Consider the following 144,179-nt stretch of genomic DNA (forward strand, 5'->3'; position numbering starts at 1 on the left):
ATGATCTAAGGAGAGGTGTTTACTACTTCCCTGGCCTGTGCTCTGCTCTGTGAGTGACCACAAACACTCTTTTCTGCCCTGAAACTGTGAGGAGGGTTTCTGCTTCACTGCTGCCACAAGCTATGCTATGCTAGTGCTCCTCTTCACCCCAGGACTATCAGCGAGGACTGAAACCCAGACCCGAGTACGGGCAAAGCAACAGAGTCCTGCCTGGCTAGCAAAGAGATCCCTGTAATCCCCTTCTGAGCAGTTGTTAGGTCCCCTTGCCATCTGTGGGCTGAGAGCTCTGGAAGCAGCTACTGCTGCTGCCACTGCAGATTCAGTCACTCCCAAGGCTTGCTCCTGGTTTGTTAGGGTCAGGGATGCACTGGACTGTGCTCCTCTCTCACCCAGATCTGACAGACCTTTCCTACTGACCTTCTTAGTTGTTTTTGGCATCTGTGGGCTGAGAAGTCTGGAAACCACCACTGCTTCCAGTGGTTCAGTCTCCTGAGGCCTGCTCCAGTGTCCTGGAGCCTGGTCTATGTTTGTGCAGTCTGTGCTGGACTGTGCTCCTCTCTCACCCTGGTGCAATAGACCTTTCCTGTCAACCTTCCAGGTTGTCTTAGGCTGGAAATTTTCTTCACACTGTCTTTTTGTGGGTTCTGCTGCTACAGAAATTGTTTCAAGTCATTTTTAAAAGGTAGATTTTAGTAGGTAGGAGGGATTTGGGGGAGAGCTCAGGCAAGTCTTTGCCTTTACTCTGCCATCTTGGCTCCACTCCTCTATACAAATTATTCTTAAAAATTAAAAAAAAGTACCCTATTAGACTCATTGTATGAGATAATCATAGCCCTAATACCTAAACCAGGGAAGGATAAAGAACAGGAGAAATATATAACAATATCATTAATGGATGTTGATTCAAAACTAAAAAAAAATCCTGTCAAATAAACTATAGCAATTCATCCAAGAAATCATTCATTAAGACCAAAGTAAATTTATACAAGGGATATAAAGATGGTTAAATATTAGGAAAACAGTCAACATAATTAATTATATTAAAAACCAATAGAGAAATCCTAAACCACCTGATTGTGTGTGTGTGTGTGTGTGTGTGTGTGTGTGTGTGTAACCAAAGTATTCCTTAATATGTAAATGGTCAAATGATATGAACAAGCAGTTCTAAAAAAAATTACCAATGATTAACAGCCATATAAAAGCATGCTCCAAATAACTATGAATGAGTGAAATGCAAATCAAAACAATCAGGTTCCACCTCACACTCAGCAAATTGACAAAGAAAACTAAAAATGGTAATATTCAGTGTTGGCACTGTGGGAAGATGGGCACACTGTTGCATTTTTGGTGGAGGTGTGAATCATTCTGACTATTTTGAAAAACAATTATGTAACCCAAGTGACTAAACTGTATATGCCCTTTCACCTAAAGATTCTGCTCCTAGGCTTATAGCTTCCATATGCACCAAAATATTTATAGCAACACTTTTTGTGGGAGCAAGGAACTGAAAGCAATGCAGATCATTACTGATTAAGGTATAGCTTTTAAAAATTGTGGCACAAGCATATGATGGAACATTACCGTGCTGTAAGAAACAACTCTGATGGATACAGACAAGTGTAGAAAGACTTATATGACCTGATATAGAGTAAGCAGAAGCAAGTTAGTGAAGATAAAGTGAAGTAAGCAGAGGCAAGAAAACAATACATACAATAACTACAGTAATCTAAGTGGAAAGAATGATCAAATGAAAGTTATCAATAAAAATGTACTTTAAAAAATATTTAAGACTGTGGTATTTATACTGTGGTAAATAAGATGGCAAATTGATTAGGGAAGTGTAAAAGGATTGCCTTACTGCAGTGAGGACCCAGTTGAGATTATCTAACATAAATTTGTGATAGTACAGTTTAATTTTTCTGTACTTTTGTTCATAGCTCACAAATAGAAGCAAAAAAAGGGAGATAATTGGGGTTTGGCAAGATGACAGGTAAAAGCAGAAAGGATTCAAGTGTAAAGAGTAGCATAGAGTTTAACTGATCCACCAACAGGTTGCTCTGGAGAAAGGAGGAAAGTGCAGATGTGATGGCCTGGGAAATAATTGAGGGGTGAAAGTATTGAGGTCACAAATGAGGATGAAGAATAAGATTAGTAAGATCATAAGTTATAGGAAAAGATGGAATAATAAGAGATTAGATCAGATAAAGGAATTCTGGAGCTTATGAATATGGAAATAGAAACACTTGTGGGTGATAGCAATATCAAGTATATGACCTTCTCTGTATATATCTGAGGTATAGTAAAGAAGTAGGTCATGAGAATTGAGTAGATTGAAAAACTAAGACCATTCAAACTAGGTGATCGAAAGAGACAGAAAAATGTATGCTGAGGTCAATCAATCAACAAATACTTATTAATCTCCTGCATTGTGCCAGGCACTGGGGATACATGTAAAATGAACTTAAATTCTAATGGAAGATACAAGTACATATAAAAATGTAGAAAACATAAAAACAATGTTTACACACACATATACCCCAAGTAGTCAAATACAAGATATTTTCAGAAGGAAGACGTTTGTAGTTGGTGCAGATCAGGAAGGGCTTTATGTAGATTATAGTACCTGATCTACCTCTTAAGGGAAGAGAGAGATTCTATGAGGTGGAGGTAAGGAGGAAGTACATTCCAGCCACTGTGTGGAGACAGGAGATGGAGTGTCAGGAACTAAGGACAGAAAGTCAGTTTGGCTCGATTGAACAGATACAGGAGACAGAAGTTGTATAGTATAAGGGCAGGAGTCATGGAGATAAATACTGTCATGCACTGAACTCATTTATGAAGGAAAGAGGATATCCTAGGGAATGACAGATAATGGCCACTAGCACCTAGACTGAGTGATAGTGTGGACCTCAAAGGAGGAGAGATTGCTGAGTGATGGTGGTAGAGTCTGGAAATGGCATTGGGGAGCATAGAGTATTCCCATTCCACTCCCTCCCATGATCATTGAGTTGGAGCACATGAATGAAAGTACATTCAATACTATAAAAGATGGCTAGGGAGGCAGTGTCATAGGTTTCACTAGGTGTCAGAAGATGGAAGGAATAAGAACATGTTTAAAATGAAAACTAATTTCTTATTATGGAGCAGGCATTTCAGAGAGCAGGATGGAAAAGGAAAGTAAATCTAGAGGGGAACATTGTGGGGTAGCGTTAAGGCGAGTAGGAGGAAGGGAGTAGGCAGTTGGAGATGGTGTTTATACATCATCATTTAGGGGTTCTGAGTCATTGGAATGGGGAAACTATGAGCATGTGAATATACTAACCATTAAGGAATGTGTCCAGGAAGAGTAATTGTAATTGGAAAGAGGTTCATTGAGGACACAGATAGTTATAGACTGTTTCAGGCCTTCCTTTGAGATCTATCCTTGGCTGAGTCAAGTTTTCTAGTGAGGAGGGGTTGAAAGTGAGGACCCAAATGGAAAATGCATAGCTGGAGATATCTGGGGAGTGCAGTAGAGGCCTACAACTGAATGAGGTAAGGTCAAAGTTGGCCCATCAAAGCCCAGGAAATTCCAAGGACAAAATCCACTTTTCTGGTGGATAACTACAGATCCAATATTCTTTCTACAAAGAGGTTTTGGTGTTCAAGAATGGAACAGGGTACTTCCAGTGGCAGCCTGTATGATATGGTCAGCCCAGCCTAGACCGTTTGGTGGCACTCAGTTCTACATGCCACATTAGAGGAAGGATATTACCCACTTCGAGTATATTGGAATGATGATGAAGAGACAGAATACCATGGGATATGTGATTGGGTTGAGTAGAGAACAAGATAGCTGTTCATGTATTTGAAGGGCTATTAGGCAGATGAGGAATTAGACTTAATTTGCTTGAAGGCAGTATGGTACAGTGGAAAGAATGCTGGGTTTGGGAGCCAAAGGACCTGAGTTCAAATATTGGCTCTACTGCTTACTAGTATGTGATTTTGGGCAAGTCATTTACCTTCTGGGTCTCAGTTTCCAAATGTGTAAAATGAAGAGATTGGATAAAAGAGCTTCTAAGGCTCTATGATCTTATGATCCTATGCTTGGCTTGAAAGGACATAATTAGGAAAAGATAGGCGGAAGATGCTGAAAGGCACATTTAGCCTCAATGTAAAAACAAAAACTTCGTAACAATTAAAACTATCCCAAAGTGGTACACATTAACTTAGAATGTAGTGGGTTCACCATTAATGGAAGTCTTCAACAAGAGGCTGAATTTGTCAAGGATGTTACATAGGGGTCCTGCTCACATGAGGGTTGGATTCAGTAACCTCTAAAATCAGTTCTAAGATTTTGTGCTCATAACCAGCACCTCATCAATTCTTCTCAGAAGCTGAAGCAAATTGCTTCACCACAGAAATATTGTGAAAATATGACTCTTCTACCACTTCCACAGACTACCTATCATAGATAACTTCAAAAAATAAGTTGCTTTCACTTTAAAAACTTCTTTTAAAAGAACCCAGAGGGTTTTTTTTTTCCTCCCCTCTTGGCCACTTATCATGGATCAGTATTTTACAGAGAGCAATTTTAAAACTGCTTGTTTCCAAAAGCACTTGGCAGAACATTTCCAAAGGAAGAAAGTTTGCTACCTTAGAGCTGCCTGTTGTCATACAAATACTTTAGGTTTCAGGTGTCTGTTGACTCTCCCTGCATCCCATCATCAGGATGAGATCGCCCCTAACAGGTCTAAAATAAAATGCAGCTCAAATGTTACCAGACCCATCCAGAGAATATAGTATTTTATCTAGTAACTATCACCTTAAAAGAAGGACCCTTCTTTAAAAGGCAGTTTTTGCAGGAAACTGGATATAGAGCACTGTATGGCATGTCAAATTGCTTGACATTCTGATTAATTATGCTTAATTTTTTTCTTTTTAAATCCTTTTTCTAAGGAAGGCTCTTTTGGTGAAGGAACAGGGAAGATATACTAAAAAGTGAAGGTGATGTATCCAGATCAATTTTTTAAAAGTTACCTTTCAGATGCCTGTTTTGTGATTTGCCTTCCTCTTTTACCGGGTGGGGTGTGTGCATGTGGGAAGTAGAGAATCAGCATAGAGGTGAGGATAGTGTTCTCACAGTCTCGCTGAATTTAAGGTGGCCTGGCTTAAGAGGACTGTAGTGGAGAGCTTTGGGGACTAATTAGTCACCTTGTAGCCAAGCTGATATGGAAACTCAGATCTGCAAACATTTATCCATAAGTGAATGGTAAGAGGACATCTAGATGATGACATCTCAATGAGTTCAAGAATTATATGCCACTGCTAGCTACCTTTGGAAAATTGTGGAGGGTGTGGTGGTATGAATCAATACACAAGCAAATGGCTTGATTTTCAAAAAAAAAAAAAAAAAGAGAGAACAGGGTAGAGACTTCAGGCTAGAGATCAGTGGAACTAACTTTGATTCTTGGCAAAATTCAAGAACACGTTATTAAAAGGACTGTTTATGAGCTTTTTAAAAGAACCAACATGTCATCAAAGACAGGACATGCCAGATAAAGTTCATTTCCTTTCTGTAGAAAGGGTTTTTAGATTCTTTAAGGATATCCATAGAGAGTGTCCTGGTTAGTTATAGATTGGACTAAATGATTTCTTCTGATTCTGAGATTCTCCAGAGGGGTTGGGTGTTTAGGAAGCGTTGTTGAACCATGAACACAAGAGAAAGGTTTTCACCTTGGTGCTACAAATGTTTAAATAATTTTAATTTGTCCTGACATCATAGAGTCAGAGATGTAGAACTAGAAGCAACTTTAGAGGCCATCTAGTACAAGGTCCTCCTTTTACAGATGGGGAAACTGAGACCAAGGGAGGTCAAGTGAGTTGTCCAAGATCACACAGGTAGTAAGAATTAGAGGCAAGACTTAAGCCCAGGTCCTTCATCTCCAAAGCCAATGCTTTTTGCCACTGAACCACACTGTCTCCAAATCTTTATGGCAATAACCCTGAAGCAAAGAATAACAAAAAAAAAATAGGGTGAAAAAAATTAGAATTGCATATTCTTCTTCTTTTTCTTCTTCTCTTCTTTTTTGTGTTTCCCGGGTCTCCTCCTGGAGAATGTAAAAGTGGAAACTAGATTGTCAACCCAAGGATAAATTTACCTCCTATTGAATTATAGTCACTGCTAATGTTAAAACTCGGAACAAAAAGGGGTTGGATATGGGAGGGGAAATGAAGCATTCAAACGTAGGAAAATATTTTGTTATTGTGTAGAACTGATACTACCCTACAGACGCTTCCTCTACTTTGAGATCTTTCCTGAAAGAGAAAACACGGCTTGCTCTATACTTACTTCTATTCAATTTTATGACACTATTGTGGTTCTTTGTATATATGTAACTAAAGAGCAAAACAGATGGTAAAGGGTTCATTAAAAGGGAGGCACCCATTCACACTACCCATAGGGTTGATGTGGCCCCTGGATAATTCAGTATAAAAGGACTTCGACTGGGCAAAGTAGAATAAGCAGATATCTTCCTTGGGAAACATTTACTCTTCGGGGATACTAAGCATGAGAGAAATCCTCTGCACCATCCTGAGCGAGGCTGTGACTCAGCGTCCACTTTTCTCAATACTTACAGGGATTTCAAACACGAAACTAAGCAAGCTCCAGCCTCACCCAAGCAGCAGGAAACGCCTACACCTCTCAGCGGAGAAATGCAGCCTGACAACATATTCTGACCGTGTCCTAAGCACACGCGGTCAAGACGACCAATCAGAGAAGGGCGGCCTTGTGGTTACTGGGGGGGGGGGGGGGGGGTCATCATCACGAATACGGGGGGAGGGGTCCGTCCTCTCTCCTCCTTCCTCCACTACACACACGTTCACAGGCGGGCACTCCATGTTTCTTTGCGTCCAAAGTACTAGACACAAGGAGACGGTTGTGAACCACCAGGTCCCCTCACAGGGAGCAGGCAGCGGTTAACTTCCTCCAGACTAGAAGAGGGGCAGGAACGTACTCCTCATCATCGATGATCTGTGTGTCGGCGTGTAAAGCACTCGCACCGTTTCATCCGACCCTCACAACAACCCTGGGAAGAAGACAGGGAAGGGATCATCCTATTCTACAGATGAAGACACTGAGGCCCAGAGGGTGAAGCGATTTTCCCAAAGTCACACCGCTAATAAATGGCAGACCCGAAGACGAGCCCAGAATTTCCAATGACCTCTCCCAATTATATCAGGAATTTATGAGCAGTTCGGCTCTCCGGGCTGGGTCACATGACAGCTGAAGCAGGAGATGGATGTGGGAGAGAGGAGGAAATAGGTTACATCTTTACATAGCTTTGTTATGATAATTAGGGTTGGACTTTTTACTGTTTCCTCTTTTGGAACGCTGAGGTAATCAAGTGCCTTTGAGTTTTGCTTTTCAAATGTAATGGCAAGCAAAGTGGACTTTTTGTTGTCTTTTTTTTTTTTTGAGGGAGGAAGGCAGGGCAATTGGGGTTAAGCGACTTGCTCAAGGTCACGTAGCTAGTGTGTCAAGCGTCTGAGGCTGAATTTGAACTCAGGTCCTCCTGACTCCGGGGCTGGTGCTCTACTCGCTGCGCCACCTAGCGGCCCCTGTTGTCTTTGTTTTGGAGCGCTTCTCAGCGCTAAGGAATTTTTGATTGAATCGGGGAGTCTTTGATGACCCGCTTCCATCAAGGGAAGGCCTAAGTCGCGTGGGTTTGAGTCGCATGGTTGTGACGCCCTTTGACCCTGAAGAAGTGTATATAAACTCAGAGGTTAGCTTTCTATTCTGGGGCTGTCACTCACTGGAAGAGTTTTGTGTGATTTGACCGGACAAGACTGTGGGTAGCCACTGTTAGGAGCCCCCTGGCTTTGAAAACCCAGATGTTGGTGCCTTTCTCTCTGGTAACTTTAAAGAACAGGCAATAACACCTGCTTTGCCACTGCACCCTAAGAATAATGGGGTGTTTCCATTTAATTTGCAGTTGAAACCTTTCATACGTTTTGTCTCCCCAATTAGAATGCGAGTTCTTTGAGAACATGGACTGTCTTTTCTATTTGTATCTACAGGGCTTTGCACATAGTAAGTACTTAGTGAATGCCGCATTCATTCAAGTCCTGATAATTTTTGCTTCAGAAATCTTTGAATCTTCTCCTCTCCTCCATACTCGCTGCTACCACACTAGTTTTGGCCTTTGTAATTTTTTACCTTGACTATAATAGCAGTTATCCGAATGTTTTCTGTCGCCTAATCTCATCTTGTTTTATCCCCTTTCCGTGCCTTTACTCATACCGTTGCCCATGGATGTGTTTGCATAGATGGTCTCTGAGGTCCCTACCAGATCTAGATCGAGATCTTATGAACCTGTCATGTCAGTCTGTTGAAGTAACTCCCTTCAAGACCCATTGTTTCTATCAGGGTATTATCTAGTTGCTGAAGCTTGAAAGCATGGTGTTATCTTTGTCTCTTCATTTTCCCTCATATTTCATATCTATCGATCAGGTTTTATCAATTCTATCACCACAATCTCTTACATACTTCCCTATTTCCATTTCTCCCACCCTAGCAGAGGTCTTCATTACTACCGTACTGGACTATTACAGGTTTATAACAAGTCTTCCTACTTCCATTGGCTCCACCCTCCAATCTCTGCTCTACATAGCTACTAAGATAATCTCTCTCATGCATACAACTGGTCACATCACTCCTCACTCAAAAAATTGTAGTGGTTTTATACTGCCTGCCAAATAAAATTTAAAGTTCCTTTATCTGGCATTCAAGGCCTTCTTTAATCTGTTATCCCTACTAACTTTCCAGCTTTACCTCATGGTATTTCCTTCCACATCCTATAAACTAAAACCAAACTGGATTATAATACTCAGCTACTCAAATATACCTTGTACTTCCCCACCCCTTCGCCTTTTCTTAAATCGTTTGCTGAGCCTGTAATATTCTTTGTCCATCTTTTGCCGGTGGAATTCTGACCCTTCCTTTAAAGCCCAACTCAAATACTGCTTCCTTCAGGAATCTTTCCCTGGTAACTCTCATCAATAATAGTACTCAGATGGCTACGTACCTATGTGCACAATATGAATAATGGTGTGAACTAACACAAAAAGGCAAATTTGACCTTGTAGTACTCATGAGACTTGATGAGATAGAAACTAAGGCTGAAATAAGGCCATGGAAGGGTTCATGCTGGAAGATGTTTAAACATGAGGAAAAATAGAAACCTGAGGGAACATGGTAGAAAACATATGTAGATCATCAGCAGAAACAAAAATTATATTGTCTTGGTGTTATACTGCAGACCACTTGGAGAGGAAGAGGAAATAGTTGAAGATCTTGTGAAATGGATCACAGATTTATAGTATACTATATATCTGGATATCTTCTGGAGTTCTCTCTTTGCCAAAACAGCTGATAAATTCTTGTTTTAATGATCATTTTGTGAGTTTCCTTCCTTCATTAGAGGTCCTTGAGCTAGATGACTCACTGGCATGTTTTACCAGATCCAACTTGATTCTTCATCTGGTAGGACTGAATGGCCTCTGAGGTCTCCTCCAAGATTTTGTGATTCTCTTAACAGAAACTTCATTAAATCCTATAGGGTTACACATCTCAAAATCATAAATGAAGATAATCCAAAGCCAGGAAATTATTTTATTCAGAGAATCATGGATTTGAGAGATAGAAGGGACCAAGAAGGGACCTCGGGAGCTATCCAGTCCAACCCATACATGGAATCCCAACCATAATGTATCTAGTTGTCCTTCATTCTCAAAGAGGACCAGAATGACATTACTATGTTAAAGTTGAGTTTCAGCATATCCGACTGCGGCTGATCAGACCAATACAAGCTCAGAATGCTCTACCACAGATTAGGCACAAATAGTCCATGTGAGACATGTGAGTCCATGTGAGACAATAGATCATGCCAGGCTAACCTCATTTCCTTTTTTGTCAGTTAACAAGCATTTGTTAAGCACCTATTCTGTACTAGGCACCACTGTGCTAAATGCTGGGGATACAAAGAAAGGCACCCATTTAGGGCGGACTCTCAAAACTTACGCATCTTGCACAATGTATCCAACTACCAGCGTCCAACTTCTGCTTAACAAACGCCAAGGAGGGGGAAACCTGGAAGCAAAGCCACCTAATTCCATCTAATTTAATGGTATGTTTGGAAAACTGAATTTAAGAGGGCATTATGACAGCTACACACTTTTTCTCTAAATAATATCTGTATTCATATGTGTATAGAAATACTTCCCCATTTATATTAATTTAGTGTTCCATATTATGGCCTACTTTCTGATACAAAATGGTCTAGTAAGTGAAGAAAGGGAGAGGTCCAGAATATGAAAAGCTATGTCCAGTAACCTGAAGTATTTTTTCATTTTTACACTATATCCCTTTTTAATACCTCTTTTGAATCATTTACTTATCATTCCCTAATCCACTGGTTTTTCCTTTCCCACTTTTGAGAAACCATTTAAGAAATTTATTTGAGGTGGAATTAAATTTCTTATTTCCATCTGCTTATGGTTTCATCTGTAAACTTAATGAGCAACCCCATCCATTAGATATTAATTCAACAAAAATCTATTAAGTCTTTACTATGTGCAAGCTACTGTGCTAGGCTTTGAGAGAATAAAGACAAAAAAAAGGAAAGCAGCCCTTGCCCTTGTTTATATGCTACTCTAATTTTAAAATGTCATTCAAAATCACTGTTTATATACATGCTTCCACTTCCTCATTGCCCACTCCTTGTCTGCAATCTGCAATACATAATTTGCTAATATACTGCTCTCTCAAGAGTCACCAGTAATATTTTTTAACAGCTAAATTTTGACCAACCTAAAAAAAAATTATTCCTACTTTTTGATGCAACCGATAATTCCCCAAAACACTCAAACAATTCTGGCCCCTACAAAGAAGCAACTTCTTGCTGTTACTTGTATATAACCCTCTATCTCCCTCCTCCTTGTCTTTTCTTTGACTGTCACTCATGCCTGGAATGCTCTCCCTCCTCACCTCTGCCTTCTGGCTTCCCTGACTCTTCAAAATTCATCTTGGATCCTACACTCTCTGAGAAGCCTTTCTTGGTAGTCCTTCCCCACTCCCACCCACTTCTAATACCTTCTCTCTGAGATTGCCCCCCCCCGATTTATACTTATATATATTTTGTATGTACATAATTGTTTACATGTTGTCTCTCCCATTAGACCGTGAGCTCCTTGAGAGCAAGCATTGTCTTTTGCCTTTCTTTGTATCCCCAGCATTTAGCACAGTGCCTAGTGCAGAACAGGTGCTTAACAAATGCATGTTAACCGACAAAAAAGGAAATGGGGTTAGTCTGGCATGATCTATTCTTGATGAAGCTAGGATAGCTCTTTGTAATCAATGCTTCTTTTTTCTAGGTAAGGTAATGTTGAGGCACTTTTAAAGCCTTAAAGCACCATATAAATGTCAGTTATTACTGAGTCCTTTAAATTCAGTAACATGGTACTAACAATGACTTGTATCCAACCACAAGTTTTGTTGGTTCTCAATTTATGTTGTCACAGTTAAATGAGTAAATTGATTTTTTGCTTCTTCCATGACCTCTTATTAAATTCAATGGTTTTTTTATGGGCCTCAACTTTCCTTGATCCTTTTGTTGCATTTAATAGTGTTGATTTCTTCCTCCTATTCTTTCCTCCCTTGGTTTCAGAGGCATCACATTCTTCTAGTTCTACCACCTCTCTAAACATCTTTCCCTGTCTCTTCCTCTTTAAAAAACTAGTTAAGGCACGTGTTCACCGAGGGTCCTATAATCTGTTCTCTTTTCTCTTTTTCCCCCGACAGTCTCATTCACTCCCATGTCCTCCACGTGAATAACTTCTGAATCTGGATCTCCAAATTTGACCTGTCTTGGGAGCTCCTGATTCACATTTCTACCTGATCACAGGTATGTTCCACCTATACCTCAAATAAATGTCCCAAACCAAGCTTACCATCTTTCCCTCTAACCTTGTACTTCTGACTTTATCATTTCTGTCATTCTTTAGCATTCACACAATCTCTCATGTTTGAGGCCTTGGCTCTTCTTTATGCCTAACTGTTCAATTGCCAAGTCCTGTGGAATGTGTTAGCATCTCCATAATGCCTCTTGTATCTATTCACTCCTGTGTTACTATCTGTACTACTAGTGCAGGCGCTTGTTCCTCGGACTAATAAAACAGGTCTTCCCACTTCTGTTCATTCTCTATTTCAGTCTATCTTGTTTCCTGTTGTCAGATTCTTAACAGTTGTCAATGCTCTGCTATCAGTTCTTCAGGGGATTCCAAGTATTGATCACCTGCTGATGTCTGGCATTAAAGATCCTCCACAATCTGACGCCACCCTACCATCTGGTCTCCGTTTTTATTCCTTATGTCTAAGAATGCTTTCTTCCCTCCCTGTACTATCCTTTTAAATCACGGTTCAAGTCCTACCAGTTCCAGGAATCCATTCCTGATTCCTCTCCTTCCCCCTCCCCCAATAACCTATAAGTGATCGTCTTTCCCTCCATGGACCTCATGTAGCATTTTGTTTGCATTTCTCCCATTTATCATGTATCATTTTATATTATAGTGATTCGTGTATACCAGTGACTACTAAACCTGTTCTACCGCTTGGTTCCCCTAATGGATAACTAATACTCATCCTATGAGTCATTTGAATAAACATTTAAGAATAGCAGAGACCACATCATCTTAGCTCACGGACACCACACAGGAAGTTAGCTTTCTTGTGAGTTTACATGCCATAACATTGAGGACAGAGCTAGGCCTAGATTGTTGTTCAGTCGTTTAAGTCATATCCAGCTCTTCATGATCCCATTTGGGGCTTTCCGGGCAAAGATACTGGAGTGGTTCGCCATTTCCTTCTCCGGCTCATTCTGCAGACGAAGAAAGTGAGGCAAATAGGGCTAAGCGACTTGCGCAGGGTCACTCAGCTAGTATCTGAGGGAGGATCTGAACTCAGGTCTTCCTGACTCTAGGCCTGGCACTCTAGCCATTGTGTCACCTCTCTGCTCCAGGCCTAGAGTAGATGGTAATAATTCTCGATTATTTGAAGTCCTTACACACTACATGTATTAGTTCTCTTCTCCACTATCTCTATATTATAAAAGTAAATTAACTCAGTCTGGTATGTTTCTTTCTATAAATCCATGTTGACTATGCTTCTAGTGGATTACAAAATAGAATCATAAACTGTCAGAGCTCCTTTTAAAAACTGTCATTGGGAAATGTATGGGACACGTAGAAAATGTTTACAGTGGGTTTTCTAATGCAATAACTTTCTTTCTTCCTTTTTTTAAAGCTGTAGAACCTGGTGTATTGTTTTGCACTTCCTGAAGCTCCAACCCTGGGTACATTGTTGGGGCAAGGCCTAAGAGAATGAAGCAGACATAAATTGATAGTGTCCATGACTATATCCTCTTTTAGCAACCCAAGATGATTTAATCTATGTAAGTACCACATTACACTTGTGCGACATTTTAAATTTTTTCTGAAGTGGACATTTTTTCATTGTGGATACAAGCAGCTAATTACCTCAACCACTTGGTTAAGTCAAAATGAAGTGTCTAGGGCTAAGCCTATAATAGTTTCTTTGGGAAACTATTAGTTTTAAATACAATTATTGTGTTTACAATTGTAAATTGACATATTAAGAGTCAACCCAAATAAGTTCACCTTACCATTACCTTTTTAAAAGTCCCTTTCAATCAAATTACATTCAATCCTATCAAGTACTTTACTATATGTCACATTTTATCATTCATTGGCAAAGAGTCTGTATGATGACACATCATTTACATTATGGTTTTTAGATCAACAGCAATTTCAGGACAAGATCCTATGTATACAATAAGGGAATGAAATTATGTCCATACAGGGTTCTCAAGCTTTTCTTAGACTTAGGAGATCTTGAACTAAAAGGGAAAAAAATCAGTAAAAGATTGTATCAGGCAATAACTTATGCAAGTCTTAATTCCTTGGCAGTCCCTCTAACCAGTCATCTTTTAAAACTGTCAAGGATCTTTGTACCTAGGATTTAAAAATGCAACATAACATTTTTTTAAACAAAAAAGAATCCTCATATCTGTAATTATCACACACATAATTGAGAAGTGAAGGTATTATAACCAGTAAAGATACCTGATCCTATCATTTTGCACATGGTAAATAAAGATGTAGGCAGACTGGCAGACTCATACTACTTTGGATTTCTTTTGAGTAACCTTAATTTTCCAAGGATAGAATGTATATCTGGCAGTTAAGGGTAAGAATATGCCTATTTTGAAAGGCATACCATTTACATGATTTAAGTTATTATTAATCCTAACAAAAACTTTTAGTTGAAGAGATCATAAAACAGCATTGAATTCAACTACTTCCTCTGTGATTTTTTAGACTATTTTGTGAATGTAAAATTCCTTCATTTACATTTTTCAAGAAGGTAAGGAAATACATGACAATTCCTTTTTATAAGCATATACATTACTTATGAACTGCTTAATGAATAAATTCAAGAGACTAATTGCTATTTGTTACACATCAGTTTTATATAGGTTGATCTACAGAATAGAGAAGATACTTAAGTGTCAGCCATAGAAGGGTACACAGTAAACAAGTGGGTCTAAAACTAGGCCTTCCAAGTCTCTGAAAAGGCAAATTCGCTGCCACTCATTAAACATATGGTACCCATCCCCCTTAACTATCAGTTAGTGACAAAACAGGATGAGGAGAAATACAAACAAGTACTTTCATACAAACTACGCTTTCAAAGTGTCTCAATGATCTAGTGCAATCAGCACTTGATTCTTACTAGTTCTCCCCATCTTTACATTTTTATATACTGACAGAATCATTCTGAATCTCAATTATCTGCCTAAAAAATCAGATTCGATTCTGAAAAAAATATCGAGATGATTTTATTATGCTTTGGAAAAATGACACAGTCTTGCTTTTTTGGTGATCTTCTGGACTTTAATAATATTTTATGAGTTACTGTATGGAGTAGTGATGGCATTTTGCATAATGTGAAAATTATGTATAGACAAAGGGTAAATCATTCACAATTTTGAACTGTACTGGGAGGTGTTTAAGATGATAATGGAATTTCATTAAGATTTTGTACCATATCATTTCAGATATTTTATTCACTTTTATTATTGAACACCAGAATATATTTTAACGCATGTTTGTTGTTGTTTTGGATTTTTTTAGAACGGGTCAGATATTCACTAAGTACTTACACATAAGCCCGATCAACCTAAAATAGAATTTGACTCTTAAGATTGTATGATCATTAATACTATGTGTATTGGATAACAGGAATTGTGTCCTATTGAGTAATCACAGTAAGTAAAAAAGCAGGAAAACAGAAGGTGACACTATAATTCCATTTCAAAATATCACATCAAGAGAGTTCTTTTGAAGGAGAAAGTGGAAAACAGGGACTATTTTGCTAAGAAAATAGAAAGAGTTGGCTGGTATTATTCAGATGGCTTGCTATTTTCACAGCTCACATTACATTTCTACTGTACATAAAATAAAAAGGGAATAGATTTTGGTATTAAGATTGTCAAACTCCTCCTTTTTAGGGTTATTTATGGACATAAAGGCACTACCATGAGAAAAAATATTCCTCTTCAAATTCTTACCCTCATAATGGGCTTTTCCTCCCTCAAATTAAAAACCATGCTATTAAGGACCAGGAGTAAGAATGGAAATTATCTGCTGTTGAAACCCTGGATCCATTATTGTTAAATTAGTTATACTCTACTAAATGAGTAGCATGCTGGTGGGGCCAGAAGACCCCCCCCCAACTGTGTTCCTTTGTGTTTTCCCATATTTCTATCACTTAAAATCTATAGTGTTTAAGGGCTGCTCTAGTATCTTCATGTGCAGAAGCAAAAACTGTGTTCCAAGCTTGTCATTTCTATTGTTTCGCTCAGCAGTATTAGATACTTCCAGAAATGATGATCTTACCTTATCAGGAATTCAGGAACTTTTTCTTCCTCATTACTAAAGCCCTGAACCAAAGCTAAGTATGACTACCAATAAGACAAAGTTGAGAAGACAGAGGATCAAATCAAATCCTTTAACTTAAATGTAAGCTGCAGTTTTTTTTATTACAATGTACCTGTCAAGCAGTTTTTAATAAATTAATGTTCAAATTAGGAAAATATGAATAATTTATTGATCAGTAAATTTTCAAACAAATTTAGGTGAATATACATATAACGATACAGGGACTATAATATATCTGTAGAATTCTCTAGTCAGCATTTGTGTGTGTGCAATGTTTATAGAAAAGGATTTTTTTTAACCATACTGGAATTCCCTGAGATCTCAGCTGCTGCATTTTCTACTCTACATCTGGCAGGTTCTTCTTCCTTTTAGTTTGTGCAATTCCTGTATTCTAAAAAGTAAATATAAACAGGCCCTTAATTGAGAGAATATTGATGCTTTGGCCAGTTGAAGACAGCCAAAGATAAATTTTTAAAATTACTTTGCACCTGTGGGTTATTGCACAGAGATTGTATGCTCCTTGAGGGCAGAGACTATATAATTTTTCATCCTTATCTCCCAATCTCCTAATACAGTGCTGTGTGCATAGCAGGTACTTAATAAATGTGCGTTGAATTAAACTGAAAAAGACAATTAAAAGTGATGAACAAAATGTTGTCTTTATCCTTATCAAATATAATTTAAGATTATTATGGGTTCTAGACTTCCTCTCCTCTGTCATTCCACAGTTAGGTGCCTAAGGAAGCACATGAAGATTTTCAGGTCCTAGGGCCCATGGCACTTCCACAAACATTTAGTAGCCTGAGAGAGTTAATGCACCTCCATACATGCCCATATCTCTAGGGCCAAATATCAGGTTTTAATTTGCATTTTATAGAAGGGGAACATGATTAGGTGAGTCAAATAAGACAACATTAGAGCCAGGAATAGAACAAATTATTATTCTTTCTCAAGGGAGAAGGGAAAGGGGAAGAAAAGTTCCAAAAAGCATGCCATACCCACTTCTCACTCTAAAATGACGAACTAAAAGATCTAAAAGTTTCCAAATTTCTTATATTTTCTTAATTTCAACATTAATTTATTAAAAGCTTTTGGAAATAGCCTTGCTGCTGGTACGAATGCAATCAGTCACTTGGAACTGCCTTTCAAAGTGCAGTGCAAACAAACTACAACTTACATCAGTGACCTCTGACTCTTTGAAGTAAAACTACAACTTGTTTCAAGGTCACTTTAAAAAAAAAAAGATAATTGTCCTTTCAGGGTTTTCAAATCATGGAAGGTAAAAAGGATTCTCCTTCTCTCTCACTTCTATTTAGACTTATCATAGAAATGACAGACACTTTTGAAGACTTTAATTGTCTCCTCTTTTTTTTTTGAGGCAGTTGACTTGCCTAGGGTCACACAGCTAGTAAGTGTCTGAGGTCACATTTGAACTCTGGTCCTCCTGACTCTAGGGCTGGTGCTGTATCCACTGTGCCACCTAGCTGCCCCCATCTCCTCTTCTGAAATGTGCAGAAGTTTAATTCTGTGGAACATTATTGGTCCAAGGTGTTATAAACACATGCATCTCACCACTAATTTATTGTACCTTAATTCCATACAACCCCATTTCTCTTAATTTATCTATCATTCAAAAAAATGTGCAAGATTGAACTTATCACATACAAAATATCATATAATAAAAGACACCTATTTCAATGTTTAAAACCAGTTGGAATTTTTTTGGAGAAAACTAAAAAGATTTCCACCGACAACATCTCTTGTTCCACATGTAGCAGGGGACTGAACAGGGGAAATTCTGATCAACTGAGCCCTTCCAGTAAAGTTGGACCTGCTCTCTGGTCTCTTGCTGAAGGATGTGCACTTTGCTGAGATAACACAGACATTCCTGATTGGTCCCTGTGGTGGGTGGTGGTGTATCAAATATGACTGAAACCTGTGAATCAGGAAGGGCTACCCCTCTCTGTGGTCTCTAAGGAAAACAAGGGAAAATGGCTCCACCCACCTCTTTGGGGATCGTCTTTTTTAGACCTCTTTGAGTACTTTTTCTCCCTTAGACTTCCAACAAGGTTAGAGAAGGGGATTGTTTTTCTTATTTTCTCAGGGTGGGGAGGGAAAGAGAAAGTGGGAGGGAGAGATTTGGTGCTGAAAATAAAACTGAATTTAAAAAAAAAAAGAAAAGCATATGATACTGGTTATCAGCTAGAGCTTGCCACGGTGGCCTGAGACAGGACCTGGGGTCCCTTGATGCTTTCTGTCTGTTTCCTTCCCTGAGCAAAGGCCTGCAACCAGCAATCCTGAGAAGAAGATTCTTCTAGTCTTAGTGGTAACCTCATGGGTTGAGAGCTCCAGAGTTCCAGATTCAGGCATCAGCTAACTGGAGAGAGAATAGCTTCCCAGAAGAAAAGAAGGCCACCACTCAGATCATCCTATGGCTGAAGGACTAAACAAGCAATGCTCTGCTTGTCCAGGAAGTCTGGACCTTCTGAATTGTTCAAACAGTTCAGGTCTGAGGTGAATGGGAAATACCTGTCCAACCAGTCAACAAAGGGCTTTATCTTTTGGGGGGAGTGCAGTTTGCTGCTTGAGATGCTCTATATTTTCTGCACTTGATGTTGTATGCTGTGAGTCTTTTGTGTCTTAAGCATTTGCTGGGGCAGAGGAAATAAAGTCTGTTCTATACCCCCCCCACACACACAGAGGCTACTCTTTCTAAAAGGGAAAATATTGCCACATTTTTGGGAAACCTTAAACATGAGGCATTCCTAAGTTTGTTTTAGAGTTTTATCCTAGGGTGGGGGGCAGATCCAGAGTGAGAGAGAAACCTTAGCCGCCCTTTGGGGTCAGGCCCTCTCATTATGAATCTGGGTCTAGATAAGCCTACAGGCCCTTCTCCTAGGGAGGCCTCTTGGGCATCAGGGCACACCTCAAAAACTTGTCCAAGATGTGGAGGCTTAGTTCCAATTAACTCCCAAGTGCTTAATCCCTCTGTAGAGTTACGTACATATTTAGGACTTTTCTGCATTTGATTTCTTTTTGGATTGGCTCTTTTAGTAGGATGGAGTAAGTTTGTACCTCCATTTGGAATGCTCTATGCTTTATCCTTGGGAGAAAATTTTGGGTGTCCTATGCATTTGTAAAATGTCACTGGAGAAATTTTCATCAGGACCTTCTTCTGGATTGTCCTAGTTATTAGAGGGATCCATTGCAGACATTTATTAGTTACCCTCTATGCTAAAGAACCCCATGGGAGGAATTTTTACCCAGAACAGTTTGGTTTATCACCTTAGGACAAGGGTGACTTATAGTTAACCCCAAGCTCCTAATCCTTACTGGAAGAACCGAACATGTTCTAGGAACTGATTTAGGACTAGATTTTTCAGCACTGAGGAGGCAGCTTGTTTATATTTTTCCTTTTTGTTTTTTGCTTTTGCTGTGGTTAACTGTTCATTTTAATTTTATTCATTCCCAGTTGTTCTGGGTTGGAACAGGCCCTTTAAGCAGTAAGATGGGTGGTAACCTATGAGAGCTTTTAAAAATGTGGTTTGTATAACTGTATATTTGGGAATGAGCATAATCTCCAGGCCTGCCAGGTATGATTGGTCTGGGCTCTCACCAAAGACTTAATTTGGGGACTAAGGATTGTGCTGAATAGACATTACTAGAAATTTTTGCACAGCACTTAGGAGGCATTTAACAACCATGCCATATGAAACCTGTTGAGACTCTTTAGTAGAAGGCATTGAAAAAACAATGTCTGAGCCTCCCAGACTCCCCAGAGTGTTATTCAGAATTGGGAATATGAAAAAGCAGGCTGAAAGCACCTTAGTTTGATTTACTAGGGCAGCAAATATTTACCTGGGGAAGTGTATAGAAAGGGGCTGAACTGAATTCACTTGATGAAATTATAGGGTATGAATATGTCAGAAAGGAATACCTCTGATGGAGCTGGGTATCGCTCTGGCCTCTTGTTGAGGGACATATACTTTTCTGAGATGGCACTGTTATTCTTGATTGATCCCTGTGACTTGAGAAGTTGTGCCAAAGATGATTGGCTAATAAAAGACAGGAGGAGTCACCCATTTTGTGGTCTTTAAGAAGAGTGAGGCAAAAAGGTTTTCCCCAATTCTTTTGGGTCTATTACACTCATACTACCACTCAAAGAAAGACCCTTTGTGGGATGGCTGGACAAATATTTCACATTCACCTCCCCACAATATCTGAGCAATTCACAAAACCTAACTCTTCTGGCCAGCCAGAGCATGAATTTCTTTAATCCTTAAGCTTGAGAATGATCTTTGTGGTCCTTTGTGGCTCCTTTGAGAAGCCATTCTCACTCTGGCTTATGCCTGAAATTGGAATTCTAGAGTCCTTTATCCACAGAACTACCAAAAAAGCCTCAAAATATCTGCGTCTCAGGATTGCTGGTTGCTGCCCTATGTTCAGGGAAGGAAATAGACTGAAAAAAGCAAGAGGGACCCCATGTCCTGGTTCAGGCTTGCCTAAACAAGTATAAGCCATTGCCATTGGCGTATGCTTCTCAAGAAAGCCACCAATGTCACTGTGTAGGGGAAAAGAAATACCTTCTCTCTTTCCCAGAAGTTTAAAAGAGAGAGGAAAAGTACCCAGAAGAAGAGCCCCAAAGAGGTGGGTGGAACCATTTCCCTTTGCTCTCCTTATAGACCACAGGGTGGGCAGATCCTCCTGACTTGAAGCTGTTGATTATCTTTGATGCAACCCCCATAGTCATAAGGATCAAACAGGAATTTCTCAGTCATCTCAGCAAAGTACACATTCCCCAGCAAGAGGCCATAATGTATGTCCATCTCCACTGAAGGGGCCCCTTTCTGCTAAATGTTCACACCCAGTAACCTTGTCAAGTAGATGGGGAACACTCAATTGATCAGGGTTTTCTCTGATCAACCTCCAGTTACACACAAATTGGATGCACAATTTAGAGAGAAAACACCCAAGATCTGAGCTTAACAATAAAAGAGCTGTGTGGAAGCTATCTTAGGCTGATCTGGAACAATTATGGAAAATATGCTCCTATCACAAAATAGCCTCTTGGACAATTTAAGACATTCCATAGAATGATGAGTCCACATAGCAACCATAAGCTGTAATAAACTAATTGGGTTTCCCCCAAATAGTCTAGAATGTACAGATTTGTCCTGGATTGGACCTCTCTGGGGTACTGAGGTGTTAAGACACAGTTTTGACCCTCAACAAAGCATGTGTGACTGTTTTCCATGGGAAAGATAAAGAAACCATATTTAATTTATCTGAATTATTTGCTGAAATACTTTTCCTACTATACTTAATGTTCCACAGAATGATTAGCCTAAGGAACTTTTCTGTAAAACCCTAAATTAAAAAACAAATAACTATAAATTCTCATATTTGATAAATAACAAAAAGAATGTTCCACCTAATTCTAGAAAATCAATAAGGTTTGGAGAAATAGTATTACATTAGAAGGTTAGGTTGGAACCTAAGTGGAACAGTCTAACCTCTGGAAAAGTAGGATGACTATGTTAAATGTGTTCATTCTTCATAAAAAATCCACAAACAATACAAGGATATGCCTGTGGAACTTTCAAGGGAGAAAAGATCCTATAAGGAGAATCTGACTTTTGTTTGTTTAAGTAGATATCTTAGAAATGGAGGCACTATACAAGGAAGTTGATGTGATTTGAGAACTACCAGGTAGAGCCCTCTGCCCTCAAAATATCTTTCCCATTATCTTCTACCTTGAGAGGTTCATTCCTTAAGGTTTAGAAAGCTTTTCAGTCTTCATATGTCATCAAATAAAATTCAAATACCCTTTTACAGGATAATATTTCATGGGGAAATATTGAACTAAGAAAAAATTCTTACATGAGAATGGAATACTTGCTAAGCATTAAGGTGGGGAAGAGGTTAGGGTTTGATTATAAATAGGAGGTGAGCGAGCTACAAAGACAACCTTTGTCTCTTTAACAAATGTGCCTGAGGGAGGCTGATCATAATTTACACTGTTCCACATATCCCCTGATGTCACTTATTTGACTGTGTGCATCTGCAACTTTCAATATGCTATTTTTCCCGGATACCACAAAATCCACATAAATCAAATATTTTGATTTTAATTGTGGTTGGAAATCACCATGCAACAGTAGGAACAACTTATTATCCTTCAATACTTAAAGGATCTATGATTTTATCAGTGTGAATCCTTTCTCCACCAATTCCTCCCATGCCTTCCCAAATGGTCTCTATGAGCTATTGTAGTTTCCCAAAATTCATCACATGGTGGCTAACACTCTGGTAAAGAGCCACTCTGACACTTAGCTAGACTGGTCGTTAGACAATGACATATAATCTGCCACCAACCCATATTCAAAGTCTTCCTTGCATTTTAAGACCTACCAGAGTTTGTGCTTCATTGGCAGAACCTTTGAGAACCCAGGGTTACCTCCATTCTAAAGGAGCATTAGAGTAAAGTTTTAGTGGAGGAACTATTAAGCCAAGACAATGATGATCAGTATCCAGCTTTAAAAGAATTTAGGATTTGACATTTTTATCCAACTTTCTGGCTGGGCTGACTGAATTTATACACTGAGTCAAGACTGAAAATACTCAAATATTCAATTGAGTATTCTAGCTTGGCTGACCAAATGTATACATTGAATTAAGATGCTCAACAAGAATTTCTTACTAATAACTATGTACAGAATAGTTTTACCTCTGGTTTTTCCTGATTTTGATCCACATTAAGTAAAGTTGGTATTTTAGATGTATCAGTTTTCTTTGGTTCCCTCTTCAGCACCTTTATCTGTTTAACTTTTATAAAGAGACAGAATCATTACAATTTAAAATTCCTAGCCTGAATTTTTTTTTCCTTCTCACGGGTTTCCCTAGCAAATTCTAATGCATGTAAATGTCCTTTACTTTCAGTTTCTTGGTTTACTACCAAGATATTAAAACCAAATTGTAAGTCCTGATATGACAAAAATAAATTATTTTTCTAGAAAACCAATATGTTACCAAATAAAAGATAGAGAGGATATTTCTGTTTAAGTTCTGAGCCAAATTCTTAAGTAAGAGTTCAGGACTGTTTCCTTGTGTACTATCCAAGCATAACATTACTGCTGTTGCAGTAACTTTTCACCAGATGTCACTATTCTTTAACTAAATAAAATAAATACTACATGTAAGGCAGCACATTTCATTCAGAAACACAATGCTTGTTAGAGACCCTAAGTCATTAATTCTCAGAGCACTTCTTGAAGGTATGAAATAAATATTGTATTCCATCTACTATGCAAAGAAAACTGAATAGGGTCATTTGTTCCAAGTGATATAATAAATAAAAGCCTAGGTGAGAATTTAGACCTAGCCCAATGTTCTGACAACTCTGATACACCTTGCCATATTCAGCAGTAAAAGCAATGATCTAATAAGAATTCCATCTTTTAAAGCTTTTCCTAACTCCCTTTTAAATATGTGATCAATGACAGAATAGTCTAACTCACATTTAAACATGACAAAATCCCACCAATTAAAAACTCATGTAAGTTTGACTCTCTTGGCAATTTATAACTTTTCCATAAACAACACATCAAAATTAAGGTTTTACTTTAAAAAAAAAGTCTTATAAATAATGTCATTTGAATCTGTACAAACCTAAGCAACAAATTTATACCTTCCATTCCTTTCATCTCCTTTGATTGTATTGTGAAAGGCAGCTCTGGGAAATGTATCTCTTTCTTGTCATTCCTTAAAAGATTTAGTTTCCTTTTGTTCCCATTTGCTATTTGGTCATTTTGAGCTGTTCGCTCATGAAGTATGCCCTTCTCTGTTTGATTCTAAACAATAACAACAACAAAAACATGTGTGTGTAACTATTCATAGAATGATAGGATGAATACAGACCCCAAGTTAGTCTTCTGTCTCCATATGAGATTGCATGAAAATCATCTAAAACAGCTGCTTCTTTGTTCTTAAATCAGTCCAAAGAGGACCTTTATTACTTATTATCATATTTTATGACTATGTATGAAGAAGATACAGTCAGGAATGGATAAAGGATAAGGGAAAAAGTTTAAAAGAATACAGGGAAATGTATAGCAGTTCTAACACCAAGAAATATTTTAGAAACTAAGAAACTATGAAAAAACCATAACAGGCATGAAAAACTATGTATGTATGACTATTCAGAAGTCAGAAACTTCTATTTTAAGTTCTATTGCTTATATTTCACCATTGTACAAATCACTTCAGGTTTGAATAGTAGGAGTTTCCCATGTGTTATAAAATGAGATTGTACATTTTGTTAATTTTTTCTAATTAAATTTTTTTTGGTAAGTAACTATTATATGAAATCTAGTTACTAATAATTTTAGTGAGGGAAAATAAAAAAGAGCTGACCTGAAAGTACTATATATTTACAAGTCAGGAAGGAGAAGGAGAAGGAGAAGGAGAAGGAGAAGGAGAAGGATCAGGTTTATGATCTTTAGAGATGTAAAGATTTTCCTGAAGCCAAACATTAAATAGTTAAGTCAGGCAAGAACATCAACTCTGTTGAGGACTTAAATCTCAGGGAGAAAATTTAATTTAAAATCAAAAGTGGATTTAACAAATTGGAGTAGGGCCTCAAATGCATCAAACAATGGGTATAAAATGGCCGTATTTAAATGATCAGCTCCTTGAACTTACTTGAACAGGGCCTGCATCCTCTTGCTTGTTGTTAGACACAGATTGTATAAGAGACTGTGAGGAAGTCCTTCTCTTTTTAGCTTTTTCAGATGACTTATTACTGAGAAATGAATATGAAAAGTTGTTAAAACTCCCTGGGGAGGCTGAAATCTCTGCTTCTGCTGCAATCCAGGATAACCAGCATACATAGAGCCCTCTCTCAACACCAGTACTAATGCCAGTCCTTGTTCACTCACGCTAATCAGAGCATAAAGCCAAGGCAGAAGACCAACAGCTTCTTATCACCACTAGGCTGCTAGAGCTGTTCATATTGAAACTGCTCATCTCCTACCCCTATGTCTATGGGGGTCCATGGATCCTACTTACTGTGTACTTGTGTGCTTGGGTTCCTGGTGTCTTGCTCAGCCTATCTAATCCTGGCTTCTATTCCATGTTACTAGGTTTTTCTGTGGCTGAAGACTGCCCTTCTGTCCCCAGGCTCTCAGCCTATGTTTTTGATACTCCCCTGAGTCAGACCCAGCCTGTAGACTTGCATGACTTCTCCCTTCTTGTGTTCATCTCCTGGATACTTAGACCTAGCCTATTCAATTATACCTCTACTGTTTAACCTGATCCTTTATACCCATAGTTATCTTTGATTCTGCTTCTCTTCTTGAACTTAAAGAACTTGTGCACCTGTTCTTAATCTAACTAATCTGGCTATTCTTATCCTGAATCCACTGACCTCCTTAGTCTTCTTCAGGCTTACTTGATTCTATAGCTGTACAAAACCCAGCAAAAGAAACGATAAACACAAAATTGACCCAAAATATAATTCTTTTCCTAACTATTTGACTATTCGAGAGTATTTCCAGCTTTCCTTTGACCAATAGGGTCATACATGATTAGAAATAAAGAATAATTTGTTTTACCAGGACCTAGTATTGCTAGAATTTATGCATATCATCTTTCACAATTTCATATATTTCACAATTTCATATACACTATTCATTCTTTTCTCCACTAAAATTCTCCTTTGATGCTTCATCATGCATAAAGGTATCCCCTAGGCCTCAAAGCCTATACCAGTAGAGGACAAAGTCTAGCAAGTCCTACCAAACCAGAAAGGCTTCAAGTACTGGCCTGATGATGAACTAACTGCCAGAAGACCAGTCTAGCTAAATAGAGGGGCTCTTCACTGATATGGTGACAAGATAATGAATTTTTCAGCTGTAGCAACCTTTGAAAGCCATCTAAGTTATACAGGGAATCTTCATTAGTAAAGGGAACACACACCCCAACATTTAAAGATTCTGGAGAGATTGAATAAGTATTCATTCTTTGCAATATGCCTGGTAAACAAGAGGCTAAATCATTTTTACCATCTATTAATACCTTGTTATTTCCACAGTTACTACCCACCTTGTATTTGTGTGGGTGAAATGTGAGTTAGGATTTGCAGCAGTCAAATTACTGCTATTTGGATTGATGGGTGGCATGGTCATACACCCACTAGCATGGGCATCTTCCTTCATGTTATTACAATCAGTGTTGAGATTTTCAGGGATAGATGATTCTGTTGTTGCAGGTTTGCTATCTTGAGAAAGAGTGTGAAAAATTTCCGAAGTGTCCCGTTGGCAATGTCCACCTTCATGGTCTATCTTTTTACTTTCAGAAATGTCTCCTTTCCCTCCTTTTACTTTATAAACTCTGACTTTTATCTCCTTGGCCTTTTTGTCCTTGTCCCCATCCTAGAATAGATATATCCAAATTCTGAATATAGAAAATAACTTAGTCAATAGAGTCCTAACAAGTATTTTCTCTATATTATAGTTTTCCATATAGTTTTCCGGAAAATAAACATCCAAATCCTCACCTTTCCTATAGTTGAACTACTTGGCAATGTATTTCCATGGGCTGTTTTTCTGTCTTCTTTAGTGTGTTCACTTTCTTTAGAATTCTCTTTGGGCTTTAAGAATGAATTGACTTTTGCTTCTTGTAGTAACTTAGCCTTCAGTTCTGGTATAAATCTGATAACACAAAGCAATTTGTGCACAAGATGCTGTATCTTTATGTTCTATTTGCTATAATTTACCTATCAACTATGTAACAAATATATTTATACATGCTACATGCTAAATCAAGTCAACAACCATTTATTAAGTGCTCAGTTTGTGCCAGGCACTGTGCAACGCAATGGAGACGCAAAGAAATGCAAAAATAATTTATATTTAACTATCTATACTGCTTATTAATAAAGGTAAATCTTCCAAAATCTTTAAAAGAAGAAATTCTATATACTTGGGACTGCTTTACAACTTAAAAATAAACAAATGCTCCTCATGAGCAACACAACTCAGGAAATATAAAACGTTGATTTCAAGCTGTTAAAGCCTCCTGTAGACAGGTGAGGAACTTGAAGCCAGGAAGATCGGCTGTATGTCTTTGTGCAAGTCACATTTAACCTGGCTCTTTATTTCCTCATTTCTGTAAAATGAGGGGAATCAGGCTACATGGCCTCTAAGATTCATCCAGCTTATAATCCCATGACAGGATACTATGAGATCCTTCCTCTCTATTACCGAGTCATAAACTATAAAGAAGCAGGGATTGTAAGTCACGATCTCTGTTTTGCTCAATTCATTTTTATGGGAAGGTACAGTGGGGGAAGTGACAGCTGTTTAATGGAAAACGGTTGATGTGTTGAAATAAAATATATCAATAAAAATTAAAAATAAAGTATAAACTTTAACAAAGCAAAAAATAAGTATTGTGGTTTTGAAGAATTTCATTAAGCTATTTGCAATGTAGAACTAGCATTCAAGGGGAAAAAATAGAGAGATCTGGGGCAGCTAGGTGGTGCAGTGGACAGAGCACTGGGCTTAGAATCAGGAAATCTCATTTCTATGAGTTCAAATCCAGCCTCAGACATTTACTAGAGCAACTTAATTAACCTTGTTTGTCTCAGTTCCTCATCTGGAGAAGGAAATGGCAAACCATTCCAGTATCCTTGCCAAGAAAACACCAAATGGGCTCACAAGGCGTCAGATACAAATGAAACAACAACAACAAAAATATAAATCTGGAGGACATCAAGTAAGAGGATGGAGAGAAAAGAGAAGAGAGTCCAAGATAAAGCCTTATCTCTAACTCTAAAACTTATCCATATGGTTATCCCACACTTCTCTCTCTGACTTACTAAATTTGAAACTGAACTCCCTGGGGTCTGAAAATAAATCACTAAATGCTATAATAATAGCTGGCAATTATTTATATTGTACTCTAAAGTTTATAAAATGTTTCACATACATCTGATCCTCACAGCAATCCTGTGAGATAGGTAAAAGTAGTATTAGCCCCATTTCATAGAAGAGGGAGCTGAGGCTCAAAGGTGTTAAGTGATTTGAAGATGGTCACACACAAGAAGCATCAAAGGTAAGATTTGAACCAAGATCTTTCCCAAGTCTACTGCTCCATCTACTAGGTCGTGCAGCATCTCAAATGGTACCAGAATAAGCTATTCATACATGAGTAACTTTCCCCCTTACTTTTTGAAGCACAAGTAGTAATCATGAGGCTGGTTTTAAAAAAATCTATTTTACCAATCAAGTATTTGAGAGCATTTTTGCACTCAATACTATAAAAATTGTGGTCCCTGTCCTAAAGAATTTTATAATCTACCTACTCCAAAACCTTAATACTTATTCTAACCAGTCCTACCCTTCCCAAGGCCCATTACAACATGAATGGACCTAAGTTCAACATGATCTGAAAGCAACTGTAGTCAACAAGTATATTAACTCTTCCTTCTGTCCCTTTGATTTAGGGGACTAGGGGAAGTGGACCCCAACAGAGTGATTTGCATCTCCTACCTCATTCCAATGTATCTTTTGGAACTTTCTCAAATATCATCCTTGCACTTTTCAATCAACATCCTGTCCCCTCCTTACTCTAACAGAAGTCCAGTACTCTTCTGAAGGCACCATATACTTTATGACCCTCTCCACTGGAAGCCACTACTCTTATTACACAGGGCCAGGAGAAGGCATCGGCATATTCTTTACTTCTTACTGCTACTACCTCTAAACTATTCCTCTGCCACTATTCCTCAGTAACTATTCTTCTTTTGAAGTTCACGACCGCCATTCATACTAATGCTTCCCTATCCCTATTGTTTCATATATCCAACCTTCAGGTCACTCTCCTAACTTTCTTCTCAATACTACCCTCCAAGAAACTCCCCCAATTTTCTCAATAGCTTTAATACCTTGCTCACAATCTTCTTTGTTATTTCAACTCCAGCCATGATCCTCAGGGGCTTTAATGTTCATGTTGTCAACTGGCCTCACAATTCCTCAAATACCTCAATTCCGCTGACCTCTATTTCCACTTCACTGAAGCCTCATACTGACCTCTAACTTCCCAGGTCCTTGATTTACTCATTTCCCATGATGGATGTTACTGATGACAAGATCCCAACACTTTAGATCTCATCGTATCAGTTTCCAGCCATCTCCAAGATTCTACCATCTAAACAAAATTTTCTGTTCTACCTTTCCCCACTCCCAGCTATTCACAATACATTTATTTATCAACTTTATCGTGATCAACCTCATCACCTAAACCACACACACACACACACACACACACACACATATACACACACATGCCTTACTTGCCTCCACACTCAGCCCTGACCTCATGGTCTACCATTTTAATGTTTCACTAGCTACTATCTTAGAATTTCCTGCCCTCCTAAACTTCCATCATTCTTGGCCTGCAAATCATCATCTCTGGAAAATCCCCACTATCAAATTTCTCCACCCCTACTTCAGAACTTCTGAGCATCACTGGAAAAAGTCGTAAAACCAAGCTGGTTTTATCTATTACAAATTTCAATTGGTCCTGCCTTGCTACTCAATGAACTTCATTTCATTCCCCAGTGACTGTTCCAAACCTTTTTCTAAACCCCCTTGGTTCCAACTATAGCTCAAACCTCCACAAGTACAGTTGATTACTCAGCCTTGATTACTACTTCACTGAGAAGACTAAAGCCATCCAGTCTAAGCTGCCTCAGGTCCTCTTCTCTATTATTCAAAAGTTCTGAATACTTTCTCTTTTCCTCTAGTCACAGCACAAGAAGTATCTCTATTTTTCATTAAGGCCTAATCATTCCCCCCATACATTTGGTTCTGTTTCCTCAGTTCCTCCACAACGTCGCTCTAACAGTCATTCCCGTTCTCTGAAGCACTCTCAATTTCTTACTCTTCGCTGAATCTTTTCTACCTGCCTCCAAATATGCTCATGTCCTCCCAATTTCCTTTAGTTGACTATTATTAAGCAGAGAGTTACTTTTTCTATTTTTCTTCTCCTTTTTGTGGCCACATTTCTCAAAAGAATTGTTTATATCCAATCACTCCACCTCATCCATCAACCACTCTCTCCTCAAACCCTCGCAATCTGGATTCTCTCCCACAATGCTACAGAAACTGCTCTCTCAAAGGTTGTTAATGGCTTCCTAATTACCTAATCTAGTGATCTCTTTTTAATCTTCTTCTTCTTTGACCTCTCTGCCAAACTTGTCATTCTTTTTCCTTTTAGATATTTTTCTTCTCCTTTAGAGAGATAGCACATTCCAATCATCTCCCAAGTACTGAGTCTAATCGCCTTTTCTCAATCCTTGTTCTTCTTGACCTTTCTGCACCTTTGACAATGTCAATCACCTCATTCACACTCACTTCTCTCTAGTTTTCATGACAATGCTTTCTCCTGGTTCTCCTACTACCTGTCTGACCTCTCCTTTGCTGGACTTTCATCCACATCAGGCCCACTAATCACGGGTGTCCCTCAGTGCTCTGTCTTGGGCTCTCTTCTTTCCCTTCTATACAATTTCATTTGGTGATCCCATCATGGGATCACTACTTTGTTCAATCCTAACCTCTTTCTGACCCCTAGGTCTTATGTTTTTAATGGCTTATTAAACATTTTGAAATGGATATGCCTTAGATACATTAAACTCAACATATCCAAAACTAAATTCATTATTTTCCCCCCTAAACCCTCCCCTCTTTCAAAGTTTCCTATGACTACCAACCACTCAGCCTTGCAACCTAGATGGTACTCTTAACTCCTCACTCTCACTGCCTGTCTAGTCAACTGTCAAGTCCTGTCATTTCTACCTTCATAACATCTCTCAAATATACCCCTCCTCTCTCCTTTGATACTGCCACCACCCTGGTGCAGGCCCTCATCACTTCATGCCTAGACTACTGAAATAGCCTACTATTGGCCCTCCTGCCTCAAGTTTCTCCTCACTCCAATCTAACCTCCACTGTGCTATCATATTGATCCTCCTAAAATATCAGTCTGACCATATCATCGCCTCCTCAATAAATTCTAGTGGTTCCTTATTACATTCAGGATTAAATAGAAAACCCTCTGACTTTTTTTTTATTTAAATTTATTTTTTAGTTTACCACACACAGTTCTACATAATTTTGAGTTCCAGATTTTCTCCCCTCCCTCCCCCCTTCCTCCCCAAGATGGCATGGAATCTCATATAACTACCATGTATAACTTCACATTGAATTAATTTATACACTACTCAAGTTGTGGAGAAGAATTATGACCAATGGAATGAATCATGAGAAAGAAGAGACAGAACCAAAAAAAAAAAACCCAAAAACAAAAACAAAAGAGAAGAAAAAAGGCGAGCATGTAGTGTGCCTCAATCTGCATTCAAACTTCACAGTTCTTTCTCTGGATGAAGATAGCATTCTCCATCGTGAGTCCCCTGGAGTTGTCCTTGCACCTTTCGTTGCTGAGAAGAGCGAAGTCTGTCAGGGTTGGTCCTCACGGAATCCATATATCTGTGGTTGTGTACAATGTTCTCCTGGCTCTGCTCCACTCACTCAGCATTATGTCGTGTAGGTTTTTCCAGGTTGTTACGAAGTCTGTATCATCCCCATTTCTTATGGCACAATAGTATTCCATTACCTTCATATACCACAGCTTGTTCAGCCATTCCCCAATTGATGGGCATCCCTTTGATTTCCACAAAAGAGCCGCTATAAATATCCTTGTACATATGGGTCCTTTACCCGCTTGTGTGATTTCTTTGGGATACAACCCTAGAAGTGGTATTGCTGGGTCAAAGGGTATGAACATTTTTATAGCCCTTTGGGCATAGTTCCAAATTGCTCTCCAAAATGGCTGGATCAGCTCACAACTCCACCAGCAATGTAACAATGTTCCAATTTCCCCACATCCTTTCCAGCATTTATCATTTTCCTGTTTTGTTATTTTAGCCAATCTGACAGGAGAGATGTGGTATCTAAGAGTTGTTTTGATTTGCATTTCTCTAATCGGTAGTGATCCAGAGCATTTTTTCATATGCCTATAGATAGCTTTAATTTCTTCCTCTGAAAACTGCCTGTTCATATCCTTTGACCATTTCTCAATTGGGGAATGGCTTGTATTCCTATATGTTTGGCTCAGTTCCCTGTATATTTTAGAAATGAGGCCTTTATCAGATATACTAGTTGCAAAGATTTTCTCCCAATTTTCTGCTTCCCTCCTAATTCTTGTTGCATTGGCTTTTTTTGTACTAAAACATTTCAATTTGACATAATCAAAATTATCCGTTTTGCATTTTGTAATGCTCTCTATCTCTTGTTGGGTCATGAATTCTTTACTTTTCCATAAATCTGATAAGTAAACTACTCCTTGCTTTCCCAAATTATTTATTGTATCAGCTTTTACTCACCCTCTGGTCTCTTTTTACCTTTCCTATCTTCTTACACCTTATTTTTCCTCCAAATATTCTGCAATCCAGTGACATTAGCCTCATTGCTGCTCCTTGCACATAATGCCACCATCTTCCAGCTTCAAACATTTTCCCTGGCCACCCCCCATGCCTGGAATACTCTCCCTCCTTATTTTTGCTTCATAGCTTCCCTGGCTTTCCTCAAGTCTCAGCTAAAGTCCCACCTTTTATACGAAGACTTTTCCAGTCCTTCTCAATCTTAGTGCCTTCTCTCTCTATTACTATCTCCAATTTATCCTGTACATATCTTATTTGTACATGGTTATTTGCATGTTGTCTCCTCTGTTAGACTGTGACCTTATTGAGAGCAGGGAATGTCTTTTTCCCTTTCTTTTATATCCCCAGCAAACAGCACAGTGGCTGGTACATAACTGGTGCTTAATAAATGCTAGTTGACTGACTGATTTTCTTCCTGTCTCACTGACTCCTTTATTGGCTTCATGCCCTTTTGCCATCCCTTTAGAGTAGGTACAACCCCATGTTATAGACTGTATCCTCTTCTCTCTGTATTCTTTTCCGTGGTAAGCTAATTTACTCCTACAGATTTCATTATCAGTTCTATGATAGTTAATGCTCAAATCCACATTTCATGTCCTGTTCCAGTTCCTGAGCTCCAGGTCCACATCTTCAATTGTCTATAAGCCAAAACAAGTTTATAATTGTGCCTCCTCGACCCACTTCTCTTTCAGACTTCACTTTTGGGGGAATGGCATCACCATTCACCTAATCTTCCATGTTTGAAACTTTGCCTCTATTTTTACTTTTCATTCTCCCTCATCTCCCATGTACAATCATTTACCGAGTATTGATTCCTCCTCAGCAATATGTCTCACATCCCTTCAACTTCCTTCTATTTCCCACTATCACTACCCTAAAACAGGCCCTCATTATCACCCGCAGTATTGAAATATCTTCCTGCCTCCATCCTCTTCACTCCCTAATCTAGCCTGTCTGTCAGTGCTGGGGGAATTTTCCTTCTATATAGGTCTAGTCATGTCCCTCCTGTGTTGAAAAACCTTCAGGAGCCAGAGAAGGAGAAACAAGGTTGTCGAATACAAAAGAGAGAGACAATATATAAGGTGCTATTGTATGGCTGACTCTAAGTGCTATAAAAGGACAAGGAAGATGACAATAATATGATGATTTACTTAAAGAACCCTAGAGATTCAACTAAAAATCAACTGGAACAACATTAGGAAAGTAACAGGACCTAAAATAAACTCCCCTCAAATCATCAGCCTTTACAAAATCCAGCAGGAGAATATAGAAAAGAAAATTAATTTCAATAACTACAAAATGTATAAAATATGTGGGAGACAACCTACAAAGCCATACTCTGGACTTACATGCATATAAACACGAAAACATTTTCATCTTTAAAGAAATACAGTAAGACACAGATAATTAGAGAAATATTGATTTCCATAACTAAAAGCCAACATAATAAATTGAGAATACTATCTAAATCAATTTACAGATTTAGTGTCATGCCAAACTAGTAATACTTCAGAGTACTAGATAAAATAGTAGTAAAATTCATCTGGAAGAACAAAAAGTCAAACACAATAATGAAAAAGAAATTAGGACTAAAGATGACCTAGCAGTACCAGATGTCAAACTTTACTATAAGTCTGTTATCTTCAAAACTATTTCTTACTGGTTAAAAATTAGAAAAGATGATCAGGAGAACAGGACTCAAAAGCATGTGGTAGCATACTGTTGCATAACTCGAAGGATGCCAACTACTTAATTACCAACTTAAGGACACCAACAGAAAATGCTACAAAAACTAGAAAACAGTTTTCTGGCTGAAATTAGTTTTAGACTGACATTTTATACCATGTAGTATATTAGTTACAAAAATTAGAGGAGCAGGAAAGGATATACTATTCACAACTATGTGTAGGGAAAGAATTATTGACCAAACAATGGATAGAGAGGATGACATGAGATAAAATGAATAATTTTGTTTCCTAAAATTTTAAAGTTTTTACAGAAACAAAATCAACTTAGTTACAATTTGAATGAAAACAATGAACAAAGGAAAAATTCTTGCAGCAAATTCCTCTGACAATACACTCAAATCTGAGATATAGAAATAGAGAATACAAACATATGAACAAAAGCCATTCACCAACAGATATATGGTCAAAGGATATGAATAGGCAGTTAAGGTAAGTTAATAACTATTTGAAAAAATGGTCCAAATAACTTATAATAAGGGAAATATGAATTAAAATAGCTCTGATATTTTACCTAATTTTTCAGATTGGCAAAAATGAAAATTGCTATTGTTGGAGGGACTGTGAGAAGAAAGGCACACTGACGAGTAGTGGGTGGAGCTGTGTATTTGTCTAACCATTAAGGAAAACAATTTGGAACTACACCTAAAAGGATGCTAAATTGTACATATGGTTTGAACCAATGATGTAATTATATCAAAACAAGGTCAAAGACAGATGGAATGGATCCATATGTACAAAAAATACTTATAGCAGCACTTTTTTATTTCAGCAAAGAACTGGAAATAAATTGTGTACTCAATTGGGGAATGGTTAAATGAATTGTAATACAATATATAAATGTAATTCAGAATTATTGCAACAAGTTATATACATTCATATGTATAGAATGTGATGGAATGCTGTTGTACTGTAAAGATATGATGAAGGGGATGGTTACAGAAAAATCTAGGAAGATTTGCATGTTACAGAGTGAAGTGAACAGAATTAGAAGAACAATTTACACCATAATGACAATATAGTAAAGACAATAAAATCTAAAATTCTTACAACTCTGATCAGCACAATGACAAACCATGGTTCTATAGGACTCAAGATGAAACCATCTAATCACCTCCTGATAGAGATATGATGAGTTCAGAATGGTATTTTTTTAAAAATATGGACAATATGGGAATTTGTTTTGCTTAACTATGCATGTTGATAGCAAGGGAACTTTGTTTTTCTTGCCTCCTCTATTGGGAAGGGGAAGCCAGGAGGGAGAGAAGGTAGATATTCATTCAAGAAAATTTAACAAAAAACAATTTTAAATGCTTGATTTAAAAAAAGAAATAATATTGCACCATAAGAAATTATGAAAGGGATGGATTCAGAGAAATTTGGAAAGACCTGTATGAACTGATGCAGAAAGAAATGAGAAACACTATAAAAGTAATTTACATAAGGATCATAATAATGTAAAGAAAAACAACTCTGGAAAACTTCGTAAGTTTGAGCAGTGGCAAATATAACTTTAGAAGACTGATAATGAAATATGCCTTCTCCTTCTTGGCAGGGAGATGGACTAGAGGGGCAAAATGAAACATTTTTATATATTGCCAATTAATTGATTTAACTCAATTATACTAATTTACTGTGTGGCATGTGTGGTTCTGAGGTATAAAGGGAGTCAGTAGGTGGTGAGACAGACAGAAATAAAGAAAAGCACATCAATAAAGCACTAAATTTCCACAGAAGAAAAATAAAAAGGAGTTCAGAAGGAGACAATAAAAAATAAGGCAATTCTGTTACTGTATTTTAAAAGGTTCTATGAAGGGTATGAACCCATGAACTTAAGTTACATATAATGTTTTTTTGAAAGCATGTGTTATAGGATTCTGGGAAGATGTCAGAGTAGGTCAGAAAACTTTCAGCTCTACAAAGTCCACCCCACCCCCAAAAAAAGACAGAACTTCACCGAAGAGTAGCAGAAATAAACACAGGATAAAGCAGTTGTCCTCTTAAGACAATTTGAGAAGACCCCAGGAAAGACCTAACCTCCAGGGGTGGAGGTTCAGACTGAGTGAAATGCAAACACCTCCAGGCCAACTCTGTAGAAGCAACAAAAAATGAGCCCTGGGGGCAGCTTGGTTGAGAAGCAGCCTCAGCCTCAGCCTCAGCCTCAGCAAATTTCATTTTGCAAATAGTAACAGCTAAGGAGGAGAAGACTGAAGCACCTTCCACTGTGAGGGATGCCAAGATCAGCAGTGCTGACCAAACACCTCCAGGCTGTGGCTTCAGGGAGAAGGAGCTAGCACACACCTGGTGAGTGCAGTAGTGAGGGACAGGGACCCTGTTGGCTGTGGGCACTTGCAGGAGAGCAGAGTCCCTGGTTTCAGTGCCAGGGCAGAGAGGACAAAAGTAGTTTGCAGCCACTGGAGAGACCACAGGGAGCAAGATCATTTGCCAAACAGTGTGGCTGGGGGCCCCAGCCATGTCTTAGGAGTGGAGAAGAGAACCCAAGGTTGGGCCCTGAGACAGACCTCAGAAAGTAACTGTAAGAAGGACCTGAGAGTTGGGGCATAATTCCCCATACTTGGGACTACAACTTGATTACACTAATAGCTGCTAAAAACTAACTAAATAAATAAATAAAAACGATTAAGCAAATGAGAAAGAACCCAATCTATGATCGTTACCATGGGGATAGAGAAAATCTGTCTTCATATTCAAGGAGGTATTATGGAGGTAAAAAAAAAAGCCACTCCTTTTTCAATAAAAAACATCAAATGATTCCAAGCACAAAAAAAGAAAAAAAACTTAGAAGAACTTCAAAAAGGCTTTAAAAATCAAATAAGAGAGATTGAGGGAAAATTAGAAAAAAATAAGAGCAATCTAAGAAAATGAAGAAAATTATGAAAAGAAAGTCAACCAACTTGAAATAGAGAATCAAAAACTTAAGAAAATAATTCCTTGAAAACTAAAATTGGGCAAGGGGAAGCTAATGATGTTCTAAGACACCAAGAAATCATAAAATCAAGAAGAATGAAAAAAATAGAAGGGAAAGTGAAACATCTCATCAGAAAAACAACTGATCTAGAGAACCAATTAAGGAGAAATAATATAAGAATAGTCAAACTATCTGAAAATTATGATTAAAAAAAGAATCTTGATACAATATTACAAGCAATTATCAAAGAAAATTGCCCTGATATTCTGAAAAAAGAAGGCAAAGAAGAAATAGAAAAAAATCTACCTATCATCACCTGAAAGAGATCCCAGGAGGAAAACTTACAGAAATATTGTAGCCAAGTTTCAAAGCTCCCAGGTTAAGGATAAAATGCTGGAAGCAACAAGGAAAAAAAATAATTTAAATATGATGGAGCTACAGTAAGGATTATATAAGACCTAGCATCTAGTATGTTAAAGAACCAGAGGTCTTGGAATACTATATTCCATAGAGCAAAAGAGCTGGGGTTATGACCAAGGGTAACTTACCCAGCAAAATTTATTATAATCCTGAATGAAAAAAACGGACATTTAAAGAACGAAAGACTTTCCAGTTTTGTGACAAAACCCCCAGAACTTAAAGGAAAATTCGACATACAACATCCAGGAGAAATGTAAGGTAAATATCAAAGACTAATTATAAGGGACTCAATGAGGTCAAATTGTTTACCTTGTATATGTGAAAATATTAGCAGTACTCTTATGACTGTCATCATTATTTGGGTAGTTTGAAAGAAAGGCTTGGGCTGAACTGAGTATGATGGAGTGAGTCTAAAAAAATAAAAGTGTGTAGGGAGAGGTAAAAAGGAGTAATTATCTCATACAAATGAGGCAAAAAAGGAAAAATTGATACAGAAGAAGCTAGTAAGGGGTAGGGCAGGTAGTGCTGGGACCTTACTCTTATTGGGAATGTGTTAGAGGCATAAGTAAATAAATAAATGTGTGTGTGTGTGTGTGTGTGTGTGTGTGTGTGTGTGTGTGGAGATATAGATATGTCTTCTATATTCAGAAACAAATAAGAAATCAAAGGAATAAGGTCTGGGGAGCAGATAAGGGAGTGACTTTTAGAGGGGTGGGTAGGTTAAGGAATAGGAGGGCAAGGTAGTGGATAGAGGTAAAGCAGAAGAGTGAGGACAGATAGGGTAAATAGGGTGAGAAGGATAGTGAGGAAAAACAAGAAGGAGGAAAATACACAACAAGTAATTGTAGCTTAGAATGTGAATGGGACAAATTTACCCATAAAATGGAAATGGACAGCAGATTAAAAATTTGAATTCACCAATATGTTGCTTTCAGGAAACACTATAAAAATGAGAGATGCACACAAAGATAAAATAAAGGGCAGCAGAAGAATTTATTATGTAAAAAAATCAGGGATACTAATCATGATCTCAAAGTTAAAGTTAAAATAAATTTAGTCAAAAGGAAAAAACAAAGAAACCACACTATGTTTCAGCAATATTATTCAATATTGTTTTAGACTAGGGATGAGGAACCTGAAGCCTTAAGACCACATGAGGTCTTCTAGGTCCTTAAGGGCAGCCTTCTGACTGAATCCAAATTTTAAAGAACAAATCTTTTTATTTTTATTAATACATTTTTGTTTTGTCTTTTAGATTTTTATTTCTTTTAAGATGAACATATTGAAAATACCAAAGAATAAAATAAGTTTCAATGAAATGATCTTCCCAGACTGACCGGCACAATTAGAACATTAGTAAGTCATAAGGGCTAAATTGATGGCAGGTATGATCATTACCTAGTTCTAACTTCCCCCACTTGACTGGCACTGCTACTGCACAAGGCTGGTTGGCGAGAGTTTATACAGGTCAAGTATGCCAGTCTGTTATCAGCTTTTGACAACAGTGCATTGTGTTTCTGTTTGAAGTAGTAGTGTTTGAATAGTTGCACAGATCAACAGTATTTTTAAATTCTGTCTGCTTAAGAGCCTACCACGTCAAAAAAAAAAAAAAACAAGACTAAGAGAATGCTGAAGGAAGAAAACAGACTTTTTAATGAGGATTGGGAATTGAAATATTGTTTCTGCTAAACATAAGATGATTTGCTTGCTTTGTGATACTGCAATATCAACATTAAAGAAATTCAATGCTCATCAGCATTATAACACTCATAAAGAACACAAATATTTTAAATTAGAGGGAAAGGTGTGGAAGGTTGTATTGCAGAAATTAAAAGATGAAAAGCAAAAGTAAAGACACAAGTATTTCAAGTAACAATAAGACCTGAAAATAATGCCACTTAAGCCACTTATAAAGTAGCTTATATACTCAGGAAAAGGGGAAGCCATTCAGTGATGTAGAATTTGTGAAAGAATACATTGTCAAAGTTGTAGGATGCTTAGACCCTGATAATATTTCAAAGTACAAACAACTACCTCTTTCAAGGAGAACTATAACTGATTAACAGCATGAATTACCTTCAACTTAACAGAACAACTTCATGCAATACTTCAAAAGGAAAATACACACTATTCAATTGCTTTGGATGAAACAACTGACACTACATACTCAGCGCAGGTTTTATACTCCATTCAGGTCATAATAGAAAACTTTCTTTGATACAAAGAGTTACTCGCTTTGGGCATGCTCATGAACAGAACATGGGGAATAGATATCTTCAAAAACTTTCAAGATAAACGTGGGGAATTTGGACTGTATTTGGTATAAATTTAGTAAGTGTATGCACAGATGATACACCTTCCATGACAGGAAAACATGAAGGGTATGTTGCACAGATTAAAAAAAAAAAAGTATCGGGGCAGCTAGGTGGCGCAGTGAGTACAGCATTGGCGCTGGAGTCAGGAGGACCTGAGTTCAAATATGACCTTATACACTTGACACACTTACTAGCTGTGTGATCTTGGGCAAGTCACTTAACCCCAATTGCCCTGCCTTCCCCCACCAAAAAAAAGGAAAAAAAAGTATTAACAGTTCCAGATGCTCTCATTTTTTCATTGTATCTTGCATCAGCAAAATATCTGTGCTAAGGCTACTATTTTTAAGTGACACTTTGCAACAAGTTATAAGTGCATTCTAAAGTGCATTGGCTATCACAGGGGCAGGTGTTAGCCAAAATTTTATTTCTGTGAGCAGATAGTTAAATTTTATGAAGAACAGAATCAGCAATGGGAATTATTGAAAGAAGATTTCTATAGGAATGCTGCATTTCTGTGTGATATCATGTCAAATCAAAATGACTTGAATATTTCTTTACAAGGTAAAACTAAGTCTATATAGGATATGTGGCAAAAAATCCAAGTATTTTTTTAAAAGCTATCTTTTTTCAAAACAATTCTTCAAAAGGAAATTTTGTATGAACATTTTCCCCACAGTTAGCAAAGGTCATTGATGATGCAAATCATTTGAAGAATACACAGCTGTTATGGACCTATTAATTAGAGAATACAATGAAAGGTTCACTGACTTTGAGAATCATGACATCACACTCAAATTAGCATTTCAGCCTCACCTAAGTTGATATTACCAAGGCACCTGAAGACACATGGATTTGATTGAACTCTCAGTAGATGACATCTTAAAGTCATTGTTTGATGCTAAGAAAGATCCGATTGAAATATGGAAAAATGCAGTAGAATACTCATGCCTTTGGCAATATGCCCCCAAAATGCTTTATTGCTTTTTAACCACTTATTGCTGTGAATCTACATTCTCCTACCTAACCCAAATCAAGATGCCCTTAAGGTCACAAATGACTGATATCCATCTGAGGATCAACTGAAACTGTGGACCTCCATGCCGCAACCAAATATTCAAATGCTTTCCAACAAAAAGCAGACAAAACAAAGTCACTAAAAGGTTAGTTAACTTTGAAATTAACAAACATTTCATTTTTTGAAATTATTAATTACATAGTAGTTAGATTTTTACAAAATAATGTAAATTTTTAAGTATATCTAATTGAAGTTTCTTGAATGGAGCCTTATTTGATTACAGCTAAATATTAATGCAGCCTTCTAACATGAAAAGGTTCCCCACCCCTGTTTTAGACCATTTAAAATACCTAGACAGTATAAAATACCTAAGCATATACCTCCCAAAACAGACACAAGAACTATATGAATATAAACTATAAACATAAAATACTTCCTATATAAATAAACTCATATCTAAACAACTAAAGTACTATTTATTGTTCATGGGTAAGTGAAGCCAATATAATTTTTAAATGATAATTTTACCTAACTAATCTATTTATTCAATGTCATCCCAATTAAATTACTAAAAAATATTTTATTAAATTAGAATAAATAAGAACAAAGTTTACTTGGAAGAGCAAAAGGTCAGGAACTTCAAAGAAACCAGGAAAAAGATGTAAAGGAAGTAGACCTTACCAGACCTTAAACTATATTGTAAGGGAGAGCATCGTTGAAGTATAAAAAGGATAATTTATATTATCTTAAATTAAAATTTTCTTGTATAAAGAAAACCTATATAGCCAAAAATAGAAGGAATGCAGAAAACTGGGAAAAACTTTCACAGACAATCTCTCAGGTTAGGATATGATTGGAATGCTGCTGTGGGGTAGGAAATGATGAGCTGGCTGATTTAGAAAAACATGGAAAGATGTGGACCATGAAAGAAGCTGCCATCTACCTTCAGAGAAACATGACAGGTGGAAATAAGCATAGTACGGTCTTACATATATGTGTATGAGTATATATGTGTATGCATGTGTATGTTTATAGATATCTATGTGTATGCATATATATGTATGTGTGTATGTGTGTGTATATATATATATATATATATACACACATATGTGTGTGCGTGTGTGTGTGTATGCCCACACTTAACTGTAGCCTTCTTTGGCGCGGGGCGGGGGAGAGGTAAGAAATAAAGTAAAAAGTATACAGGAGAGAACAAAAGAAAACCAACAAGGAAGCAAAGAAAAGCCGGGCAGCTTTGAAAACAATGTGTAGTATTTATTATATAGGTTTTTTTTTAAATGGAAATTTACTGTTTTATATTGAATCCTCTCTTATGATCTGCTATATACATAGCAATGCATTTTTTTCTTTTCTCATTCTGTATTTGTTTAAAATTTAAAAATTTATTTTTAAAAAGTATATATTTACATACATAATTCTTTTTTATATTCGTTTCTTAAAAGTCCATATTTTGCCTTGGAGCATGATACTCAGTTTTGCTGGGTAGGTGATTCTTGGTTTTAATCCTAGCTCCATTGACCTCCAGAATATCTTATTCCAAGCCCTTCGATCTCTTAATGTAGAAGCTGCCAGATCTTGGATTATTCTGATTGAGTTTCCACAATATTCAAATTGTTTCTTTCTGGCTGCTTGCAGTATTTTCTCCTTGATCTGGGAGCTCTGGAATTTGGCGATAATATTCCTAGGAGATTTCTTTTTGGGATCTATTTGAGGAGGCGATCCATGGATTCTTTCAATTTCTATTTTGCCCTGTGGCTCTAGAATATCAGGGAAGTTCTCCTTGATAATTTCTTGAAAGATGATATCTAGGCTCTTTTTTTGATCATGGCTTTCAGGTAGTCCAATAATTTTTAAATTATCTCTCCTGGATCTGTTTTCCAGGTCAGTGGTTTTTCCAATGAGGTATTTCACATTATCTTCCATTTTTTCATTCCTTTGGTTCTGCTTTATAACATCTTGATTTCTCATCAAGTAACTAGCTTCCACTTGCTCCAATCTAATTTTTAAGGTAGTATTTTCTTCAGTGGTCTTTTGGACCTCCTTTCCCATTTGGCTAATTCTGCCTTTCAAGGCATTCTTCTCCTCCTCGGCTTTTTGGAGCTCTTTTGCTATTTGAGTTAGTCTATTTTTTAAGGTGTTGTTTTCTTCAGGATATTTTTCAGTATTTTTTGGGGTCTCCTTTAGCAAGTCACTGACTTGTTTTTCATGGTTTTCTCGCATCATTCTCACTTCTCTTCCTAATTTTTCCTCTACTTCTCTAATCGGCTTTTGCAAATCCTTTTTGAGCTCTTCCATGGCCTGAGACCAGTTCATGTTTTTCTTGGAGGCTTTTGATGTAGGCTCTTTGACTTTGTTGACTTGTTCTGGCTGTATGTTTTGGTCTTCTTTGTCACCAAAGAAAGATTCCAAAGTCTGAGACTGAATCTGAATGCGTTTTCGCTGCCTGGCCATGTTCCCAGCCAACTTACTTGACCCTTGAGTTTTTCAGCAGGGTATGACTGCTTGTAAAGAGTACTATGTTCCAAGTTTGGGGGGATGCGCTATTGATTTCAGAACTATTACAGCCAGCTCTGCCACACCAGCACTCCTCCTTCCCCAAGAACCCTCAACCTGGACCGGACTTAGATTTTCAGCAGGCTGGGCACTACTGCTCTGATCCTCCACTTAATTCCTCCCACCAGGTGGGCCTGGGGCCTGAAGCAACTGCAGCTGTAGTTCTGTAGCTGCCCCCCCTCCGCTGCCCCCTGGGCGGTGGCTGAACCCCAAACTCTATTCCCCTGTCCCCAGCAGCTTTTCCCACTAACCTTCTCTGTTGTCTTTGATGTTTGTGGGTTGAGAAGTCTGGTAACTGCTGCAGCTCACTGATTCAGGGCTCTAGGGCACACTCCACCTGGCTCCTGGTCTGGTTGGTCTGCACCACCCACGCTGGGCTCTGCTCCACTCCACTTCCAGCTCCGTACAGGATAGACCTTACCCAGAGACCATCCAGGCTGTCCTGGGCTAGAGCCCTGCTTCCCTCCGCTATTTTGTGGGTTCTGCAGTTCTTCTCTGTTGTCTTTGGTGTTTGTGGGTTGAGAAGTCTGGCAACTGCCACAGCTCACTGATTCAAGGTTCTAGGGCCCGCTCCGCCCAGCTCCTGGTCTGGTTGGTCCGCATGGCCCACGCTGGGCTCTGCTCCGCTCCCAGCTCCGTGCGCGAAAGACCTCACGCAGCAACCATCCAGGCTGTTCTAGGCTGGAGCCCTGCTTCCCTCTGCTATTTTGTGGGTTCTGCAGTTCTAGAATTGGTTCAGAGCTATTTTTTATAGGTTTTTGGAGGGACTTGGCAGGGAGCTCACACTAGTCCCTGCTTTCCAGCTGCCATCTTGGCTCCACCCCCCTATTCATTTCTTTATAGAAAAATATTTATATTTGATTACATTCATAATAAAAAGGAAACAACTTAAAAAACAAAACAATCATGGCAAGGAGTCAAGCCATCAACAGGTACTAGAGTAACATTATCTCTGATCAGTTAATAGCAGGACAAATTTAGTAAATTGAAAACTTCCTTGTCTGTTTCTCCCAATTTAATTCACCCTACATTTTCAGCCTTTTCATAATCCCTACAAACTCTCGCTCCAGACAAAATGGACTACTGTCTGCCCCATAAACATGTTCTCTGCTTTTCTAGCCTTGTCTTTGCTTGCTCTGGCCTTTATCCATAGGGTGGCCTCTCTCTCTCTCTCCCCACTATTTTCACCTGTTGAATCCCTACCCATCTTTTAAAGCTCAACCCAAATGTTACCTCCTGTGGAAACTAGACATTGACCCTGTTTTTTATATTCTGTAATTGAATCTATTCTGTAACACTATTCTGTATTACATATAACAACCTAATCCCTTTTTTCAGTCTCTGAGTGTAGAAGCTCAGGGATTCAAGTTTACTCTCTCTCTCTCTCTCTCTCTCTTTCTCACTCTCTCTCTCGTTCTCTAATTAGATGCAAAGGTTTAAACTTTCCCACAATCACTGTTAATTAAAGAAAAACTCCGAGCTCAATTTATGAGGTTCAGTACTCTCATAAAACACTCTAACACTCTAAAGGAATTGTTATTTGTGCCAAGGAAGCTTGTTCTCCCTTATAACTCCAGCTCCTGAGAAACTTCGTGACATCTGTGTGCTATCCTTGAGGGCAGAGAAGCTGACCTTATCTCACCTCAACCTCATTCTTACCAATTCAAAGTGGTCTTATCTAATTCCCAGGCACCCATGAGTCTGCTACTCCTAGTTCACTATCAATGACCCCTTAGGGATAAAACTGTGCCTCATAAATTCACAAAGCATTCCCTTCAAGACAGAGAAGGCTGACCCTGATCCCACGAGTGTTTATGTCTGCTTTCTTTAATATAACCAATCATGATCCCTTACTCCCATGATGTTGCCAACCCATAGCAATGGTATGATTTTCTCACCTACTCTGTTCTATGCTTATAAAAACGAGGTGAATCATCAGTTCTTTGTCTTTTGGCTAATCAAGGCAGTCATTAGACCCATTCTATTGGCAGGTAGTGCACCTGTTAATAAAATGTTATTTTGCTCAGAGAAACATGCCTCAGTTTTACCTTTTTGTTGAATTTCAGTCCAGACAATCCTCTTCCATGAGTTCCACTCCCTATTGGTAATTATCCTTTCTTTCAGACTTCACGGCACTTAGCTGTGATATTTTACCTTACAGTTAGCTGTATGTGGTCTTGGGTGATCAGATCAGATATTATTTGTTATCACATACATTTAGCACAGTGCCTGGCATAGGGTAGATAATTAATAAATACTTGTTCCCTCCCCACCCACCCACACACTGCCCCCACCCCTTAGACTACAGGCTTCGTAAGGGCAAATATCACATTTTATCTAAATCCTGAGTCTTCCTGAGCTAGTACCTAGCAGCGTTTGGCATACAGTGTACAATTACTAAATGTTTATTCATGAATGAACAAACAGATGAATATAGTAGGTGAAAATAAGATTAACATACAAAAACAGTTATAGAATAAATTAATCATGAGAGCTAAGATTCAGAGACCACTGACCCCCTCACTTTAGAGATGAAGGGGACAAGGAACACACCTTTATTAAGCACCTACTATGTGCCAGGCAGCCCTGGGACGTAGGTGTTATTACTCCCATTTTACAGCTGAGGAAACTGAGGCAAACAGAGGGAATGTGCCAGCATCATACAGCTAGTAAGCATTTGAGGCCGGGTCTGAATTCAGGTGTTCTGGACTCCACTGAGACACACACTTACGTTAAACTCTCAGCTCTGTACCTGACTACTTAGGGGACCTTGAATAAACCACTTCCCATCTCTGGTCTCAATGTCCTCACCTCCACAGTTGAAAGGCTGGAAGAGATGATCTGATGATCTCTAAGATCTCTTTAAGCTTTAAAGCTAGATCCTGTAATGTAGGTGCTGTACTGTACGGTACAGACGATCAGTGCTATGTAAGGATGGAGGAAGGAACCATCAATGTACTTCAGCACTATCATTGTCCTTGATTAGTCAGCATTGGAAAATAAATTCATATTCCCAATGGGACTAAAGACAAAATTCCTGTTGTTTGATCCAATTGGCTAGTACTAGTTTATGACCTCTAAAATTTATACATATGGACTCACTTTATTCATTTTCTTTTCTAACACACATTACCATCTATAGCAATGCACATTATAGATATTTCCAATCTAGAAGACCCTAAAGAAATCTGTCAACTCTTATGACATAAAAGTTTTAATTTAAAAAAAATTTTAAACCTTTAAATGCTTACCTTTCAATAAACCCATCTCTAGTAAAATAGTCATGGTTCAGAAGATCTGTAGATGACACCCTTTCAGCAGGATCAATTTGCAAACAAGCCTGGAAAATAATAAAACAAGGTTAAAACTACTTTATAAATGTCTTTACAAAGCATAGTGGGCATTAGCTTTTTTTTTAAATGAGAAAAAATGGGGTTGCCCATTTTTTTAATGAGCCATTAAAAAGATAAAATTAGGACCCAGTAATTTATGGGTCTGAATCCTCTTCTCCCCCTCCCTACTCCTAGCAATTTGCTGAATTTACATTAAGTAAGCCTATCACAGGTTAAAATGTTCTGTGCTACAGGGTGTAAAGACAGATTTATATAGGTCAAGCATGTAACTAACACAGTAACACAAAATTGATGACACTGCTATGGTCACTTATTTCCAATCTTGAGCTATAGTGGAAAGAATATTTGATTAGAGGTTAGAAAACCTGAATTTAAGTCCTAATTCCACAATTAAATAGCTGTGTTGTTACAGACAGGACACTTCAAAGTCTGTGAAGCTCAGTTTCCTCATATATAAAATGGGCCTAAAATACTTATGCAGTTCTTATCTCACAAAGTTATTGTGAGCTAATGTGATAATGAAACAATATATGTGAAAGCTAGTTGATAACTACAAAATACCTTACAAATGTAAAAGACTGTCATAGAACTAAAGAATTTGGAGCTGAAAGGGATCATCTATTTAGAGATCATTTAGTCCAACCCTTCATTTTATAGATGAAAGAACTGAAGCCCAGAGAGAGGGAACTTGCCCAAAAACATATAGGCAGTAAATAGTAGAGTCAGTGTTCAAACCTAGACCTAAGTCCAGGGCTTCTTCCACTATAACAGCTGCTTATCATGTGATTGTTATGACTCTTTACATAAGCAGGGCAGACCTTACAGTTGAGATATGGCAAGGCAAATCTAGAATCAGAACCCAAATCTTTTTACTCTTAACCAGTATAACACCATGTGGTTCCACTTCAGTAAGACTTCAGCCTCTTCCACATCATCTGTAGCAGAGCAGTCCTACTGTTTTCTATATTCTCAGGAGAAATAACACTGATCAAAGAGACAGCCCAAAACATGGACAACAGAAGGAAGAAGCAAGGTGTGTGGATAACATATAAACGGGATCACAAAATTTTAAATAATAAAAGATCAATTATACTATAATTACAAATGAAACAATTTTATAAGCAAAAGTAACAAAAAGGGGCCAAAATTTAATAATTATCCCTAAATGATTTACATTTCAAAGTTCCTTTTAAAATTACAGATTATACAATATTTTACTCTTCACTTCAAAAGGCATAAACTTGAATTGAATCATAAAATAGAATTAAAAAGCCATTACCTAGATATGAATATCCTTATATCCTTAAAACTGTCACTAGCTAAAATTACATAGGTGGTTTTAGAGCAAGATGGAGATCCACTGGTAAAGTTTTATAAGGAAAAATGTAAAATGCCTGCCTAACCCAGAATCTTCTATAGTCAGATAAATCAGATATTATTTGAATAACATTATTTACTGAATTAAGAAAGCAGAAAGTATAGCCCATGCTATCTTGAAGTGGGGGGAGGGGAGGGAAGGGGAAAATTTAGAAGTCAAAATCTTATAAAAGTGAATGTTGAAATTTAAAAATAAATAAATAATTAAAAAAACAAAAAGAAAAAGAAAACAGAAAAAGACATTTTGGCATCTATGACCTTAAAAGCAATAATATTTTCTAGCAGCCAATCAAATAATTTCTGAAAAAGCTACCTTCTATTACAAAGTTTACTAACTATTCTAAATTATACTTTATATTTCAGTGTTTGGGGATCAATAGAAATCCAACAATACCAGAGAAGTTCAAAATAACCACTTTTCCAAAGGCCTATATAATGTTTTTGTTTAAATTCATTTCAATTAAAAACTTGACATCAATGTATCTCCACATGCCAACACCACAGGGGTACAATAGGACATTATAGTGTCAAACACAGATAAGGGCACTTGCAGCTAGAAACATGAGATATGGGGTGTCCAGTTTTTAGGTGGTTCTGGACATTGGAAGTTCTCAGAAGCCCTCCATCCTGTGCTTCCTGTAGTATACTGGATGACCTATTTATCTTTTGCTGTATAAATTTACTGTAATTATAACAGTGTCATTATGGTGCAAGGGAAGGAGTAGAGGGCTGATTTGAGTGTCAGGGGACCTTAACAAGAGTCCTAGCTCTGCCCCTAAGGGGAGGGTTGGATTAGATGATTTCTGATTCCCTCCAGTAAATTCTATGGTTCTATAAATGATAATTCTAATTCCTCTTCTTTATCTAAGATACACATTTGTAAAGACACAATTTTTTCCAATAACATTTTTACATATAAGTATACTTCAATTTCTATTAAAGTAGGATTTTTAAATGCTATTAAAATTTACAAACAGTTCTGGGAAATAAGCCTTTGCTCTCTTCTAACATACGTGGACTATGTCTGCCAGTAATCCATTTAGCTTTGGATACTTTTTTCTTGCATTTTTAGGGTGCTGAACTTGAGGAAGAACTACCCCAGCAAAAATGGGACTCCTGGAAAAAACATTCTGCAAGTGAGGTGTCAAATTGCCTGAAAGAAGAAAAAAAAACTTAGAGCAGCCAATGATCAAAATAACTAAATGCTACTTTTACACATAAAGCAAGAACAATTAGAATTATAGACATAAGTCAAGAAGGCTTATGTATATTTAATTTTTAGAGCTGAATAAAGAATCAACAATTTATTGCATAAATATCTCAGTATTTCTAATTAATTTGTCAACAAGTTATAGAATGATTTAGTGTGAAACCACTAGGCTCCTTTGCTTCTCTGAAAAGAGGGGGCAGCAGATCTGATACCACAAGAAAAAAATTTTATCTAAACATTAAAACTTGGAAGTATTTCTATGTGGATATCTTAACTGTTCATTATTATTCATTAAGCTAGCCTGAAGCCACATTCATAAATGCTTAAATTTGACAATAATTTGGAACTCTAATGGAGGCAGTGAGGCTGCGATACAGTTTAGTAGAAAGAAGACTAGACAGAGGGCTAAGATTGGATACTAGCTTTCGTCTCAGTTCTGCCTAAATAGCTAACACTTAACTTTGGGTAAGTCACTTCACCTCTCTGGGCCTCAGTTCCCTCATTTGTAATTTGGACTGCTAAGGTCTCTTCCAGCTTTAAGATTTTATAACTCCATGGCCAGAGAAAGATAAGGAAAAAGAGATGTCTTAAGACACTAGAGCACGTTCACATAGACGATAGCACGTACAGATCACTTCCCAATGCTTTTGTATCACTAGTGCTCTGATTACTTTTAATCATTAATTAGTACTTGCACAGGGACCCTACCTGGGCAGTGACTCTACTTGGGTGGTGACTCAGGGAGGCAGCAGGAGAGAGGAGAAAGAGGTAGGTCCAGTCAGTGTTAAGAAAACCCTGAAATTCATAGGTCATAACATAAAAGAACAAAAGGACCAGGCTAAAGAGACTCCTATTCTCCAAGTCCTTATAATCAAAATCCATAGATGTTGATCAGGCCTGTCCAACCTTAGGTTTTTATTGAAACAACAGACGATATATTTTGACTTGCCATTTTGGTGAGAGGTCTGTGGGAGCTCGACTTTGTTTACTAAAGCATTTATGTAAATTTCTATGCTAGTAGGCGGGCCGCATAAATCGCACTGCAGGCCACATTTTGGACAGCCCTGATGTAGAGATGCTGCAAATGTTACATGTTAAAAGAATAATCAGTGGAATGATTCTGAATGCCTCTGCTTGCTTACAGGGAAAAACTCATTCAGAGAAAAAAGAAAGCATCAATTAAAATTTCCTGAAATACCTTTTTAAAGAGACATGGGCCATCTAAATCATTTCCCAGAATTCCTTCTAAAGTCTAAGGTAGCTATAATAACTATTAAATAAATAAATGTTAAATTAATCTTATCATTAGCTAGTTGAGTCAACAAATAAGCACATTCTTTGTTCCTTTCAGTTAACTATGAGATGGTAAAGATAGGGTGTGTTTCATTGTACAGGGTGTTCCTCAAATCTGGACACATAGGCAATTGATGGTAATATGCAGTTATGGCATCGAGTTCACACGAATCTTGCAAAGCACATCAACCTTTGCATCACAAATGATGGAAATCATATTGAGGATATTGTTTGTTAATATTCCAATTAAAAATGTTGTTGAAAATTTCATTCATTTCGTTTCTTTGAAAATAGGCATTTCTGCCTATGTGTCCAGACTTTAGGAACACCCTGTGTTGTGAAAGCCACCTTGTCCCTTTCCATAAGTTAATCAAAGATGGTCTCAATGCTTTTACATATTACTTTCAAAAAGATTTCATAGCAATGGGAAGATAGACATAGGCTTAGGACTTCTTTTTATTTTTCTTGATATTTTCTCTATTGCCTTCTGTGGGTAATAATTTGACTAGGAAAGGCAAAGTGACATCATGAAGTCTCTTCTCTCAAAGGCTCCCTCATACATATGTTAATATTGTATTATCCTTTTAAAATGTCACAAAAGAGAGAACTTTGTTCAGCTCCTTGAATTTCATTCTGACATAATACCAGGAGACAGTCATGAAATACGTAGTCACTATTACAGAGGATGCTCAGTGTTGAGTCCAAATGGCAGAAAGGAATCACCTATAGATGATGACGTCCTCCAAAGGTTTCTATTTTATGCAGATTTCATGCCGACTTCATCAAGCCTTAGAACACTGCGGAGCATCCCAAATGAAATCCATAGTCATGCAAAAGAATTTGGCCTAACTATTCACACAGGAAAAAACAAGCAGATGAAGACTGTTTATTGTACCAGACTATGACAGGCAAATGGATGGACAACCCATAGAGTTGGTCCATCAGTACATCTATCTTAGACAAACACTGCAGATGGACAAGCAATGGGACTCACAACTAAATAAAAGAAAGCTAGCAGGTGGGACTGCCTTTGGGAAAGCACACCATGCTTTTAATGACCCTAAGTATCTCACTGAAACAAGAAGCTAAATTTTTAACACCAGTATTCTGGTGATGCTATGTGGCTAACTCATTCAATATCCCCAGTCTCTGCGGAAGTAAAGTTGCAGGCCACTTGAAGAGCAATGGAGAGATGTTTTAGTGGGCATGAATATGCTGCAGCACATTAGCAATGAATCATACACCAAAAGTGGTATAAAAGATGTAAGACCAGATGAAGAGATTGAAGAGATATAAGACCAGAAAAGAAGGTGGGTTGGTCATGTAGCAATACCAAGGATAACAGGGGGACAACTCAAATGCTACACTGGTATCCATTCAATGTCAAGAGATCTAGAGGGAAGCACATTGGGTGGGCTCTCTGGGGTAGATTGACGGGAGGATGTGCACAAGAGTCAAATAGGATAAAAAGGTTTGAGTGAGTGGTGATCTGCAACGCTGAAGGGAGCACTCACATTAATAAGACCACAGAGTTATCACAGCATAGCTAGCACGTTAGTTATAAGTATGGCTTTTGATACTGCAAAGTTGTACCCATTTTATATATTTTATATTTCCTCCCTTTTTATAAGGGAGGAAAATGTTGTAGAGTGGGAAGAGCTTTTGACTGGAACTCAGGAACTTTGCTTCTAGTCTCATCTATGCTCATAATGAATTACATAGTCTTGGGCAAATCAGTTTACCTTTCTAGGCTTTGTTTTTTTTTTCTCATCTACAAAATGAGTGTTGGATTGGAATTTTAAGGTCCCTCTCTAGATTTAAATTCAATGGCTTAAAGGAAAATTTTACTATATTCAGTCATTACAGAGGATGAAAGCTATTTTTAGTTCTAATGATGCTTCTTTGACACTTGAGCTTTTGTTCAATAACACTACTTTCCCAATTATTACATGAGAAATTTTAGTCTACTTTCAAATCTACAATGTGACACAGTTTTCAAAAATGCATCATGATAAAAAGAAGACACTCCCTATTCTAAGAACACTTTTAGTAGCCAGCTAGAAATTGTTTAGAGGATGCTTTTGGATTTTTTCTAAAGTAATCTTCCAAAATAGGAAAATGATCATATGCGTATTTATTTTTTTGTAAAACTGAAAACTTCTAATGTTGCTATATACCATATAGTATAAATCTACACATTAAAATTCAGTATCTAGAATCTTCAACACAATAATAATTATTTTATATACTTTTACAGAATAAGAGACTATACTTGGACCATGAATGAAAATATTTTAAATGAAAGTGTATGAACTTTCAGCCTTTAAAATGATTTTCAGAACTTCTACAAAGTGAAAGAGGAAATTCTTTAACTTTTAAGAATTTAAAACACATTAATTTTAGCTATATAACATAGAAATTTTGTTTAACCTGGCAATTTGTTTTAATTCTATACTTCAAGCTGTCTTTCAAATGAGATACGATTACTTCTATCCCCTCCCTATTCCCGGTATTTGGCGACTTAAATGACAATATTTTGGAAAGAATAAATAATAACGTATATATTCTATTAGTAGAGATATGCACATATATGTTTATGCATATAATCATGTGTAATGTATATGTGTGTATAGTTTCTAATCTAAAAAGCAATGACTTCGGGGAGCAAAATATTTTCAACATTGAAGTTCTTTTAAGTAATAATGTCTTTCCTCCAAAATTGAGTCCTAATGTACCATTTCTCATAGTACCAACTAGCAACATGAGATAGTAGTTTCTTTCCTGGAATAATGTTATTTGAAAGAGTAGAGAACTTGGTACCTTATATATTCTTATGATATGTATATATATATAAGCCTGGGGACAAATTTGCTGATATTTTTGTGAACAATATAACTTGCTCCTGTAGCATAAAAACAGTTTCTATTCTTTATGAGCAGAACTGGGCTGAGCAATTTGAATTTTAAGATATAGTGAAAACCAGATAAATGTGGTTTGTTTCATTTTCTTTCTTTAGTGCAACAAAATATTTCAGTAATACCTACCTACTTTTATCACAATTTTATGGAGCAAATCCAAGTCAGAGCTGCTGGGAAGATAGGGGTTCCCAGTGGCCATCTCAATGATCATGCAGCCTAAAGCCCAAATGTCCACAGGCCTAAAACCAGAAAAATGGCAAATAACTTTTTAATGAAGAACTAAACAAGAAAGTTTTATTTAAGAAATGATAATCTTTAATTTACCAAGGATTAATCTTGACAATCTTTAATTTACTAAGGATCAAACTAAAGAAATAAAAGCTATAGAATAGAAATAATTTCCATCAAATTATAACATGATTTTTAAATACAAAAATTCCAGGTTATATTTAAATACAATCATTCTTTATTTAGATATAAATCAATATGCTTTCATTTAAATTGCCTAGGAAGTCCTGTAGCAACTCAGATGATAGATAAGTCTCTATATTAAAATAACTGCAGAATTAGTGTATATAGTTGAATTTGAACAATTATGTTCTATTACCCATCATGTACTTAAGTAGAGAACAATAATTACCATAGTACCTCATTCCCAAATGTTTTCTAGCATGGATGTAATTTATTAATCTTAACTCATTTCAAATATGAGATAAAAACCATTAGCCCCCAATAGCAGGAAACAGGATCTAGGTTTTGAGGGGTTTTTAATAAGCAATTTTTAAAGCATCATTATTTGAAGAGAAAAAATAAAAAAAAAACAAGTAATTTATGCCATCCATAAAATAATCCTATATTCTATTATACTGAGTGCTTGCCATAGAAGCAGCACAATTGCATTCAGATAACAATGAATTCGGGAATAAAGAGATTAACATCAATTTGTACAACTCTGCAAGCCCAAACATTATGCATGCTATTTAATGATGAAATGCAAAGTCAGAAGTAGCTTACTTCTCAGAATTTCTAATAAGTAAATGGTGGCTTGTTGCTTTTCATGCAAATTTACCATTAAAAATAATTTTTTCCTCAAAACTAAAAGTATCTCTATGGAATGCCAAGCATAAAACTCATCCTCCACTTCTGAGACAATCTCCCCAAATTTATTCTAGTTTGCCCATTCACAGGTGAATAGCTAAGGACCACTGGTAATTGGATTTTTCTCCCTGAACGCTCTCTGGATATATATTTCTTATTGGTATTGGTGCCCTATTACTTAACAATTGAGGGAAAAGAAAGCATATCATCTTAGTAGAGCTGGGTGGATAGTAAGTGTTGAATAAATGGTTGCTGATTGATTAACAATAATCTTAAAGCACAGGAGACTATATCTGGTTAATTGTTGTTGAAGGCTTCCATAATAATTAGAATGTTCTTGTTTCATAATAATTAGAATGTTCTTGTTTGCTATTGAAATAACCCCCCAATAACGAGAATATTCACTAATATCCACAGTATTTCTGCTCAATTTTAGCTGTTGAAAAAACTCAATGTCATTCTGAAGGGCTCTAAATGTAGCAACTCGTAGGAACACTAGAGTCATGAGCACTATGAATAATTTTCTTCAAGCATTAATACCTGACAAATGATTTCAGAAAAAATGAAAATGTGTTGAAATTTAAAACAAGTCCCTTTCTAGCACCTTTATATGGAGGTAAAAACAAAATCTGGAGATTCCCCACCAAAGTGATCATTCCTAGGAAGAACACAGAAGATGGTTCCATTTAACATGCATCTTTTTTTCTTTGCATTTATATACAAAAAAAAAACCTGTTCCCTTCATATTTTTCTATATTTCTCATCCAATTCTCAAATTCTATAATTCTATTTTTGCCTTGAATTGTAAATCCATTAGAGACCAGAACATTTTCTAAAGCTCTTAGAAGAGCATAACATGCACATATCAGTTCAGTTATAAAGTATCAATACAAAACAAGGGCCACACTTTCCCCACCAAATCTGGCTTGTGTAAAATCCAAGTACAGCCTACGAGTATTACTTTCCAGGGTGGCAGAGATGAAATGGGGAACCTCTGATTTTCTGTACTATAGCACATTAAGCAGTATATGTGTTCTGCCCCCTCCTCTTATGGAATGAGGCTTCTCTGGCCTCTGCTCCAAAGCCCCTTTCTTCATGAAGAGTGACTGCCATCTCCCAGTAGACCTATCCTGATCTTCTGCAATAGAATTTGAGTGATCCAGAGTAGCCTCTCATTTGACTTCAATACTCCATACCTGAGAGATGTCTTAGAATCCCACAAAGCCAGTTTGTTTCATTAGCATGTTCTCCATTCTCATAGAATCTTCTCTGCCAGATCAACTGTACCAGTTTAGAGTAACCTGGGAGACTGTTCCTTTTGCTCATTCAGCCATAGTTACATCCCCCTGGGAACCTGAGCCAACCTGGTATGGTGCATGTGCATGGTCTATAAGAGGAATAAGATGAAACAGCTCCACCGACTTTTAGGACTCTTTTCCAATGTTTTCTCTCATTTGGATCCAATGGGAACATCTTGTGGCCACTGGGTTAAGTACAATACTGAAAACCACTGGATCCTCAAATAGTCCCAAGGTACCTTAAGCTCATAGCATGCTGTACTGGTTGTAGCAACAATTTGGCTAGCAGCTACTATGGCTGCGTAAGACCAATAACACCAGCATACAGAAGGGCTGTTAACACAGGTTCTTTGATCTGCTTTTCTAAGGAAAGCAACTTTAAGGGGTTAACATTAGTTTAATTAAACATACATATGTCAATCACTTATTTCAGGGGGAAAAGATAAGCCCCCGAACTTCAAGGCAAATACAAACAGAAATGACAAACATCGACAGACAGACCTTGTCTGATTCAAATCACAATACATAGTTAGCAGAGAAGAACCAATGGGCTTAGGTTAGCAAAGCCAGGGGGCAGTTACACGGCTTGCCCAGAGTCTCAACACACCTTCCATGAGTGAGCCCCAAAAGTCAAATCCCAATTATATAATTATAATCCCAATTATAATCCTCAATTATATCCTGTTCAGAGCCCTGAGGGCTCTGACCTTACCCAGGCTGGGTGTGTGAAAGTTTCCCATCCCCAGTATCACATCATATATAAGTCAATGCCTCCGGATTGCCTCAGTGCTGAGAAATAGCTGAGAAATATTCCAAAACGAAGACAGCAAAATGTTTCCCACCAATTCAAACAAAGGGGAGACTTGATAGTCTTAGCATCCCAAAAGGGAAGAACAGGAAAAAGTCTGATTGCCTTAACACTGGTCCATCTTAGTTATCTTATTCAGTGTCCAGTAGTCTATGTATGTTTGTATGTGTATGTGTAGCCAAGTCTTATGCATGAGGTACATACATATATGGACTGCAGGACTCAGGGATGGTGGCATTCACAAACAGATGTTTCGAATGTTTTGGGGAATTTTTCTATATCTAAGAAGGCTCTCTCCTGAAGTCACTCTTGAAAGGATCAGGAGTCGTTGAGCTTGATTCTCTGTGCTATGTCTCAGATACACCCCATACTCCACTCAAGCACTGGGTATACTACAGTACTGACAGTTTGCCTCAAATGATCATTCTGTTACATAGGCACTAGAGAGTCACCAGAGTCAAAGCTTTATGGTTCCGCTGTTAAGACAGAGGCAGGTCTGCTGGGAGATGGCATAGTAGGTAGAACCACTTCTCCTGGAAAGGGGAAAGGGGGTTGAGGCCAGGAAATAAAGCAGCCTCATATAGAATAGTAAGAGGCAGAGTGCATGTCCAGTTCCATTAGAGATAACTCAGTTCCTCGAATCAGGGGTTCCTCTGATCACTTCTGCTATACCTAAACACATGTGTGTGTGTATACACATATATATTTCAAAAAGATGTCATATATTGGACCAATATAGTAACTAGACACTTAACACATGTAATTGGAAATTTATTTCTGAATTGGTAGTGAAGTAAATTAATTATACAAATTTCCCAAGAATATAATGACAGAAGGAGTTACTAGTAGGCACAGTAGGGTAATGAACTAGAAGGCTTAATGTATTTACTGATGTCTTCTAAAGAGATTCTGAGCTAGCTGGTTACTACCATTCCTGCTACGACCATTCAGAAGAAGAAATGAAAGTAGTAAGTCGGTCTCTCTTGGGCCTCCCTTAAGGTATAAGACCCAGAAATGCTTCCCAGTCCTGGCAATATTAGATGTGCCTTGTTGGAAGGACACAGTGGAGATCAGAAAAGTATATTATGGGAAAATACAGAAGGGAAGAAAAGTGGAACATATATTAAAACATACTTACTTTCCATAAGTAGTATCTTTTAATACTAACTCAGGAGCTCTATACCAGCGGGTAGCTACATAGTCTGTATAAATGTCCCCAGGGGCTGCTAATGTCCGAGCAAAACCAAAATCACAGAGTTTAGTAATTCCAGACTGAGATACTAAAATATTCTCAGGTTTTATATCTCGATGAATAATCTAAAAACAAACAATAATCATTTTAGATAAATTAAACTTCAATAACTAGGAATATTCTCTAACATATATATGGCATTTACATATATATGCATATATATATATATATATTGCCAGTTAAAACAGTAAAGCTTTTCTCTATAGATGGAAAGGATGCTCAATGTCTGTTATGCATTAAGTTTCTAGTTCCTGGTCCCACACCCCATTTCCCTACATTAAAATGAATTTGGGGAAAGATATACGGTCACAAAAAGTCAGTGACATTTACTAAAAGGAAAAACAACTAAGCATTCCAATATTCTGTGAAATATCACAAGATAAACAGGAAAATTTATTCAAAGTAAGAAATATGGGGTCTTTTCTTGGCTGTACAACTAACTTGCTGTGATTTAACTCTATGCCTTCATCTCCCTCTAAAAGATGGGGAAAATATTAGCATAGGGCAGATTTGTTTTCAGTGGGTATCATCATTTTAAAAAGTGGATTATACAAACCTACTTAAAAGGAAGTGAAAAGCTTTGTTTATAAAATACCATGGCAGTCTGGGAAGAAAAGCAAAAAGTTCAGTTTGAACTACTTATAGCAATTTCAGCTTTGAAAGTATTACTTTCTTTTTCTCATAGCTAATTGTTTTCTTAATATAAATATGTTTATATACATACATGTTTGTTTTTTGATCCCTTTCCAACTCACTGACATTAAACTGTGAATATTTTTCTTATATTCTAACACATAACAGAAAAAAGTTGAAATTGAGAACTTTACAATATATTTGGCATTTTTGTCCTTTTTAATATAAGAAATTAGGTAAGATTTGATGAGATAAAGTTAGCTTTATATAAAATTAATAAATTTTTATTTTGTTTTCTGTGCCTAAGAAACAAAGGAATGAGTGAGCATATGGGAATTCAATGTTCATTCATTAAGCAAATATTTATCAAGTATGTCCTTGTAAATATGTGTCTGGTGTTCAAGAACATCTAACAAAGGCATTTTAAGGATAGGTAGGATTTCTGACAGGTAAAAATAGAAGGGTGACATTTCAGGAGAAAATATCGGCATGAGCAAAGTCATTGAAAAGTCTAAGGACCTTCCTCTGGATCTTTTGATATTGAATGGATACCACAGTAGCATCTGAATTGTCTGCCTGTTATCGCTTGGTCTTGCTACATGACCACCCACCATTTTACATCTCGTCAATTATATCTTTTATGCTACTTTTGGTGTATGATTCATTGGTAATGTGCTGCAGCATATTCATGCCCACTAAACATCTCTCCATTGCCCTTCAAATGGCCTGCAACTTTACTTCCTCAGAGACTGGGGATATTGAATGAGTTATAGCCACATCACATCACCAGAACATTGGTGTTAAAAATTTAGGCTCTTGTTTCAATGAGATACTTGGGGTCATTAAAAGCATTGTGTGGTTTCCCAAAGGCAATCCAGCCTGCTAGCTTTCTTTTACTCAACTGTAGGTCCCATTCCTTGTCCATCTGCAGTGTCTGTCTAAGATAGATGTACTGATGGACCAACTCTATGGGTTGTCCATCCAATTGCCTATCATAGTCTGCTATAATAGACAGTTTTCATCTACTTGTTTTTCTCCTGTGTGAATAGTCGGGCCAAATTCTTTTGCATGACTATGGATTTCATTTAGCATGCTCTGCAATATTCCAAGGCTTGATGCAATCAGCATAAAGTCACTCACAAATAGAAGCATCTGGAGGACATCACCATTCATAGGGGATTCCTCTGCCATTTGGACTTTCCATGACAACTTTGGCAAACATATGTCACCCTGTTTTCTTACTCAAATGATATTAATAATCAGGAGGTTGAGCAAACTCTTCTGTTTCTACATGTTTCAAAGAATATCATGATTTTGATGATATGGAAACACTTTGTGTGAAAAGAACCTTCAAGGCAACATTTTGATTTACCAAATCAAAATATTTTATCTTGTATTATCTGTACTTTTTAGTAAGCTATGTGTAAGAATAGGTAGAATCATTTTTAACTTTCTATCTGTTCCTTTCTCATACCTTTTAACAAGGGCACCCTCTATACGTATATAATCATCATAAAAATTTTGGAGAGATGGAAAAGTATGTAGTTATTGGTATTTTCTTAACTGTCTTTTTTTCCTAAGCATTTTGTATCCTACACTTTCAGATATCTTGTAAATCAACCCAAGACCTACAAAATTGTGTTAACAGCATGAACCTCTTCTATGTGTTGGCTAGATCTAGTCAAACTGGCATTTCTTTTCTTTAGTGCCATCTCTACTTCCCTATACTGTACATGGGGGATAGTGATGTTTGACTACAAAAAGCGTGCTCCATTGTCAATGATGGGAAAAGTTACAGAAATCTTGACAAATATTGCTTTGTTCTTGTCCTTCCATTTTTATCCTTTTGTGAAATGATGTGGATTAACTGGATCTCTTGCCAAGATTTTCTGTAAAGTTGTTTTTTACTTCACTATTTATTTCTCATTATTTTATAAGTCAACATTTCATGAACTTCCAATGAATTTTATATTGTAAACTGATATTACCTTTGACAGTTATTTCTCTGAATTTTTTGAGTTTTATGATTTTTATTTAATATTTTAGTTCTCAACACTGATTTCCACAAGATTTTGAATTACAAATTTTCACTCTATTTCTACCCCCCCATTCCAAGATGGCATATATTTTGATTGCCTCATTCCTCAGTCAACCCTCCATTCTGTCACCCTACTCCCCCCCCCATCCCTTTTCCCCTTACTTTCTTGTAAGGCAGGATAGATTTCTATGCCCCATTCCCTATATATCTTGTTTACCAGCTGCATGCAAAAATAACCTTTCTTTGAGCATCTGTTTTTAAAACTTTGAGTTCTAAATTCTCTCCCCTCTTCCCTTCCCACCCACCCTCCCTAGGAAGGCAAGCAATTCAACATAGGTCACACATGTGTCATTATGTAAAACACTTCCACAATACTCATATTGTGAAAGGCTAACTATATTTCCTTTCATCCTATCCTATCTCCCTTTATTCAACTTTATCCCCTTGACCCTGTTCCTTTTCAAAAGTGTTTGCTTTTAATTACCTCCTCCCCCATCTGCCCTCCCTTCTATCATCTCCTTTTTATCGCCTTCCCCTTAATTTCCTGTGGAGTAAGATACCCAATTGAGTGTGTATGTTATTCCCTCAAGTCAAATCTGATGAGAGCAAGATTCACTTATTCCCCCTCACCCGCCCCCTCTTTCCTTCCTACAGAACTGCTTTTTCTTGCCACTTTTATGTGAGATAATTTACCCCATTCTATCTCTCCCTTTCTCCCTCTCTCAATATATTTTTCTCCCATCCCTTAATTTAATTTTATTTTTTTAGACAGCATCCCTTCATATTCAACTCACCCTGTGCCCTCTGTCTACGTATATGTACATTCCCTTCAACTACCCTAATACAGAGAAAGGTCTCATGAATTACACACATCATCTTTCCATGTAGGAATGTAATCAAAACAGTTCAACTTTAATAAGTCCCTTACGATTTCTCTTTCTTGTCTACCTTCTCATGCTTCTCTTGATTCTTGTGTTTGAAAGTCAAATTTTCTATTCAGCTCTGGTCTTTTCACCGAGAAAGCTTGAAAATCCTCTATTTTATTGAAAATCCATATTTTGCCTTGGAGCATTATACTCAGTTTTGCTGAGTAGGTGATTCTTGGTTTTAATCCTAACTCCTTTGACCTCTGGAATATCATATTCCAAGCCCTTTGATCCCTTAATGTAGAAGCTGCTAGATCTTCTGTTACCCTGATTGTGTTTCCACAATATTCAAATTGTTTCTTTCTGGCTGCTTTCAGTATTTTCTCCTTGGCCTGGGAACTCTGGAATTTGGTGACAACACTCCTAGGAGTTTTCTTTTTGGGCTCTTTGTCAGGAGGCAATCGGTGGATTCTTTCGATTTCTATTTTACTCTCTGGCTCTAGACTATCAGGGCAGTTCTCCTTGATAATTTCTTGAAAGATGATGTCTAGGCTCTCTTTTTGATCATGGCTTTCAGGTAGTCCAATAATTTTTAAATTATCTCTCCTGGATCCATTTTCCAGGTCAGTGGTGTTTCCAATGAAAAACACATTGTCTTCCATTTTTTCATTCCTTTAGTTCTGTTTTATAATATCTTGATTTCTCATCAAGTCACTAGCTTCCACTTGCTCCAATCTAATTTTTAAGGTAATATTTTCTTCAGTGGTCTTTTGGACCTCCTTTTCCATTTGGCTAATTCTGCCTTTCAAGGCATTCTTCTCCTCATTGGCTTTTTGGAGCTCTTTTGCCATTTGAGTTAGTCTATTTTTTAAGGTGTTATTTTCTTCAGTATTTTTTTGGGTCTCCTTTAGCAAGTCATTGACTTGTTTTTCGTGATTTTCTTGTATCACTCTCATTTCTCTTCCCAATTTTTCCTCTACTTCTCTTACTTGCTTTTCCAAATCCTTTTTAAGCTCTTCCATGGCCTGAGACCAATTCAAGTTTTTCTTGGAGGCTTTTGATGCAGGCTCTTTGACTTTGTTAACTTCTTCTGGCTGTATGTTTTGATCTTCTTTGTCACCAAACAAGGAATCTAGAATTTGAATTTGAGTCTGAGATGGTTTTTGCTGCCTGTTCATGTTCCCAGCCAATTACTTGACCCTTGAGCTTTTTGTCAGGGTATGACTGCTTGTAGAATAGAGAGTACTTTGTCCCAAGCTTTGGGGTCCAAGTGCTGCTGTTTTCAGAGCTACTTCTACTCCACCGTCAACACAAGCTCTGTCACAGCAGTGCTCCTCCCCCAAGAACTGTAAACCGGGACCCACAATCCAGATCCAAGCAGGGCACAGCAAGAAAACCTGCTTCTGTGCCCACAAAGTGCTCCTTGCACTCCCACTCTGATCTGCTGCTAGATTCCTCCCACCGTGTGAGCCAGGGACTCGGGAAGCAGCCTCATAAGCTTCCTGCTGCTGCCATCACCACAGCTGCACCACCTCCACCACCCCCAGGGATGGGGTTGGACTGCTCTCACCTCAATCCTGCAGTTCCCACTAACCTGCTCTTTGGCATTTCTAGGTTGATAAGTCTGGTAACTGCCATGGCTCAATGATTCATGGCCCTAAGGCCTTTTCTGGCCAGCTCACTCTCAGTCTGGTCTGTCCTGGTGCAGCCCATGCTGGGCTGCACTCCACTCCCAGCACCATGCGAAAGACCCTTCCCAGAGACCATCCAGGCTCTCCTGGGCTGGAGATCTTTTTCCCTCTTCTATTTCATGGGTTCCACAGCTCTGGAATTTGTTCAGAGCCATTTTTTACAGGTGTTTGGAGGGATTTGGGGAGAGCTTAAACAAGTCCCTGCTTTCCAGCTGCCATCTTGGCTCCGCCCCCCCCCCCCCTGCCATTCTAGTTTTTAAGGAATTATTTTCTTTAGTGAGCAGACTTCCTTTTCCATTTGGCAAATTCTGCTTTTTTAAGGTATTCTTCTCTTCATTGACTTTTTGGACCTCTTTTGCCATTTGGGCTAGTCTACTTTTTAAGGTGTTATTTTCTTCAGTATTTTGGGGGTTCTCCTTTAGCAAGCTGTTGACTCATTTTTCATGATTTCTTACATCACTCTAATTTCTCTTCCCAATTTTTCCTCTACTTCTCTTACTTGATTTTCAAAATTCTTTCTGAGTTCTTCCATGGCCTGCAACCAATTCATATTTTTCTTGGAGGCTTTAGATGTAGGAGCTTTGACTTTGTTATCTTCTTATGGTTGCATGCTTTGGTCTTCTTTGTCACCAAAGTAAGATTCTAGGGTCTGATTTTTTTCCTGCTGTTTGCTCATTTCCCCAGCCAATTACTTGACTTTTTAACTCGTCATTAAGGTAGAACTCTGTTTCTAGTGTTGAGGGTGTACTCTCCCAAGCTTCAGGGGTTTTGTTCAGCTGTTTTTGGAAACACTTCTAAGGACCTCTAAATTTTTAGTTCTTCCAAGGTGGTATAATCAAAGGAGAGGCGTTTACTCCTTTCCTGGCCTGTTCTCTGGTCGGTGAATGACCACAAGCACCTTTTTCTGCCTTGGAACTAGTGAGGAGTATTTCCTCTCTGCTGCCACCACAAGTTCCACCATGCCAGCGCTCTTCCTCTCCCCAGGATGGCCACCCAGATCCGAGCATGGGCAAATCAAGAGAATCCTGCCTCAGCACCAACAAAGAGATCCCTGCAATCCCCCTCTGATCAGCTGCATGATCCCCCACCATCTGTGAGCCGAGAGCTGCAGAAGCAGTTGCTGCCTCCACGGAAACTGCCACCCTGGGGCTGTGGCCAGACTGTGCTCCTCTCTCACCGAGGTCAGAGAGACTTTTCCTACTGACCTTCTAAGTTGTCTTTGGCATTTGTGGGTTGAGAAGTCTGGAAACCACCATAGCTGCCTCTGATTCAGTCCCCTGAGGTTTGCTCCAGCCCTGTCTGTGCCAGCTGGCCCATGCTGGACTGTGCTCCTCTCCCAGCCCAGTGCAATAGGCCTTTCTTGTGAACCTTGCAGGCTGTCTTGGGCTGTAAATTTCACTCTGTCATTTTCTTGGTTCTGTTGCTCTAGAATTTGTTTAGAGTAATTTTTTAACAGATATTTGGAGGAGTTTGGGGGAGAGCTCAATCAAGTCCATGCTTTTACTCCACCATCTTGGCTCTGCCCTCCATCATCATTTCTTATAGTACAGTAACACTTTACTAACATATTTTGTTTAGGCACTGCTCAGTTGATGGGCATATAATTTTTTGTTATTCTTTGCAACCATGAAAAGGGCTACAATAAATATTTTGGCATATGTGAAACTTTTCTTTCTGTTTTTGACCTCCTTGGGTTATATGGACAGCAGTACGATCTCTGGGTCAAAGGGTTTGGGAATTCCAGTCACTTTTTTTTTTAGCATAATTCAAAATTACTTCCCAGAATGGCTGGACCAATTCGTAGCTACTCTAACAGTACATTAGTATATCCATCTTTGTGTGGCTTCTTCAACATTATTCCCATCTTTTATCACCTCTACCAAATTCTAGGATGTGAAGAGAAACCTGAGTTATTCTGATAGTAATTTGTTTTATGATAAATGATTTGGAAAAAGCTTTCACATGTTTAATAGTTTGTAATTTCTTTCTCTGTTGATCCTACAATTGTGCTTTCCTATTTCTCACATGACTATGTCTTCTTGGTTCTCCTACTATGAGTTTCTGTCCTCTCTGATCCATTCTCTACACAGGGGCCAAATGGAGGTTCCTAAAGCACAGAAGTGACCACGCCATTCACCTGCTAAACTCCAAGAGGCACTTTATTGCCTCTAAATATAAACTCCTCTCTTTGGCATTTAGAGCCTTTCACAATCCGACTCCAACCTCTCCAGATTTATCACACATTATTACTCTTAATGTATTCTAAGTTCCAGTTAAATTCAATTACCTGCAATTCTATCTCCCATTTCTGTCCTTTTGCACAGGCTGTTTTCCCCATGCCTAGAAAGCTTTCCCTCTTCCCCTTTACCTCAGAGAACCCTTAATTTACCTCAGAGTATAACTCAGGTACCACCTCCTACAACAAGCAGGCTTGTGCTCTCCTCCAACAAAAGAATTTTGTTAACATACCATATGTATTTTGCACTTAATTATTGGTGTATGTTATTTTCACCCAGTAAAATGTAAGGTCCTTGTAAGCAAGAACTTTTTTGTATTCCCAGCACCTATCACCATGCCTAGGAGATGGTAAGTCACTTATTAAATGTTTGTTGAACTGAATTGTCCCTCTTGTTTGTTCTTTTTTTAAAATATAGTTATTTTCCCTGAGTTATATCCTAATCATGAGTCCCATCCAATCAAGTATTATTGAAGGCCATGAAGTCAACTTTGTCTTGTGTTAGGATCAGTAGTTCTCTTTATTACTATTAATGTTCCTATACAGATATGAGATCAAGCTTTTTACTGTTAAGATTTTTTTCTTGAGCATCTTCTTATGAGTTACATTTTCTACTGATATTCTGCTTATACATGTTGTCTTCTATAGTATAAATTTGACATATGCAGGCAGTTTTCTTTCTTCTCCCTTTTATTTTAAAGCACAGTGCTCAAAGTTTTAAGACCCTAGTCCTAGGCAAATACATTTTAACTGGACCTCATTAGGTACAATGTATTCTCAATATTAAATCACTATAGTTTATTCTCTCATCATTTACCCATATTCCTTCCTCCCTTGATGGTGATAATGATAGGAGTCTTGAACGAAGTCATATCTGTGGTTTCATTTATCAAGGAATCTTACATGATCTTAACAAATGCATGGGAGGTACCTTGTTGAAGAAAACCCTTTAAAACATTTTGCTCTAAACAAATGATTTTAACAATAAGCATCACTGTAGCATCTTCTATTCTCTACACATTTGTCCATTTTGTGACCCTGAAGACATACTCTATTAAACAAAATAGTTTTTATAAACCTGCTTCTCCTTATCTCCCATTTTCATCAGGGATACTCTTGATTCATGCAGACCCTTGTCATAAAAATTTTCTAGAGTTGAAAAAATTAGGCATATATGTTGATATTTGCTTATGGTCTAATTGGTTGCCTTTTTCAGTAATAATGTCTGTTATTTTTCCACTCCTTTGGTATCTTGTTTCCTTTTGAGTTATTTTAAAAATCACTTCATGAAAGCCTTGAAAATTCTATCACCTCTAACATCAAATTCTTCTTTAATGTCCAGCAACTATTCTTGACTTCATGTTTTCATGTCATTTCTATTTATTCATATAGTAAAAGTTTTGAAGGGCTGGATTCCAAATGCAGCAAATTTCATTGTCATCAGCAATGAGAACAGATCACTATAGACATGCTGGCAAACTGGTTCCTTTTTGCATCTCTATAATCTTCCATCTAGCTTCATCTATAAATTCTCTTGTGATGATCTGACTTAGTTGGCTTGATAATCTTTATAAACTCATTTTCCCCCCTACTCTTTTTTTTACTGTTTTATGAGACAATAGCATTCTTTTGGTCTTGTACCATCCTCTTCCATGATGAACTGCAAATGAGTTTATGAGCTAGCAGTGCCCTTAGTTGCCATCATTTCACTTGACAAGAGATTAAATGTTTGCTAGTAAAAGTGTTTCCTAAGCTTCTTGGGCTGCTTCATCATGGTGGTTGTTTGACACTAGGTAAACTTCTCTAAGAAATTGTGACATTTAAAGTCAGTGTCTTACAACAAATTTTCAGAAAGAACTTGTCTGAATAAGTCAGGTTGGAGGTATGGTGTCTTTGTATTATGCGTTTTTGTATGGTGTATTATAGCCCCTTCAATGACCCTAGAATTTACGTTGCCAATCACACACAAAAAGTCTTTTTAAACATGAGCATTTTCTTAGCGATGCTATATAACCATGAATATGACATAATAGCTGTCTCTAAGGACTCTAAGCTCTGTCATCTGGCAGTGAAATTTGATTTGTTCTGTTTTGTCCCAGAGTGTAGCATTGATGTCAGAAACAACCTCTTAACAATTAAGAGCTGTCTAAGAATGAAACATGGTGCCTGAGAGTGGAGACAATGGGTGGGGCATTTTCCCTACTTAGAGGCCTTTTTTTTTTTTTTTGAAGACTGGGTGTCTTCTTATCTTGCCCAGGCTGGAAATGCAATGGCCACTCATGGCCCTGATTCCACTGCCAATCAAAATGAAAGTTCTGACCTGGTCCATTTCTGACCTGAGCCAGTTTACCTTTTCATAGGCAGCCTAGTGGCCCCCTTACTCCCAGGGGCTCAACATATTGGTACTGGACTTAGTGCAGGCATCTGATCAGCTTTAGCCCTACTGCAGCCCATAACTTCTAAGCTCAAGTGATCCATCAGTTTTACCTTCCTGGAAGCAGGAATGACAGACATGGAATGAATGCAAGAGAGGGGTCAAAATTTGCAAGTCTCAGTGACTGGAAAAACGGTGGTGCTCTCAACAGTAACAGAGAAGTTTGGAATAGGGGAGAGTTTGGGGATAAAGACAAGTGTTATGTTAGGCATGTTGAGTCCCATAGACGTGTCTATGGGACATCTAGGCTGAGAAGTCAAAAAGGCTACTGATAATAGCTGAGCTGGAGCTCAGGCTAGGGCTGGATATACCATTATGGCAATTATCTGAATAGATATGATAAAATGAACTCACAGGAGCTCATGAGATCAGCAAGTAATATAATATGGAAGAAGAGAAGAGGTCCCGGGACAGAGTCTTTGGGGACACTCAGAGTTACTGGGCAAGCCCTAGATGAAGAGCCAACAAAGATTATTAAAGAGTGGTCACTACAGGTAGGAGGAGAACCAGGAGAACTCAGTGTCATGAAAACTTAGAGAGGGGAGAAGAGGAAAATCAACAGTGTCAAAGGTCAAGAAGAGAAGATGATCAACAGTGTCAAATGTCAAGAAGGATGAAGAATGAAAAAACGCCATTAGATCTGGCAAGAAGAGGGATCACTGGTAACTTTGGAAAGAGCAGTATCAATTGAATTATGAGGTCAGAAGCCATATTAAAGAGGGTTTAAAAGTGACAGGAGAGGAAGCAAAGGGACCCAGTATAGACAACATTGTCAAAAAGTTTAATCAAGAAGGGCAGAAGAAATATGAGGTAATGGCTAGGAGAGAGAGCCAGATCAAATGAGAATTTTTCAAGGATGGAGGAAAGATCAGAATAATTGCAAGAAGTCATGAAACAGCCAAGAGACAAGAAGTTAAGACTAGGAAAGTCGAAAATTATATATGGGAAAATCAGCTAAAGAAGACAGGGTGAGATTAAGGACACAAGCTTGCCTTTGGAAGAAGAGTCACTTCTTCAGTAGGGATAGAGGTGGGAGAGATAGTAGAGGACGATATCTGACAGAGATGAGATGCAGCAGCACAACAGAGATCTCTCAGGGAGTGGCGTCAATTTTTTCAGTGAAGTGTGAGGCCAAGTTCTCAGCTAAGAGGGCTTGAGGAGGGGTGTAATGGTTTGGAATAGCTCTGTGTTAAATAAGCAAATTGATTAGAGAGGTATAAAAGGAATATGGGGAAGCTAGGTGGTGCAGTGGATAGAGTGCTGGGCCTAGAGTCAGGAAGACTCAACTCCCTGATCTCAAATGGGCCTCCGATACCTACTAGCTGTGTGAACCTTGGGCAAGTCACTTAACCCTGTTTCCTCATATATAAAATGAGCTAGAGAAGAATGGCAAACCACTCCAGTATCTCTGCCAAGATAACCCCAAATGGGGTCACCAAGAATCACACACAACTGAAAATGACTAAACAGCCACTTATTAGCTCTATGATCCTGGACAAGTCTCAGCCTGTTTTTGTCTTCTTTAGGACAGCTAGGTGGCACACTGGGTAGAGGGTAGGGCCTGGAATCAGGAAGACTTGAGTTTAAATCTGGCCTCAGACACTTACTAGCTGTATGACCCTGGGCAACTCACTTAACCCTATTTGCCTCAGTTTCCTCATCTGTAAAATGAGCTGGAAAAGGAAAAGGCAAACCACTCCAATATCTCTGCCAAGAAAAAGAAGAGTTTCCATGAAGAGTTGGAAACAGCTGAAAATGACTAAACAACAACAAAAGGCATTTGTTGTTGTGAGGATCCAGTTGAGGTTATGTAATATAGATCTGTAGTGAATGCGGTCCAGCAGAGTTTTTGTGAAATTTCTCTGACTCTGTTCAGCAGCATGTGAACAAGGAAAAGAGTGGTGGTTAGTGAAAGAGATGTAATACGGTTGCAGTTTGGCAAGGTACAACTGGTGACTGAGGAGGACCAAGGAAATCGTATGAAGGATAATATTTGTTGCTGAGTCATTTTTCAGGCATGCCCAACTCTTCGTGACCCTATTTGGCAAAGATACTGGAGTGGTTTGCTGTTTCCTTCTCCAGCACATTTTACAGATGAACTGAAGCAAACAGGGTTAGGTGACTTGACCAGAGTCATACAGCTACTAAGTGTCTGAGACCAGATTTGAACTCAGTAAGATGAGTCTTCCTGACTCCAGGCCTGCCATTCCATCCACTGTGCCACAATCACTAAGAGTCAAGATAGGGAAGGGAGAATAGCGTTGCCAGTGTAAGGCTGATGGCCTGGAAATAACTGAGGGATAGGGATTGAAGGTCTTGGTGAAGTCAAAGAACAGGGTTAGGGAACATAAGAAAAAGTGAAAGATACAATGGTGATTATAAAGAGATAAAAGTATTCTGGGGTTCATGAACATGGTAGAGGAATACTTATATGTAATAGTAAATTCAAAGGTATAACTACCTCTGTAGCTGACGTGGAATGAAATGATAGTATGATAACAATTTAGATTTGAAGATCTTTCCCACTCAGTCATAGACCATGTGACCTGCTTACATCACAGGAAGCCTAAGTCACATGTGGTGGGAGGAGCTTGCTGAGAGGAAAAGAAAAGTATGTCAGAGGAAATGAGGGAGAGAGCAAATTAGAACTGAGGGAAAGAGAGCAAACGTGCTAGTTGTGCTGTGAGTGATTGTTGGTGGCAAGGCCCCAGAAGGCGACAGGAAGCTTATAGGATCGCTTGGCTCCCTGCAGTGATGTCATGTTTTAGATTCTTTGCTGTTATGATAAAAGTGTATTTACTGGTTCTGGAATTTGTTTGCTGCTTGGATGGGTTGGACTTATTGGTTTGGGGACCTGGTTCTCTGGTGTCTGAATAAATGGTTTACTTCTTCTACCTTCTATACAGAGAGTCTTATACTTTGCGATAACTACATAGCCATAATTATGATTATCATCTATATTGTGATTATTGTCTTGCTAGTACATTTGGTGACTAGGAGGATGGGATCACAAGGTATAAGATCTCTATTTGGAGGTAGAAGGGTTTTAGAGGAAGAAATGTTTATCCCAGGATGAGATGAGGTACCTTATTCCTCTCTAGCAAGGGAATGGGCTAAAGGAATAGGGCTGGCAGGGGGGTGGAGCCAAGATGGCGGCCGGAAAGCAGGGACTTATGTGAGCTCCCTACCAGGTCCCTCCAAAAACCTATAAAAAATGGCTCTGAACAAATTTTAAAACTGCGGAACCCACAAAATAGCAGAGGGAGGCAGGGCTCCAGCCCAGGACAACCTGGATGGTCACTGGGTGAGATCTATAGCACACAGAGCTGGGAGCGGAGATCAGCATGGGCAGTGGCAGGACCAACTAGACCAGGAGCCAGGCGGAACAAGCCCTAGCGCCCTGAGTCAGTGAGCTGTGGCAGTTACCAGAATTCTCAACCCACAAACACCAAAGACAACAGAGAAGGTTAGTGGGAAAAGCTGCGGGGGACAGAGTGAAAGGAGTTCGCTGTTCGACCACTGCCCCGGGGGTAGCGAGGGTGGTGCAGCTACAGAACTGCAGCTGCAGTTGCTTCTGGCCCCAGGCCCACCTGGTGGGAGGAATTAAGTGGAGGATCAGAGCAGGAGTGCAGAGCCCACTTAAGATTTTCATCAGGTCCAGGTTGGTGATTATTGGGGAAGGAGGAGTGGTGGTGTGGCAGAGCTGGCTGTACAGAAATAGCTCTGAAAATAACAGTGCATCCCCTCAAGTTTGGAACAAAGTACTCTCTACTCTTCAAGCAGTCATACCCTGATGAAAAACTCAAGAGTCAAGTAAGTTGGCTGGGAACATGGCCAGGCAGAGAAAACACACTCAGATTCAGTCTCAGACTTTGGAATCTGTCTTTGGTGACAAAGAAGACCAAAATATACAGCCAGAACAAGTCAACAAAGTCAAAGAGCCTACATCAAAAGCCTCCAAGAAAAATGTGAACTGGTCTCAGGCCATGGAAGAGCTCAAAAAGGATTTGCAAAAGCAAGTTAGGGAAGTAGAGGAAAAATTGGGAAGAGAAATGAGGATGATGAGAGAAAACCATGAAAAACAAGTCAATGACTTGCTAAAGGAGAACCAAAAAAATACTGAAGAAAAAAAAACAACTTAAAAAGGACTAACTCAAATGGCAAAAGAGCTCCAAAAAGCCAATCAGGAGAAAAATGCCTTAAAAGGCAGAATTAGCCAAAGGGAAAAGGAGGTCCAAAAGACCACTGAAGAAAATACTACCTTAAAAATTAGACTGGAGCAAGTGGAAGCTAGTGACTTTATGAGAAATCAAGATATTATAAAACAGAACCAAAGAAATCAAAAAGTAGAAGACAATGTGAACTATCTCACTGGAAAAACCACTGACCTGGAAAATGGATCCAGGAGAGATAATTTAAAAATTATTGGACTACCTGAAAGCCATGATCAAAAAGAGAGCCTAGATATCATCTTTCAAGAAATTATCAAGGTGAACTGCCCTGAAATGCTAGAGCCAGAGGGTAAAACAGAAATTGAAAGAATGTACCCATTGCCTCCTCAAAAAGATCCCAAAAAGAAAACTCCTAGGAATATTGTTGCCAAATTCCAGAGCTCCCAGGCCAAGGAGAAAATACTGCAAGCAGCCAGAAAGAAACAATTTGAGTATTGTGGAAACACAATCATGATAACACAAGATCTAGCAGCTTCTACCTTAGGGGATAGAAGGGCTTGGAATACGATATTCTGGAGGTCAATGGAGCTAGGATCAAAACCAAGAATCACCTACCCAGCAAAGCTGAGTATCATGCTCCAAGGCAAAACATGGACTTTCAACAAAACAGAAGACTTTCAAGCTTTCTCAGTGAAAAGACCAGAGCTAAACAGAAAATTTGACTTTCAAACACAATAATCAAGAGAATCATGAAAAGGTAAATGAGAAAAAGAAATTGCACAGGACTTACTAAAATTGAACTATTTTGTTTACATTCCTACTTGGAAAGATGATATGTATGATTCATGAGACCTCAGTATTAGGGTAGCTGAAGGGAATATGCATATATGTATGTATATATATATGTATATATGTCTGTGTGTGTGTGTGTGTGTATATATATATATGGGTATGTATAGATATGTGTGTATGCATGTACATATGTGTGTGTGTGTGTGTGTGTGTGTGTGTGTGTGTGTGTGTGTGTAGACAGAGGGCACAGGATGAGTTGAATATGAAGGGATGATATCTAAAAAAATAAAATCAAATTAAGGCATGAGAGAGGAATATACTGAGAGAGGGAGAAAGGGAGAGAGAGAACGGGGTAAATTATCTCTCATAAAAGTGGCAAGAAAAAGCCGTTCTGTAGGAAGGGAAGAGGGGGCAGGTGAAGGGGAATGAGTGAATCTTGCTCTCATTGGATTTCACCTGAGGAGGGAATATCATACACACTCAATTGGGTATTTTACCCCACAGGAAAGAAGGAGGAAGAAGATAAAAAAGGGGGGATGATAGAAGGGAGGGCAGATAGGGGGAGGAGGTAATCAAAAACAAACACTTTCGAAAACGGACAGGATCAAGGGAGAAAATTCAATAAAGGGGGATAGGTTAGGAAGGAGCAATATATAGTTAGTCTTTCACAACATGAGTATTGTGGAAGGTTTTTACATAATGATACACATGTGGCCTATCCTGAGTTGCTTGCCTTATTAGGGAGGGTGGGTGGGGAGGGAAGAAGGGAGAGAATTTGGAACTCAAAGTTTTAAAAACAGATGTTCAAAAACAAACAAAAAAAAGTTTTTGCATGCAACTAGGAAATAAGATACACAGGCAATGGGTTGTAGAAATTTATCTTGCCCTACAAGAAAGGAAGGGAAAAGGGGATTTGAGGGGAGTTGGGGGACAAGGGAGGGTTGACTGGGGAATGGGGCAACCAGAATATATGCCATCTTCGAGTGGGCGGGAGGGTAGAAATGGGGAGAAAATTTGTAATTCAAACTCTTGTGAAAATCAATGCTGAAAACTAAATATATTAAACAAATTAAAAAACTGAAGAAAACAAAAGGAATAGGGCTGTGTGAAAACTGGGAACAGAAGTTACAGAGGGGAGAACCTAGAGATTTGGAGAGATGTTTGCAAGAAATTAAACTTAAGCCAGGGAGAGAATTGCCAACAGTACTTTCTAGGGGAGGCTGGATATTGCTGTCAGCTTATTGTTTGATCTATAAAAAAATGGACAGATTGTTAAAAGAGAAAACTCAGATGCAAAGAAAATAGGCTAGCTCAAATGAGAATATTTCTATGCCACAGCAAGATGGGGAATCTCAGGTGGCAGAAGAACAGATGATTGTTCAGGAATCGACTAATTTTGCTATCAATTTGGCTAGAAGAAAGAGGAAGCCAAGGAGATCAAAAGTGCAATTGAGTTTGGTCCAGGTCGAGTCTAGCTGTCAGTCTTGTTGCCATGGTGACAGGTGAAGAGAGTCAGGAGAGAATGAAACAATATTAGGAACTGAGGCAAGAAATGACACTTTGTGGCATGATGCTCCTGAGCCAAAGAATTATACAATGTCAGACCAGGCTTCTCCGACGGAAGGGCGCCCCATATTGCAAAGGAGGCAAGAAACCCAAGAAAATAATACAGCATTCAGGGAAGTTTGGGAGGATTTTACACAGCAGGAAATCACAGACATCTTGAGTAGGTTTACCCAAGGAATGGGAGAACTGTTAACATCTTGGATTGTGAGAATCAGTGATGAAGGTGCCACAGGAGTATCTGTAGATAGTGTGGACTGTATGAAAATCATAAGCATTAGTCAGAATCCTTTTGTACAGCAAGTTTTTAGGGATTATCGTCTGCAAGGGGGTAAGAGGACAATTAGCCTGTGAGCTTTAGCTGCAGAGGGGTGTAACTAGAGTATCCCACTGATTCTATGTGGCCCAGTGCAGATATGCCCTGGTATTTACTTAGGAACTGTATGAGAAAGTTAAAGGAGGAGGTAATGAAGACTACTATTACAATGGGAAATGCAGATGCATACTATGATACTCCCTTGGGAGTCTCTCATAGAAATTTGACAGTTAAGACAGCTCCTCCTACTTATAAACACCTAATTCTGACTCTGCTAATTAGGGAGGTAGGGCACCCTCTTTTGGAGGTACTAGATAAGATTTGACAGCTAAGCAACTTAAGAGACTGGTGAAAAGATAAATTTCCACAAGAAAGAAGGGTGAATATCCGGTGGATTGAACATCAGAATAGAGTGACAAGAAATGTTTACTGCTGTATTGAGAGCAGGGGGGATTTTGAAAGAATAGATGGTATTCCAAGTAATGAGCTATGCAAAATGTACCAAGATAAGGGGCTTAATAGCAGATGGAATAGAGAAGTAAGAACTGCCCCTACAAATCCTACAGATCTTGAACCCATGTATCCAAATGAGTTACACCTTCAGGGAGACTAGGAAATAGGCCAAGCCCCAGTTTAAAGAAACACTCAGATGGGATTACAGATCACATATTAATCTGACTATATGTTGGAAAAATGGATTAAATACTGTAACTAGGGCATTGATTGACACTAGGGCAGAGGCCACCTTAATTTATGGAAATCCTGACAAGTTCAGGCATGGAACTCCTACTGCCATCACAGGACTGGGAGGGGCTGAAATATCAGCCAGACAAGTTAAACTAATGATGAAAACTGGATAATTGCCAAAGAAAGAATATACCACGGTCATTGTACACATTCCTGAATACATTACTGGAATAGATATACTGAGAGGCATGAATGAATTTGCCTGAGGGGAGATATCAATTTGCAGTAAGGAAGATAGGAATTAATACACTGTTAGTAGGAAAAGTAAAAATGGACTCAATCACTTTACATGAACTTTTTAAAGTAATTACTTTGAAGCAGTATCATGTGTCAGGTGGTCAAGATGAAATTGCCAATACTATTAAGGAGTATGTTGAGGCAGGAGTGTTAGTTCCTACAACCACATGATGGAATAACCCTGTCTGGCCAGGACAAAAGTCAGATGGAACATAGAGAATGACAGCGGATTATAGATAATTGAACAAAATAACTCCTCCCTTGTATGCCTCTGTTCCAGATACTGTTACCTTAATAGAAAGGATCCAGAACTATGGAACTTGGTATGCAGTTATTGATTTAGCCAATGCTTTCTTTACGATTCCAACAGATTCTAAACAATGGGACCAGTTTACTTTCACATGGCAGGGCCAACAATATACTTTTACCCAATTACCACAAGGATATCTGCATAGCCCAACTATTTTGTCATGGGATTGTGGCTGAACATTTGGATGAATTAAAGTTGCCTAGTGTACAGCTTACCCACTACATAGATGATATTATGATACAGGGTAAAAATGTAAAAGAAGTGGCAAAGAGTTTGACACTATTAACTGAGCATATGAAAAGCAAAGGATGAGAAATTAACCCAGCAAAGACTCAAGGGCCAGCTCAAATTGTAAAATTTGGGGGTATACAATGGAATAAGGGACTGTGAGGAATTCTCCCACAAGCCCGACAAAAGATTCAAGATATTCCTATCCCCACCAATAAGAAAGAGGCCCAAAAGTTTATAGGACTGTTTGGATATTGGAGGCACCACATTCCATATTTGGGACAGATTTTCAAACACTTACATAAAGTTACTAGGAAAAAGTATGAATTTGATAAGGGACTTAAACAGAGTAAAGCTTTTGAAGAAGCCAAAGCTACTATACAATTGGCTCTGGATTTATGGCCTATGCAAAGTGGTCTGGTAGAATTACAAGTGACTGTGTAAGATGACTATGCAAACTGGAGTTTATGGCAAAAAAACAACAAAGCCAAAATGTACCCTTAGGATTTTGGTCTAGGAAACTACCTTCATCTGGAATACAATATACACCTTTTGAAAAGCAGTTGTTAGCTGCATATTGGGCTTTGGTAGAGAATGAACAACTGACTCTGGGCCATGAAGTGATATTAAGGGCTGGAATCCTGATTATAAGGTGGGTAATGAGTACTCCAGCTTCTCACAGAATCGGACATGCACAAGAGGCTAGCATAATTAAATGGAAATGGTATATTCAGAATAGATCAAAAACAGGCAAAAGTAGAGTTTCTACTCTACATGAATCTATAGCAAGCATAGACATTGAGGGAAATGATAAACCCCCTGAACCAAAGCAACAGTTGCTACAGTCCTTGGTAAAATGGAATGATGGATATGATAGATTAACTGAAGAACAGAAGAAACATGCATGGTTTACTGGTGGGACAGCAAAATATTTGGGCCATAAAAGACACTGGAAAGCAGTAGCCTATAACCTATGTAGTCAGAGAACTTTGGAAAGTACTGGGATAGGTGGAAGTAGTCAATATGCTGAACTTATGGCAGTACATCAAGCAGACAGTATCATATATTCACTGATTCATGGGTGGTAGCTAATGGGTTAGCTACATGGATGCCCATGTGGAAAAATCAAAACTGGGAAATTCATGGTAAACAAGTTTGGGGCAAAGAATTATGGGAAGATATATGGGACATATCTTTGGTTACTAATTTGTCAGTTTGTCATGAAGATGTTCACGTGGCCCTCATTACGCCACAGCATGAGTACAATGCACATGCTGATCAACTAGCAAAGATTGCTACTGAACATATTGTCCCTACTCTGACACCAACTGATGATCTGGTACTAGCAAAATGGGTCCACCAAATGGCCAGCCATTTAGGGGTCCAGACCACACACCAGTGGGCACAAGATCGAGGTATTAGTATCTCTAATTCATTGTTAAAGCAAGTAGAAGAGGAAATGTCATACATGTCAATTGGAAAAGGAACAAACTGTTCCTCGGGTAGTAACTGGAGAAATAGCGAGGGGAAAAGTTCCAGCCCAAATCTGGCAGATAAATAACAATGGACCACTACCCCAAGATAAAGGATGTAAATTTGTATGTATTTGTGTTGACATGTATTCAGGTGTACTAGTGGCTTGTCCTTATGAGAATGCAACCCAGAAAAACACCTGTAAAACGCTAGATATCATAAGTCTATATTTGGGAACCCCAATGCAGATTCAAAGTGACAATGGGTCACATTTCAAAGGTAATGAGATGAAGAGATATTGTGTATTGAACAATATAGAGTGGATATGTCATATTCCATATTATTCACAAGCATCTGGGTTAATTGAAAGAATGAATCGATTATTGAAAGAACAGTTAAAGAACTTAAGTTCTAATAATTCGTATCAACATTGGAAAGATAATTTGTTCACTGCTTTATGTAATATGAATAATAGACCACTAGGAGGAAGTATATCTCTAGCCAGAATGATGACCTCAAATCTGCAAATTAGAAAATAGCAAACACATAAGATCCCAAATGTTGAGTATTGGACTGTAAGGGAAGATGTCCCACCACCATATCCAGGAATATCTGGTTCGGCAGGACATAATTTACATTGTTTAGAGGACTTTTGGTTGGATAGAAAAGAGATAAGAAAAATCTCTACTGGGATATGTATGAGAATCCCTAAAAATCATTTTGGATGGATACTACCTAAATCAGGATTAGCAACTCAAGAAATACATGTATTGGCTGGAGTGACAGATTCTAATTATCAAGGAGAAACTGTTGTGGCATTCCAAAATTTAGGTGAACCTATATGGTTTTGTAAAAATGATAGAATTCAAGTGATTATTATTCCTTGTGAAACCATACCCCTTGTGGAAACTGACCCTCCTTCCAAAAAGCTAGTAGAGGAATGGAAGGGTTTGTTTCCACTGACAGAATAAAATGGTGAGCTAAAGTATGTCTAAAACGGAAGCCAGACAATGTTCCAAAAGCTACAGAAATTACAGCACACAGGAAAGATAATACTGTAATTTATTGCTTATCCAGAAGAAAATGACTATCAAATTGTATCCTTGACTCATGTATTCTATCGTGAATGAGGCTATGATAGCTTCTTTGTTTCTTTTTGACTTTTGTCTGTTAAATTTGTTTGCTATATGTGTTTCCTGCAGGCTTAGTACCATCCACCTGTATATGCCTGATGGCTTAAGTCTGATGTCACCCTCTGATGTGTTCGGATGTCACCCCTGGACCTGGCATCAACCGAGTTCCAGATGCCAGCTTGCTCAAGAACTGGCCTCTTGAATAGAACTCTTGATCTCTTGCGGCAGGGACAGCTCTGTGTCCAATGTCAGCAGGAAGAAGCTATGGAGGACGAGACAATCGCCCCTTACCCCAAGATTTTGAGCCCCATTCGTTTGAGAAGGGACTGATATTGTTTTATATGATTGTTTTGTGTTATCCCTGTTCTATTGTTGCAAAGTTCTGCTGACACCAGTTAACCCAAAACTCCTATTGATTCCTCATTGATCTATGTAATGAATGGGGCCACATTTAATATCAATTTAGATTTGAAGATCTTTCTCACCCAGTAATAGGCCGTATGACCTGCTTATATCACAGGAAGCCTAAGTCACATGTGGTGGGAGGAGCTTGCTGAGAGGAAAAGGAAAGTATGTCAGAGGAAATGAGGGAGAGAGAGCAGATGTGCTAGCTGTGCTGTGATTGTTGGTGGCAAGGCCCCAGCAGGGGGCAGGAAGGTTATGGGATGGTTTGGCTCCCTGCCGTGATGTCATGTTTTTGATTCTCTGCTGTTATGATAAAGTGTACTTACTGGTTCTGGAATTTGTTTGCTGCTTGGATGAGTTGGACTTACTGGTTTTGGGACCTGGTTCTCTGGTGTCTTAATAAATGGTTTACTTCTTCTACCTTCTATGTAGAGTCTCTTATATTTTGCAATACAGAGAACTACGTAGGCATAATTACAATTATCATCTACATTGTGATTATTGCCTTGCTACTACAGATGGTTCATGGGCATTTACTAGATTGAGGAACTATCTGGATTGGGCAATAAATTTGAGCAGTGTGAACCTCAGCGGAGGAAAAGTTGCTGCGTGATGGTGATAGAGGAAGTCTGAGTATTCTGACTCTCCCATCCACCATAACCAGTGAGTTAGGAGATATGAATGAAATTAATACTGGAAGGGGTGTCCAGGGATATTATCACAGGAGCAAGCCAGGTCTCAGTGAGGGTCAAAAGATGGAAAGAGTGAGAAAGGAAAATGTTTAAGATAAAAGCATGCTTCTTAACTATAGAGAAGTCATTCCAGGCAGCACAGTGTAAGTGGTAGGTGGATCTGAACGTGGACATGGGGGGTGGGGCAGGGAGAAGAGAATAACTGAGTAGGATGGGAGGGAACAGGTAATTGGAGATAGGAAACAAGGCTTGTACTTTAGCAGCCAGAGTTCAGAATCACCAGGATGAGAATAGGAAACCGGAGAATTAGAAAAACGTATAATTTCTAAATCCAAAGCAGTGTTCATCCAGGAGGTAAGTCAAGAAGCATAAAGACTGAATAAAAAAATTGCCATATTAGATTATTGCTGATCTTTGAAAAGTGTTAGTGGGGAGGGGAAAAGTAAAATTGCCAAGGACTGGCAAAGAAAGAGTGGGTGATGAGAAAACAGAGATATTGGGTATAAATAACTTGTTAAACAGGTTGTTGGGATGGAATGGTCGATTGATTGGAGTGAGTGGGCAGGCAAGAGGAAGGAAAAGGAGATAATGGGATGTTAGAGAATATGCTTCCTTTTACATTTAGCTAATTATGCTTTTCAAGGCATTCTTCTCCTCATTGGCTTTTTGGAGCTCTTTTGCTATTTGAGTTAGTCTGTTTTTTAAGGTGTTATTTTCTTCAGTATTTTTTTGGGTCTCCTTTAGGAAGTCATTGACTTGTTTTTCATGATTTTCTTGCATCTCTATCATTTCTCTTCCCAATTTTTTCCTGTATTTCTCTTGCTTTTCCAAATCCTTTTTAAGCTCTTCCATGACCTGAGACCAATTCATATTTTTCTTGGAGCCTTTTGATGTAGGCTCTATGACTTTGTTGACTTCTTCTGGCTGTATGTTTTGATCTTCTTTGTCACCAAAAAAGGAATCTAGAGTTTGAGTTTGAGTCTGAGATGGTTTTCACTGCCTGGTCATGTTCCCAGCCAACAACTTGACCTTTGAGCTTTTTGTCAGGACATGACTGCTTGTAGAGAGTACTTTGTCCCAAGCTTTAGGGGCTATGCTGCTATTTTCAAAGCGACTTCTACTCCACCATCGCCACAAGCTCTGCCACACCAGCACTCCTTCTCCCCCAAGAACCACCAGCCAGGACCACAACTCAGATCCAAGCAGGGCACAGCAAGAGAACCCTGCCTCTGCACCAGCCAAGTGCTCCCTGCAGTCCCACTCTGATCCACCCCTCAATTCCTCCTACTGCACGGGCCAGGGGCACCAGAAGCAGCTGAGGCTGGAGCTCTGGAAGCAGCCGCAGGAGCTTCTTGCTGCTGCCACTGCCACTGCCACACCACCTCCACCACCACCAAGGCTGGAGCTGGACTGCTCTCACCCTGATCAAGCAGTTTTCCCACTAACCTGCTCGGTGGTCTTTGGCGTTTGTGGGTTGAGAAGTGTGGTAACTGCTATAGCTCAGTGATTCATGGCCCTAACGCCTGCTCCAGCTGGCTCCCGGTCTGGTCTGTCCTGGTCCCATTACTGTGCGATAGTCCCTTCCCAGCAACCATCCAAGCTATCCTGGGCTGGAGACCAGCTTCCCTCTGCTATTTCATGGGTTCTGCAGCTCCAGAATTTGTTCAGAGCCATTTTTTACAGGTGTTTGGAGGGATCTGGGGGAGAGCTTAAGCAAGTCCCTGCTTTCCAGCCACTGTCTTGGCTCTGCACCCCTCACTGTACATTCTTGTATTGAGAACACCTTAGTCCCCCATGTCTTCAATTTGCACATTAATAAGTACTCAGAATCAGAATCAGAAGAGTAATCAGAGGTCACTTAATCCAATCTGTACCTGAACAGGAATCCCCTCTATAACATCCTCCAAAAGTGGTTATCCAGTCTCCTATGAAGACATACAGTGATAGAGAACTCAATAATCCCAGAGGCAACCCATTCCACTTTCGGACAGCTCTAATTGTCAGGAAGTTTTTCTTTGTATGCAAATCACCTCTCTACCTCTGGACCTTGTAGCCACTGCTTTCAATTCTGCCCTCCAGGACCAAGCAGAAAAAATATCATCCTTCTTCCACATGACAAGTTTCCAAATATTTGAAGGTAATTATCATGCTCTCACCCTTAAGTCTTCTCTTCTCTAGACTAAACATCCACAATTCTTTTCATTGATGTCACGTCAAATATCAAGGTCTTTAGCCATCTCATCACCCATCATGATTTCTCACCCTCCTCTGGATGCATCTGAAGTTTAGTAACATGCTTCCTACACTTCATCACTTAGAACCAAACAAAATATTCCAGATGTGATTTGAATATGGGCAGAATATGGTGGGATCATCATCTCCCATATTCTGAACAGTATAATTCCATAAATGTGGTCTGTGACAGTGTTAGTTTGGGCTGACATTACATTGTTGATTTATATTAACCTCCTAAGTCTACTAACCTCCCACATCTTCTTATCAAATTTTGCATCCCTATATCTTATTACTATGCATGGCCTATAATAAAGGCTTAATAAATGCTTGTTGATTGACAGACACACTTCCTCCATTCTGTACTTTGATTCAAAAAATCAATTCCACAAATAAAGGATTTTGAATTTGTTAGACTTAACTCATTTTTTTATCATTTTTAGTTTGATTTCATTTCTGAAAACTTTTCTTAAGAGAAAAAAGGTTTTCAGAAACTGCTTGAAGCACACTAACTTGTATACAAGACCTAAAGTTACTGAATTGAAGTTGAAATATTATCAGATATTTTTACATTATCAGAGACAGTATTTAGATTTTTGAATCCCAATTCTACAATGACATGTTTATATCAGTTTGATGTCATGTGGAAATTCTCTAAGTATCCTATCTATGCCTTCACCCATGTCATTGATAAAAAAGGTTGACTAGCATAGGTCTGAGCATCTATTTATTACCAGCAAACTCCACTAGACATCTCCCTCCATAACATTTCATTACTCACTACTTTTTTGACTTCATTTGATCAGTTACAATTCCGTCTAACTTCACTACATCTACCTCACATCTTTCCATTTTGTTCACAAGGATTGCTTTTCAAATGCCTTGCTAAAATCTAGGCATTCCCCTGACCCGCCAGTCTAATACATCTGTCAAAAAAAGAAAATGTTATTTTGTCTTCACCTGTTCTTCTTGAACCTATGAATGCTCCCAGTTTTAACTTTTCTTACTTCTTACACTTAATTGTTTTGGTCTTTTGTCTTGGGTATGCATTCTAGATCCCCAAATATAAGGCCCTTGATTGTAGTCTTCTACTTATTTGTATCAGGTTCTCAATGGTTTCCAACCCAGTTACTTAATCTTATTATGATCATCAAGTAAACATTAGCAAATTAAATTTAATGACAAACAAGCTTTTAAATAGCATGAGGATGTTTATAGTAAGCCTAAAATTATGTTGGTTTACTATGAAGCACTTACATTATTGTTGTGAAGATATTCAATTGCTCGAAGGATCTGGAAGAGATATTTTCTTAGTCGTTTACTCTCAAGTCCATGACAATAATGCTGTAATTCATCTAAAACTGTGTGATCAATAAATTCAAATACCAAATGAATTTTCTTTTTCTGTCTAAATACTTCAATCAGATTGACCAGGTTTTCATGACGAAATTGCTATTAACAAAAGAAAAAAAGGTTTTCAGAAATTATTCCAAGTACCATAACTTGTATAGAAGCCCTATACAATATTGAATCAAGGTTAAAATATTATCACTTTTCCTCTAGTATTTCAACTTGAGAGTCATAAATTAAAGGAATTTTGGTTCAAGGATCTTCTTTAGTTCAAAGCAGTATCTCCTTGTCAATATAATGCTTCAGTTTTTCACATCTGCCTTTTCCAAGATAACTACAGTCAGAAGTAAGCTGATGTTAATATTTGGTAAACTGTTAAAGAGTATTAATGCCAACTTTTAAGTTCTACTCATAAGCCAATTCAACATCTTTACTAAATGGTGGTAAATAAAAGCTTTCATAGCAGTGCAGCTTACAATTTTAGACTGATTTCAATGACACAGTAGAGATTACAGAAACAATCAATTGTACTGTTTGGTGCCTATGTGGTACAGAAACACCAGTTATTGTAACCTCACTTAGACACTAGGTCCTGAATACTTAAAAACAATAGAAGTAGTATTGGTTAGTCAGCCAAATAAACTACCAAAATGCAAGAGAATTAAAGATGCCTAAAGACTTCTCATAAGAAATTTTTACTTTAGATGTGTGCACATAATTTAAACATAACTGTAGGAACTTAATGGAAATTTGTGAAACTATCTATGGGTGGTACACTGACATATGTCTACATTACTCAACTAAACATACAAAATACTTTCTATGATAAGAACCATCTTGATTTTGTACCGAGATTTCTCAAAACCCTATCTTTCACTTAAATTTATTCAGAGTATCAAAAATGTTCTCTCTCAAATCGTTTAGAAAGCAAAAATAAGGATAATTCATTTAATGCTCAGTCATCTGAGATAACAGTATATTTCAACTCAACTCATATACTCAAACGCTTACTTTTATTGAGGTGAAAGCTCCTTAGCTAATCACTTATTTCCCTAACAGAAAAAAAACTCATACCCTACAGTAAACATTTTATTGTTTCCAACATTAAAATATAGCAAGCCTATTTTGTTTTGACTGGCTTTTGACCTGCAACAAATACTATCTTGGGCTATAAACCCTAAATTACAGTAATAAGTTGAATTACCAATTCTATAAGGCAAAAAATTTTATGTGGTAATATTCTGTCCCAATTTTACCAAAACTCTTAACTCTAGTTGAAAGAGGTACATTTTAAAGTTACATTTATCAGATTATTAAACATTTCACGATAAAATATTTATATTTATTCCAAGGGGCATGTGGATTTTTAAAAACTACTTTAAATTGGGGTCTTATGCAATTTCACCCTTTCAGTTCATTTAATGTGACTAAAAGACAAACATTTCAAAAATCTCTTTAAAGTTCTGGTTTTTTATTTTTTTAATTTCTTATCCCAGGTCCCAAGTTGGCAAGGTCTGGCATCATAAGGATAGCAGTAAAAAGAATAAACTTCTGATCACTACAACATAAACCACTAAACCAAAAGAATAATAGTTTCCAGCTCGGTTTTTATTTTACCAGCTGGCCGAAAAGTCTGAGTGCAATTTTGTGCAAGTTTTACGAAAGTTTAAAACCATACTCAGACTTCTGGGCCACTCTTATGTAAAAGACAAAGGTAATGAAAACAAGGATGTTTTAAAAGAATAGATAAACGACAAGTAGATTATCCAGAACAAGTGGTCAAATTTTCTCTAAACATTACAATGAAATCAAAAACATGCAACTTCCTTTTTTTAAATCCTAGTTCTATTATTATTTTTTTCTGTATAGATCATAGTTGTGCTCCATAGAAACACACCTACTAATGATGTTTCAAGGAGCTTTTATAGAAGTCATTACATCTCTTCACAGAAATTAGGTTTAGTTCAAATTATCAGTGAATTAAGATTTTAAATAAGAATTCTATCTAGTTCAAACTATAAAGCACTCTAACATTCAATGACATCAAGCTAAAGTCATGCTAGAAATAAGCAAATCAGAGATAACACATTTGAGGTGTCTCAAAATAATATTTTTATTTAAGTCATGACATTAATACACATTTCCACAAATGCCTTCAGACTTGTGACAAACTGGTCATTTTTTTCCAAATAACAAAACAGAAAAAATAACCAGCTGCCATACCACAAAGAAAAAACAAGACAGACAAAAGCATTTTCTTTGGGAAGAGTTCTATTTCTACCTAAGTATGATAGTAATAAGGGCTATTTTCACTAAGAGCACACAGTTTTGAATTAGCACCTATTACAATAACAAAAGAGGTCTTAAAAATATAAGAACTTCACTGTAAGAACCTAGTGTTACATGACTTACTAAAGAAGTCTTAGGATCACCAAATTTAAATGACTTGCCCAGAGTCATACAGCTAGTTTCAGTAGTAGGATTTGAATCTAGATCTTTCTGACTCCAAGGCCAGCATTTTATACTGTCTCTTGTATTCTCTACAAAATGATACCAACTCGATTCCCCTTTTCACTGTATAGAATAAATCATTTATTTAGGGCAGAAAATACCTATACCTTTCTTCTTACAAAATTGGTCATATCTAATTTAGATCCACATACTGGAGAAGGAAATGGCAAACCACTCCAGTATCTTTGCCAGGAAAACCCCAAATGGGGTCACAAAGATATGGACATGACTGAAAAACAATGTAGATCCACAAGAGGCAAAAATAGTATCTTTGTATAAGATAAAGAAAAAACTGCCTCCTTAATAGGGGATCATTATCTATGTTCTATATATAGCTCAAATTAAAATAAATATCTAAACTAGAAAATGGTATTCTTAAATGTTTTAAAAAGAAAAACCACCCTCTAAACAAAACTCAGGGAGTTTTGCTTCACCCTTCCACTTCATATCCTAATAAATGGAATATATGCATAAGTATTTTAGGCATTACAGGTGGTCAAGGTTCACACACTACAATTATGCCCTTCTCTCATCTAATTTTTTCCTCCATGTTTTCATGATTTTATGATTTCTATGCAGATCTAAGTCTTTTCCCATCTCAAAACTGGATAAGCAAACTTCAAATACAAGGAATCTAAAACTGAACTCATTTTCCCCTTCAAACTAGTTATTCCTAGACAGTAGTAATGCCACAATTCCCCCAGTCATTTTGGCCAGAAGCTTTGGAACACTGGACTTGGGGGTCAAAAGATTTGGATTAGATTTCTGACTCTGTCATTGCCTCCTGGTATGACCTTGGTGAAAACCTCTTATTTAAGCCTATTTCCTCTTCTCTAAAATAGGGATTTGCATTACTTAAGGAATGTAAAGCACTTTTTTAAAACCTTAAGAACTGCAAATAATTACCTTTGGCAGCCATCAAGTCTGGTTAAATTCTTCTGATGCTATTACTTCGTATGTTTTTGTCCCTACTCAAAGAACCTTAGCATGAAATTTCAAGGTCCTCCATAATCTGGCCTCAATCTATCTCTCCAACCTATCTTCTCTTACTCACCTACAGAAAATGATTTACCTTCTATACATTCCTATCTCCCTACCTGCTCTCTTGTGGTTACCCTGGCCAGAAATACCTACCCTTCTCTACTTATCTAAATCCTATCCAACCTATAATATCCAACTCAAATTCTAATTGAACCCTTCCCAAACCACAGGGCTCCTAAGAACCCCTTCTTATGGCACGCATTGTTTGTATAACTCATTTGACATCTACACATTATTAACCTGAATTGTTATTTATCTATCTAAATATGTCCCCTTTAACTGTTAAGTTCCTGGAGAATAAGGATTGAATCTTCCTTCACTGTTTTTGTGGACAAAGAGTTGTGCACTTTCAATTGCTTAATCTGAATGATTTTTTAATAAAAGTCTTTAAAAACTTGAATTTTTGTGAATGCATATGCTACATGTGTTATAATTTCAAAATACCTACTTTCTAAAATTTCTCTATAGTTTTTCCCATAAATCATAAAAGGCAAACAATAAGATTTATATACCACCTCCTTTTTATACTAGTGCATGTATATACATACAAACAGCACATAATTTATCGAAATATCCTAATAAGGAAACAACCTTTATTTCCTAGCCATTTCTCTTGACTTACATAGCAATTAAGGCAAAAGAAGCGAACCTTTAGAAACTTTATTTCTCTCATTGCAATTTTGTTGACAGATTTTTCCGGTTTTTCATAAAATATCTTAATGGCCACTATCTGCCCAGTATCCTTATGTTTACACTTCATGACTGTTCCATAACTTCCCTCTCCCACTTTTCCAAGAGTTTCATACATCTCCATTTTCAAGACTGGTTTCTAGTTCTTCAGGGAAATAAAGAGGAAAAAAAACACAAATGTTCATATCTGTATTTGCTCCAGGCCGGAAATCTATTTCTAGTACAAATCTATTTGCACCCTGAAGTTATTCCTATAGAAAACAAAAGGATTTTGAGTATTTAGAAATATCTGGGCTCAAATACAAGAGGAATAAAGGAAAATGCAAAAGTTTTCTCCCTTCCCAGAGTTTCTGCTTTTCTTCAGGGACACTACCACAGGATCTCCTCTTAACCTTGAGATTCTGTCACCATTACACGCGTAATTCCTAACTGCATTTTTCATATGCCTTCAATCGCCCCCCCATCCAACTTGGGGTTCCAACACAAAGTCGGATACAATCCCCTTCAGCACCTGGGGATTTATGGTACTTCAGTCCTTCCTCATCAAACATGGGACTCCCATATTTACCCTTCCCCAACAAACCTGAGATTCCTCGAACCTCCTCCCTATACTCTTTATAGGACCTTCCCCAATCTGGAAGGTCCCGAATGCCAACCCACTCCCCCTTGCGCATGCCCATCTAGGTCTCTGCTCCCCCAACTCAGCCCTTGGGCAGGTCTCAGTCCTCCAGGAGCCCGCCTTCTCCTCCCCACCAGCAAGTCTCACTCCCTTACCAGCCTCCAGGGTGGATCCCCCTAAGTAAGACCCTTATACTCCGCTCCCCACATCGCCGTCTCCACCCCCGGTCAGAACCTCCCTCATGAAGGTCCCAGAAGCCTCAATCCCCTCACGGGTCACGGTATGACCTGGTCCCCCAGAGACCTCAGCCCCAAGTTTTCCCTCCTGTGCCCCGCCGGAATAATCTCCCATTACCTATGCTCCTACACTGCCTCAATTCTCCATCCCCCTCATCAAACCCGCGCTTCCCAGGCCCCGGCCCGGCCTGGCCCGGCTGCAGCATGCCCCCTCCGCTCCGCCCCGCCGTTGACCTGGTCAGGGCAGCCGCCGCCGCTGCCTCAGCCCATCCTGCGGCCCCACGGGCCTGGCTCCGAGCAGTCGCAGCCCCAGCCCCAGCCCGGCCGCGAGAACCTGCCTCGCCCTGCCAGCCTGCCCGACCACCCGCTACCACGGCAACGCCGGCAGGGCGGGGACGGAACACGGCGCGCGCAGGACCGGAAGCTTCTTGAGCCCACCTGGTTCGGAACGGCAAGCAGAGAGGGACAGAAGAGTAAAGAAGGTGAGCCGCGGCCTGGCCTTGCCCCGACCCTGGGGAGGCCGGTAGGTGTGGCTGTGGGGGAGAGCCACGTGGGCTGGAGCAGCGTCACCTGTCGTCAGCTTTTTCGCCCGCGGTGGTTGGAGCCAGCCCGGAGCCTCTCGGACTCCGGTGATTTCTGTCAAAGGGCGCACGGGTCAGTGACCGGGAGAATGTTGGCCGAAATGTGAGGATTCTGGCCCAAGAACCCGAAATGAAAAACCAGGACGCGGCGGAGGGAGAGCCAGGGAGAGGCGCCGCTGGGGCCGGGGCAGCGGGGCCCGCGACGATCCCGTCTCCAGCCCCCAGTTCAGGCCCTCAGCACCCTCCGCCCCGCCCTCCCGGGCTGCTGTCATAGCCTCCTCAGTCACCAAAATGTTATCTTCTCGCCCTCCCTCCAACTCCCCAGCCCTCGTTGGAAAAGCAGCCCCCTCTGTCAGGGGTGGGGAGCGCGGATCACGGAACTTCTGGCATCGTGGCTGGTCATTGTTAAGCCAGCATTTATTAAGCCTTTAGCAGTCAACAAGCATTTATTAAGCATCTATGTATGCATTAACCGATGAAAATACAACGAAAAGGGGGAAAACCAACCCCCAAAACAAAATACAGTCTCTGCCCCCAGAGCACTCACATTCGAACCGGGAAACAACATGCAAATAGGTATATACCGACAGGTATGCAGTGTGAATGGAAGGTAATCTCAGAGGGAAGGCACTATATAGTGGTGGGAGGAGGGAGAGGACTCTTGCAAAAGGTGGTATTGGACCTGAGTCTTGAGGGAAGCCAGAGATGAGCCGAAGAGGTAGAGCATTTCCAGGAATGCGGGACAGCCGATACAAAGCAGATGGAGCACGAGGAGCTGGAGTTAATAGCAATTGGGCCACTGTAGAATGTGATGGAGGGAAGGAAAGTGTGAGGAGACCGGGAAGGCAGGAAGGAGCCAGATTACGAAGAGCTTTAAATGCTAGAGGAGTTTATAGGGAGAAAATTGGAGAAATGTTGGAGAAAATAAGGAGCCACGGATGCTCAGTGAGCAGGAGAGTGACATTGTGATCAGATCTGTGTTTTAGGAAAATCAACTTGGCATCAGAGTTGAAGATAGATTAGATAGATCACTGAAGCAGGAAGCCTTCAAATAATTAGAACGCTATAGCAGTACAAAATTATGTGGACTTGCAGCTGTATGAGAGAAAGAAGGAGATCTATAGGAGAGATGTTTTGAAAAGGCAAGATTTGGTAATGGAATGTTTGGGTGATTGAGGAGTTAAGGATGACACCAAAGTTGTGAACTTAGGTGATTGGATAATGGCATCCTCAACCAAAAGTTTGGAAGGGGCTTGGGGGAAAGTAATGAGTTTTATTTTGGACATGTTAAATTTGAGATACCTACTGTTCAAACTGTCCAAGAAATAGCTAGCAATGAGTGGCTAGTTCAGGAGACCTAAGGCTGGATATATAGATTTGGAAATCTGCATAGAGAAATTAAGTCCATTGGAGCTGATGAGATCATGAAGTGAGATTGTATTGAGCAAAAAGAGGGCTCAGGTTGGAACCTTGGGAGATACCCGCATTGGTAGGTATGAAATGAAAAACCAGTAAAGGAAACTAAAGAGCCGTTAGTTAGGAGAACCAGGTCGAGTGAAGAAGTTGAGAGAAGATGGATATATAGTCAAGAAGATCTGAGCTCAAATCCTGTCTCTGCAAATACTGCAGTTGTGATCATGGGCAAATCACTTAAGCTTAGTGCCGCAGTCAACTCTCTTAAAATTAAGCTACCAGAAATTGCCATTGTACAACACTGGAGGGAGTTTCCACCCTGAGAGCTCCCCACATTGATGAAATCATAGGTCTGAACCAAAACAAGAGAGGAAAGACTTTCTGGATCATTGTTTAAGTAGCATTTTGAGAAGGAAAAAGGATTGATATCTATATGTGTCATAGGGATGGGAGGAAATATGGATGTGCCTTTGTGAGTAAAACATCCTATTTTTTTTCTAAAGGAATTAATTTAGCTATGCTGCACATTTCAAATTTGTTTTCTATAGCTGCTAGTCAGAGCTATAGTAAGAAAGCTTTTAGACAAAATGTGGCCATAATGGTGGAAATGCTATGAACAACATTAACAATCCCAAGAAAAACCAACTGGATAGAGAATATTTATTGTTCAGGTTCTCAGTTGCAGTTGTAGTTGGATAGGCAGTCCTTTGAATTAGTCCCTGATTACCTATATATCTTGGGGAAACAATATTTAAAAAAAGAAGATGAAGCTAGACTCAGAAGTGAAAAGTTGTGTGTATTGGATTTTTTGGAAAATGACATACCTCTTTTGACAATCCCAAACTGTTTCTGACACAAAACTGCATTTAGAAACATTTAAAATAATGCAATAGAGAAAGACCTCACATCTTTGGCATCTGTTTCTTTCTCCTTATTCATGTGCCTGTTATCCTAGTTCAGGTCCTCATCACTGCTGGCCTGGACTATTCCAATAGTTACCTAATTGGTTTCTGTATTTCTCACCACTATACAAACATTTCATTCCAGTCAAACTGGCTTATATGTTTCCTGTACTTGGCATTCCACCTCCTACCTCTGTGCCTTTGCATGACCTTTTTTCCATAACTGGAATGCTACCCCTCCTGATCTCCTCTTCTTGGAATCTCTAGTGCCTTTCAAAGCTCAGCTGAGGTACCACCTATTACATGAGGCCCTTCCTCATCTCCTCCAGTTGTTAGTGTCCTCCACCTCCGAACTCCCAAAATTACTTGTACTGTTTATATATAATTTATATTAACTGTTTGTTATATATTGTCAGGAAAAAGTAAGCTACTGGAGGGCAGGGACTGTTTGGTTTTTTTTTAATCTTTGTATCCCTGGTGCCCAGCACAGTGTTTTATATACTACAAGTAGATGATAAATACTTGAGTTCCATCAAATCTAAACTTTATATTTCACCTAGTACCTCTCATGGTACTCATCAAAGTAGTTTTAATAAATGTATATTGAATTCTTTGTGATACTTTCATAAAGTCAAATAATTGATGTTCACTGGTTTAGTTGTATCTGACTCTTTGTGATTCCACAGACCATAGCACACCAATACCGTCCACAGAGTTTTCTTGGCAAGAACACTTGAGTGGTTTGCCATTTCCTTCTCCAAAAGCAAACAGAGATTATGTGACTTGCTCAGGGTTACACAGCTAGTAAGTATCTGAGGCTGAATTTGAACTCAGGTCTTCCTGACTTTTGATAATGTTATCAAATAACATTCATGATAATGTAACAGCCTACTTACAACCCAGAAGACACACCCCCTCCCTGCTTCCTTCTGCTTGACTCTGATCTCTGGGTCCTTTGCAACTACCCAACATAAAACATTAAGAGAGGAGAATATTTGTATGAAGGGTACTAAGAATCACACCTTCAAACCCTACTCAAAAAAAAAAAAAAAGAAAAAAGTCTTGGATTGAGAACCTCTTCACTAGACTCTAATAAAATAAATGGAGTCCAACTTTATTTACAAAGCATCTTTCAAAAGGGTATGTATCTCACATACCATACATAAAATACTGTCTCATCTATACTTTTTTAGAGCTTTTTCTTTTAAAAATATATTTCATTTTTTTTGATTACCAAAAATTTCTACCTTCTCTCCCTCCAATCTCAACCCACCTTCCTCTAGTTGAGAATGAAAGAAAAACAAAATCCATTACAAACATAGTCAAGCAAAACAAATTTCTCCACTGGCCATGTCCACATGTTCAAACTGATAATTTTACACTATCAAGAGATAGGTAGCATGTCTCATCACTAGTTCTCTGAAATCATGGCCGTTCATTACAGTAATCAGAATATTTAATTCTTTCAAAGTTGTTTGTCATTACTGTATTGTCGTCATTGTTCTCTGGTTCTGTTCACTTTGCTCTCCATCAGTTCACACAAGTATTCTCAGGTTTCTTTAAAACCAACACCTTCATCATTTCTTACAGCACAATAATATTTTGTCACATAACTTGTTTAGCCATTCTCCAACTTATGGGAACTCCCTCAGATTTCCATTCTTTGCTACCTCAAAAAATATATATGCTTTTCTACGTCTATACAATTTGTTTTGCTTAGGACTAATCTTTCCCTTAATCTGCTTTTCCTCTAATTCTCCCTCATCTTTCTCTCCTTTCTCAATTTCCCTGTTGAGTGAAATGCATTTTTGTACTCAATTCTGGTGTGTCTGTCTGTGTGTATTCTTCCCTCCTTCAACCAGTTCAGTTGAGAGTAAGGCTCAAGCATCAGCCACTCCAACCCACCTCTTCCTTCTTGTCTGTATAGATGTCGACTTACATACCCTAATTATGTGGTATAATTTTCCCTAACTTTCCTCCTTCCCTTCCTCCAGTGTTTTCTTCTCCTTACTTTCAATTCTTTTCTAAAGGTCCTCAAGACAAAACAGAATTACTCCAAGGCTTTGTCTAATTAGTTTCCTGACCCCTGATGATAGAGTTCAGAGAGGACTCAGGTGTCATTTCCCTACATTTGTATGTAAATTAGAAGATCCTTATTTGGTCTCTTAAGTTCCCTCATGTTTGCCTTTTTGTTTCTCTTAATTCCTGTGTTTAAATTTCGAACTTTCTGTGTAGTTCTGGTCTTTTCATCAGGAATACTTGGAAGCTCTCTATTTTGTTAAAGATTCATTTCCCTTCCTGTAGCATTATATTTAGTTTTGCTGGATAATTTATTCTTGGTTGTAAACCCATATCCTTTTCCACCTGTAATATCATACTGCAAGGGCTCTGGTCCTTTATATTGATGACTGCTATGTTCATGTGTGATCCTGACCGTGGCTCCTCATTTCCAGAAATATTTCTAGTGATTGTAGTATTTTTTTCTTTGACATTGAAGCTCTGGATTTTGACCACAATGTTCCTGGTAGTTTTCATTTGTTTTTTGTTTTTTTTCAGGAAGTAGTCAATGGATTCTTTCTATTTCTACTTTACTCTCTGGTTCTAAGAGATCTGGACAGTTTTCCTTTAAGATTTTTCTGAAATTACCTGTCAGATCTATGGAAAGAGGGAGAGTTCATGACCAAACAAGAGAAGAATTCACAGGAGGTAAAATGGATATTTTTGATTATGTAAAATTATGAAGATTTTACACAAATAAAATCAATACAGCTAAAATTAGAAGAAAAGCAGGAAACTGGGAAAAATCTTTGTAGCATGTTCCTCTGATGAAAGTCTCATTTCTAAGATATATAGGCAACTGAGTGAAATTTGTAAGAATAAGAGCCATTATTCAATTCACAAATGGTCAAAAGATATGAATAGGCAATTTTCAGAGGAAGAAAAGCTATCAATAGTTATATGAAAATGCTGTAAATCACTATTAGAGAAACAAGAATTAAAACAACTCTGAAGTACTATTTCACATCCATCAGATTGGCTAAGATGACAGAAAAAGAAAAAGTGACATGTTGGCAGGGAGGTAGCTGTGGAAAAACAGGTACACTAATGCCTTGTTGGTGGAGCTGTGAACTAGTCCACCCATCCTGAAAAGCAATTTAGAACTATGCCCCTATTAAACTGCGTGTACCCTTTGACCAGCAATACTGCTACTAGGTCTATACCCCAAAGAGATCAAAAAAGGAGGAAAAGGACCCATATGATTTATAGCAGCTCTTTTTGTAGTGGCAAAGAATTGGAAATTGAGGAGATGTCCATCACCTGGGGAATAGCTGAATGAGTTCTGGAATATTAACGAAATAAAATATTATTGTATTGTAAGAAATGAAGGGAGTGGTTTTATAAAAACCTGGGAAAAGTGGTATGAACTGACACGAAATGAAGTGAGCATAACTAGAAGTGTAATTTATACAGTAACAGCAATATTGAAAAGATAATCAACCTTGAAAGACTAATTCTGATCAACACAATGAACAATTGTTCCAAAGGACTCACAATTAACTATACTATCCAACCCCAGATATTTGATGGACTCAGAATGTAGGTTAAAGTATATATTCTTCCTTTTTTTTGGACATGACTAAAGTGGGAATTTGTTTCACAGGCCTATACGTATTTGTAATGGGTTTTATTTTTCTTGCTTTCTCAATGGGTGGGGTAGAAGGAGGGTGGATGGACAGAATTCAGAACTGATAATAAAATTGAATTTTTAAAAACCAAGATTTTCTGAAACCCTTATTGGTATCTAAGCTCTCTTTTGGACCTGGCTTTCAGGTAGTCCAATAATTATTAAATTTTTTTCTCCTTGATGTTTTCTATTTTCTAGGTCAAGTTGTTTTTGCCATGAGAAAACTTACATTTTCTTCTTTTTTGGTTTTTAGACTTTGTTTTACTATTTCTTGTTATCTCTTAGACTCATTGGTTTCCATTTAGTCCATTCTAAATTTCAGAGAGTTTGTTGTTGAGCAATGTGTCGTACCTCTTGTCACAAACTAATTATTTCTTCAATAGCTCTCATTTCTTTTCCAATATTTTTTTTTGCTCTAGGTCTCTCATTTATTAAACACACAAGTTTTTATTTTTTATGTTTCATTGTATTTTTATTTATTTTGTTAAATATTTTCTTTTTAAAAAATTACTTATTTATTTTAGTTTTCAACATTCACTTTTATAAGCTTTTGAGTTCTAAAATTTCCCCCCTCTTTAAGACATAAAAGATGGGCATGCAATCTGATAAAGGCTATATATGCACAATCATATTAAACATTTCCACATTAGTCATGTTGTGAAAGAAGAATCAGAACAAAAGGGGAAAACCACAAGAAAGGAAAAACAAAAAAGAAAATAGTATGCTTTGATCTGCATTCAGACTCCATAGTTCTTTCTCTGGATGTGGAGAGTATATTCCATCTTGAGTCTTTTGGAATTGTCTTAGATCATTGTATTGCTGAGAAGAGCTAAGTCTATCAAAGTTGTTCATTGCACAATGTTGCTGTTACTGTGTACAATGTTCTGGTTCTGCTCAATTCACTCACCATCAGTTCATGTAAGTCCAGGTTTTTCTGAAATCTGTCTGCTCATCATATCTTATGGTACAATAGTATTCCATTACATTCATATGCCACAACTTGTTCAACCATTCCCCAGTTGATGGGCATCCCCTCAATTTCCAATTCTTTGCCACCACAAAAAAAAGCTGCTATATTTTTTGTACATGAACATACACATACACATACACACACATACACACATTTTAAACTCTTTTAAAAATGCTTGCTTCATCTCTTCTAGGAATTCTAGTTGAATTTGTGCCAGGTCATATATTTCTTTGAGTATTTGCTTGTGGAGGTTTGAAGTCATTCTCTTCTTCTGGGTTTGTGTCTCAAGTGCCTTTATTTTTATAGTAAGGTTATTTTTTATTTGTTCAGTCTTTCAGCTTTCTTCCTGCCTTCAGACTTGATGTTAGAGCTGGGCTCCATGTGCTTCTGGAAGGAAGGTCAGGGCTGGTCCTGCTTATTGGAAGTATTAAGCATTGTTTTATTTCAGGATCTCAAGGACAGCTCAGACTGGTAAAGTGCAAGCTTTCAGCGCTCGCAGAGTTGTCTGATCTAAGGCAAAGTCTAATCACCGCCCCTTCAGTATGAGCTCTTGAAGTTCCTGACCTATATTTGGGGCTGAGCAGCAATGACTGCTGCTGGACTCACCCCCTGTCAGGCAGCTGGGAAGTTCTGCTGGTTCAGTGACCGAACTATAGGATTCCCTTTGGTCAGGGATTCCTGCCCCTGTTATTTCCCTGAAGAATGGAATAGATGCTAGGGGTGAGACCCTGCTCTGCCCCTGGAATCTGAGTCAAACAGCTCATGCTTGCTTCTGAACTTGTTAGTACACCACATAGAGATATCGGCTGCTACCTGACCTGGACACAAATCATCTTAGTCTATTCTGGAATTTGGTATTGGGTGACAGAGCTGCCAGATGGCACCAGTTCCCTTTTGGTGACCTGTTATGGGTCTGGATCCCTTCTTGCCCTAATACTCAGCCTTTCTCTGGGTACTCAAGTACCCCAGATGACCGCATGTTCCTGGCCAAACCCATTCCTAGTGTCTACAGATCTCTCTGTTTCTCTGTGCCAACCTGGGCCAGAAAAATTAGTCCCTTTGATTTCTTTTTCTTGGATTTCCCCATCAGTATTCAATATGATGCATTTTCTTTATGTTTGGAGAGGTTTGGGGAGGAAGTTCACTGTACTTCTTCCACCATCTTGGCTCTGCCTTCCTCATCTATACTTTGTATTCCCACCAGTCCCTGTCTAATACAAGTGTTCATACAAGTCCTCAATAAATGTTTGTTGAATTATTGGTGATTTTAATAGTTATTACAGAACATTTAACATTTAAAATGGGAGGGTGATCACATTCATTATATCTTGAGCATAGTTCTGCACAAGCCTTGTCCAAGTGTTGGGTAACAGACTCCTCTATTGCCCTAATCTTACATTGCTTCTACCCTGAGAACCTCAGTTTGCCATGGGATTTTGGCGGCCACAGATTTGGCAGCCTTGTTACCTTCTGAAGAATATAGCTTCTCCCAAAGGGAGCTATATCTATGTCTCTGCTCTGACATTCTTTTTGTCTCCCTTTGTATATGGTAAGGCCTGACCTATAGATAAGTTATAACTATGAAGAATATAAAGTCCCATCCTTGGACAGCTGCTGCTGTTCCTCTCATACCTGCTTTATTCTTGATCCTAGCTTCTGCATCTTAGATGTCTTAACACAGGTTGAATTCTTTTGAGTAGCTGTGAATATCATTAAGGAGACTCAGTAGTATCATAGGGCTTGATATAATCAGCACTGTATTGTCCATAAATAGGAACATCTGGAAGACCTTATCATATATATAAACAATCCCTCTTCTGTGTGGAGTCTATGGGAGGCATGGTCCATAACCATGGCATACACAATGGCAAATAGGTTTTATTCCTCACTTTATGACTCAGCATACTAATAATCAGAGGATCATTGAACAAAGTTATTTTTTTTCATTACAATTATCTCAAGGAATCTACTATGATCTTAACACATCATGGGAAATCTTGCTCAACGTGTCTAGAGGGCTGCATTTTGCTCTTTTTTTTTTCCTTTTCCTTTTTGCCTATATGGCTGAAAGTGATGCAGTGTCAATAATTTCAAGTAGGTGACTCAGAGGGACAACAGCAAGATGCAAAAAAACTTCAGTGGCTCCTAGTTGCTTCTAAGATACAATAGAATCCCTCAGTCTTGTATGCAGAGCCCCCAGACTCCTCTGACCCCTATATCTCAGTGAGAGAGTCTGATACTTGAATCATGGTGCTTGACTAGAAAATGATAGTTTTGATTAGTAATTAGCTTTTAAATTGTGGATTTCTAGCAATTTAGTAATCTGGTAATCTAACCACAATCTGGCTTCAGTTTACCTTCCTAGACTTATTTTGCATTTTTCCCTTTTACACATTCTTTTTCCCATTGAACTACTATCTCTTCCCTTGAAATCAACATTTCATCTTACTCTTCCACATGTGCTTACACATATGCCTGAAATGTACTCCCTTTTTATCTCTACCTCTTAGAATCCTTGTCTTTTTTCAAAGGTTAGATTAGGTGTTGCTTCTCTGACGCCTCGATTGCCCAAATTGTGCTTTCTCCGTTCTCAAATTATTATCCTTTTAATTATCTGATTATATGTTGTATCCCCTAGTAAAAATACAAGCTCTTTGAAGACAAGAAAAAATTGTTGTGTCCATAGTATCTTGTACATATTAGGCACCTAATGTCTATTGAACTGAGTTGAATGGAAATGTGACCAATTACTACTGGCTCACCATTAGGAAAAATATTAAACATATTTGATCATATTAATAAAAAGAATAACAAAAATCAAAGGATTATATCAATATGCAGAAAAAGCTTTTGGGAAGATTCAGTACCCCTTCCTGTTTTAAAAAAAAAACCTAGAAAGGATAAGGATAGAGATTTACTTAATATAATAAATGTATCTTTCTAAAACCAAGAGCCATATTATTTAGAGAGGGGATAACCAAGAGGCTTTTCCAATAAGATTGGAGTAAAGCAGGGGTGTCTATAATTATTATTAATATCCAAAATTTATATAATTCCTTAAGGTTTGAAAAACACTCTACAAATATTATCTCATTTGATCCTCACAGAACCCTGGGAGACAGGCGTCATTTTCACGCTCATTTTATAGATGAGGAAACAAAGGAAACAGACTTGCCTGGAGTCACATAGCTTGTATGTACTAGTCCAAGGTGGCTTTTGATCTCAAGTCTTCTGGATTACAAGTCAAGAGCTCTATCCACTATGACACCTAGCTGCCTTGATTATTCTTCAATATAGTGTTAGTATTGTCAGCTGTAGCAACAACAAGAAAAAGAAATGGAGAGAATGAGCATAGGCAAAGAGAAAACAAAATGATCTTCTGCAGATGACATGATGGTTTACTTAGAGAACCCTAGGGATTCAACTAAAAACTAATTGAAACAATTAACAACTTTAGAAAAGTTGCAGGATATAAAATAAGCCCACATAAATCACTAGCATTATTTTATACTGCCAACAAAATCCAGCAGGAAGAGCTATAAGAAGAAATTTCACTTAAAATAATTACAGAAGATACAGTCTACCAGAAAAGACATGTACCTCAAATACATGAACATAACTACAAAGCACTCTTTATACAAATAAAGCCAGATTTAAATAATTTGGGAAATAGTATTTGCTCATGGGTAGGCTGAACTACTGTAATCAAAATGACAATGCTACCTTAATTAGTTTACTAATTTAGTACCATGGCAATTAAACCATCAAAAGGCTATGTTACAGAACTAGAAAAAATAATAAAGTTCTCCTGGAGAAATAAAAGGTCAAGAACAGAGGTGGGGAACCTGCAGCCTTGAGGCCACATGTGGCCTTCTAGGTCCTTGGGTATGGCCTTTTGACTGAGGCCAAGTTTTACAGAACAAATCCTTTTATTAGGGGGATTTCTTCTGTGAAGTTTGGATTCAGTTAAAGGGCCACACTTGAGGACCTAGAGGGCCACCTGTGGCCTCAAGGTTCCAGGTTTCCCACCTGTGATCGAGAATCTCAAGTGAATTGATGAAAAAAAGTGAGGAAAAAGAGGGCCTAGCAATATCATATTTCAAACTACACTGCAAAGCAATAATCATCAAAACAATTTAGTACTGGTTAAAAAATAGAAAGGTTGATCAGTGGGACAGATTGTGTAAGCAATATACAAAAGCAAATAAGCACAATAGCCTAGTGCCTGATAAATCCAAAGATTCCATTGACTGGGGTAAGAAGTCACAATTTTACAAAAAGTGTTAGAAAAAATAGAAATCGGTCTGGCAAAAATTAGGTATAGGCTGGTGTCCTATGTCTACCAAGATAAACTCCAAATGGATAAATGCCTTAGACATAAAGAGTGATGTCATAAGTAAAATAGATAAGCAAGGAAAAAATTTCCTGTCAGATAGGAGATAAAAGTTCATGATGAAATAAGAGATAAAAAGATCACAGCAATTTTGATTGTATAAAATTACAAAGTTTTACACAAACAAAACCAATGGAGCTAAAACTCGAAGAGAAGGAAGTAAATGGGGGAAAAAGCTTTGTGGCAACATTTTGTGATAAAGTTCCCATTTCTAAGATATGTAGGGAATTGATTCAAATTTATAAGAATAAGAACCATTCTCCAACTGATATAAGATATAAGAACAAGCAGTTTTCAGAGGAAGGAATCCAAGCTATTAATAGCCATATTTTAAAAATGTTTTAAATCACTAATAATTAGAGAATGACAAGACAGCTCTGAGATTCTACCTCATAACCCACCAGATTGGCAAAGGTGATAAAAAAATAGGAAAAGGTTCTGACACGTTGAAGGATCTGTGGTCTTATTAGTAAAGTTGCTCTCTTGGAAGAATCAATTCCTCCACACCTTCTCATTCTGTGCATTCTCGCCTTTGTCTTTCAGTAGAACCAAATGACTCAAAAATCTCTGATTTTTTAGTCCTGCCCTCTCTTGAGCTCTAGATTCACATCTCCAATTGCCTTTAGGATATCTTTTTTTTTTTAAATTCTACCAGCATTTCAAGATCGGTATGTCTAAAACTTCACTATTTCTGAATGTTGCACCACCATTTATTGGGTATTCTATATTCATAACCTTACCCTTACTTTTAATTCTTCTCTCTTCCTAACCTCATATTCCATCAATTATCAGGGAGTACCATAAAGCCTAATTCCACATCTTTTGAATCCCTAATCTCTCTTGTCTTGCACTTTGGTCCCACATCACCAACTGCCTGCTAGACATCTCCATCTGGATATATCTCAAACTCAACATGTCTAAAACAAAAGTCATTATTCCCCCCCTCCCTGAAAACCTTTCCCTCTTTCATAGGATTAAAGATTTGATTTAAAGGCTATCTAAATCAGACTCTTCTTTTTGCAAGTGCAGAAAATAAGGCACAGAGAGGTTAGTATCCAGGATTTGCAGCAGAATCTCATTACAAACCCAGCACTTCTAACTGTAACACAATGCTTCAATTTCTCTCTCTCTACTGATAGCAGTACTATCTTCGAGTCACTCAAGTTCACAGTCTGGAGGTTGTCCTTGACTCTTTCTTCTCCCTTAATCCCCATATCCAATTAGTTGCTAAATCTTGTCACTCCTACTTCCCCAACTCTCTCATACCCATTCTTTTCCCTTGACTCATACAGCTGCTGCCCTAGTTCAAGCCCTCATCACCTTTTGTTTGGATTATTGTAACAGCTTCACTAATTGTATCCCAATACTTTCAGTCTCTCCCTTCTTCAAAATATGCTCAACACAGCTGCCAAATTCACATTCCTAAAACTCACCTCTGAATTCGTCAATCCCCTACTCAAAATTCTCAAATGCATCTTTGTCTCCAGGATAAAATGCAAAATCATTAGTTTGGTATGTATGGCCCTCTGCAACATGGCTCCCACTTACATTTCTAGTTTTCTTTCATCTTATCCAATCCAACCAAACTGACCTGCTAGCAACTGAATCAAATACTCCAACTCTCATCTCCATCCCTTTGCACAACTGGTCATCCAGTTTCTAAAAGGCACTTCCTCTACATCTCTGTCTCAGAGACTGAGCTTCCTTCAAAGCACAGCTCAGGTGGCATCTCATACATAAGACCTTTTCTAATCCTCCCAGTTAATAGCATTCTTTCCATCTTGAAATTATTTTGTATTCAGTAGTCAGCTAGAATTTATTAAACACAACTATGTGCTAGGAACTGTGCTAAGCACTGGGGATACAAAGGAAGGCAAAAACAAAAAAACAAAACAATCCCTTCTACTCTTAAGGAGCTCACAGTCTAGTGAGGGAAACATGCAAATAACCACATACAAACAAGATATAGACAGGATAAATTGGAGGTAATCTTAGGGAGGACATTAAGATTAAGAAGCACTAGGAAGGCTTCTTGCAGAAGGTAGGATTTTAGCTGAGACTTGAAGAAAGCTAATAGATGGAGATGAGAAGGGAGAGTTTCCAGACTTGGGGGACAAGCCAGTGAAAATTGAATCCTAGGGGCAGCCAGGTGGCCAAGTGAGTAGAACACTGGCCCTGGAGTCAGGAGGACCCTGGTTCAAATCCTGCCTCAGATACTTGACACATTTACTAGCTGTGTGACCTTGAGCAAGTCACTTAACCCCAATTGCCTTGCCTTCCCCCTGGAAAAAAAGGCATTTTAAAAAATTGAATCCTACTTTTCCTTAAAATAAGTGTCTTTCAAATGTCATGTCCATTAGAAGATAGACTCTGTGTCTCATCTATACTTTGTATCCTCACCAGCCCCTGCCTAGAAGCGCTCACAGTGTCACTTGACACAGGTTTGCTGAATTGTTAGAGATTTAAATATAGAGGATAGTTATTACAAAATACATAACAACATGTATTAAGAATGCTACATCAAGTATTAATTTACTGAAAGCATTTTAAGAGGAGTAACAGTTTCAATGGCTTGGGCAATGCTTTGCTATAATGTAACCATAGTTCTTGATTTATTAGAACATATCACAGGATCTTGAAGGTTTTTACTTTCTTTTAGTAGAGATAATGAGGTGATATCAGTTCAGCATCTCAGTCTCACTTTTTATACATTCCCCAAAGAAACTAGAGAATATGCTCATCACTGAACTCGCCAGATGGTAATTTCCTTCACTCTGCTAAAACCATAAATCTCTTTCAACAAAACCACTATACATTTCTGGGCTTATTGATATCATTTATCATTTGCAGGCTCCTGATAGAGCGAGAATTCCACTGGGACGCAGATTATGTAATAATTATCTTTGTATCTCAGGGATCTTAGTTACCTTTGCATCTCTCCTAGCATCTAGCATGTGCCTTGCACATAGTACTTATTTATAAACAGTTCTTGAACAAATGAAAAACAGAAGGCCAACATTATATCAGATTCCAACCCGCTATGTACCGATTTCTTTTTTTCAAAGTAGAATCAAGGATTTCTTTTAGACAAAATCCACCAATTCTGATACAAATCCTCACATGACATGAAAAAAGTTATGCTTGAAATTCTAATACAACTTTCAGCATAAACACCGCCCCCCCAAACACCTCCCTGGGGTTTCCAGCTCTAGAATAACCTCAGTGCAGGGCAGAACAGGTGGTGTGTACCTATGCGCATGCGGACATTATTATTTCTCTGTGGGTAGGGGTAGGAGGCAGGGCGTCACCATTCGCAGCTGCCCATCAACAAAAATCCCCCCTCTACCACCGCCCTACGGGGTGATACATCGAAGTGACATTTCAACAGCTTGAGAACGACGCTTTTGTTCTGGCCTCTTTTCTTGGGGAGGAGTCTAAGCCTTAAATTACATTGGCACAATTTTAAACAAGCCCCTGGCCCAGGCAGATACATGTCTGTCTGCTGAAAACTAACCAAGTTAGTCAACTTTGGAGTCTCGATCACCAGGTTGGCCACTGGGCAGTGCCTTGTTCGGCGCCAGCAACTCGCAAAGACCCTCGAAGAAAAGGGCGGCGATGTGCTCCACAGGGAGTGCCAGGGTCTTGAAGGAAGAAGGCAAAGAGGCAAAGAGAAATGCAAGCCTTCGTTCCGACCAAGCAATATGTCTGCTACCTCCTGACTAGCAGCAAGGACAAAAGCCGTGGTTCCTGGTGGGTGACTAGAAAGACTGTCCCTAAAGAGAAGCTCCTTCCACCACCGCGGAGGTGGCCAGTCTCTCCTCGCCACTTCACGCTTCCAGACCCTTCTCCGAAACAGTTCTGCCTGCGTCACAGGGCCACGTGGTCTAGTCCCCTCCCCCCCTTCCCCTCCATCTGAATTGTTGACAGCATCACCGAGTGTCACGTGATCTGACGTCATTGTCCTTCCTCTAGCCTGAAATCTCAGGAGGTGGCTGCATCACCCCTCCCGCATCTCCGACTCCTCCCCACTCGGACGAGTCTAAGATTGTATCAAGGGGGAACTAGCTGAGGATTGGTTGTGATACGCTTTCAGTTACTCACTATGCAAAGGAACTGAGGCGAATATAAGGCATAGAACATTAAACAATAGTGCTACAGTCAAAGGCTCGATATTTTTCTGATGAAGGATGTAGAATTAGTTCAGACTCTTCCCTTTTCTCCCCCTCTTACAAAGTCGCCATAGTGGTACGGGCGGAGGGCGGAGGGATCTTTTGTGCAGCGGATGAAGAAGTCATTGCAGGTTGTTTGTGAAGCTTTGGCGGTGGCGGTGCTCCTGAGTGCTACGGCCGGGGGGGTGGGGGGTGGGGAGCTCGGGACTCTTTTCTCTCACACAGACCGCGGGGGAGCGGGGGGATCATGTCGACCCCGGCCAGGAGGAGGCTCATGCGGGACTTCAAGCGGTAACTGCCCCCAGCAGCTGTCCCTGTCCTATTTTCCGGCCGTTTTCCTCTCTTCCCCGAAGCCTTTGGTCAGAAGAGGAGACTGGAGACCAATCCCGGCAAGGCCCGGCCGCAGGGCACCTTCCTTTCAGCTCCGCGACGCGGCCTGGCCTGTCTTAGATCCCGGGTTGGGGCTGGGGGTAGGCCTCGGGTTTGAGGCGGCTTCTGAGCGGAGCTCGCTGCGCTCGGTCGTCCTTCGGTTCCGGACCAAGGGAATTCCAATTTTCTCTTCCCCTTCCGAGGTGAAAACAGGGGTGGGGGTGGGGGTAGGGGACTGCACAGGCCTCCAGGTTCACCCACCTCTCCGTCCCCATCAGAAGAAGGGAGCGCCCGACACCCCCGTATTTGGGGAACTGAGGGCCTGTCTCAGCCTCGTTTGTTTTTGTAATAGAGGAAGGCGATCGGGCACCCCCATGTTTGGAGCCGGGGGGGAGGGGGATGGGGAAGGAGCGGACTTCTTTGCGAGCCTGGGTTTCATTTGTTATTTTAATGAGGAGAATGTCGGGTGACACCCCCAGGTTTGGAGAAGGAATCTCTCCTTTCCCTCCACCTCCTTCCTCTGTTTCGTTTATTTTTGTATGCCCTAGCGGGGTGGCCTTTTCCCTAGAGGAGGCTCCCCTTCCCCCAACCGGAATCCCAATTCTGTGTTTTTCTAATTGAATCCCACACCCCTTCTCCCGGGTTGGGGCTGGGCCTTGAGTAACCCCTGTCTCTTGGATGAGGGTGGAGAAGTTGGTGGAAGCTGGAGATTAATCCTGTCTTCCTCACCCCAACCCCCCGGGGAAAAAAAAAAAAGCAAAACCAAAAACAACCTTGCTGGGTGCTGAGCCAACCCAAACCTCCGGTTCCAGCCCTTGTAACAGCTAGTTAGGGTTCTGGTGGGGGTCAGCTCGTTTTCTCCAGATATCCCCTTTGGTTACCAGGAGAAATGCTGGATAAACCTTTGAACTAGCAACTTTTAAGGCTAGAAGAAATGCCTTTGTCCCAGTACTGAAGGTGACAAGACAAGCACCTGGGTCTCCTGTAGTGCATTTAGATTTGATTTTTATTTGTTGAGAAGGATGGGATTTTGACAAAGTAGATTTTTTTAAAAAGTCATTTACTGACCTTTATAAATAAACACTTGGAAGATACAGAGGAATATAAGTGGTGAGGAAATTTCTTACTGAACCTATACATTTTCCTCGACATTTTTTTTTTTTTGCTTAAAGGGAAGTGTTTGAGATGACGTATTCGTTCTGGGGAAACCTGCCTTGTTTGTCACAAAGTTTTTAGTTACTTAAATATTAGAGTATTTTCACCACACCCTTTTAAGTTCTCTGGTGAGGTACTGGAGAGGTATTTTTCCTTAAGTATGAAGCAGTTGTATTTCTTAATTTAGAGAACTGTTGTGGGTGCCTTTTCCCCAGGGGAAAATGGTATGATTCCGATTAAATTCAATGAGCTTAAACCCTTAGTAAAAAGAAAAAAAATTTCAGTATCAAGATAAAATACCTGTGTACAAAGTATTGTATAATTTGCAATGATACTTTGCAAGTAAAACTTTATAGCTTTATACCTCTGCACTGAAGTCTTTAAAAGAAGATTAAGGGGTAAAGAAGGTGGTTAACTCCATATCCTAGTTGGCTTTTTCCTCTTATTGGAAGGTAACATACTTGAAGCACTCGCTAGAGAAATTAGAGGAGTCACATGTATAATGTACTCAGCTTCTGATTTATTTTTAAAACAATATCTTTAAGACACTTTTATGGCTCAGATATTTCATTGTTTGGTTAGTTTTTCTGAGAATTACCTAAGTAATAGGTTTCCAATTTGGATTCCAGGTACAGCTCACTTTATTTTTTTAAATTTTGCTTTGGCTACAGCTTAATTCTGGCAACAAAACTTTTTATGTACTACATTTCTAAATGCCAAAAAATTTTGTACCTTTAGAAGCATGCTCGAGTTAATTAACACGAAGTTGTGGGCATTATGAAAGATTTCAGTCCTGCAGCTTGGCTTGTTGACTGTTTACTGAGCATGCTTTAGAGGCTATGATGTTTATCCCTAAGGGGGGAGGGTAGTGAATTGCAGGGGGTCATTTATAAAAGAGAAATATATATGCACTACTTGCATATGAAAACTTCACCTTCCTGTAATTGCTCTGTCCTTGTCCTTTGCTTGCTGTCGATCACTGACGTTGATATCCTGGGGGTAGCTTCATTGTTCTGAACTTTGACTTGCTTCTTCCGGAACTTCACTCTTATAAAAGACTTGCCACACCTTGCCAAATAGTTGAATCTACCCTTTAAACACTGGCTGTTTAGAACCCTTTTACTAGACTCAGCCACCTAATTAATTAGCTGCTTGACCCTCGGTGAGGCACTTAATTTCTTTGAGCCTCAGTTTCCCATCTACTAGTGGTAGAATAATGTTACTTTACAGTGCCCAGTAGTTTTAAGGGATCAACTGAGTTACATGTATATAAACTGATTGGTAATCCATAAAGCCCTATTTCATTTGTTGCCATTTTTGTGCAGCTGTCTTGTTTAGAATCATAGTGGTCACAAAGGTGTTACTAGTGTAAGAGTTAACTATTTACAACTCTGTCCTGCACCATTATGTACAAAATAGCCTTTCAGTTATGAAAGCTGTGAGATAAAATTTTAAAAGGTAATGTATCATTTAGTGATACTCAAAGAAAAAGCATTGTTACCCTTCTAATCTAGGCTTTCTTGTACTTGCAACCTTAGTCTTGTTCCTGCCTAATTAAATTTAGGAGACTGGCAGCCAGTAAACCACAAGAGCTTATAATCGGGGAGCAGCTGAATGCTGAGTGAACTTGACCCTGAGGAAGGTTATATGTCTGATTGTTAGTCTATCCCTGACACATTCACTCTGCAGACCCCTAGTGTTTTGTCAATGCCTCTTAAGATACAGCTTTCATAGTTGTGGAATCTGGAGCTTGAAGAAAAGGTAAAGGACAATAAAAGAGACCTACCTGCCTTTTGGAAGTTATTCCTGTATGCTTTCCCATCTTCATTATAGCTTAACTAAACACATACTTAGGGTGTAATGGAAAGAAGTTTCTGTTTACATCCTGTGTGTGATCATAGTTAGTCACCCAGCATTTCTGAGCTTCAGCTTCCTCATCTGTGAAATGAGCTTGGACTAGATCAATGATGTCAAACTCAAATAGAAAAGGAGCTCACTAATCAATAGATATGGAAAGTTCCCTGGGGGCTACATACTGACTTAGTTTGAAAATGTAATATTGTCTATGTTTCATTTTATTTTCATTTATTTTGTTAAATAATTCCCAATTACATTTTAATTTGGATCCAGCTGGGGGGGTGTTGTGGGCAGCACATTTGACACCTCAGGATTAGATGACTCTAATTTCCAATGTGATCCCAATTAAATTGGTGTTTCCTTCTCCTGAAATAAACTGAATAAAAATAAGATGTTTATTTATTAGTACATTGGTATACATTTCTGTATACTTGTGCCAGGCATTATGCTAAGCGTTTTCCAAATATTTGATCCTCACAACAACCCTGGGAATGAAGTGTTATCATTATCCCTGTTTTACAGTTGAAACAGAGACAGACCAAAGATTAAGTGACTTGCCCAAGGTTACACAGCTAGTAAGTATCTGAGACTGAATATTGAAGGCAAGTCTTCCATACTCCAGGCCCAGTGCTATATCCATTGTGCTACTTAGCTGCCTCCAGTAGGCAAAGTTGAGCTATTTGTAATTGTAATTACATTCTGTCCTCCATGTTGCAAGGTAGCAAGGGTCAGGATGAAAATATATGTTGTCATGTAGCTTTTGCAGGGATATAAAAATGATAGGACAAAGAACACAGGGTGATCTGATGGAAAGAGTACTGTGTTTGGAGTCAGGACCTGGATTTGAATATCTGCTTTACTTCCAGCTTTCTGTTATCTTGGGCAAGTTATTTTTCTGGGCCTCAGTTTCCTCACCATAAATTGAAGAGATAACTTCTAAAGCCAGCCCTTCTAGCCCTAAATACTATGATCTAGTGATAAGAATTACCTTGGCAGTTGGGCTGTTCAGTTAATGCTGTATGGCAAGTTCCTAAGAGAACAGCATATTACGTAACCTAGGGAAAAATCATTGATCCTAAATCCTGTAAAATTCTAGAGAACCTGTAGTGTTATATAACTTTTTAAAGGCAGCAAGTTTTAGGTACCTTTAGATTTTTTCATTCTGGGGTTGAAAAGAAGCCTTTGTCCTTTCAGCAAAGACATGGAGAAATGTCTAGTTTAAAATAATATAGATTGATTAGCGTTTCGAGAAGACTATATGGAACAGTGATCCTGTCTGCTTTGGTGGGCCTTGTCATTGGGTTTAATAGTCAACTTTTTTGCTTGTGTTGCTTTAATTCTTAGATTGCAAGAAGACCCACCTGTGGGTGTCAGCGGCGCACCATCTGAAAACAACATCATGCAGTGGAATGCAGTTATATTTGGGTAAGTAGCTGGTGATAATAAATGATAGGCCTCATTATCCTTTGAGCACTAAGTAAAATCCTTTACAAGTATTCTATGTTAAACCACATTGTATACGGGGAGTTCATCTTCAGCTCTAAAAAGCTACAGTAGTGAAATGCAAGCTAGAACAAGTCTTTCAAACTAAAAAAGCTTCTGTTTGTGGTGCAAGGACCTAACTAAGTACAGAGGAATCTATCACCAGAATGTTGGTCGCCACATGATTTTTTTTTTTAAACCATGAAGACCATCAAGGTAGGGAAAAATTGTGATCTGCATCAGTTGAGGAAATAACCAACATGGGTGAAATCATGAATCTTTTGGAGTATTGAAAGTTAAGTTCTCATGAATGCAGTTGAAAGTAACATGAATCCTCCAAGTCTAGAACTGGAAGTTAAGAAATTTCTACCAGAATTTTTATAGTAGGATTATAAGAGCTATTTCACTTGAGCTTTTGGTCTTTTACATAAATTTATGCTTTTATTTGTTTGTAAGAGCATACCAGGTAAAGTTATGCATTCAGTAGAATGGTAAAGGAAAAACTGATAGTCTTCTGTGTCAAGCCAGTCTGGATACGTGTTCAACCAAGAATGCATTTCAGCCTCACTGTGGGGGGAAAAGTATCACTTAATGTGGTAATACAGCAGATACAAATACTCTGCAGGTTTATATTAAATAAAAGGGGAAAATGGGTTCCTGACCTCAATGAATACATATTAAATTGGAAACTTGATTATTTTCTTTATGTTTAAAATTGCATTATTCCTTTTGTATCTTGTGGTATTTTCATTCTTTCTTCCCAGGGTTTTGTTGTGGTTGTAGGCACTAGAAGCTTTAAATTCAAATTACTGTGAAGTGATCCTTTTGATGTTTTTAAAAAAAGACTTAATTGTTAATAACTGTTTTCAAAATAGGATCCCAAGAAAGTTCTCCCTTTGCTCCAGAGCAAATTTTTAAAAGTCTGATTGTGTTTGATAAGCGGGAATACTCTCAGAGTGAAGAAAGAATACACTTACATTTAACCTACCACAGTAGTTATTTGTATAAAAATCCTTAATGTACTCGGCCCATATTATGTATTTTAACCTCTTGGGAAAGGTTAAATTGGTGTGAGAAGAGGGGAAAAGATTTGGGGCAAGAAGAAGAATGGCAGTCTGTAGAATGTCTTACTTGTGATAACATCCACATTGAGCTAAGCCTCATTTCTCACAGGACTAATGCTTTGCTGTTATCATTTATTTGTGTCCAACCCTTCATGACCCCTTTTGGGGTTTTCTTGGCAAAGATAGTGAAGTAGTTTACTGTTTCCTTCTCCAGTTCATTTTGCAGATGAGGAAGCTGAGGCAAAAAGGGTGAAGTGACTTGCCCAGGGTCACACAGCTATTAAGTGTCTGGGGCCAGATTTAAACTCTAGAAGATGAGACTCAAGGCCCACTTCTCACCTAGCTGCACTAATGCTAGAAGATATTAAATCTTCTGGAAATGAGGATAAATTGGCTTAGGGTCATTCTGAATTGTCTTAAATTTAAGTGTTTTGGAGCATATGTTAATTGGATTTTTTTTTTTAATCTTTCAGGCCAGAAGGCACACCCTTTGAGGATGGTAAGTGCTCCTGGTGATCTTTTCTTTGTTATCTCCTACTTGAAGAGGGTGCTTAATACCTTCTGCTTAAAACCTTTTCCTGCTGTTGCAGGCCAGTTTGAAAGTAGACCAAAAAATGTAGACTATTAGGAATTGACAGTTCACAAAGGACTATGTCATCTGGAGCTTGAATAAACTTCAGTGCTCTAGTTTATTGCTAGGGCAGTTGGATATTGGACAGTAAACTTAGAGACAGGAACCATGTTGAGAATAGTTTATATTTAGATGGTTTGTAACATACTCGAGACGTCCATGAGGTAAACACCAGGAGGTTGGTCATGCTTTTAGGCTGTTGTGACTATATTGGCATGGTGTTCAGCAGGAGTTGTTTTTAAACATTGCTGCCAATGTAGAATAGTTTACAGCACCATTATCCCCACTCCTAAGTGGTGGTAAACATTTTGCATTCTCTTTTGCACACACGTTGGATTATTTCCACAGAGAAGCCGAGGAAAGCAAAACTAACTCTGACAACTGTTTAATTGAACTCATTGATTTTTTTAAAAAGCCAGTTCTTTGGGATTGTCCTAAAAATGACATCTTTCTTAATTTGAACTATTTAAAATGATAAAATTTCCAACATTCATCGGTCAGAATTTTAGATACAGTGTTTTGGTCTCGATGTGTGATTTCATCAGTGTCATGGATTCTACTTGTAGAAACTCCTTTACGGAGTTGCCTGGATTTGGTGAGGGGGTCAAGTAACTGTTGCCAGTGGTGGCAAAGCAAATGTGGATCAAAAGCAGAGTTTGAACCCAGTTCTTCTTGACTCCAAGATGGCCCTCTATCAAAGTCATGCTATTTCTCAATCAAAAATGTGTGGTCCTTTAATAAGACAGGTAGTATTTTATCTGCAGTGTACAGTCATGGATATCAAATACCTGTTTTTATAAAACTTTCTTCATACTATTTAAATTGCCAACTGTAATAGATGCAAATTTGAAGTAATTGATTTTTGCATGTGACTTATGCATGCTAGAAAAATCCCAAATTGTAAACAGACAAGGAAATTTGATGCAGTTAAATATGGTATAATTCCTAGTATTTTAATCCAGTAAAGACTTTCTAAAATTTTTTCTAAATAAAAGCCTCTAAGGTCAGGGTAGATTAAAACCAAATTTTATCTGACTTTTGAATAAGCCTGAGAAATAGGTGTGAGGTATTTGTGTTCTCTATGTGTGTGTATTTTGAGTAGTAGATGTAAGAGAAGCTTGAAGCTTGTCCATTAGACCTCAGCAATGAAAGCTGGACAAAAGGTTTGTTGATTTTGACTTTATGGAATATGTCCCATTTAGGTAGTATTTTCTGTGGTTAGAAAAATGACTTTCAATTTTGTGAAGTTGAGTTTACTTCAACAAACATTTTAAAATTGCTCGTTATGTACTTGTTCTAGTTTCTAGGAATATGAAAGGAACTTCCTCTACCAGTGCTGACTACCACCCCCTCTGTAACGTTTAGTTTTAGAGAGTTTTGTAGAACACCAAAAGGCTAACTTAAGTTGCCACAGGGTCACACAATCTGTGTGTTTTAGAGGCATGACTTGAACCTAGGTTTTTCTGGCTTGAAGGAGGCAGGCTCTCTCTCCACTATATCAAAGCTGCCTCTATAAGAAATCCAGAGACAAATACAGAATATTTCCTTCACTTAATGTAATTTGATGTGTGACTTGTATACTTAATAGTAACATTCTAACTAAGTACTTTCAGTGAGGTGATAGAGCAGCTAAACAGTTCCTCTCTGCCATCATTTCGCCTTCAGTTAGGATCCTAGACTTTAGATCTAGAAGGAACCTTAGCGATCATTGGTCTAAGTCCAGTCTCTTCATTTTAAAGATGAGGAAATTGAGGCCCATAAAAATTAAGAATCTTGCCCAAGGTCACACAGGTAATAAGTAACCGGCTACCTGGCTTCAGATCCATCACTTTTTCCACTATATCATGCTGCCTACCTCAACTAGAGGGACATTTTGCCTACTTATGCCTAAAATACCTATTCTAATTGAATATAAAGGGGAATAGAGATAAATGAGTCTATGTTCGAAATCCTAACTTATCCCCACTTCAGAATCATCTCACAGACATAGAATGTATTCATGAGTAAGGGTACTAATAGATGACATCACCTTTTAAGTATGAAGCTACAATAGGGCATCTATGTTTGTGTGATATTTAAAGGTGCCAGGTGATTGCTCATAATTGTCCTAATTGTTTTATTGGCTTTGTTTTCTTCCATCTTAGGTACCTTTAAACTAGTAATAGAATTCTCAGAAGAGTATCCGAATAAACCTCCCACTGTTAGGTTCTTATCAAAGATGTTTCATCCAAATGGTAAGTGACTATCTTTATTAGATATTGCAAACACTGAAGAGGATGGATTTAAGCCCTTTGAATTGTCACATTTCACAAAGGAGCACTTTTTAGTGCTATTAGCTATTTTCTGCCATGGTCTTTTTATCCATCTCCGTAGTTTGAAATACTAACATAGTTTTAATAAAATCGTAGGATCATAGATTTAGAGATGGATGGTGCCTTAAAGGTTATCTAGTCAAACCTTCTGTTGACATCTAATTAGAATAACACTTCTTCCTGGTGGCATTATTTTTGAGAGTTACCTTCCTGTGGAGCCAAGAAGTTTTGGAAAATCCTTGCAGGAGGGCTTCACAGAGCGTTATTATGTTTGGGAAAGATTTCTGGGCACTCTTAAACTGTTATTGACTTCAGTATTGTATTTGCAGTCTATGCCGATGGTAGCATATGTTTAGATATCCTCCAGAATCGTTGGAGTCCAACGTATGATGTGTCCTCTATTTTAACATCAATTCAGGTAAACTCTTTGTCTTTCTTGCTAGAAATAGTGTAAATCAGATTTTCTTAAGGTTAGGAAATCTTGGTGAAAAATCCCAGAAAGGATATTCTTGTTGACTAGGAGAAAATAGACTTTTATTTACTTAAGGGTTACTGGGGAAGAGAGTAAGAATCTTGGGATGATAGTTTATGAGCAAAGCAACATTAAGCTTGTGGAATAGGTAAACTATAGTCCCCTTCCCACCCCTAAGTGAAACTAGATACCAAAGCTGTATGGTAGATAATAATTGGAAATCAGTGAAATAGAATGATGGGGTGGGGGCGGGGTTAGTAGGAGGGAGGCTAGTGTGCATATGATGGTGGTTCTTTAGTTTTTAATATACTCTCTCAAGCTCCCTACTTCTGCTCCTCCAATTTTACAGACGCGCGCGCACACACACACACACACACGCCTTTATCTCCAGCATTGTTTTCTTTCTACCTACTTTACCCCCTCACCAATTCTGCACATTTTGTTATATGAAGGAAACTGAAAAGATTCACCACTAGATGTTTGAAAAGTAACACCATTCAGACCGAGCCTTTAAAATTCTGGTTGCTAAACTATAACAATATATCTTACAACCAGATTACCTTACTGTCTCTTGGTTTCTGGAGAATGCTGTTCTTTTCTGATTGTCTTTGAAATACAATTTTGTGAGATGATAGTTATTTGCTTCTTAAGTTCGTTGTCAGGACACTATCATTATTAGAGTCAAGTAGCTTGGTAGCTAAAGCTTGTACTAATATCAATAATTACTCCTCCTGAATGATTTCTGTTGTTTTTGTGTCATTGTCATGTACTCTGTTTCGAGTATTAAATAGGTATCCTTTTCCTCTCTTCTCTATTTCAGTCTCTACTGGATGAACCTAATCCCAACAGTCCTGCCAATAGCCAGGCAGCGCAGCTTTATCAGGAAAACAAACGAGAATATGAGAAAAGAGTTTCAGCTATTGTTGAACAAAGCTGGAATGATTCATAATAGACAACTGCTCTGTTCATCCTCATCATCATTGTTGTGTATAATTTACCTCTCAGTAGAAAGGCTACCAGAAATTTTAAGTGCCACAGGTTTTAAGGATTTGCATACCTAATGTGTCTGCAAAAAAGAAAAAAAAGCCCTTCAGTTTAGAACCTTTAAAAGCTTGTGTATCTTGATTAATGTACTTTTTATTGCATGGTATGAACTAAGTTATTGCTACATAAATTTGTAATATATCCTGTTTGTATTTTTTTTCCAAGTGTATAATGTTGGTGTGAAGTTTTCATGACAGAATATACACATTTTGTAAATCTGTACTTTTTTCAAATATTGAATGCCTTATTTTTGAATTCTTTAGATTTTTAAATTGGAGAAAAGCACTTAAAAGTTTTTTATATATAAATATTACATGTAAAACTGTTAAATACATAACTTCAGTGCAAGAGACTTTGTCACTTATTTCCTTATCTGACTAGGAGGGATTGATGCATAAGTATCTCTCTCCAGTCACTTATATTTCTTTTATCTCTCCAGTTTCAGGGGAATAATAACATCCTCTCAATAGTTTGTCAGGAAATGTAAATCAAATGTGTGCTTCTTTGACTGAATATCCATAGTAATTTCATACCCCAGTTCTGAATATGCATATTGATTACTCTTAATAGAGTAATTACTATACAGAGCTATTTGGTTTCATTATGATGCTTAATTAGTGAAGGATCACTTGCCTCTTTTGGTCATTTCACTAATTAAGAGATTTGGTAAAGTCTTGATTTTACTACTTATTAGCAGTTTTGGTGAGAAATTAAAACTGTTGGCATGAATTTTTTTTTTAATTATGGATTTACTTCCTAGTAGAATGATAAATCAAGAACCAGATTTTTTGTTTCAGTAAGGCAAAATTTTGGAAAAGAATTATTATTTAGCCTATTTAATGCCAACCTTTAATGTAGGTCTATATTTCTTCTTCCCCCAAACCATACATACTTCAGGGTCTTCTAAATTGCTCTCGTGGGGAGAAAAAAATCCCCAAATTGTACAAAAGCTAATTGCACATGAAGTTTGTAGGATCATTACAAGGCAACAATGCTTCAGAAAGCTAACGCTAAGATGTGTAAGAATAAATGGGAAACAGCATTCCATATGATGAACTTGAGAGTTCTTATTTTCTGTCCATCTCCCAGAAATAAGATACTGAAAATTAGTACCCTGGTGTTTATGGTAGGTCTGTGCCTTTGACAAGCCACTAAAGCAAGCACCTGTGGAAGTAATCTTAAGTGTGTTTTTCATCAGATTCATGCAAGTCACTTGAGTATATATACCTATTACCTTATCATTACAGTGGCATACACTCAGTGGGAAACAACAGCTCCCTCACAGATAATGTGGCACCCATAACGAACTTTATAAAAATACTGTAGTAGTAGGAGAAATAACTCCTGGTATTTCCCTTTAAGGATTAATTCTCATACTGCTGAAACCATGTGGTATAATTTAAAGGGAGAAATTTTTGAGTTTTATAAACTGCTGGTGGGAAACTATCCACTGATGAAAATACTGGTGGTAGCATCAGGAAGAGACTTTATTTAGAGGTACTTTCATATAAGTGGCTAATACTTTTACAATTACCAAATATTTGAATACTTTCTGAGTATATGTAATTTGAAAGACTGAACATCTAGTAGTTTGTGACAATAGAGAGGTGTGAGGTGTGTCCATTTTGACATGTTCGTGAATACTGTTGGATAATCCAAAAAAAAATATTAAGATAATCTTTACAAATCAGTTTAATCCTCATATGACCTATCTTCCTTTCCTAGTTTAAACCCAGAGTATGTCAGAATTGATGGAAAATTAGAAGTTTAAACTGTTGAATCTAAACCTTCAGAAATGAAGCTTTATAATTTTGTTGTTAAATAGAATTATTTTGTGGGAAAACTTCAGAGACACTTGTGAATACAGTCAAAAGCAAATTGAGGCTATCTCTGCTGTCTTTACCTATACATTTTTGCAGATTTCATGAACTAAGCCTTCATTATTTGTATTTCTTATCTTAGTACTCATGGGGTGTTTGTAGCATTATATTAACTAGATTAAGGATGTAGACCAAAGGGAAATATGACTGCCCTCAAGATTATAAGCCGGAGAGTTAATATGCAAAACCATCTTCAACATATATGCTTGTGGAGGCTAAGGGCTTCCTGGAGAAGTTCTTTTGAAGGTGAAATACTGCTGTAGGGAGTGCCTAGCAAAGGGAACTGCTTCTACCAGTGCAAGTCAGCATCTTTCCTGCAACTTAGTCAAAGCTGTACATAATATTTAGAGATTAAGGGACCTACCTGGGGTCACGTAGCATATATCAGAGGAGTGACTGGAACCTTCTGTCTTCCAAGACCAGCTCCAGATCCATTATGTCATATTGCCATGTAGGGAGGCTTTAAAAAGAATAAGCCCTGTTTTCTAGAGGCCAGAAAAAGTTCTCCCTCCAAATGATGATATAGTAAGAAGCAGACAGAAAACAGTACATGTAGTGTGGTGGAAAGCACCCTGGAATGAGTTGGGAGATGAGAATTTCTAACTGACTTTTCCCTTCTGAGAAACGAGATTGACCAAGATGATCTTTAAAGTCCTCTCCAGCTCTAATGCAATCTGATTACCAGTTAAATCACTTGATCCATGTGATTCCATTAACATAGCTCACCTTTCTGTGGCACAGGTTTCCTCACAATGTCTCTGTGAGAGAATACTGGCATGCAAAGAAGTTAATGACCATGATTGCACGGCTCTTGGGCAGTGAAGCCACCCAGGCCTCCAGACTCCCCAATTAGGGGCTCTTTCCAATCAACCATACCTTCCCTATAAGTAGTTTTGTTTCAGCCTAATCGTCAAGCCAAACAAATTTTTGAGAAATAGTATTCAGTGATGCAGGGGAAAGAACCAAATAAAGAATAAAGAGCATAAGAATATATGAATAATTTCCCTAGGATAGCTCTGATAATGTTCCTTTTAACAAGGGTGGGGTCAGTAGCAAGTTAAATCCCGTTTCTATAGCAGTTCAATGTTTTAACAAGTACTTAAAACTGAGATATGTTGTGATAGTTAAGTGTCCCCTTCTTAGAGTTCAGAAAATGGGCTCAGGACTCAGTGACTTAGAAGCAGGTCTTAAAACCCCAGGTTTCGGGACTCCAGCAGTCTTCCTACGTTGCTGCAATATTTAGCAACATTTATTGTTCTTCAGGATAAGCAGTCCTTTCTCAAGCTGTTAAGCTTAGTGCCATCTCAGAAACGATCCTGAGCTTCCTAGCTTTATGAAGATAGTGCTTGACAAATGCATTCCTAATAAGCTTATGGTTAGGACTCATGGATTGCAGTGTACAAATGATGGCTATCACAAGCCCATCAGCTTGCAGTCAGCATTATAAAAATTGACCCCTGCTTATGTGGGGGAATATTGAGGCAAATAATAGAGGAGTGAAGTCAGTAGCTGGAAAGCTATTAAAGGCAAATGAAATTGTCCTAAGCTGGCATCCTCTTTTTTATCAAATGGAAAACTGGCAAGAGAAGCCACTTGAATCTCTTCTGTGGAAAGAACCAACCTGTTGTAGTTTTGGGGGAAAGAACTTGCAGTCATTTGCTCCCCAATTGTTCTAGGGGCATATGGTAGACAGCAAGAATATTAGAAACAAAATTTACTTGGGGAAAAGTCTGAGTTTCCTCTATCTTTCAAGGAAAGGAATTAGGTAAGTTCGTTACTCAAAACATTTTTGGTAACTGGAAAAATTTTCTTTTCAGGTATATTCTACAAGTTTGTGAAATTCTTTTACAAGTCCTTTTTAAAAGGTAGGTATGGGAATTAGTAAGGAGTTTTGCTTTTGGACAAACTTGTTAGGAAAGTAATGTATCAGTTATTTCACAAAATTGTATTTATTCAAAATATAGATTGGAAAGGCTCCACAGAAGCAGCTCTTTTGTGGCTGAAAACAAAAGCCAGAGGAGAGTACCCATCAGTTGGGGAGTGGCTGAATAAATTGTAGTATATGAATGTGATGGAATACTATTGTAAGAAATGGTCATGCATATGGTTTCAGAGAAACTTGGGAGAACGTATATGAACTCATGCAGTAAAGTAAGCAAAACCAGTAGAATAATGTATACAGTAACAACACTGTAAAGACCAACAACTTCGAAAGATTTAAGAACTCTGATCATCATAATGACCCACCACAATGGCTGAGGATCCATAATGAAAAATACTACCCACCCCCTGACAGGTGTGATGAACTCAGGTTGCAGATTGAGACATACTTTTCTGGCTTTGGTCAATGCTGGAATTAGTTTTGCTTGTCTGCATATTTGTTACAAAAGTTTTTTTTTTCAATGTGGTAGGGGAAAGTAAGAGGAAAGAAAAAAATATTTGTGTTAATTGAAAAAAGAAGCCAAAAAGAAATAAAAGGCCCCCGCAGAAGTCTAATGGTGAATAGTGAAATGACCTGAAGCCTAGACAAGAAAATGGAGAAACTAAGAGTTTGAATGATGGCTTTCCAAGGAACTTGATAAGAGAATTGAATTATAAGGGTCCTTCCAGTTCTAATGTTCTGCGGCTCTAAGTTGTATGAGAGGAAGAGAGAATGTACCTGTCAAGCATGAAAATGAATCAAAACTGCTCTGAGCTTACTACTGATTTCTTAGTTGTTAAATATGATAGCCTTTTCTTCCTTTTTTTCTTGACCTCTCCAGCTTTTGGTACTTGACTCAGACTGCCTCTTCCTGGATATTTTCTTCCTTTGGAGTCCCAAACAATGCTCTCTTCTGGTTTTCCTTCCTGCCAATCACACCTCAGTTTTATCATGATCCATCTTTTAACACTTAATCATGGCTGGTCCCAAGACTGACTCTGAGCCCTCTTTTCTCCCTATACCTCTTCTAGTGATCTCAACAACTCCCCTGAGTTTAATTATCTTTCTATGCATATGACTTTCAAAACCAAATATCCTTAACCTCTCCTACATCAACAACTGCTTTTTGGACATCTCCACCTCAATGTCTAATAGACATCTCAAGCTCAATGTGGTCAAGATGGAACTATCAACTCTCACCTTATTTCTATCAGGATACCACCATCTTTCTAGTCACTTATTCACGAATGGCAACAGCATCCTTACTCCCTAAGTCCCTCTTTTTAAATTTTTATTGATAGCATCTGCTTCTTACATCATCATAGTTATCCCAAGTAGTCATCACCTTCCTGCTCCCAGGGAGCCATCCCATATAATAAATAGCATTTTTTGAGAGGAAAAAAAATCACAAATGATAGAGATATTAAAAAAAAACCAAAAACATGTACAGTGTGTAACACCTGTGGACATCCCACTTCCACAAAGTGGTGGGTTGAAGGTGTCTTGTACATCTTCATTTGAGTCCTGCTTGATCTTTATAATTTTGTTATATTTGCTTTGGCTTTTTTGGTGTGTTGTAGTTCTTTCCATTCACATTTTTACAGTTACTGTGTTATGTTGTTTTCTTGACTTTGCTTACTTCCCTCTGGATCAGTTCATATAGATCTTTCCATGCTTCTCTCTATTCACACATAATATTTCTTATAGCACAGTAATATTCCATTCTGTTCATGTGCCACAATTTGCTTAGCCATCCTCAATTATGAGCATCTATTTTATTTCTAGTTCTTAGCTACCACAAAAAGTTCTGCTGTAAATACTTTAGAGTATATATGTATATATATATATATATATATATATATATATATATATATATATATATATATATATATAGAGGAGAGAGAGAGAGAGAGAGAGAGAGAGAGAGACTGACTTCTTATTAGCGACTTCCTTGGGATATAAGCCTAGTAATGTAGTCTCTGGTTCAAATGGTATAGACATTTTAGTCACTTTATTTGCATAATTCCAAATTGCTTTCTGAAATTATTGTACCATTTCACAGCTCCTCCACTTATGTGTTTGTATGCCTATCATTCCACAACTCCAACATTGACTGTTGCCATTTTTACTAATTTATAAGAGTATGAGGTAAAACCCCAGGATTGTTCTGAATTGCAATTTCTCTTATTAATGATTTGGAGCATTTTTCATGTGGTTGTGAAAACTAATTTAAGAATTGTTTGTTCATATTCTTTGACCACTTGTCATTGGGGAATGGACACACAAACACACACACACACGTACACATATATAATATATATTTATATACACATATGTGTATGTGTGTTATGTGTATATAAATCATTGATGTATCTTGTGTATATATACGTATATATTTCTATGCATATTATGCCAAACCTTTGTCAGAGAAATTTAATACAAATATTTTTCCCATTCAAGCATTTCCTTTCTTATCCAAATCTCCTGCCTATTGCTGTGAGAGTTGTATTACCTGTTTTTCTTCTAATTTTTCATATACTATGCTCCTTAATATTAAGGTCATGTATCCATTTAGAATGTATTGTTGAAGATGGTGTAAGGTGTTGATCTAAAGCCCAAGGCACTCAATAACTTTTAAGAGATGGTAAAATGGCTGCCAGAGCCAATCTCTTAAAAGTTTTATTTCCTGGCCAAGGATCAGATTAGACTTTCTTATCTCTTGCCCTCCCTCTGCACACATACACATCATTTTCTAATATCCTTGTCTACCAGCTCCTGCCCTGCTAGTTCCTATCCCACCTAACTGGCTTCCTGTCTAAAGGCCAAAGGGCGCACCTGCCTGCTTTCCCCTCCCCATCTACAAACAACACCTTTTGCCAAGAAAAATACAGCTCATTATTATAAGTGAGTCGGTCGCCTTAGATCCCAGAAAGTCAAATGAGGAGAGTCTTGCAAATACTGGGCTAAGTCTGGTGTCAAGTTATTGTACAAACTTGAGCTGGAAAATGCTTTTCTGATGTAATTTTCTGCACTGTTGCTGGAGCAAAGAAAACAAGAGTGAGATAATCTAAGCTGCAATCAGCAATGGTTTTTCATAAAAGTGCTTTTCTAAACCATTCTCTTCTAACATTACAAGGCACCACGTACATTCCATTACAGGTTCCTTCCACCCCCACCATCCTATAGAACGGCATATGCCTTTGTTACACCTGGCCACCAGGTTGGAAGAGAGGGAAGTGTGCAGAGAGTGAGTATCAGGATCCCTACGGTTGCAGAAATCTTCTGCTGGAAGGTTTGATCCCCAAAGCTACTGCTAACACTATCTCAACCTCAGATGAGTTTCTGTGGGATGCACCTAAGATGCTCATAGTTACTGGGAAATTTTTCTGAAGTCCATACATGGAGATCTGGGGCGATGGGTGGGAGATTTTTGAGGGCTTTGCAGAGTAAGGAATAGATAAATCCTGAGGCGGTAGGAGGGCGGGGCTGCATTGTTTTACACTGAAATATAGATAGGTTAATGATAAAGAATGAAACCAAGCAAATTAGAGTAAAAAATTTGTCTTTAGATCACGTATGTTGCACTCAAGAAATGTGCCAGATTTCCTAGCTACCTATCAGTTCCTAAGAGTTACATTTTTGTACAGGGTTTTCAGGAATCCTCCTGTAGAAAGTAATCTAACATGAAATGGAAGTTTTTATGAGCAATTGGATACATGTCAGAGAAGAATTCAATGAAAATTTTAAACTAAGACACAAGATGGTTACATTAGTTAATATTCTTCTAGAACAGTGATCCCATAGCTAGTGAAGAGTTCCTCATGATACCAAACTTCCCTATAGATAACCTCCTGGGGAGCAGCTAGGTGTTGTAGTGGACAGAGCACCAGGCCTGGAGTAAGGAACATCTGGGTTCAAATCCTGGCTCCGACATTTACTAGCAGTGTGACCCAGGGCAAGCCATTGAATCCTTATTTGCCTCTTCATTTATAAAATGGGGACAGGAATTGACAGATCACTCTACTATCTTTGCCAAGAAAATTCTATGGACTTTGCACAGGGTAATAAAGAGCCAGACACAACTGAACAGCAAGGACAACCACCACCACCACCTCCTGGAAACCCTTTGGGAGAAAACACAATATAATCTTTAGGAGTCTAGATATAGAATAATCAAGCATATGCCTAGAACATAATGCCTGTCCTACATAACAATTTGCTTAGTTTCTTATGCTTTTTATTTCTCTCATTGTTAAGACATCTATATTTCAATTTAAGGCAATTAAATCTTTCAACTAGAAAACAAAATACTTAACTTCATTACAGTTCTATCAGGAAGCTGATAAGATAGAGGAGAATTTTGGGTCATCTAGGAACATCTTTGGAACAATAGCTAGTGGAGAATACCAGTTCATGTCCTGTCGCTTCCTATGGGTGAATCCTGAACAATAATAACAAAAAGAAGCCAATATAGTCTTTTGGAATATAGGTATGTGACCTAAGTAGTCAGTTATATCCCTTGAATCAGATGCATGGTCTACAGACCAAGTATTTTACTGCTGTTTGATTTGTATTGCACTCAATTATGGGGCCCTATTTCAATCTAGATGATGAAGTCTTTCAAATTGGAAACGAGATAACTAAATCCAATAGAGTTCTTTGACACTCGTCCAACAGCAAACGGAGACTTCCAGTTCATGTTGGGTTGCTTTCTATAGCAGACCTGCACAACTTGGCAGTAGGTAGGGGCCAAAATTAAAATGGGCTAAAACTTCTCTGGGCTGCAGATAGGTTTTTAGCGGCTAACTCTCCAAGTAAAGGTATAATGATTAATGATTAAACTATTTTGTAAATAAACCATATAAAAAAGGGAAATTTCAATTAATGTCAATTAACTATCCTTATTACTTAAGATTTTTATTTATCATGAAATCGCTCCTCTCAGACTAGCGACAGACTGACGATGGTTGGTTACCCCACGTCATGGACAAACAGCAGAGCGTGCTCAGTGGCAGTCCACCCGCCAAGTTACATGACAGGCACAATAGTGACTAGTGGAAGGCTGGTTAAGTGGGGCACAGAAAAAGCACTTTTTACATCTTTATTTTCTTTTACATCCACTACATTTTTCCTGGGCTGCCCAAAATTCTTTGGTGGGCTGTGGCAGCCCCATATGGTTGTGCAGGCCTGCTCTGCAGGAAGACTATTGAGATCCCCGCACAAAGATTAAAAAAAATGAAGCATCTATATAGCATTTTAATGATCACAAAATGCTTTATAAATGTTACCTCATTCGTTCTTTTCTACAACCCTGGGGATGGGGCAGAGTATTATCTGAGAGCCGATGCTTTTATCCCCATTTTCGCCGATGAGGAAACAGACTGTGAAACTTTACGTGACTTGTCTGGGATCACATCCACTAAGCGTTTGGGCAGGTTTTGGACAGTGGTTTTATTACTTCCAAGCCGAACACTGTATCTACTATATCGCCTAGCTGCTTTGGAAATACTCCACCCTCAGCCTACTCAGTGAATCTCTGGTTAGGCAAACTGTATGTGAGGAATCCCAGCCTAACTCATTCTCCACAGTGCTCCACTTCCTGACCAGCCTTGTCCCATATGAGTATCCTCTCCTGCTCCCTCTTTCTAGCTTCCCCTTAAATCTTTTCTTCCCTTATTATAATAAGATCTTTGATAGTAGGGACCATCTTGTTCTGTTGTCTTTATATCTCTAGTGCTTAGAACAGTTCCAGGTTCATAGTAAGCACTTAATAAGTGTTTTATCCATCTATATCTAGCTAGCTAGCTAACAAAAGCATTTTGAGCACAAAAAGTGTGTTTCAACAATCCGGCTAGCAGCTTCTGTGGGGGTGCAAGATCCACCAACAACCAGCACCCAGAAAGCTGCCAACACACTGCAAAAGGACATGTTCTTTTGATCTGCTTAACTAAGAAAAGCTACGTGAAAGGGTTGACAAGCTTACTTTAATTCAGCATACAAATATCATTCACTTAGTTCAGGGGAAAAAGCCAGCACCCTCAACTTCAGAATAAATACAAACAAAGTATAAACATGGACAGACAGACCTTGTCTGATTCAAATCCCAATACATAGTTACCAGAGTTTAACAAAGTCTCAGCACCCAGGTTACAAACTGGAGGGCTTCTAGCTACAGCTGCCCAGAGTCTCCACATGAGCACCACCGTGAGTGAGAGCCCTAAACAAATTACAAACATCGACAGACACCAAATACAGATTCATAGTTACCAACATCTAGGTTCAGCCCGGGAGCTCATAATGAGGGCTGGCCCAGAGTCACTGGCGCCACCACTGCTGTGGTTAAGAGCTCCAAAGAAGAGAAAGCCAACCCCTGGTTTTATATCTTTTTCAGTGTCAGGGGTGAGTCACACGTGCGACTCACCCACGTGACCTAAAATTGTCACAAAGAGGTGACTTAAACCCACATGATCTAAGAGCCTCTGATGTCCCAAACCTATCACTCAAACTCATGTGTAAAACTAGGCCCTCCCCTGAGTTAGCCCCACCTTGGGCCCCACCTTAGTTACCAATCCACACATTAGGTTTTACACCTAATAGGGGTTAGAGCCTGGGGCTTAGCGCTTAGTAAGACTCAATGAAGTACACTGAATTACTCAAAGCAAACAAAAACCAAACTCTTCAAGGGCACTTGTTGAACTAAATGCTAAGAGCCCATTTTGCTTACCAACATGAAGTATCATCCTAATAAGGGCCATTTCAACCCATTGGATGATGGGCACTTTGCTATGATTCTGTTTAGATTAGGACTGTTGACTTTGAACATGAGGGTAAAATCCAAACTGCCCTGTTATAGAGAATTAAAAAAAAACTCCAACTTGTTTCCCAGGTGAGCTCCCTCCTGGCCTTATGGATCAAGTTATCAATGAGATCTGGTGGTAGAGCAGGGTTCACTTAAATCTGTTGTGGCGGTATGGGTAGTGAGAAAAATAGCCAAGAATGCGCCATAGAGGAGAGGAATGAGAGGATTCTAACCCTTAGGTTTCCAGAATGTGTTTTTAAAACAAGCAATACAAGGGGTTGGGGGCAATGTGTCTTGATAGGTTTTTGACAGGTATACTTTTGGCTGAAATTATTCCTGAGACCTTTTAGGTTATCTCTTCACACAGCTACCAAAATGATTTTTCTAAAGCAATAAGCTCCAGTGGGTTTCCTTTACATATCAGACCAAATATAAACGCTGTCACTTAAAGTCATTCACACCATGGCCCTGATCCACTATTCTAGTATCATCATTCATTACTCTTCACACATGCTATGGTCTGGTCAAATTGGCCTTTTTATTGTTCCTCATGTAGCCCTGGGCTCAAAGGGCCAATTGCATGAGACTCTTTCCTCCTTGGGAGTGGTTGACTATTCAATACCTGTTGTTTTGTTTTTGACTATGTAGGTTATGTGTGCCCACACAGGTCTAGATGTGGCTTGCAGGGAGACAAAAATAGATATTTCTAGCATCTTCTCTTCCCACCCTTCTCCAAGAAAAATGGATTCCTGCCAGGAGGAAAAGCAGGAATTTGGGGCCAGAGGTTGGTGACTCTGTTCTCCTCAGAGAGAGAGGGTACTAGGCTAAAATTATTTCTGTCTGCTCCTTTTAAATTTTATTAGTCCAGGGGAGGTGATTTTTAGGTTCAGGCTACACTCCTGATCTCTACTCCTTAACAGCAAAGGAAGGTCCCAAGCTTGACTCCCTTCCCACCAAATGCCTGTTAAACAATGAAGATGCATAGCAAATAGCAGGTAAACCCATTTATTCAAGTTGATAGCAAAATAGAGATCAGACAAATCATGCATAGGAGGGAACCAAATGGTAGGTGAATGCCTGTCTACAAATTCCTCCAAACAAATCTAGTAATGTTCCAGACCAAATCTTGATGGGGAAATCCAGAAAAAAGTCACAGTGAGACCTTTGTCCAACCCAGTTTGGCGTAGGGAGATAGGGAAGTCTTTGGATACTGGGGATGGGGTCGGGACAGGAGCACACTGAACCCCTTACACTGCACACTGTAATGCCCAGGGAAACTGTGCACCAAAGCAAAGGGACTGAGCCACCCTCAGAATCATTCCTTGCTATTGTATTGGTGGGACTTTTTTTACTGTTTTAGAATGCTGAATTAATTAAGTATCTTTGATTGAGTCTTACTAGGTACAAAGCTCCAGGCACATACCCTTTTGTTAACTAGGTGCTAAACCCCAGGCCCACACCCTTTTACTAATTAGGTATGAAGCCCCAGGCTGGTTAGCAAACTAGTTGGATACTTTGAGAGAGGCAGGAAGCCACCAGGGCCCTCAGGGGAGTTGCTAAGACCAAAGCCAATGGTATGCGCCTACATTCTGGTCAATCAGATGATGTCTAAGGACTGTATAAAAAGAGAGAACAGAGTTATTTGGGGCTCTCACTCCTGGAGGAGTGTTGATGTGTAGACTCTGGGCAGCCACTCTAAGAGCCCCCTGACTTGTGAACACAGATGTTGATGCTTTCCTGGTAACTATGAATTGTGATTTGGTTTGGTCTGTTTATCTTGTGTATATTTGTAATTTGTTTGTACTTGCTCTGAAGTTCAGGTTGCTGGCTTTTCCTCCTGAACTGAGTGTATACACACACACACACACACACACACACACACACACACACACACACATATGCTTAAAGTAAGATTTTTAACCCCTTAACGTTACTTTCCTCAGTAAAGCAGATCAAAGAACTGTGCTAGCAGCTTTTGTTAGTTTTGTTGGGTCTTACACCCCAATAGCAGCTGCCAGCCAAATTGTTGTTACAAATGAATGGGGACAAGTATAAACTGGAAGCTTTTGTTGCCCACTACCAGTTCCAGGTCACAGATCCAGGGTGGAGTGAGAGGGGGAATCTGTGGAGAGTGAGGTTTGGAGGCAGGCTCTCCTACCACAGCAACAGCAGTGATTTGGTTCATACCTCAGACTCAGAGCAGGGTCTCACTTCCAACATCCAGTTCAGCCTGCAGAGTGTAATAACCAAGGCAGGAATCTCAGACCAAAGGGGAGCCTACAATTCTGTCACTCTGAACTAACGGAATTTTCCAATCACCTGGTAAGAGTGGAGTCCAGCAGCAGTCTGCTCTTTCACAGACCCAAACCCAGTTCAGAAACTTAACAGAATTCAGACTAGGGAGACGGCAAACAGACTTTGCCCTGGATCAGAACATTTTGGGAGCCCTGAAAGCTTGCAGTTCACCAGCCTATCCCTTGGATCCTAGAATAACATAATACTCAATATTCCAAGAGAGTAGCAACAAGACCAGCCCAGACCTTCCCTCCAGGAGCCCTGTAGAGCCCAGACCTAACATGAAGTCCAAATATAGAAAGTGGCATCGAAGAATGTGCAAACCAGAATAGGAAACTGCCATAATGAGCTATTACAAGGTGGCAGAGATAATCAAGACACAAACAGAGAAGATAATGACTCTAACAAAACATCTACAAGCAAAGCCTCAAAGAAAAACACAGCTTAGGCACAAACTCAACTAGAATTCCTGAAAGAGATGAAGCAAGAGTTTTTAAAATTTGAAAATGTTTTTATAAATGGAATGAGAGAGTTTAAGGGAAAAAAACTGAAAAAGAAATGAGAGCAATGGAAGTAAGACTTTGTAAGGGAATTAACACCTTGGCACAAGAGGTACAAAACCTCTTAGTACAAGAGGTACTTGCTCAAGAAACAAACTCCCTGAAAATTAAAATGGACCAAATAGAAGCAAATGACTCCATGAGGCAACAAGAAATATTAAAACTAAGTGAGGAGGCTGAAAAAAAATAGAAGAAAGTATAAGATATTATATAGTCAGGACAACTGACATGGAACACAGATCAAGGAGGAAAAAAATAGGAATCTTTGGACTATCTGAATGCCATGATCAAAAAAAGAACCTAGACATTATATTTCAATAAATCTTAAAACTGACCAGACCTCTTAGAATCAGAAGGCAAAGTGGAAATAGGATCTGTCAGTCACCTCCTGAAAGAAACCTCAAAATGAAAACTCCCAGGAACATCATAGCCTAAAATCTAGAACTTTCAGGTAAAAGAAAAAGTACTAAAGTATCTGGAAAGAAAGAATGTATGTACTTAGGAGCTACAGTCAGGATCACACATGATTTATTAGCCACTGCTATAAAGGAGTGAAGGACTTGGATTACATTCCAGAAGGTAAAGGATATGGGTTTATAGCCAAGGATAACTTACCCAGCAAAACTTAGTATAATGCTACAGGGGGAAATGGATCCTTAATGAAATAGAAAAATTCTAAGTATTCCTGATGAAAAAGATCAGAGCTGTGTAAAAACTTTTAAACACAGTAGTGAAGAGCAACATAAAAAGATAAACATACATGAATAATAATAAAGGACCAAACAAGGATAAGCTGCTTACATTAAATATGGGGAGATGATACATGTGTCCCCTGTGAATCCTACCATCATGAGGGTCCACAGAGGGAGTCCAATTAGATAAGACAAGGGAATTGTTCTGTTCTTACAAGAAAAGAAAGAGAAGGGAAAAGGAATACATTGAGGGAAGAAAGGTAGAAGGGAAAGGAGTTCAGAGGAAATTATTTCACCTGATCAGGGTATACAAATAGAACTCTATGTCATTGAGGAAGAGTTGGGGAGGGGAAGCAGTTGACATTTGAACCTCATTCTCATTTGAACTGAAAGAATACATACACACACACAACTGGGTACAGAAATAAATTTCAACAGGGAATTAGAGGGAAGGGAAGGATTAGTCCTAAATACAGCAAACTCTAAGGATATACAAAAATATTTATGGCTCTTTTTGAGGTTACAAGGAATGGGAATCTGAGGTTGTGTCCATAATTGGGGAATGGATAAACAAGTAAAGTATATAAGTATAAAGTATATAAATATGAGGGAATAGTATTGTGTTTAACTCTTCGTATAATGACCAACCAAAATTCCAGAAGACTAATGAAGAAACATGTGAAAAAGAAACATGAAGAAACCTAGCTCTTGATAAAGAGGTCAAGAACTCAGACTATAGAATATTATTTTGAAAACGGCCAGTGTGGAAATTTGTTTTGATCAACTACACATTTATAATGGGCTTTGTTTTTCTTGAGTTCTCCATTGGAAGTATTATAGGATTGAGAAGTGGGTTGAGAAAGTGGATCTTGGTTGCTTAAAACAAATAACTTTTTTAAAAGAAAGCATACATAGGAGGATATATACCAGACAATACAAAAAGTAAATAAGCTTTCCCATTGGGAATGAGATAACTCAGCTCAACCAAGAAAGACTCAAATCTCCCACTCCAGTGGAAATTCCTCAAACTCTCTTGAATTGTCTTGATAGAGATTCCAGCTCCTCTACATGTAGGCTTCTTCCTAGAGTGTTTCTCTCCTTTCAGTGAGCTAAAGAGAGGTTGGAATGATATATCTTCTTTCTTGATGGGATGCTGGAAGCACAAAGAGTCTTGGATCTCTCTTCCCTCCAGATTTAACCATCTTCACCTCTTATACAAGCCAGGAGCATTGAGTAACCAATTTCCACTAATGAGGAGAATACCTTACAAATGGCAGTTTGAGCCAATGGTTATATTCATAAATAGCACTCCATTTCCCATTTTTTTTTTTGTGCCTTTGTACTGGCTATTCCTGGAATGCATTCTCTCCTCTCAACCCCTTAGAATACTGCAAGAATCAATTAATATGTCACTCTCGGCATGAGGCCTTTTCTTATGCTTCTACTTGCTAATACTCTTCCCTCCAAATCACCTTAAATTTATTTTGCATATACCTGTGTATTATACATTGTCTACCTCAAGAGAATGTAAGCTCATTAAGGTGGGGACTGTTTCACTTTTGTCTTTGGATCCCCAGTTCTGTGGCACATAGCAGCTACTTCCTAAGTACTTGTTGATTGAAACAAGTACTTGTCAGGTAGGTAACTTTGTAAATTTATACACCAAAGCCAAGTTCAAAGCCATATTCTTCCATTGAGACCATTTCACTATGGACCATGTTCTCCATGCACCCAGAAACATGTATTCCAGCAACCACAGTGAGACTAATGGACTTATTTTATGAGTTAGAGAAGCACTTGATTTGTATATTTACACTTCTGGGGTAGAGAACTGTATAGGGAATATTGGGAAGGCCTGATGAAGAAGATGAATGAGACTGAAAATTAGGAGCACCCAACAAAGGATGCATGAGGTCCCAAAGATGGTTAGTGTTCAAGTACTTGAAGATCTTCGTTGTGGAAGGGGGTATAGATTTGTTCTGTTTGCCTCCAGAGGGCCAAATTAGGAGTAACTAATAAAAACAAAGAGTCAAATTTATGTTTGACATGAGGAAAGACTTGCTAATGATTATTGTAATCCACAATTGTAAATGGCTGAATCCAGAGGTATTGAGGGTTCTTCAAGCATTTTTCCAGTATAGGTTGGATTACATGGCCACTGAGGTCTTTTCCAACTTGATGTTCCTCTGCCTAGGTGTAAATTAGATCACCTGAGAGATACATTAATGAAGGTATCATAGACTGTACTTTCTTGCACAGAAGAGTGATGGATGGACTCCACCTCTCCCCATCTCCATTTACTTAGGTCATTTGCAAATACCCACCACCCCCTCCCCAATAATTCTTTCTGTCTTTTAAAAGAGGGTCTCTTGTTGCACAACTAATCACCTCAAAGAGTTAGGTCACTTGCCCAACTTCAGAAAGGAGTTGATTCATTCCCATTCAATTCAATTTAACAAACATTTTATGAGGTGTCAGTTGTGTCATTACTGTGTCGAATGTGGGGAGAGGGGAAGGAGGAAGATATCAAGTTTAGAGAAAGCTTGCTCCCTGCTCTTGAGGAGTAAACAGTCTTACAGAAATATTATTTATCTTCTGGATGGCATGGACTGGGAATCAGCAGGATGGGATTCTAGGTTAGGCTTCATTGTTACATTTCTGGCTTTCGGTTTCCCTGCCTATACAAATAAGGGGAATGAGCTTTAGAGGTGTCAAACTTAAACAGAAATTATTCCCTACAGGCTGCATATTGACTTAGAAAACCACAAATTAACATTATCTACAATGTATTAAACTTTTATTTTGTTAAACATTTTCCAAATGCATTCTAATCCAGTTCAGGTAGCACTTGGAATTTGCAACTGTTTGCAACCTGAAGGATTCAAGTTTGACACTTCTACAAATGCTTTTTGAAGCTCTGATTCTGGAAATGGAAAGGTATTCTGCAACACATACAGGGCCATCCACCTTAATGTGCATTTGCTGTCTTCTGGACAGCAGAGGGCAGTGGTTTTGCAAGCACCGGAGGGAGACTGATCTAGCACAGCTGAAGGGCTAGTATGGGAAGGAAAGAAACCTCACCAACCCAAACGACTGCGAGGGCAGGGGTGCGGGGGTAGGGGAGTAGGAAAAGAAAGGAGTGGGGCAGGGAAGGCGGTAATGCTTCATAGCATCTGTTGCTATGACAGGCACCACTGCCTCCTTCCCAAGGGATGCTGGGTCTGGTTTGAGGACATTTCTGGTTGTGTGGGTTACTCCAAGGGGAAAACTGAAAATTTGATGCAGACACTGACTGATCTCTTTAGCTACTGGACGGAGCCCTTCTCTGGACACTGAGGGGATGTTGAAAGCAAGGGACTTCACTCTCACTCAGCCTCATCCTGACTGACCTGCAGGTAAAGAATGCAGTGGCTGCTGGAAGGCTGGTCATAAGATTCTTTTTGCTTTTGAAGAGGCAGTGTAGTATAAAGCTAGTGCCGAACCTGTCATCAAAAAATCTGGGCTAAAGTATTGGCTCGATTTATTAGTCAAATATTAATTCCCTTCCCCTCTTTGACCCTGTTTCCTCATCTACACAATAGGAAAAAGAATTACTCTATTGGCTTCCCAAAGCTGAAGTGTGGAAAAGCTCTGCAAATATTTGTACTGGATAAATGTGACTAATTATTATCATTCTTCTTTTAAAATCCATGCCAAACATCTCACCTTTTTACCTGGATGAAGGGTTTTCTGCCCTGCTCAAGAGCATGAGAAAAGTAGGTCAAGCATCCAGGAAACCTGCCTTCTTGTTCTGTTTCTTTCTCTCTGACTCATCCTCTCACTTTGGGCAACTGAATTCTGATTTTTAAAAGGTTATAAAACATTGATTATGTGAGTCACATGGCCTCTCTCATTTCCCCACTTGTTAGAAGACGGGGAAAGAAATCTACTCTTTTTTGATCAAGGACCTCTCTTAAAGTATGTCCTCAACAAACTGAAGTAAAAGTATATCCTCAACAAACTGAAGTAAATCCCTCCTCCACTCACACAGAATCTAGGCTCAGTATTCTCTCAGCCAATCAGGAGTCAGGTCCTCTTACAAGGATGATGGGAGAATTAGGTGAGTCAACAGTTATTAGTATTAACCTAGAAAACCCAGCAGTCCTTGAAGAGAGGTGATAGGAAAATTCACTGACTAGTCAGCCACAGCAAATTTATTGGCTTCTAACTCTTGGGCAAAATCCAGGGGGAATTTGTCAGAAAATAGGTGTTTCAGAAGAACCTTATCAACTCAGCTCTGGAAGTAAATGATTTAGTCATTTAGACTGCTCCAGGAATCACATAAGAAACCCTATTAACTGTCAGAGCTTCTGAAGCAGGGCAGGCCAAATAAATAGCCAAAAGGAGTATTCACTAGGACAAGTAATAAGACATGGAGGGTTGAAGGAATTTTGCAAAAACCAAAAAAAGCTTCACATTTCTGTTGTAGCTGACACCAAAATGTTGCTCTCTAAGTTTTGTGGCCCATTTGATATAAGGTATTTTATTGGGTTTTTCAAGGACTATCCCTTGTTTCTTTTTTTTTTTTACTGGCATAGACTTTAAAAAACATATTTTCACATTAGTAATGTTGTAAAGAAGAATTAGAACCAATGGGAGGAACCATGAGAAAGAAGAAACAAAACAACATGACAAAAAAAGAACAAATAGTATGCTTCGATCTGCATTCAGACTCTCTAGTTCTTTTTCTGGATGCGGATAGCATTAGTCCCTTGGAATTGTCTTAGAACCTTGTATTGCTGAGAAGAGCTAAGCCTATCAAAGCTGTTCATTGTGCAATGTTGCTGCAATGTTCTCCTGGTTCTGTTCATTTCACTTTGCATTAGTTCATGTAGGTCTTTCCAGGTTCCTCTGAAATCTGCCTGCTCATCGTTTCTTATAGCACAATAGTATTCCATTACATTCATATACTACCACTTGTTCAGCCATTCCCCAACTGATGGGCATCCCCTCAATTTCTAATTCTTGGCCACCAAAAAAATCTGCTATAAATATTTTTGTACATGTGGGTCCTTTTCCCATTTTCATGATCTCTTCAGCATACAGACCTAGAAGTGGTATTGCTGGGTCAAAAGGTATGCAGTTTTATAGCCCTTTGGGCATAGTTCCAAATTCCCCTCCAGAATGGTTGGATCAGTTCACAACTCTACTAACAATGAATTAGTGTTCCAATTTTCTCACATCTTCTAGAACATTTATCATTTTCCTGTTTTGTCATGTTAGCCAATATGATAGGTGTGATGTGGTACCTCAGAGTTGTTTTGATTTGCATCTCTATAATTAATAGTGATTTAAAGCATTTTTTGACTATAGATAGCTTTAATTTCTTCATCTGAAAACTATCTGTTCATATCCTTTGACCATTTGTCAATTGAGGAATGACTTGTACTCTTACAAATTTGACCCAATTCCCTATATATTTTAGAAATGAGGCCTTTATCAGAGACACTGGCTGTAAAAAATTGTTTCCCAGCTTTCTGCTTCCCTTCCAGTCTTGGTTGCATTGGTTTTTCAATTTAATGTAATAAAAATTATCCATTTTGCATTTCACAATCCTCCTTATCTCTTATTTGGTCATAAATTCTTCTGTTCTCCATAAATCTGACAGGTAAACTATTCCTTGCTCTCATAGTTTGCTTATAGTATCAACCTTTATATCTAAATCATGTACTCATTTTGACTTTATCTTGGTATATGGTATAATATGTTGGTCTATGCCTAGTTTCTGCCATACTGTTTTCCAGTTTTCCCAGCAGTTTTTGTTAAGTAATGAGCTCTTATTCCAGAAGATGGAGTCTTTGGGTTTATCGAACAGTAGATTTCTATAGTCATTGACCATTGAGGACTGTCCCTTGTTGAGACTGTCTTCTTTTTTTATGGTAATGCTCACTCTCACCTAGGCAAGAGGGACAGGTTTTTCTCTGAGTACCTGTAAGGAGAATTCCTGATTGGCAAAGGAAACACTGAGCTAGATCTGTATGAGGGAAGGAAAGACTTCAGTTTATTGTGGACATACTTCAAGAAAGGGCCTTGATCAAGAGAGACCAGTCACAAGAAAACTTTTGCATGCCTAACAGGAGCTCCAGAGCTGATGACAAGTGGGAAACCAGCCCCCCCTCATGTCCCTTGATTTCTAATACTTGCAATCTTAAGACTACCAAGAACAGACTCCCATTGGTGAGACAGTTCCCTATATCATTGGTTGAACTGAGGTGTTTTATTTCTCTCCCAGCCAAAGAGCTCCTTTACTATTGTGTATTCTCAGATCTAATTGAATCTTTGTAACTCCCCTGGTTTCTGTTTACTGTTCTGCTTGGCCAAAAAGATTCACTCACTATTTGATGTTTGTGATGGCCTTTTGTGAAACCAGGACTTGGTGGGATTGAATGAAACTGGCAACGTTAAGCTTTCACCTTCTGTTGATAGCAATCAGGGGAAACAGCTTTCATTCTGAACCAGTTTGAGTTATACTTTTAGACTAGAGATATCTGGGGAGTGGCAGAGAGATACGTCTAGCTCAAAACCCTTCTTGAAGATTGTCCAGCCTTGGAGGTCCTGGATCCTCCCTGCCCCTCCCCACAGCTAGGCTGATGGTAGTGTTAGCACAGCTCTTCTCCTACTCTGCACAAAGGTGAGCCAGAACATATACATCCATGCTAGCTTTAATTTAAGCAGAAAGCACCCACACATACCTCCCAGGACCAGTTGAAACAAGAAACTTAGACTTCACTAGAGGTAAAAAAAAGAAAACCCAAACCACCCAGGCAAATGCCCTCCAGGTTACCTAAAGTTATGAAAGGTCATAGGAAGGAAATATGTTTTTGTTATGATAGAAAAATTCCACAACTGTTAAATAGCAACTTGTATTATTGGTCTTATACTGTTGGACTTAGAGTCAGAAGACTTAAGAAATCCCAGTTCTGCTACTTACTACCTGCTTGGCCTTGAGAAGCCAGTTTACCTCTTAGGGGCCCATTTTCTTCACCCATTAAATGAGGGGTTTGGCCAGGTGATATCTAAGATCTTTTCCAGTTGTAAATCCTATAATATCACGGAAAGAACCCTCTATTGGGAGTCAGGAACTGTAAATTCTAGTTCCATTCCAGCTCTGCCACTAACTGGCTATGTGACCTCATGGTCACATATTCATATAAGTTCTTTCTCCTCTCTGGGGCTCAGTATACTCCTATAAGATAAGGAAGTTGACTACTAGGATCATAAAAAAGGGAAAAGGCGCCAGATGTACAAAAATATTTATACAATTTTTTTGTGGTGGCAAAGAATTGAAAATTGAGGGGTTGCCCATCAGTTGGAGAATCGCTGAACAAGTTGTGGCACGAATATAATGGAATACTATTGTTCCATAAGAAATGTTTAGCAGGCAAATTTCAAGAAAATCTGGAAAGACTTACATGAACTGATGCTGAGTGAAGTGAGCTGAACCAGAACATTGTACACAGTAACAGCAACATTGTGCAATGAACAACTTTGATAAACTTGGCTCTTCTTAGCAATACAAAGATCTAAGACAATTCCAAGGGATTCATGATGGAAAATGCTATCCACATCCAGAGAAAGAACTATGGAGTCTGAATGCAGATCAAAGCATACTATTTTCTTTTTTTTCTTTCTTGTGGTTTTTCAATTTTGTTCTGACTCTTCTTTTACAACATGACTAATGTGGAAATATGTTTAATATGATTCATACATGTATAGCCTATATCAGATTACATGCCATCTTGGGGAGGAGGAAGGAGAGGGAAGGAGAAAAATTGGAAAAATTGGAACTCAAACTCTTGCAAAAGTGAATGTTGAAAACTATCTTAGCATGTAATTGGAAAAAAAATACCATTAAGTGAGGGGAAAATAAGGAGGTTGGATTAGATCCCTTGCAGCTCTAAATTCCTAATCATCTATAAAACCAGGTATTTTCCCTCCTTTTCTACTTTACTCTGGTGTCTTCACTTTCTTGCTCTTCCTCCTCTCTCCCCACTGGTCAAAAACAATACCTTCCAAATTGTTCAAAGACTTCGCTTATAAAGTTAATCTGTTCAGCCTAGAAAGCTTCAATCTATGCCAACTGCAGTGTTCAGCCCTGCATCTTCAGTCCTTTATCAACTTCATCTCCAACAGTGTCTCATTCTCCCCAGGTCTTAGGAAAAAATGTAGCAGTGCAATGTTAGGGCAGGAAGCTGTAGCACCAATGCGATATCCACAGCAGCTGCGGTTGCTATGAATATGTCAGTGTAGTTCTGAATCGCAAAATATAACAGACTCTTTTCATTGAAGGCAGGCAGAACCAAAACATTTATTCAGACACCAGAAAGTCAAATTCCAACACCAGAGAGCCAAATCCATCATAGCAACAAAGAAATCTATACATATTATCCATGCAGGGTGCACCAACATCCCCATGCCTTCCTTCCATTAGCGCCTTCCCACAAACAAGGGCAAAATCGCTCCCTCTCTTACTTGTGCTAGCTGCTGCTGTGTGTCTCTGTCTGACTTCCTCCTAGCTCTGCTCTTCCTGTTCAGCAAGCTCCTCCCACCACAGACTCATGTGACTCAGACTTCCATGTGATTCGGACAGGTCACAGGGGCTTATTAATGGATGGTAAGATTTTTAAATTGTATTAACATTACAGAAGCACTCACCTATCACCATCCCATTTTACCCAGAGGGCTTTGGAGGATTTTTTTTTCATAAGTAAAAAGCTGGGTTCTGAATAATAATAGCTTCATCTTATGTACTTGTTTAAGACATACAAAGTGGTTTACTCACAACAAGAGACAGTATGGTACTGCACTTGGAGTCAGGAAGATTTTGGTTCAAATCCTGTTTTAGACTCTTTCTGTAACTCAGTGTCCTAATCTGTAAAATGGGTAGTTTGACTTGCCTTGGCCTCTAAGGTCTCTTCTAGCTCAAAATCTATGATCCTATGAACTAAGGCTTGGAGGAGTAAAAGGACTTACCCATTCAACTCTTGAACCTAAGGCTTCTAATTTCACCTTTTTACCACACTACCATGCTCATGATTGAATGAAGCAGGAGTACCCTTGGGGGAGAAAAGATGGAGACTCCAGAAAGCCTTTATCAGAAGATAGAGAAATGATTCAATTTAGCCTCCTAAGCACATTCATTAGCCCCATTTCCATCACAGACAGTATAGTGAATGTATGAAATGAACACAACTACTGCCTAATCCTGCCTTTCTACTTTGTCTTATAAAATCAGTGGGGGATAATTTCTAAGGCTAGGTTAACCCCATTTCCTCAGTCTCAGGAAGATGAAATCTCTCCTTGAATGATTACTGGTATAATTTCTGTTGTTGAAGTTTAGACCATCTTCTCATTTTGTTTTCTTTTTTGTTTTTCCATCTTGAAAATGACCAAATGAAGAAATTCTATGCAAGCTGGCATTATTCCCATCTTCTGTTTTGTTTGGCTGTTGACTCCTTTGTCTCACTATTGGATATTGCTCTGGGAAGAATTTTCCAGATACTGCTGAGCTCCTTTGGCTGCTGACTCAGATCTTCAAGCCATTTGAACTATCTGTCCTTGGTGCCACTTCTCCCAACTAAGGATATATGAGAGTCTTCATGGGCAGTTCAGTTAGCTCCTCTTCTGTCTGAGACTCAAAGGGTAGAGATACCAGAATCACAGGATCACACAATTTTACAGCTGGAAGGGACCTTAGAAATCACCTAATACAGCCCCCTCATTTTATTTTTTAAAAATACATTTTATGAATTTTATATATTTATTTCAGTCCTTGTTCTCCCACCACTAATTGAACCCTCTCTTATGACAAAGAAAATGATTAAGCAAAAAACAAAGAATAACATTTGATTTGGAGGTATAGAAACCATAGCTGACAATGTATATAGGATTGTTACAGTTGTATAGAGCAGGAAGGTATATTTTGTGATCTCTCCTTCAGGACCTTCATCAGTTTTTTCAATTACTCAGAGTTCAACTTTCTTTCCAATTTTATTTACATAGTTACTATGTTTAATTTCTCTTGGTTCTGCTTATTTTGTTCTGCTTCAGTTCATACAAATCTTCTTATGTTTCTCCAAATTCCTCATTTGTAATTTCTTACTATGCAATAATTAAATAGCTTTCTTCCAGCCATTTCTTAGTTGATAGATTTTCTACTGTTTCCAGTTCTTTGCTACCATGAAGCATTTCAATGACTATTTTGAGATACACGCACACACACACACACACATATACATATACATACATATGTGTGACATCCTTGGGACATATGCTTAAGTGAGTGAAAACACTGGGTCAAAATGATTATGGACAATTACTTTTCTTGCATATTTCCAAATTCATGTCCAGAATGACTGACACTCTCATTTTATACATAAGAAAACAGAGGCCTAAAGAATTAGAATATGTAGATATTACGTGGCCCCACTTTTTTTTTCAAATCTAGGATTTGAAACAAGCTTCTATGACCCCAAATCTAATGCTCTTTCCACTTCACTACACTGCTTCTATCACCATTTCAAAACCCTGCACTAAGTTATGATACCATACATCAGTGAAACTTTGGTCAGAGTTTGGGTCCAGGGAAATCAGATTTGTTCTTCTCATCCCAGAAATAATTATATGGTCCAACTTATTCATAATTGGGTAGCTTCTGCCTGCCTGGGAAATTCTAAGGAGACACTCAACAATCAGCTTTTGCCTAATGGGAATAATTAAATATTCTCAATATTCTAAAGGTGCTAGTGGAAAAGGAAAATAAATGATAAAAGGATGAGAATTTGTTGTGGCCTTTCTCAGCTAAGTAGGGCAGCTGGGTGGTTCTGGGTACTGGGCCTGGAGTCAGGAAGATCTGAGTTGAAATCTGGCCTCAGACACTTGCTGTGTGACCCTGGGCAAGTCACTTAACTCTGTTTGCCTCAGTTTCCTCATCTGTAAAAGAGCTGGAGAAGGAAAGGGCAAACCACTTCAGAATCTTTGCCAAGAAAGCCCAAATGGGGTCACAAAGAGTCAGACATGACTGAAACAACTGAACAACAATAATCCTCAGGTAAATATGCCTTCAGCCAAGACTTGAAAACCATGCTCCTGATAATTGTTACCTCAGTGTGGATAAAGGAGGTAGATGATTTAATTTATGTGTTTAAATGTAGTCCTGACCCATGATGAAGAGATGGTTGGGAGAATATTCTGGTATAGTTAGGAAAGTAGGCCCTGGCTAAAAAGAAACCTAAAATAGCTAGCTAAAATAGGCCCTAAAAAGAAACAAGGATGTATGTGTATGAAAATTAGGCAGCAATATTAATATCAGTTTAATATTCCATACCTCTGGTTCTCATTCACTTTGGTTTCCATGGCAATGTTTTTGGTAAGAACCATTTTACTTGCCACCAAAGGATGAATGGGATTTTTGAGGGGGCATATGAGAGACAGGGTATAGATATACCTCTCTTTGATATTAATTCAAAGACAGTGACTGCTATAGAAGTGACTTGTGGTAAACATGGGGAAAACTACATAAAATGCTACTGACCAGAATTTAAAAAAAAAAATTATCATGCAGAGAAATTTTCAAGACAAAGCCAGCCAGTGATTAAAAATGGTATTCCCACAATCCTTTGAGGAGGATCCAAATTCCATTACAGGAACTCAATTAGTGTTTCTTGATGGTAGGTTTTGTGCCTAGCTCTTTCAATGACACAACTATGGGGCCATAGATTTCGATCTAGAAGAAGCCTTAATATGCCATCTAGTCCAGCCCTCTCATTCTACAGTTAAGGAAACTGAGGTCCACAGAGGTTAATTTGCCCACAGTTAGCGGACAGAATAGGACATAGGTCCTCTGACTCCAAACCCAATGTTCTTTCTACATTTCCATGTACAAGCAGGTTGTTTTCTTTGCCCTAGGTTCCAGTCACTGAGGTTTGACTCCTACTGAGCCTTATCTTCTGTCACTTGAATTGTGAGAATGCTTCATTTGTAACGGTTTACTTAAAAACCAAAGAGATATTGTTGCAAAAGCAGGCAGTGCCATAGTTCACTGTTTAAAGAACTTTGAGGAGACAAGGGGCAAGAGTGAATTTTTTTGGAAAAGAACATGATTGTACCTGGATCGCTTCTATTTAAAATGTCTCTTATTTTTAATAGTTGGAGCATGTCTTCCATATGATAAAAAATCTGCATGCTTTTAAATTCTAAGCCATCCATAAGAGAGGCCTAAGCTAAGTATTTTAGGGAAAGTTTTGAGAAATAACCAAGATTATTCTCTGCTATTAAGGGCAGTTCTTATTAATGCAAAAGTGTAAGCAGATGTTAAATTTTTATTCAAGTTCAGTGTGATTGGCAACTCAATGCCCATGTGGCTTGCAGACTATAGAAGCTGGTAACAATTAACCACAGGTTAGTTCCAGACATAAATCTCAATGTATGGCAGAGATTCTATGCAAACAAGCAATTAGAAACCCTCCAATTACTTAAGTTCAGGTGAGCATTTTTGCTAGAGTTACTAGAGACCAATAATGTGTACACAGGATGGGCAGCAATTGCTAACACCTTAATCCATTAAATGCCAATGGGACAGGTTAATGGATCAAGCATCATTTTGCCAAGTCTAGACTGCCTGAAGCCATAGGTCCAAATCCTGCAAAGGGGAAAATGTGGTCCTTTTATAGTTCACAGGAGGAGGAGGAACTTTGAAATACCATCTTAGAAACTCGGTTTAATTAAAGGAAAGATCATTACCATAAAATTAATCAGGCATCTACAACAGTACCTCAGCTTCTGTGGCCCACGCTTTTCATGATAGGGCTAGGAGAGAACAAAGGTCATTTAGTCCAACTCTCCTATTTTACAGATGACAATGGTCAAACGAATGTCAAATCAAAGGTAGGAAGGGCCAGAGCCTGAATTCCAAACCTAAAATTGAGTGCTTTTCCTTTGTACCAGTGGCTCCAAAGGGCTTACAGCTGAAGACTGATGTTTTGAAGGATTTTGGAAATAGATGTTGGTAGAAAAGTGAGTTATAAAAGGTGTGCACTAACTTTGCAGATAAGATTGGGAAATGAGTTTGGGGGAGAGAAACAGGCACTAAGCTGGAGAGGAACAGAAAACACCTTGGATGATAAAATGAGTTTAACATGACTGATATGATCTCTTAGTTAACTTAAGTCAGAAATAAAGTAGTGACGTTCAACGAAAAGACCTAACACAAATTGGCTGTACAGTTTTAAGAATTGTGTAGTTAAGAAAATCAACTTGCTTTACGCACATCTCCCCAACTCCCAATTCCAAAGCTGTCCACTCATCTTGGAGTTTCTTCCCTTAGTGCTTGGGGCCTTCTCACCTAAACATCTCTGGGCCATACTGGGCCCCTTCTTCCACTGTGAGTTCCTTCTGGGTCTCCTTTTTGGAGACAGGCCCATTCTGGCCTTGCTTGCTTCCCCTCCCAGCTGTGCTTCTGGGCTTCCCCATCATTCCCCGCTTTTAGTTCCCTTTTATATATTGTCTCTCCCTCATTGAGAGTAGGGACTGTCTTTTTGCTTTGTATCTCCAGCACAGCATTTGACCTCATAAGCACTGAAGTTTCAATGCCTCCCTGACTATACAGAATTATTTTATGAATTAAACATTTAAAATGTACTTGGAAGGTTCACTGTTAGAAATCCTTGACAGATTTTCAGTGTGGCCATTTGTAAATCCATATTTTTATGGATTTTCTGAAAGCCAAGTCCACTTGTACAAGTAGGGTTCAACAATTTTTTTTTGAAGCTAGGAACCAACCAAAAATTGACAAGCCAGATGAATTGTTCACCTCTTATAATCCTAAGTTTCCTTCAGTTCTCAGCTTAGGTAACGCTTCTACAATGCAACCTTCCTGATCCTCAGTTATTAACGCTCTTTCCCACTTCAAATGACCTGTTACTCACTTCTCTGTGCACGTGTTGTTCTCTCCCAGCAGAAAGTAAGGTTCCTGAGAGCAGGGGCTGCTTTCTTTTTGTCTTTGTATCTTCAGCATCTTGCATATATGTAAACACTTGTTGAACTGAAAGAAAAATAAAAGGAAAAACCCAGCAGCCTGTTGCCATTTGGCATCAATTCCAAATCTTGAAGAAGGAAACCTAAATGAAGGTTATTTATTGAAGCCCTTGAAGGATTCTCCAGAAAAGGCTAGGAAGGAGCTGAACACATGTGGGGTTAGAAATCCTTATGGCTCCTCCTTCCCTGGATCCTATCCACAGGGAGTAGAACTCCAACCTGAATATAGTAGGTACAGTGACTCAGTCAGATTCCAGTGAATCTTTTCTGACTCATCTTTTTCACATGTACTTTAACAAGCTGGCCCTTTCCCCATTGCATATTCCAGGAGTGAATGATGGGCACCCAATCACAGTATTTTCAAAATTACCCCAAACCATTAAAGTGCACTTTGTTCTCCCCACTCATTCCTATTCTCATTTTATCAACATAGTTAGAAACCCAAGAATAATGCAAGACTGCCTAAATAGGAATTATGTAGAAAGGGAGTATGAAATTATTATCTAGTCAGGGAAAAACCTGATCAGCCTGAACATAAGTAGGTGTTCCATAAGAATTTGTATGGATTAGCTATGAATAAAGATGATACAGAGGAAAATCACAAAATATTCTAACAAGGCTGTAATAAGTGAAAGCAACTGTAATGTTAATGG

General features: G+C 38.5%; 2 protein-coding genes across 3 annotated transcripts; one reads left to right on the forward strand and one right to left on the reverse strand.

Moving 5' to 3' along the window:
* Positions 1 to 16,396: 16,396 nt before the first annotated feature.
* CDKL3 (cyclin dependent kinase like 3) lies at positions 16,397 to 89,128 on the reverse strand. The gene is made up of 13 exons (XM_036752796.1): positions 89,042 to 89,128; positions 87,912 to 88,097; positions 83,618 to 83,812; positions 58,049 to 58,227; positions 53,833 to 53,945; positions 49,299 to 49,438; positions 46,807 to 46,895; positions 26,615 to 26,768; positions 26,157 to 26,489; positions 24,760 to 24,852; positions 23,747 to 23,909; positions 22,787 to 22,884; positions 16,397 to 16,450 (listed from the first exon to the last, which is right to left on the reverse strand). The coding sequence occupies exons 2-13, from the start codon at positions 88,074 to 88,076 to the stop codon at positions 16,397 to 16,399; spliced, it is 1,776 nt and encodes a 591-aa protein (XP_036608691.1). The 5' UTR covers positions 88,077 to 88,097; positions 89,042 to 89,128.
* A 15,916-nt stretch (positions 89,129 to 105,044) lies between these two features.
* Positions 105,045 to 116,362, forward strand: UBE2B (ubiquitin conjugating enzyme E2 B). 2 transcript variants are annotated; one of them, XM_036749032.1, is made up of 6 exons: positions 105,045 to 105,211; positions 109,646 to 109,726; positions 111,321 to 111,346; positions 113,623 to 113,712; positions 114,120 to 114,208; positions 115,083 to 116,362. In XM_036749032.1, the coding sequence occupies exons 1-6, from the start codon at positions 105,168 to 105,170 to the stop codon at positions 115,209 to 115,211; spliced, it is 459 nt and encodes a 152-aa protein (XP_036604927.1). In that variant the 5' UTR covers positions 105,045 to 105,167; the 3' UTR covers positions 115,212 to 116,362. The 2 variants fall into 2 exon arrangements, with proteins under 2 accessions (XP_036604927.1, XP_036604928.1); XM_036749033.1 differs by lacking the exon at positions 105,045 to 105,211 and adding an exon at positions 106,287 to 106,399.
* The last annotated feature ends 27,817 nt before the right edge of the window (positions 116,363 to 144,179 follow it).

This window comes from Trichosurus vulpecula, chromosome 3, assembly GCF_011100635.1.
Source record: "Trichosurus vulpecula isolate mTriVul1 chromosome 3, mTriVul1.pri, whole genome shotgun sequence".
Taxonomy (NCBI): domain Eukaryota; kingdom Metazoa; phylum Chordata; class Mammalia; order Diprotodontia; family Phalangeridae; genus Trichosurus; species Trichosurus vulpecula.

Coding starts and splice junctions, on each gene's coding strand:
- CDKL3 (XM_036752796.1), bottom strand. CDS start 88,076: ATGGAGATGTATGAAACTCTTGGAAAAGTGGGAGAGGGAAGTTATGGA. Junction 83,813..87,911: donor GAGAAATAAAGTTTCTAAAG/GTTCGCTTCTTT, acceptor TTTTGTTAATAG/CAATTTCGTCATGAAAACCT. Junction 26,769..46,806: donor AGAGATGGGTTTATTGAAAG/GTAAGCATTTAA, acceptor TTGTGTTATCAG/ATTTATACCAGAACTGAAGG.
- UBE2B (XM_036749032.1), top strand. CDS start 105,168: ATGTCGACCCCGGCCAGGAGGAGGCTCATGCGGGACTTCAAGCG. Junction 109,727..111,320: donor TGGAATGCAGTTATATTTGG/GTAAGTAGCTGG, acceptor TTAATCTTTCAG/GCCAGAAGGCACACCCTTTG. Junction 113,713..114,119: donor AAAGATGTTTCATCCAAATG/GTAAGTGACTAT, acceptor TTGTATTTGCAG/TCTATGCCGATGGTAGCATA.